The sequence below is a fragment of the Dermacentor andersoni genome, chromosome 7 (genome assembly GCF_023375885.2).
Source record: "Dermacentor andersoni chromosome 7, qqDerAnde1_hic_scaffold, whole genome shotgun sequence".
Lineage (NCBI taxonomy): Eukaryota > Metazoa > Arthropoda > Arachnida > Ixodida > Ixodidae > Dermacentor > Dermacentor andersoni.
In genome coordinates, this window is record NC_092820.1 from 52,167,518 (window position 1) to 52,311,696 (window position 144,179).

General features: G+C 45.2%; 1 protein-coding gene across 1 annotated transcript; it reads left to right on the plus strand.

The window, feature by feature from the left end:
- The first annotated feature begins 14,497 nt into the window (after window positions 1-14,497).
- On the plus strand, window positions 14,498-115,113 carry LOC126534443 (cytochrome P450 2C23-like). The gene is made up of 8 exons (XM_050181719.3): window positions 14,498-14,846; window positions 25,142-25,266; window positions 35,523-35,629; window positions 38,236-38,540; window positions 78,877-78,992; window positions 94,387-94,642; window positions 96,003-96,193; window positions 114,495-115,113. Exons 1-8 carry the CDS (start codon window positions 14,632-14,634, stop codon window positions 114,683-114,685), a joined length of 1,506 nt encoding a protein of 501 aa, XP_050037676.2. The 5' UTR covers window positions 14,498-14,631; the 3' UTR covers window positions 114,686-115,113.
- The last annotated feature ends 29,066 nt before the right edge of the window (window positions 115,114-144,179 follow it).

Here is a 144,179-nt window from a genome sequence, read left to right on the forward strand (position 1 = left end):
GGTGTCTCTTTATTATTCAGATAAAATATGTAGGTTTTTCTTAGAAACAACGGCAAGCTTATGTGTACACAGCCCTGTGTAAGCTACACGCAGCACCGATATGCGATTTCTGCCAAGTTTTCGCACAGATTACAATCTAAAAATGCTACAACACAATCTTCCTTTACTTCTGAAGAAATACAAAGAAACGCAAGACATGTCGAAATCTCAGTAGCGAGCATTTTTTGCACATCATCATCAAAATCAGCCTGGTTAAGCCCACTGCAGGGCAAAGGCCTCTCCCGTACTTCTCCAAAAACCCCGGTCATGTACTAATTGTGGCCATGTTGTCCCTGCAAACTGCTTAATCTCATCCGCCCACCTAACTTTCTACCGCTCCCTGCTACGCTTCCCTTCAATTGGAATCCAGTCCGTAACCCTTAATGACCATCGGTTATCTTCCCTACTCATTACATGTCCTGCCCACGCCCATTTATTTTTCTCGATTTCAACTAAGATATCATTAACTCACATTTGTTCCCTCACCCAATCTGTTCTTTTCTCATCTTTTAACGTTACACCTATCATTCTTCTTTCCATAGCTCGTTGCGTCGTCCTGAATTTAAGTAGAATCCTTTTCGTAAGCGTCCAGGTTTCTGCCCCGTACGTGAGTACTGGTAAGACACCGCTGTTATATATATTTCTCTTGCTGTTCATGATCTGAGAATGCCTGCCAAACGCACCCCAGCCCATTCTTATTCTTCTGATTATTTCAGTCTCATGATCTGGATCCGCCGTCACTTCCTGCCCTACGTAGATGTATTCCCTTACCCCTTCCAATGCCTCGCTACCTATCGTAAACTGCTGTTCTCTTCCGAGACTGCTAAACATTACTTTAGTTTTCTGCAGATTAATTTTTAGACCCACCCTTCGGCTTTGCCTCCCCAGGTCAGTGGGCATGCATTGCAATTGGTCTCCCGAGTTACTAAGCAAGGCAATATCATCAGCGAATCGCAAGTTACTAATGTACTCACCATTAATTTTTATCCCTAATTCTTCCCACTCCAGGTTTCTGAATACCTCCTGTAAACACGCTGTGAATAGCATTGGAGAGATGGTATCTCGCTGCCTGCCGCCTTTCTGTACTGGGATATTGTTCCTCTCTTTATGGAGGACTACAGTGGGTGTGGACCCGCTATAGTCATCTTTCAGTATATTTAGATACGGCTCGTCTACACCCTGATTCCGCAATGCATCCATGACTGCTGAGGTTTCGACTGAATCAAACGCTTTCTCGTAATCAACGAAAGCTGTATATAAGTGTTGATTATCTTCCGCACATTTCTCTATCACCTGATTGATATTCTGAATATGCTCTATTGTTGAGAAGCCTTTACGGAATCCTGCCTGGTCCTTTGGTTGACGCAAGTCTAAGATGTTCCTGATTCTATTTGCAATTACCTTAGTAAATACTTTGTAGGCAACGGACAGTAAGCTGATCGGTCTATAATTTTCCAAGTCTTTAGCGTCCCCTTTCTTATGGATTAGGATCATGTTAGCGTTTTTCCAAGATTCCGTGCGCTCGAAGTCATGAGGCATTGCGTATACAGGGTGGACAGTTTTTCAAGAACAATCTGCCCACCGTCCTTCAACAAATCTGCGGTTACCTGATCCTCCCCAGTTGCCTTCCACCTTAGCATAGCTCCCAATGCTTTGTTTACTTCTTCCGGTGTTACTTGTGGGATTTCAAATTCCTCTGGACTATTCTCTCTTACATTATCGTCGGGGTTGCCACTGGTACTGCATAAATCTCTATAGAACTACTCAGCCACTTGAACGATCTCATCCATATTAGTAATGATATTGCTGGCTTTGTCTCTTAACGCATACATCAGATCCTTGCCTATTCCTAGTTTCTTCTTCACTGCTTTTAGGCTTCCTCCGTTCCTATACATTATACTTCCTTATGTCAACTGTCTTACGCTTGTTGATTACCTTGGAATGTTCTGCCAGTTCTATTCTAGCCGGAGGGTTAGAGGCTTTCATACATTGGCGTTTCTTGATCATATCTTTCGTCTCCTGCGATAGCTTACTGGTATCCTGTCTAACGGAGTTGCCACCGACTTCTATTGCAGACTCCTTAATGATGCCCATAAGATTGTCCTTCATTGCTTCAATACTAAGCTCCTCTTCCTGTGTTAAAGCCGAATACCTGTTCTGTAGCATGATCCGGAATTCCTCTATTTTTCCTCTTACCGCTAACTCATTGATCGGCTTCTTATGTACCAGTTTCTTCCGCTGCTTCCTCAAGTCTAGGCTAATTCAAGTTCTTACCATCCTATGGTCACTGCAGCGCACCTTGCCGAGCACGTCCACATCTTGTATGGTGCCAGGGTTACCGCAGAGTATAAAGTCCATTTCATTTCTAGTCTCGTCATTCGGGCTCCTCCACGTCCACTTTGGGCTATCCCGCTTGCGGAAGAAGGTATTCATTATCCGCATCTCATTCTGTTCTGCAAAGTCTACTAATAAGTCTCCCCTGCTATTCCTAGTGCCTATGCCATATTCCCCCACTCCCTTGTCTCAAGCCTGCTTCTTCCCTACCTTGGCATTGAAGTCGCCCATCAGTACAGTGTATTTTTTTTACCTTACCCATCGCCGATTCCAGGTCTTCATAGAAACTTTCGACTTCCTCATCATCAAGACTGGATGTAGGGGCGTACAGCTGTGCGACCTTCAATTTGTACCTCTTATTAAGGTTCACAACAAGACCGGCCACCCTTTCGTTTATGCTATAGAATTCCTGTACGTTACCAGCTATACTCTTATTAATCAAGAATCCGACTCCTAGTTCTCGCCTTTATTCTAAGCCCCGGTAGCACAGGACGTGCTCGCTTTTTAGCATTGTATATTCTTCATTTGTCCTCCTAACTTCACTGAGCCCTATTATATCCCATTTACTGCCCTTTAATTCCTCCAGTAGCACAGCTAGACTCGCCTCACTAGATAACGTTCGAGCGTTAAACGTTGCCAGGTTCTGATTCCAGTGGCGGCCTGTCGTTATCCACGGATTCTTAGCACCCTCTGCTGCGTTGCAGGTCTGACCACCGCCGTGGTCAGTTGCTTCGCAGCTGGTGGGGACTGAAGGCTGGGGTTTGATTGTTGTGTTCACACGGGAGACTGGCCAAGTACTGCACCAGGGTGGCCAATCCTGCTCTGGTGAGGGAGTGCGTTAACGGTTTTGGTCACCGGGATCAGGCCGCACTCCAGGCGTGCTTGTGCAATTTTTTCAACACGCCGATTTTTTTTAATCCGGTGAAACATTGCGTGGAACAGGGATTCCAACCACGGTCTTCTTGCACGCGAGGCGGATGCTCTACCTCTACGCCACCGCTGCAGATATTTATATATATATGTGTGTGTGTGTGTGTGTATAAATTATTTGATACAAGAAACATTCATTAGCACACTTGTGCAAAAAATGCTCGCAACAAGCTAGGAATGCCGAATCTGGTGTGCCAACCTGTTTTGGAAGGTCGATGGCAATGTATCAGTACTACTGGCATTGCCTATCGAGGACGTCATATCGTCGGACGGTCGTGAACAACATCCACATATTCCGAAAATCAGCGGCGGCGTTAAAGTACAATGTTCCGTTTATTGAACCACCTCTAACAATATTGGGAAATGACAGTCTTCAGAGCTCTCCCTGTCGATCTTCTTTCTTTTTTTCCATGAAGTTGGTGTGCCTTTTCTTCTGGCCGTTACGACTAAATTTCCCACCATTTCACTAATATAGCGACACACAAGCACGGTTTCGAGTGCAGGAGCAACATAGACGGTCGGCGCAATGCGTATACCCTATGAAGCGACCGCACATATGTTAGTTGTCCATATTCTCTGGGTATATTTCATCCAGAAATGCCGGGCAGTAATAGATTGCAGCTTTTCTCAAGCTACTGGATGAGTTCACAAAATCAAGCCGCCGTGCGCGGGCAGGCCTATGCCTAAGCGTCGAGCTATTTCCTGTGTTGCTGACTATTTCGACGAGTGAATCACTACATTTACCGGATGTTTTTCATTGATATAAAAGAAATAAATCTTGGAGCCAAGCGTTTCCGGCCGATGTGACCGAGCGCAGCTTTCGCGACTAGTGGAAGGTTGTCGACTATAACCCAGAAAAGAAAATTCAAACCAAATGCACAGAATGCTGTTGCTATTATCCTCCACGTGCCGCCTGCGTTGCTTCCGTTACTTTTGTATAATGTATATACAAAGATTACCCTCCACCAGTTCGTACAGTCTACGCTGCCGCGACCACAACTCGCAGCTTCTGTAAGTAGACGAAATTTTGTCGCGGTTCCCAAACGCTTTATGTTTTTTTAGCCAATCGAGCGAGTCAAGATTCTTACTAATCAAAGCTGCATCATATTATCTCGCATTTAGTAAGGCAGCCAAAAATTATTGTCTTTAAAGGACCCGGTCGCACCATTAAACTCCTACTATTTAGCCTATGCAAATATGTAGTGTATTTAGGGGGAAGGGAGAAGCCGGAACAGTAAAGAAGCACTTTCACTCATCCCCATCCGAGAATACGTACCAAATCATAAGAATATAGTTGAAACATTTTTAAACGTAAGCAACAACGAGGGCACCAAGCAGCTAAACTAGGAGGATATGCTACAATGTCTAATATTGCTTGTTCTCGATGGCATAGCCTTGGCAGCTATTTATTTGAAAATTTGCTGAAGGCCTAAACGATAAAATTGACATCCAATACACACGCTGCGACATCTCATGCAGGCAGTTCTTTCATCTTCAAGGAGTCTATCTGAATCTGTCGCAATGGATTTGTAAACAAATTATCGAGGGTTCTAAGAAAGGAAAGCATACCGTTATCAACAAAAATCTAAATCTGAAAAGAACAAACCTGTTATTTAATTGCCATTGCTTCATGTAACTCTGGTGTGGATAAAAAATCACCCGTTTATTACACTTCCGTTGCCTGGCCAATATTTTTTTTTAAACTGGTTTGCCTTCTTGGGAGATAATTGTTCCATATTTATGTACTGAAAGCTGTGTTCAGCGCGTCATACACCAGTTTTCGTCATATAATTAGAGATAAAACGGACATGGATCAAAGATGGTGGAGTGTCAATCTTATCGCTACTAAGTCCTTAAAATTAAGAAACAGAAATTCACTATGCCTGAGCCTATAAAGTTGAAATGCAATTGTTCATGAAGTTTGTACGCGATATATTTGATGACATTATTGCTATACAGTACATTGCTGCACTAAATCAACATTTAGTACGACAACAGCGAAGCCCTGGAAAGCGGGTATTTGTTGATGTGTAGGCAAGCGTTTATTACTATGTTCACGTTTAAAAAGCGAAGCATTGAATTACCAGACAGCATGAACATCTTTACGTAGGCTTAAGCTAATTTCTGTGCCCTGAAGGCATAAATTTCTATACGCCTGTTTCGCATGTAGGGGAACCTGTATTCATCATGTACTCGACATTTATGTATTGCACTACTATTAAACAGTTTAGGAATGTTTCGTAAATACTACAAACCTCACGCGGCGCTGAGCAAACACCAGTAAACGGGACCTTCCATGCCATCTTTATGAATGTCACGTAGTACAGAAACCAGGTTCTGCGTCGCAGATGAATGCGTGCAGCTGCGTTCTCTCTCTTTCGTTTTGCGGTGAAATGTTCGTAGTCGCTTATGCATATAAAGACTGGCTTATGAAGGGCGAGTACGGAAGAATTATAATGCTATGGCAGGTGCACACCGAGCAAGAGATGCCGTTCGCACAGATTCAAAGCGCTGACTCTGTCGAGAGCTTCGGAGGTTGGATGACGTCATAATGCAATGAAGTGTACTGATGCGTATTCCTTTGCATTTAAATCTGAAAATTAGTCCTTCAACGGCGACGTTTTGAAGTGGTCTGGCTAATAAAAAGGCTTAAATCGACACTTTTATAGCAACCTAAATGCCGCCTTCATCGACGCGTGTATGAGGTCATGTCAGACGGCCACGCCTTTAGACATGGCATACGTCTCGACGCAGCCGGTATTTAAGTGGTCGGCCTTACACTCGATTCACGTGATCCGATGGCAAGTACAGAATTCCCAATGATGACCATCCAGAAATGGAACAATTGATTCTTCGCATGGCGTGTGTGCTTTCAATAAAATGACTTCGCAGGCTGAGAAGGTGTGAACGCAAATGTTCGTTCGGTTCGCCATACACTTGCTCACATAAAGGCAAGAAATTTCTGCAGTAAATAAAGATTTACGGCGACAACCGTGGAGCCGTAGACGCCGGGTATAGAACTATGCTTACGTTGCCCTTTTCGTTACGCGATCGTCGCCACCGTGGCCATCTGAATCATGTTTGCATGTTGGGTAGCCTTTATAGTGTCGTTGCTGTAGCCTAAAAACATGGCTTTACACTGTCGTCGCAAGTTCACTTCAACATTGATTTTTTGCCTTTACCATTTTAACATTCGATTATCTTCGGACACGGAGAGCTGGTGCTTTAAGATTATCGGCTTTGTTATATTTCTTTTGTCACAAGGGGGTAGGCCATACGTTAAGGCCAGAATACATGGAGCGAACTTTCACGACGAAGTTCGGGCGGCAGAAAATCTGCCGTGGCGCGACGCCGCCTGTTCGTCGGGCTGCGCTACATGGAGCGAAGACACGGCGGCCGCCGCCGGCGAGTCGCTGCGTTGTTATCAGCGTGGCTAGACGAGGCAAATGCGCTGTCGTGAAACACATGACAAAAAAAAAAAAAAAAAAAAAAAACTTCACCGACAATTATTATCGCTTTTGAATTACGGAACACTCCAAAAACGCGTAAAATTTTGTTTAGAAATGATTTCTAGTCTTTTTTATGTGTTTGAGACATTCATGTGCCGATGTAGTTAAAAGAAAGCGGCGATGCTATGCGTTGTGCCAACACTGGGCAGGTAAACAACTTTCGGCTCCTCCAACTCTGCGGCTCTGTTCTGTGGCTCAACGCGCGCGCGGCCGAAGCAAGCAGACCCGAAAGTAGCGCACGTGGGCTTGTCTAACCATGGCTGTTATTAACTTGGTAAATTCCAGCCGCGCCGCTTTGGATGCCATGAATACGAAAAGCGGGAGACCGGCGTGAACGATAGAGCGGGATCGGGATACACGGACAAGCGGGGAAGCCTAGCCGGAAGTCGGGGCGGATAGTGAGACCTGATTGGCTCGCTTTGGGGCACCACTCGTTTGCCGCTTCCGGTATCGTCGCCGCCCGACGAACTTTTCTGCGCCAGCTGGATCGGCGGCGAACGACGTTTTCTCCGCCGCCGCGCGTCGCGCGTACGCCGCCGGGCGCCGAACGCCGACTATTCGTCGCATATTCGCTCCATGTATTCTGGCCTTTAAGCAATCAAAGCGGTTCTCGTGGTATAGACCGCGGCCCTAATATGATTTTGTTACACCGCGGCTGAGCGTCTTAGGGTGGACGATTTCGATGAGAGTTCCGTCCACACATACGACAACTTCGAGAATCTTGCCGCAGTCAAGGAAGCGTTCTTGGCTGCTCCTTCCTCCTGCACCGTGAAAGCTCACCCCCTTTTTCTTTTCCATGAAATGTAATGGCCCTAGCGGTGCCGATAATGACGCGATTGGGTGGACTAGGATACGCGTCAAAAGGAGACTGGCCCCCCCAGCCAATCAGCAATCAAGCAGCAGACGGAATGAACCAGTCCTCTAACTGGACACTTACACAATGCACCCCCGCCCCTCCCCCCCCCCCCCACACTTTTTAATTGACAATTGAAAAGACAACTTTTTAATTGGGTACCAATTAAAGAGTTGTCTTTGTTACGATGTTTCCATCCCATGAGTTTGAGGGAAAGATGTATAATAGAACTTATTGGAATTATGCTTCTTCTTAAAGCCATTATCACATTCTCAATGGCACAGTTTAACTTGCACTGTGCAAGGACTACTGCTCACATTAGCGTAATTATTTTAATAGTGCTAACGTATCTCTTAAGCCCAGTAGTAATTGTACTTAGGAGAAGATTTTGAAATATGTGTACTCTAAATAAAGACTCCCTGCTCAAAACAATTGCTAGCAGCCATGACAATTTAACAAAATCTTTTTGAGCTGTCCTCGCCCGAGTTTATTATTCATCGTAGTAAGAACATGCTAGTAGCTACAACTGTATCAGAAAGAGAGAGAGAGACGCTCATTGTTCAGAACAGTGTTCCAAGAGAGGCCCAGTATCACCCTGAGGCAGGAAAGTTCCTTAGTCCAGGAACCCTCTCGCTTCGACTGCTCTCATGACCCTGACGACAAGTTGTCTTTGGTCTTCCAGGTACCCGAGAGCAAGCTTGACCTCTGATGTTTGATTACCTGGTCTTTGTTTGATTCGGACATTTTATTTTTCAACTGTACAAAAAATAATAATATTTTTCAGTAAAACTTATTGAAGTGTACTAAGTAGCGAGGAAACTTTTTTTCCGAAAATGGGATTTGCTTTTAGTTGCCGCATCGTAAGAATTATAATCAGCATGTTCTAGTATTTCACTCGTACTACTACAGGCTCTCTTATGGGTCTAAGTAACCAGTGCTTGCGACAACCGTCGCCATCAAATACTGCAACTTTCATGATTTCAACACAGCAACTTCATTTCCCTTCCCTTGGTAAATATGATGATACAGAAAGACATCGCCGTGTTTTCGTAATCTATGAGCGATTTCTTTAGTTTCCATAGCTTCCATAATCGGCAGATGTTACCAATTGTAATTGGGATGTGAGGTAGACACATTTGCTGTCTAGCCCATACAACCCTCTTCCATGGGTCAATGTCTCACAACTTTATATTCATAAGATTCTTGCGACATCTGAGTCTTTGGCACTCAGCCTTGCAGAAGCTCATTGAGCTGATTGCACACATTTCGTTTTAAATGTATATTTAAGTTTCTATTTGTAACTGAAATATGGATACTATATTCGCCATGGAGAATATTTCGTCCTCTTGTGATTTCCTTAACATCATCATGGTACTCATTAAACACTTGGCCTTCCTAGACGACCTCCGGGACTGCTTCAAGAGGCTCGAACGAAAACTAAAATTTATGACAAGAAAAGTCAGAATAATTCTAGCAGTGATATTCTGGCATAACAATTCTGAAATCCGCTAGAAGAAAAGTCATTGTTGCAGAATGCAATATGTCCCATCGTTCAAGGCGTTCAAACTTACAATGTTTATTTTTTAGGAATTCAAACTTCTACAAGGACCTCGAAGATATTCATGCGTGTAGTTGTTTATCGGGTGACCACGTTTCACCGCTTAACAAATATCGCACAGCGCAGGACGCGCCTGCATGCATCGGAAGTTTCTCGAAAGAAATTGATGGTTCTATCCACCATCTGTTGTCACCGAACCTTGTGTAATCTGATGTCATCGCGCAATGCGGATGGTGCAGAACTTCCTGGAAGACGCGCAGGCACAAGCGACCACTCTGGAACCTTCGATGACTGATGTATAAAAGCCAACGCTCTTGGCCCGCAGATTAGATTTTCGACAATCGCCGACTGTGTTCGCCGCCATCGTTGTGCTTTCTATGTAGTCTGTGCTTGTGGGCACAGGTTCGCTCAATCAAAGGTAGTTTCTTCTTTCACAGTGTTGCTACTGTGTTGTTTACCGTCACTACCACGTGACATAGTGGACGAGCTTTGCGTTTATGTACCGGACGCCCCCATAAAGCCGTTACCCAAGCCCGAACGCGGAAGACAACACCAACGTTGGCAAGAGCCAGCGAGGTAGCCGCAGGCTGCAAGGACTGCCCCCGGAGCACGGAATATTGCCTGAGGCGACTAGAAAGAATGGCGCCAAGTAAACCCCAATGGCAGCCGCAGCGTCCCCAATCGTACTGTAGCAGCCCAGGCTGCCTCCGATGTGCCGCGGTTCAACATTCCAGGACCCGGAAAGCTGGCTTGCGACGTATGAGAGGGTCGCTACATAGCTAAAACGACCACGACAAACTGCGACATGTAATTTTAGCATTGGAAGATGCCGCCAGAACGTGGCTCAAGAACCGAGGAGTCACCTTAACGACGTGGGACCTGTTCACAAGCGGCTTCCTGCAGACATTTACAAGCGTCGTACGCCGAGAACGAGCCCAAGCTCTAGTAGAAACCCGAGTGCAGCTGCCGAATAAGACCATCGCGATCTTCACTGGGAAGATGAGCCGTCTATTTCGCTACGCCAACCCGCAAATGTATGAGGAGAAGAAAGTCCGCCTACTCATGCGTGGTGTGAAGGGGGAACTTTTCGCTGGAATTATACGAAGCCCGCAGAACACCATCGACGCGTTTCTTCGCGAGGCCACCAGCATCGAGAAGACACTACAAATGCGCAACCGGCAATTCTACCGCCGCGCGAACTCTACAAACTACGCCGCGGTTCAATCACTGGCGACCGATGATCTGGCCGAGGCTATCAGAGCTGTCGTACGGGAAGAGCTCCAGAAGTTGTAGCCAAGGTCGCAGCCTCAAGTGGCCTCAATCGCCGAAATTGTAAAAGAATAGGTTCAGCGATCGCTTCGAGTTCCTGAGGTGAAACCACAATCACCGCATCCCCAGCAGGGAGCGATGACATACGCCTCCATCGCTCGCCGTCAAGGTCCCCCTCTGCGAACGCGCCAGGGCCCTTGAACGCCGCAATTACGTCGTCTACCGCCGCCGCTGCCAGCGCACCCACCCGTCTCCTAGCGCGGTTCGACGAGGAAGACGGAAGTTTGGCGATTCCCCGAACACCGCCCGCTGTAGCTTTCCGGCGTCTTCGAGGATTCGACAAACACAAGTCGCAAAGCATTGCATAATCCCCCTAGAGCGCTCTCGACCACTCTGCCAAAACCCTTATCGAGTTTCGACGCGAGGACGTGAAGATATTAAACAACTAGTTGACGAAATGCTGCACGACGACATCATCCAGCCGTCGAAAAGCCCGTGGGCACGTACTGTAGTCTTGGTGAAGAAACAGGACGGAACCCGGCGTTTCTGCGCCGATTATCATTGTCTGAACAAGATCATGTAGAAGGACCTATACCCCCTCCCACGGATAGACGACCCATTGAAGCGGCTCTGCAACGCTTAATACTTCTCGTCGATGGACCTCAAGTCTGGCTACTGGCAAATGGAAGTCGGTGAGAGAGATCGCGAAAAGACCGCGTTCATCACGCCAGACTACCTCAGTGAGTCAAGGTTACGCCATTTGGACAGTGCTTGGTGCCTGGAACGTCTCAGCGTGTGATGGACACGGTGTTAGCAAGATTGAAGTAGCAGACCTGTCTTGTTTACATGGATGACGTCGTCATCTTCGCCGTGAATTTCGACGATCACCTAGGAGGCTTGCGACAGTACTAGAGGCCATCAAGTCATCAGGGCGCACCCTGAAGCCGGAAGAGTGCCGCTTCGCTTATGATGAGCTTCTGTTTCTAGGCCACGTCATCAGCAAATCAGGAGTCCGCATAGACCCGCAGAAGACAGCTACCATTGCAAAGTTCCCGCAGCCCATAGACAAGAAGGCAGTGCGTCGATTCCTTGGCATGTGTGCCTACTATAGACGCTTTGTTTAGGACTTTTCACGCATCGCTGAGCCACTGCCACATCTAACTAGATGCGATGTCGAGTTCAAGTGATAAATGCTGCAGCCCGATGCACTTCAAGCACTCAAGCGACGCATGCAGTCGCCTCCAGTACTTGCGCACTTCGACGAAGGGCTGTCTGAACAGACCAATCAAACTCTCTCCACATTCATAGGAGGCTACTTTTGTTTGCTTGAAAAACGAATAACATTGCCTACACTGAGCGGCTTGTCTTATCTAATTGACTCCAAAGAGGTGAGGAGCACGCTCAAGTGGAGAAGGATTCCATGGGGCCGAGCCACTGCAGTGAATATTGATAACCGGATGAACAGGGTGGGGCCGGCGCCTGCGATTGGTCCGCTTTCCCTTACTTAGCTTGCGCTGGGTGGTCGAAAATTGCGGTGGCATGCTATAGAAGCTTAAGAATGACGCTGAAACGGATTCTCAGTAAAGAAGAGTTGGCAGACCGAGGTCGTAAACGTGCCGAAAGTGTTCAAAATCGTTACACGGCCACGCAAAAGGTTTCATTATACGCAAATAAACCCATGCTCGCCGGCAGGTGCGAGTAGCCAGTGCCTGAGCCATCGGCGGCAGCCATCTTTTATTCCGGTCGGAACGGGGCAGCTTGCGGCTATTCCGAAGAAAATTCAGTTTTGTTCGGCATATTAATGCATCTTTAACGCGTACACGTCACTTTGACGCGGTGAGTTTTTGCGGTCTTGTGACGTAGCGTTACAGACAGGTGAAGTGGGTGCTGCCCGAAAATATTGCACAAATATCCAAGGGATAATGGCGAAAAAGCGTCGAATCAGAAATAACCAGTTTTCTTTTGTTCGGTTAAATCATGCATAATTCTTACTTACTTACTTACTTACTTATTAATTATTCTTACTTATTAATTGCTTACTCTCCACGAAAGGTTGTGGGTTCAAGTGCCTCAGTTGATGCTAACTTACTTAGCTGTGCCTTAAACAACATCGCCATAATCAACACCGTTTGTCTTGTGTAGGACTCCCACCAGAGGTTGAGGGTGCGACTCCAACCAAAGCTCATGAGTTAGAGTGCCTAAGTAACCATATATTAATTAATAATGTCTTAATTAGCCTTAAATCCTTACGTCGGGTGTTCGAGTTGCCCATAAGCTGAAGGGTGCGACTCCCACCTGATGCTGTGAGCTCGAGTGTCAGAATTAGCGATATCTTCATTAATTTCCATTTTTTTGGCATCATGAGTGGCATGGGAGCAAGCTGTCGAAGGAGACGGCGACGAGCGCGAGAGCAGTGGTGCGATAGCGAGGGCCGCTATGGGAACGCAGGCATGATGTGCGGCCTTGCAGCAAGCTGTGGAAAGATACGACGACAAACGCCAGAGCAGTGGCACGACCGCGAGAGCCGCTACCGGAACGCTAGCATGATGAGCGGCCTTGGAGGCAGCTTTGGAAGAAGACGACGACGAACGCGAGAGCAGTGGCACAATTGTCAGAGCCGCTATGGGAAAGCTGGCATGATGAGTGACCTGGAGCAAGCTTTGGAAGGAGACGACAACGAACCCGACAGAAGTGGCACGATCGCGAGGGCCGCTATTGGAACGCCGGCATGATGAGCGGCCTTGGAGCTAGCTGTGGAAGGAGACGACGATGAATGCGAGAGCAGTGGCCCGATAACGAGGGCTCTAATGGGAACGCTGGCAAGGTGGGCGGCGCGGAGCCAGCTGGGGAAGATGACAAACGCAGGAGCAGTGGCACGATCGCGAAGGGCACTATGTGCACGCTGGTGTGGTGAGCGCTCTCGGAAATGGCTGTGGAAGAAGACGACAAACGCGCGAGTAGTGCCACCTACGCATGTCGGCGCTAGGCAAGCTCGCATTACTTGCTGTACCGCACGCCGCGTTTCTAGACTACCAAGGGTGTATGAATCTTGGACTTTTGCCTTAACTTCTATATAACGAATTGCATGTTAACTGCTTTATTACACGTGTTTGCAATTTTGTGCCTTAAGCCGTGGACGCCAAAAAGTGCTTCGACTCTGAATACGTCGTTATATAACCTAGGGAATCTGTTTAAGGACATTACGTCATTAGGCACTGTTCCAGAAGCCTGAGTATTTTCGCACTTTAATCAGATAAATAAGATTTTCGATTCACTTCGCAAGTATTTGTCTGGGTAAAGTTAATTTCACAACAATTTGCATTCATTTGCTTGAGTTAGCGATAACGCACACAAGAAAATAATGCACTGATTTACGCACAAATTAAGCATTTCCCTGTGAGCAATGGGGAAGACTGAAAAGCATAGAGACGACAGGTTTCTTTTTCTAAACGTACGCAGTATGCCTGTTTAAGATTGTGCTGGTTGAGTAGTATATTGAATAATTTCGGAGAAATTCACTTGTTTATAAAAAAAAAAACCAAGTGTTCGCACCTTGTCATAAGGAGAGACGCCGCACAACTCATTTCCCGTGAGCTGCCTTGTTCTGCGACCATTGAGGACAAAGTGGATTGATCTTTGTTTTTGAGGATACAACTGTTTGGCAATGCATATTGCGGAGAAAATGGGGAAAGTGGCTGCAGCCTTGTGAATAAAATCGGACAATATGCGGTGGTTACCCTGTCTGAAGAAGCGTCTGATTTCATTAGCTCCACCTTGTAAACACACTAGAAGTGCTCCTAGCATCCAGTACAAAATCAGCCATATTTAAGGTTTCTGTAGCAGCAGGGCCGTTTTCTTAGTTCATTATGGCTGTTTCTAGTTGATGGCTTTACACGCGTTCATTATTTTGAGCTATTTCGGGAAAACACTGAATTGTAAATCAGGAAATGATCTGTAAAGCTGTATAACCACATAAGTACGAGCCGCAATCTGCTCATTCCTTAATTACTTATTGCGGTGGTTTAGCTAAAATTCGCTTATCATTATGCATTAATGCAGTATGTGCAATTAATTTTTACTTTCATTTGTTCTGTCTTCAAGATACGAGTCAGGAGCAAAGGAAGAGCGCCATCTACGCCATGTGCCTAGTTGTGCTTGTGTTGACATTCGCCATATGCATCCTGTTGAAGGTAGTATTACAACGCTGGCGCAAAGAGCGAAACATGCTTGTCGGAATAGTGCGTCCGCCCATGCCTCCTGCGAGCTCCATTCTTGGACACGAAGAACTCAACTGGCCTGGTTTCCACTGCACGAAAGCACTCGAATGGGCCAAGGAGTACGGGCCCGTGTATAGGTAAGAAACGCTGCCCGAAGAGATCAATACGCGACCCACAAAAAAAAAATATATGCGTATCATGGTGCCCCTTTAAACACAACTCCCATTGTTTGAGACGTTTACGTTCTAGTTGCGCTGGTACAATCTACGACAACTAGATATTGCGCATGAGAGCTGGCCCTTGCAAGGCTCACGGCTACCAAGACCGCTGTTTCGAATGCTGGCTTTTCCGCTTTCGCTTCGTTAATAAAAACATCCCCGTGGCGTCAGCTTACTTTCCGTTCATTTATCTTGGATAGCTTTAATAGTGAAATTCCACTGGTACACTTTAGTAAAGAAAAGCAGAGAGAAAGCTTTACCCGAGAGCGCGTTATGGGCAACCATCGCTGAAACTTCGGCTGAAAATAGCAACGCCATAAGCACAAAATAAAAAAAAGACAGAAGCACCGAGTGCCCTGTTTTTCATTGCATTTGGCATGGTCCCTAACCTCCCAGCGACGAAAGTTGGCCTTCACTGCGCGCTTCTCTCTGACTCCGTCCACCGCCGGCCTTCCTCGTGGCTTTGCAAGGGGCTCTTCACCATTTCTTTCTTCCCTAGTTGTTGGTGATATGTGCGCATCACATGTCGGTCAGATGGAGAAATGAACGCGTCGCGAACCCTATAGACATATACGTGACCTCATTGCACACTTTTACTGTTGTAGAAGTTTGAAACGATATCAGCGCGTTTTTAAAATTATTTTTATTGCACGTGGTGAACATACGATCACCCTTTTTCTAAGCACAAATAGATCGTGCGTAACAAAAGTCACTCATCAGAGTTCTGCTTGTGGTGACAAAGGCGATAACACGCTGCCGTTTCAGCAGAGCAGGAGCGCCATATTGGCTTTTGTTGCTGCTAGCGGAGATATAGCTGTTCCTTGGTTAATGTAGGTAGGAAACAATATGAACTGGTTTGTGCTCGTAGATACCACACTGGTATTAGATTCACGACCATCACTTGAATAAAACTGCAGTTTTTGTAAGCGGAGTTCCAGCATAGCGCGAAGAAGCGCATAAGTTCCTGAGGGCCTGCAGTGAGCGTCTCACATCTTCAAGGCACTGCTTCCACCAGTCGCCCAGGAAATCGGCGAATGTATTGCGTGGTAAAGGCACGTAGCTGCAAATGTTAGCCTGATTGAATGAGCCTCATAATGTATAGCATGCTGGCTCAATCATCGAGCGACAGAGCACGAAGCATGCCGCTAGTCGCAGTTTATGAAAGAATACAAGAAAACGAAAGCAATCAAGAATGAGCAAGGCTATGCATCATATTTTCTCTATAATTAAAACACTGAGTGCCAAAAATTGCGAGACAATTGTTTAAAGACAGTTGGTACAGCTTCATTTGGGTTTGTTATTTACAAATTTGGAGTTCAGTAAAAAAAATACCGACATGAAAAGTAGGATTGTTTAGCCGTCGTTGCCAAGTCACTGGTACTTACTGTAGTAAATGTTCATCCATTCAAAAGCAACGAAATGACTCCAGTACTTTGGTAGGTGACACGCGTACACAGCACGCACGCAGGCGCAGCGCCACACTGTTAAGTAATTTACACCTCTAAAAGTCAAAACGGGTGTAAGTCTCTCTATAACTCACACCCTCAAGGCGTGATAACTGGCACCCTAATGGCACCTTAAGTTGTAGACACATTTACATGCTTTTTTTCATTTTTAAGGGTGCAAATTATTTTTACAGTGCACGCAGGCAACAGCGGAAACGTCTGCATGGTACTACAACAAGAACTTAGTCAAGAAACAAAACGCGTTTTGGTTCGGTTCACGCCTCTTCCCGGGTGGGCTGCTGCAGGCGACGCAGCTATGTGCTACTAGGCAGTTTCCGGGCTATAAACGTCGTTCAAGTTTGCGCCGCCATATGGCGTAGGCATTGGTGCCAACTATGGACAGTCTTGCTCGATGGGCTTCGAGTTGCATGTCAAATATACGCTTGGCATAAACGCTGTTTCGGGTATTTATTTTTGGCCTGGCACAGAGTATTTAGTATTACGTGGCGTCTTGTAAGTTTGAAACTGTTCTGTAAGGCGTACTGAAGGGACTAGCCAACGTCGTTGCCAACGGAGCACCTAGGGCGATGTGTGGGCGAGTCTTTGAGCTCACAATACGTATCGGAGATCAAATGAGTATTTCTGATAATTTGGTTCACTAATCTGAGCTTACTAGAACATTCTCACTATAGTTATAAGCTGCGGTTTAGAAGCAGTCAGAAGTTTAAAAACAGGACGATTTGTAACAGCGTGGGCACCGTTATTGTACGGAATAAGGCGTGACGTTTACTTTTACAATCGTCGAAATTATCTGCGCGACACTTTAGTTCGCTGGACGAGGTTCTCTCCCTTGAATAAAATAGTTTTTGTTAGTAATAATCCCATACCGTCCAGTGGTATCCACGTTTGTAGAGTGTTCGAGTGACCTGTTGAAGAATGCGCGAGCGCCCCAACCTTTCGCAGATGCTGAGGTATAGGTCTGTTTGTTGAATGTAGCGCATGGTCGGAGTGTGCGCGATAACCAGGTGAAGTTTCATTGGCGGGTGAGCCGGAATTTATTTGCCCGGTAGAAAAGGATGAAAATCTATATATTTTTTGTTCCGTTTTGTTCAACCCGTCCCCTACGACACACTCCTCCGTATTACGGAAATTGTTTCTTCGCCAATAGACATCAGCTTCTTTTTATGCGGCGTAATGCGTAATGACGTAAATGCTTTATAAAGATTGGCCCTTAGATGTAGCGAGGTTACATAGAGTTGGCCACACCGAGCTCTTTTATGTATCGATTTATTTTACGAGCGTGCTGGCTTAACAAAACTACTTGAAGAAACAAGACGCAAACTGATGTTTGGTTTATCTGTTCCAGTTCCTTCGTGAAGTGCTTCTATGTTAACGCGTTCCTAAAAGAAATCAAGAGAACCAACTAACCTCGTTCATTGTTCTGCTTTAGTTAACGTTACCACGCCAAGGAATCGAATAGTGACAACATCTTCCAATACACGCTGGAAATTCATAGACGCAGGTTCACTTTGTCGAGTGAAAACCACTACAGCAAATGGTTCACGACGCATTCACACAACGCTGCTGTTGATGGACTATGAAAAACATAGTCTTCAAACAGAGTGCCGATGAGTACGCGCAGGCCCTAAAAGACGCCAAAGATAACTTCCTAAGCAGCACATTACCTTGTATGCTTAAAACTAACCCTAAACAATTTTGGCGCATGGTTAATTTTAAAGACAATATTACAATAGCGCTCAGTGACTAATGCTGACGCTATACCGGCCAACCAGTGTCCCGGAGTACTAAATGAAGTTTTCGCAAAACATTTCTCGTTACCTAGCAATTCCACTCCGCCACACCTACGACCATATGACCATGATGTAATGTTCCTTCTCATTATCAGCTGTGATGGTGTGGCGAGCATCATTAGGTCACTAAAACCAGCCTCTGCGCCGGGTAGTGATCACATTAAGGTGAAATTCCTTCAAAGCACAGTTTGTTACACATCAATCATCTTAACTAAAATTTTCCAGCAATCATTGCACGATGGTTTTCTTCCATCCGAGTGGAAAGTCGGTAAGGTAATTCCAATTCATAAATCAGGCAATAAGCATTCTCCTCTAAACTACAGACCGATTTCGCTCATAAGTATACTTTGTAAGATACTAGAGCATATCTTGGCTTCTAATCTTGCTACTTTTTTGGAGTCGAATTCATTTTTCGCACCATCACAGCATGGATTTCACAAATCATACTCATGTAAAACCCAACTAACACTTTGTACACAAAATAAACACCATTCTTGACAATAGGTCCTTGGCTGACTGCATTTTGCTTGACTTTGCTAAAGCCTTTGACAAAGTGTGTCACAAACTGCTCATCTACAAATTACGACTACTTAAGCTCGATCTCTGTATATTTATCTGGATTGAAAGTTCTTGTTGCTAACCGTTCTCAGTTTGTTTCAACTAACGGCGCAGATTCTGAAGAATGCACAGTCCATTCTGGTGTACCGCAGGACCCAGTCCTCGGTCCTCTTTTCCTCATCTATATTAACGATTTACCATCCTGCGTTTCCTCATCCGTTCATTTGTTTGCCGATGATTGCGTAATTTTCCGAGAAATAACAAGCTCAAATGACGCCGCTCTTCTTCAAGCTGACATTAACGCACTCTTTGAGTGGTGTAATACGTGGCTTATGGAACTAAACATTAAAAAATGCAAATTCATGCGAGTGTCTAGAAATATTACTAGTTTACCCACTCATCACTTAAATAATTCACTGCTCGACAGCGTATCTTCATATAAGTACCTCGGAGTTCACATCAGTAGCAATCTAACGTGGGATACTCACCTCTCGCATGTTGTCTGCAACGCTAATCGCATGCTCAGATACCTTGGTCGTAACTTTCCAAGATCACCTTCATCTCTCAAACTAATGCTATCTAAAACACTCATTCGCCCTAAGTTAGAATATGCCGCTTCGGTTTGGGATCCGCATTATAATACTTTGGTACATACGCTTGAAATGGCGCAAAATAATTCGGTCCGTTTTATACTCTCTAATTACAGTCGAATCGCGAGCATCACGGTAATGAAAGCTAACCTTAATCTACCCTACGTTTGCTTCTCGACGTGCGATGCTTCGCTTAAGCCTTTTTCACAAATTGTATCATCATCCCTACCTGCGTGATTTACTAATACTTCCTCCCCATTATGTTTCGCACCGTTTGGATCATGCTCATAAAGTTGGCATTCCGTTGTGTAAAACAGAATCACTCCTACATACCGCGCACATCAAATGATTGGAATTGCCTTCCCAAATTGGTAGTAACAATTTCAGAGCATGAAAAATGTGTGATTTCATTAACCAATGCTCTGTAACATATTGTTCTTGTCTGCCTCTTTATAGCTATTATTGTATAATTAGAAAAACTGGACTGCTTTGTATATATATCTATATATATATATATATATAGTATTTTTCGTAACATGTATTTTGCCTCTTCATAACTACTATCGCATAATTAGCAACATTGTGCTGCTTCTTGTAGTTAAAATATTGTTGTTTTTCTGTGTTTTCTACCACTCCCCTCTGTAATGTCTGTTGACCCTGAGGGTATCAGAAATAAATAAATAAATAAATAAATAAAATAAAACTTTTTCTTCAGCGAAGTTGTAGGCCTAACGGCACACCAGCGTTATGTGTGTTATATAATTTACGAAAGAGTTTCCATGTTTCCTCACACTTTTGCTGTGATAGCAATTATATGCAAACTGTTATACCCCTGTCAAGCGGGCAAGTTAAGTGCACTTACGTTGAGTGCACTTCGGGACCTTGAGTCACACTTTAGGCAACGCGCTTCTTAACGGGAAAACAGAGTGCACTCGCAGTAAAAAAAATGGCGACAAACTAAGAGCGCGTTCTTAAAGATGTAAATTAACAAGAGAAAGCTGCTAAAAAGCGATTGTTTTAAGTAGAATTATATATAAAAACAAACTTCATCTATTTGTCTCAACAAAAAATGAAGATGTTTTTATTATAAGTGTGTTGCAAGTCAATGCTGGCCAAGACTAATGCCTAGCCAATCCAAAACAACACGGCGGTGTGCGGCAGTTGATCCTGCTCATGATCCTGCTAGAACAGAATATGAGCGAGTATGAGCGAGCTACACTGCAAAATGCCACGCACACGGCTCAAAGCACGACTAACGTGGTCAGCACGCTTTCACACCAAAATAAACACGAACTGAATGAACATGGCGGCGCCGCAGTGCAGCATCATTCTGGCGTCGTTAGTTGCGTACATGATAAATTCGTTTCTTTATTGTGCTGTTTCGCTTCTCGCTAAACACAAATTATATTGTTAAAAGCTGTCCAATAACTGAAATGAACTTTTGTGTCCTTTTTCTATGCATTACATTTTGCGTCGTTGAAAGCGTTGGTGGCGAGGCTAGGCACTCCTTCAAACCGTTGGCGGCGAGGCTACGCACTCGGCCAGCAAAGTGCGTTCCGTGAACGTACTACGACTTGAGTGCACTCATCTGAGAGTACACTCCGCTGCGACGTTAAGATTTGGGAAAGTGCACTTAAAAACCGAGTACACTCGCCGTAAGTGCACTTAACTTGCCCGCTTGACAGGGGTATTATGTACTGGGAATTACTTTATTCCGCACGTAGTACACATATTGAAGGTAGCCTTGTCGGAGAGATGGCGACCACACTACATCACTTGGTGCGAACACACTGTCCACGTGACTGTCCCATACCAGGGCTTGCCAGGGATGTGGCGCCACCCATCGACACAGTAGGGAACGTTCACATGTAGTTCCGGACACTCCCACTACGCGGCTGCGCCCGTCCGCATCCGAAGACCGAAACCCTAACTTAAGCACGGACGCAACACTTTTCCCCCCTTAGAAGGATGACTTATACCAAGTAGTTTGCCGTCTGATCCGTGCTGGTCGTTTCGTTGTGCTCGATTCGGATTCGAGTGGACGTGAAGAAGGCATAGCTGGTGTGCTTCCCGCTGGATGACTGTCCATGCCCCACGTGAGCGTTGCTGAGGCTTGTCTGTCCAGCTTAACTTCGCCGGTGCGCTTCCTGAGCTGGTTTAGATGGCTCACAATTCTTCCTGCGCCTTTCAGAAGCCAAGATCAGTGGCCCATCCTCTTAACCAGCGTTCCTTCTGTCCAGCCTGGCCCCTTGCTGAATTGTTTTACCCATACGGCTTCTCCTCGCATGAGTTGACGACTCTTGGGTAGGACAGGTTGTGCAGCCTCCTGTCCTTCCGATGCAATGATGAGGTCCAACTGGTTTGGCAGCTCCCGCCCAAACATGGCTTTAGCCGGTGTTGTTAACCCGGTTGACTGATGTACAGTGGTATGCTGCCGAAACAGAAAACGTGACAAGCGAACACTGCACGAGCCGGACGGTTCTCTGGGCAGTGCCCTCTTCAGTTCTCCAACATAACGTTCTGCTTGCCCATTTGTAGCAGGGTGGTAAGCGGCTGACGTTACGCTTCGAATGCCGTTTCTCTGGTAGAAGTCTTGTATCTCGAAAGACACAAATACAACCCCATTGTCCGACACAACCTTGCGTGGTATGCCAAATGTGGCAAACAAAGAGTGCAGAACACTAATGACTGCTGTTGACATCGGGCTGTTCATTGGTCGCACCTCTACCCACTCGGTGAAAGCGTCGACAACAACCAAAAAGGTATGTCCTTCTACCGGACCTGCGAAGTCCACTTGCAATGTGTGCCATGGTGTCGTCGGCTGCGTCCAATTTGGAACTGGAGCCTTTTTTGGGTCGCTCTGCGTGCGCTGGCAGTGGTCGCATGACTTGACAGTTGTTTCAATCTCGGCGTCCAAGCCAGGCCACCAAAGATAACTGCGCGCGCGAGCTTTCATGGCTACAATTCCACGGTGGCCCGCGTGAACCAATGAAATGGCCTGTCCTCGTGTTCCTGCTGGTATGACAATTCTTGAGCCCCAGCTGATGCATCCTCGATGGATAGCAAGTTCGGTGGCTCTTCTGCGGTATGGGCTGAAACTGTCTCCCTGCAGATGCTGTACGGTGCCATTCTGTACTGCTGAAAAGACATCTGCTAGAATTGGATCCTCTTGCGTTAGTGTGGCCACAACCTCAGCTGTCAACGGCGGTAGCGCCTCGAGCATGAGAACGTTTCCAGGTAGGTTAGGCTCTTCAATGCGGTCTGGCAGAGGCAGTCTACTCAGCGCATCTGCATTCTGATGACGACCACCGGCACGATACTGGAGGTCGTAGTTGTATGCTGACAGTTTAAGGCACCACCTTTTCATTTGGGGCGAAAGCATTTCCGGTACCGGCTTCTGTGGTCCGAGAATCCCCAGTAACGGCTCGTGGTCAGTCACGAACGTGACTTCTCGACTCACAATGTACTTGTGGAAGTGGGTGGCTGCAAAAACTACAGCAAGTCCTTCACGGTCATGTTGTGCATAGTTACGTTCCGCAGCACCCAATGTCCGGGATGCAAACGCAATCGGTGCCTCTCTGCTTTGGCTGTCCAGCTGAGCAAGCACGGCACCTACACCATAAGGTGAAGCATCACATGAAATCAAGAGGGGCTTGTTTTCGTCATATGGTGACAGCCCTCGAAAACAAGCACTGTTTGAGCTCATCAAACGCCTTTTGATGCCGTTGTTCCCACTTCCAAGTCTTGTCCTTTGCCAGAAGTTCATACAGGATTGCTGCCACTGTAGCACGGCGCTCCAAAAAGCGATCATGAAAGGCCAACATGCCTAAAAATGACCTCAGTGTCTGCTTACTTGTGGGCGCTGGTGCCTTCACGATAGCTTCCACTTTTTCCTAAGATGTGTGAATCGCTTCTGCATCAATCTTTTGACCCAGGAATTTAACCTCCGCCACACCAAACTGACACTTGGATTTGCACAATCGTAGGTTTGCCTGAGCCAGCCGCTGGAGAACTGACGCTAGGCGGTCCTTGTGCTCTTTTTCTGTTGCTCCACTCACGATGATATCGTTCAGGTAAACACAAACTTCTGGCAAGCCGCTCAAGGTGGTCTCCATAAACCGATGGAAAATTGCTGGGGCGGCTGAAACACCAAATGGAAGCCTGTTTACCTTGTACAGCCCTTTTGTAGTGTTTACTGTGAGAATCTGGGCTGTCGCTGGAGTCACATGAAGTTGAGTGTAAGCTTGAGCCAAGTCGAATGTGCTGAAAACCCGGCCACCTTGCAAAGTGCTAAACACTTTGTTGTGGGCAGGGGGCATGAAGCCTTTTTCGCTGCCTCATTCACTGTACAACGGTAGTCACCGCAGGCGCGCAAGCTTTCGTCCTTCTTTCGCACCCATACTAGCTGTGTAGCCCAGTCTGAGTGTTGGATCGGCTCCCAAATACCGTCTTCTACGTACTTGTCAATCTGCGCCTCTGGTGATGCGCGCATGGCAAAGGATACAGGCCATGCCTTCAAAAACTTGGGGCTTGTCACCTCCTTCAGTTCCAGATTTACTGGCGCACCCGCATGTCCTGTGGTATGTTCACGAAAAATGTCTTCATACTTCTGTAGCAACTCGGTCAAACTACCTTCCTCCGTCATCTGGTGAATGCCGTGAAGCTGGATGCCCAGCCTGTCAAACAAATTGTACCCCGGTGCCGATATCGGTGCCGAAATCTGAAATTGATGTCATTTTATTAGCACATCTCTTTTTGGGCAGTGGTACAGGAACATCTACGATGTCATTACATGCCCTACACGGCAGGGTGAAAATTTTGAAGGTGCCATAAATTTTCCCGTACCCGCGTATTTCGCATGCGTCTTCGTCAAAGCCACGTGTAGTTACAACACCGCCTGAGAAGTTCTTGCACAATGCTAAAGCATGCTATCGCAGTCATTGCGGCGCCCTCCAGATGAAACTCATCACCTCAGTCACCACTCCCCCTAATTTATCAAGCCCTTTTACTTACGGTCAAAAATGCAACCTTTGCTTTTTGTAGGGCAGTATATACCTGATTTGTAAATTATTTTTCGTAATCGCATGATTTCTGTGTCGCGTGTCTTTAAAACTGATCGAGAGAGAGCCTTTCTTTCCCTTTGATGCGGTTAAAGGCGTATTTAGTTATCGAGGCTTTCCTCGCATTTCTTGCTTTGTTAGTTTCGTTAAGGCAAAGGTAGTGTAATAACAACATTCTGGTGCCAAAAAAAAAATTGTTTTTGATATTGACGCCACAGTCACCTACGTGACAATATATATCCTGCACCTACTAAAAATAATCAACTCTTTTGTCTCATTTCAGACACCAAACCTTTATTCACTATTCACAGCGGCTACTCTCTCATTTATTTATAGGCTCATAAATTCTCGTGCAACTAGGCATGCGTATACGGTAATATGTTCTTAAATGAGTACTTTGACTGCAGGGTAACGTGAAGAAATATTGAACTCAACGTACCATGTCTCACGAACTTGAGACACATACTTTGTCTTCGGCCACTAAAAGAAATGTAGCAAGCAATGCGGAGTCAGTTTTATCAATGCCGCTCGGCTACATGTGAGATTTGCTTGAACGCTCTACGTCTAGAAAATCAAGAAAGGAGCATTTGTCCCCTCGCTTGGGCACTCATACTTGGACACATTTGCTTGAACCCAAAGAATATTACACACCTTACATTTTCGTGCACTTTGAAGTTTAGCAAACTTGCGCATGCATCAAACTGGCGCCATATTGACATGCATGGTTCGTATCATTTTCTTCTCCGGCAGATTGAACCTGAACTTTACGGATGTGGTTGTACTGAGTGATGTAAACAGTATCAAGAAATTCTGCAAAAATAGCGATGGACTATACCGTTCTGGTTGTTTTATCGTCGGTCGCGACTACAACAAAGGTAAGACGAAGCATGAATTCTAATGCGACAATTTCTTTTTTTTTATCGCTTTAGTGCTCTTAGGGACACAATACGCTCTAAGCTTTTGTCGCCTCTTCGAGTAGTATTCGTAGAGCTAATTCAGCGGTAACTTAGCGGCACATGACACAGAAATCTGTTAGCATTACGTCGCACCTCTTTGAGGTCACGGATACATTATTTAAACCGCCTTCACCCCATTGCACAGTGTTGTTCAGGAGCTCACTCGAGACACGTTCTTCCTCTCCGAGGAGCTAATTGCAACTCTTGGTGGTCCTGAGAACCGACTGCGAGTTGCATTAAGTATGTATCGTATATGGTTATTTCTACCAGTTAATCAGCTTTCCGCACTTCCCACGGACACCTGTTTTCCCTTTTCGACACACCTAATGCTAACGCAACAATAAAGATGCTCATCGATTACAAGATTACACAAGAGAACGTATTCACACCCATAATATGGGTTTTCCACGGCGTCAATCTTGCGAACTGCAACTCCGACGGCACCACGAAAACGAGTTTGAGACTGATTTCGATTGTCAATTTATGACGAAAAGTCTGATAACAGTGATTCTTTAGGCAACGAAGGATCTGCTACAAATTAAGAGGGTGGTTGAAAGTGCACCCCGTTCTGTACAACCCAGAAATAGACAGCGGGTGTCGAGAGCACTTTGTTGGAAGATTAGCAACTCACGAAAGAGTTTCTTGAAAGTTACTCGGAAAATACCTTTGAAAATCCTAGGGAATTATGTCCTGCGTTGTTACTAAAGGAATGAAACTTAGAAAGTGAAATATTTATGAATATATTATGATTCCAGAACTGTATCGCGAATAACGTTGTGCTAGACATGACATTTGTCATTACCATTTCATGTCAAACTTTGTCAGAAACTGGACACTGAATTGGTTATATAGATGCTAACTTAACTTTACAGCTATCGTAGGATAGATAGGCCTAAAAATGGTTGCTGATTTTATCGCCATGAATTGCAGGCCGGAGTACTATAACAAGCGTCGTTTTATTATTTCTGAAGTTATTGAAAGATGAATGAGTCAATTTACTAAAAAATAACTTGTGATGAGCATGGAAAATATACAGATCTATTAACATTGTTCACTTGTTGGCTGTTGTTTACCTCGGTAAAAACTTGTGGAGAACCCGTCTCACAATAAATGTCGACATTAACGCAATTAGCAATGAAGCAGTGGAGCGGTGCACCGTACTGCAACCACAGAAACGCGTCATGCAGGAGGCGTGTGTGCAGCCACGCTATTCTTTTGCGCTTCCTTCTGGACACGCTGTGCCATCTAGGGGCGCCGCCACGAAGTCCACACGTGGTGCATTTGTGTTTATGTGATTGGACAAAGTTGGCTTAATTCATATGACAGGGTGTTTAGTCCGCCCAGCAACTGAGAAGTTATTTCTTTTTTGGTCTTCGAAAATGGCGCATAACTTGCGACCCATGTTGGTGTCAGGGAGGCCCATTGAAGAGAAGTATTGATCTAACTTGGTGTCGAGATGCTAAGTGAAATGCAGTACATACTCCATGGCACATACCCAGTTACCCTTTTGTTCACTGTAGAGTGGCACATACTTAGTGTGTCAGACAGTGACACAGTTTAGCATGAAAAGGGGGCACACACCTGGTGGTACATACTTACTCATACTGTTCATTTGGAACACCGTTCCATCATCACGGTAGCCCCGTGTTCTACACATTAGACCATGATCACGCCTCAAGCCTGGCAAATATCCAATGGAACTGACAACTTACCATCCAATAGCACTGGTCAGCTGTTTCTGCAACGTAATGGAGATAATGATCATTACACGATTTGAATGGTACTTGGAATTTTACAACGTCTCTCCAGAGGTAATGGCTGACTTTTGAAGGGCACGCTCGTCAATAGTTAGCGTTATTGACCTTGTAAGGTATGCACGGTAACAGAAACGTCTGAGAAAATCAATCAAAGGTGCCTACGACAGATTAGATTATTATGCGATTCTGGAATTCTTAAAAGTTGCAGGGATTGGTGGAGGCACCTTTCGCTGGACACGCAGCTATCTGAAATGTATGTCTGTTAAATTTGATTGAAGATGGACCAAGGCCGTGTAACTATACCGGTAGCTGGGTACCGCAAGGCGGAGTACTCAGCCCTACCCTGTTCAACATTGTGCAAGTTTGTCTCCCCGATTCGTTACCGCAAACCGTGCAGCTTTCCGTATATGCAGTCGAGATTTGCATATGGCTTCAGTAGTGACACATGTACAATCCACGCATGGCTTTGAGGGCTTCAACAGCCGTGTAACCATACCTAACCAGTCAAGGCCTGAAGCTTTCACCTGAGAAGTGTGCACTAGTTGCTTTTACTCGGAAAGCGATGGCCCCATATGCTTTGCGGATTAATGATCAAACTGCACCATACAGACGAATGCGCCGATTTACTGCCGTCACCATTGATAGAGACATGTCATGGAGCCCTCACGTCTCGTACATGCCAATGCGTTTGGCCGCCATTGTGGACTTTCTCGTGGTTCTCGGCGGGAAGTCCTGGGGTGTCACAGTACCATCAATGTCGCAACTATATAAAAGCCAATTTTTTGGCTCCCTGCGGTACAGCTTACCTGTATTAGGAAATACTTGCACTACGAATATCCGCAGACTCCACTGTGCGCAAGCCCTAGCACCCGGAACTTGCCTTGGTGTCCCAAAAACTACGTCATCGATTGCGACAGTGTCCATTGCCAGAGGCGCTCCTTTGACAGTCTACATTGCTACAGATGCCCTGAGAGCACACATGCAACCTGTGATTCGGATTCCCTTGTACCATTTTGCTGAGTTGCCGGCTAAGAGGCCAAAACAGACATTTGCCAAAAGAATTGTAAGACATCAGTCCTTCACAATTCACGCCTACTACACGATTATCAGACTCTATGTGGTGTCTGCATAGGCCGCAAGTGCATTGACAATTCCGGGAATAAAAAAAAAGCTAGAACGCCATTGCAAGCTATGAAGCAATCAACTTCGGAACACATTCACAACATCCACAGATTCTGTCAACATGTCTACACAGATGGTTGGATAAAACTCAACAGCTCTGCTGCTGCAATCATCATCCCGCCACGCTATGAAAAAATCAAACTTCAAGTGTGACCACGTCGACGGGTACACACTTGCGGCACACCATGCTGCACCTGGTTTCATTAATCAGGAACCACCGCAACAATGGACAGTCTTTAATGACACTAAGCCGGCCCTTCAGTACATACAAAGCCCAATGCTGCACAGACCCAATGAACAACGGGTCTCAGAAATTCGGCAGATATATCATCCAAGCCATGACAAAGAGCACATGAAAGTGGTCAACGTGTCTTGATTCCGCTTTCGCGAACAGACACTGCGACTGGTCTGCAATTAATGTCCCGTGAATATACTTTGCCCCTGTGGGACTCGAACGTATTAACTACGTGTCATTTGCATTCGTTGTGTCCCAATATGCGTATGCATCTACCGGCTGGGTTGCCCCCACGTGAACATACGACGCTGTACCGTCTGTGGCTAGGCGTCGCAGTTACGAACGCATATGCCTTCCTTATTGGTATGAACGACAGCGCCACGACCGACACGTGTAGCAGCGAAGAGACGCTCGCACTCATTATCTGTATCTGCCCACGATGTACTGCCCAGAGACAAGTGCTGTTCAGAGTGCTGGAAAAGATAGTCAATCGCCCACTGTCAGAACTAAATGCTTTAGGTCAGTTCTTCCAAAGAACATCCGTGCTCAAGGCCCCACTTGCGTTAGTAAGGTTCCTGTGGTCTACGGGCCTTCACGATTGACTTTAAGAAAGCCGTCCCCTACCTCTGTATTCTGTACGCGGTTTGTTTGTGCTCCTCTCTTTCTTTCTCTTTATGTCCCCCTTCCACCCCTCTTGCTCCTTTTATCACCCTACTCCTTCCCCCGGCGCAGGGTAGCCGACCGTAACTACCTCTGGTTAACCTGCCTGCCTTTCTATACATCATTTTCTCTAGACCATGACAGTGTAACTCAAGTTGTCGGTAAGGCGTTTTCAGGAAGTCGTGCGCTGAAAAAATGAAAAGCAGTCTTAGTACAAACTGAGTCACGTTCTCAAGGAAGTCCGATCGCATTAAAGAGTATTTTGATTTACCACATGGAGTCGAGTGCACTGATGACAAATTTTATTTTCGTGGTACATTTCGTTTCGCTCAGGGTCAATTCTTTTGCAGAGATACTTAAATCTCGCCAATGTCAACTTCGCACCTCTTATCGAGCTGCGGCGTTTCTTCTTGGCGGCACGTACGTCGAGGCTGCACGTAAGTGAACATAGCCTACGTGAATACAGGCTACGTGAAGAGCACAAGAGGAGAAAAAATGGCACGTGATCCGCCATTGTCGTGCCATCGTCGCCACGATGTCGTCGCTCTATTGCAGTCGCTCTATTGTAGTATTGCACAAATTTTGTTCGGGGTCCCTTCTGGTCCGAATGGTATGGTATGGTAAAACTTTATTGAAGTCCTGCAGATCAGGAGTCTAACGAAACGGGCTGCTTCCACGTAGGAGCCGGAAGGCCGAGCCCATGCCCATGGGAATAGGAAGGCCGCATCACGCGCCTGCTGGACAGCCCAGAGTTGGTCAGGCAGAAGAACCCTGCGAAGAACCGCTTCGCATCTGTCCAAACTGTCACTGATGATAGAGCCTGACCGGGCACACCGCCACAGCATGTGTTCTCATAAACGAAATTCAATGATGGTTCACGAATCGGTCCGCCATCCAATCAAATTTATTCTGTCCTACGGGGAAATGTTGTAGAGTGCTATGGACACGTCCACATAGTGCGTGCGCACGCTTTTCAGCAGGTGGAAGAAATTAGCTTTCTGACATATGCGAGAAAACAAGCTATTGTTTGTTACGTATATATCAGTTAAGATTAATGTTGTTCTACTACAGCAGTCATGCGCACAAAGACTGTCATCTTAGGCAGCATTGTATCAGGAGAGTGCGATACCCGCTGTCGTGCCTCGACGTGCATCACCCTTTCTCGCATTTACCTTCATTTTGATGCATATAAACAAAATTTGTTAGATATTTTCGGACACAATAATTTTGTACATGAATCACGAGTACGACTGCTTCAGAAAAACAACAGTCCGATATCGAATACAATATCGTGTATCTCTAATTTCTACAAAAAACCGAAATGACAAACTGCATGGAGGCTGCTGGAAAAATAAGTACTCTTTACTTTAGTTCATACATGTACACTGTGTTACAGTACATGACAACTATTGTACGATGACACGGAAAAAAAACGCACTTGTCAAATGTATGTAGCAGAGCGTAAAGTGCGCATTGGAAAAAGAATAGGTGATACCACAGTGCACAGTGCACCGTCCTTTTGATAGAATATCACCATGCTGAGGTTTCTCAAATATTAAACTCATTTGTTTTATTTGAAACATCAATTTTATCGGCTGTCTCAGACTGCACATGTTTGCTAAAGGGCTGTTAACTTTTGTACAAAGTGACTTCCTTGGTGTATTTGTTTAGGAACTCGATTATCTGCACAAATCAATAATCGCTAACTTTAAGGAGTGAATTTTCGAATCGAGAATATCGATCTCTTTTAGAAATGATAAATATTCTCACACAACTAGTAAAACATGGCAGTCTTCCCATACTTGTATAAGCACACGGATTTGAAAACGCAACATATCACGTCCATGAGCACAATATCATGAAGGTTATTGTACGTAAATGAGCTTGCTAAGTAAGCGATTAATATTACAGAGACGAAAAAAAATTTCCTTGAATACACATAAGATTAGGGACAATATTAGGTCCCATATACTAATGTAGCACGTCCCCGAGAAAAAGAAGCGATAATATTGAAGTAAAAGGATGTAACTTCGTCGCAAACTTACAAAAAAAGCAAATTATGTGGTCTACGCTACGGCGTCAACATTTCAACTATATAGATAAGCGGATATTTGGTATGCGGTGTGTATTTGGTATTTGGTGCGGTAAGCGGTATTCGCCTTAAAAGGCTGGATCCCGATATGCAATTTCCTGTTCGATGCGGAATTCCACACCCTCGTACATGCCTGATACACAGACTGCTATTACGCATACATGCACATCGTATTGGACGAACAGATTCCCCGGACTGTTCAGTGTGTGGCGTTGTACAGACTATAGACCCTGTGCTCGTGGTGTACCCTGAGTATGCGCGCGAAAGACTGACAATGGCAGCTGCCTTGAGACATTTACACAATGGACCACTGACGGAGCACCTCTTGTTGGGCGCATGGCCACAGAGTTGGCAGACGATAGAGACAGTGCGGGTTCTTTGACGTTTCTTAGGCGACACGGGCCTGGATTCACACTTGTGCTAACAGTCATGCAATGTGTCTTTTACCTCGTTCCTCTCATTATCATCCCCCATTGCGACCCTTTTTCTTCCCTTCTTCCCCTTCTCTTACGGAGAGTAGCAGGCCAGATGCTCCATTTCCTGTCCGAGCTCTCTACATTTTTCCAATCCTTAACTACTTCTCTCTGGTATGTGGTAATCTTGTCTGAACTGATAAAAGCAAAAAAAAAAAATTACCAGGTTATTGGTTGCTGTCATTCGATTTTAAAAATATCTTGCTAAAGCTGTGCCGCACGGTCGCGAAGTTGGTACCGTTATGTTGAATAGTATGCGGCAGAATTCCTCACAGAAAAGCCTAAGGTCACATGATGCCCAATGTAAGTTCGATACAAGAAAGCACTAGAGAATGGTTGGCTCGACTTGCCGTTCTCAAGGTGACGCTGGGCACTGGTCATTTTGATGGACAGGATACTTGGCAGAGGCAAAGGGTACCAATCATGATACAAATTGCGGCAGTTGTTGATAGGCAGCACAGCTAGTGCGAGGACGTGACATCGAGGTGAAAGCAAGGGCCCCAAAGCACTGACATTTAGTCCAGACAAGAGAAGTAAAGCAGCGCCTAAAAGAGCGCTGAACAGAAGCGATAACTGAACCAACCAAACTGAGCGCTTGATTTGGCGCCAGTCTTTAGGGTGGCCTTGGAGATGCAACCTAGATCCCGGCGTTGAGACGGCGACGACGTGAACCGCTGCGGCGTGGTTTCGTGCTGCGACATACATAAAGATGAATTTTTTTGTAATACAATCGTTCGAATCACAATGCACGTTGTTTACATAGCTCAGAAAAAACATTTTTCACTGCCGGCATCAACCGGATTATAGTGATAGCAGTATTGAAAACGTGCTATTGCAAACGAGTAGAGGCAGTGCACCTTGATAAGGATAAGTAACGACGTTTTTTTTTTCAACAACGTGCAGCTATCAACTGAATTCTGTAGATACGCGGAAAATATTTCTGTACGTATGAAAGATGAGTTATTTGTCAGAATGGCAGTGCCTACAATTAGTGGGACGTAACTTTAGCGTGCTGACAACATAGTCATTAAATTTTTGTTCCACTTCAAGTTATTACCACTAAAGTGGTGATCATCAAGCTATGTCATTTGATACAATACAAAACTAAACTGTTTTACGAGATTTACAACTCCAAACACTCAGTCTGCAGCAAAGGAAGACGTCGGCAAGTGACATTTTGCTATATTTTCTGCACAGTTCTCAAAAAAAGGCAGGTAAGGACATTGATATTTCGAACCATGAACAAGGACAGTTAGTGCTAAACACCGCGGTAATATTTCAGACTTAAGTGCATCTGGCGCCGAATCTACGACTGACTAAGTGTTCACAATAATGTCCAAATTATGCATAGTGTGCCCGAGAAATGATTTCCAAAAATTGAAGAGCGTTGTACTCTACGTGGAGGCTCAAATCGTGCATTCATTAAAACTAAAATTAAATTATGGGGTTTCACATGCCAAAACGCGATCTGATTATGACGCACGCCGTACTGGAGGTATCCGGAAACTTGGACGACATGGGGTTCTCCCACGTGCAGCTAAATATAGGTACACGGGTGTTTTCGCACTGCACCTCCATCGAAATGCGGCTGCCGTGGAAACGCGCATTGAACGATGATACTCCGCAAAAGCAGTGCTGTTCACAGCCGTTGTTACCGCGCACTACATATGATGGTGAAGGCGTTCATTAGTGCCTGTGCGTCATTCTGTGTTATTCTTAGAAGAAGCTGTGCTGATAAACTAGTTGGTTTCTACATTTCTTATTCTTCAGGACACCGTCTTCTTTGTGTTCCACCCACCGCTGTGCCTTAGCGGCTATGGTGTTGCGCTGCTAAGCACTAAGTCACAGGATAAAATCCCACCCACGGTGGTGGCATCTCGATGGGGGCGCAATCCAAAAACACCCGTATCCCGTGCATTGGGACCACGTGAAAGATTCCCCGGTGGTCAAAATTATTTCGGAGTCAAGATCCATAAAAACAGTAGACTATGTAATGCCTTGCAGGGAAGACATAGAAGCAGAACTGTTGGGAGCAAATGTGATCACGCGACTGGCGATGCCAACTCGGTTTCCAACAAATTCTACTGGATGAAGAGACGTCGCGAATAAGGACACTTTCTGCATCCATTGGCCGCTAGCGCTTCTTACGTGTCGAAATATCATATGCATCTGAAAAAAAATTGAATAAAATTTTTGAAGCTCTACTCGGACTAAGGGTATACGTTGACGACGCACATGTATGGAGGTCGTGCCGAGAAGAGCACAACAGGTGACTAAGTTCAGCTGTGTAAGCAGCAGAACGTGCCGGTTGAAACTTCGGACCACATATATGTGTTATCGGTGTCGAGCAAATCGAGCTTCTGGGTGATGTAAAGGACAAGGACGGCATCAGACCTAGTGCATCCTACAAATAACGTCTCCCGCGGACAAGCTAGCGGTTCAATGAATGCTGGATGCAGTGAATTATTTTAACAAATTCTTACCCTCTTTGTCTGAGAAAACAACGCTCCTAAGAGGCATGATCAAACAGGATAACTTTTTTCAGTGGTCGCCTAATCACGCCGAGCAATGGAAACAGCTTTTCGGCAGTTTAGGCGGACAACCTCTGTTAGTTATATTGGACTCCGAAAAACCAATAAACATGGCTATGACGCGGCCTGCAACGAAATCGGAGCAGCATTGATGCAATTACACAGCGACGCGTTGAGACCGGTTGCGTACGTGTCGCGAGCATTCTCTGAATCTGAACAGCGGTGCTTGCATATCAAGAAAGAGACGATGGGCGTAGTGTATGGTTGTGAAAGGTTCCGTCACTTTGTGTACGGGCGCAAAGTCATTGTGGATACGGATCATCGTCCTTTGATAGACATCTCAGCGAAGACTATTGGTGAAATGTCTCCAAGGCAACAGCGATTCTTGCTGCAGTTGCTGCGCTGTGGCATAGAAATGCAATTAGGCTCGCACCTTGCTCATCACTCGTGCAATTAATCCATGGCCCCCAGTATCAAGCGTTTGCGGTGTGCCTGACAATGGCGGCGGTCAGAGCTGCGACGCGGCAGATGTTCCACACTGCACCACCAATGAACTGCGCATGTTGCGCTTTGAATGAACGTGTTTTTATTTGTGGGCAGTCACAATCGGCGGCGCGTTGAGCATCACCGCAACTGGAGCGGCATGGTAAAGACTCAACGTTGTGTTTTACGAAGGGACTTGCCCACGCACGGTGAGCTTGTGGACAAGTGCCGTGGTGCGCAACCAGCGTTGCTGCTTTTTTTTTTGGCCGTGGAGCGCGACATTCCGCCGCTGCCAAAGCCAAAGTTTATTTAACTACAGTACATAAGTAGACAGGAGTACATAGAAAAAAAGCACAAGAATGGCTTGACGGGGTTTTTACCCCCTACACAAAAAGAATTCAGTACATGTCGAAGGCCACATGCTTAACCTAGTCTTTCCTCGGGTGGTTTGCGCCGCCCAGATTTATAGAGCTGGGCTTAAGGCTATTGCGAGCACCACACGCCATGGCCGCGGATTTCTCCGTGGACGGCATAAGTTAGCCTTACTGGATGCATTCCTCTTCGAAGTGTGCTCCACTTTCCTTATCTTGCTAGGCGATTTTGCATTGCCGGTACTATAAAGTTTTGCGTACACCATTTCCTGAGTGCACGACCTTTTCCTCATTTATTTCCACTACACTCTCGCGCACCGGCGTGCTGCTGTGCTGTTCAAACGTTTTATGTTTGTTTGGGCTGTAAGCATCTTGTTCTAATTGTTTGCAGGGCTGGCAACGCAAAACGGGGAATGCTGGATAGCAAACAAGCGGTATTGCATGAGCGTGCTACGCGACCTTGGTTTTGCAAAAACCTCGATGGAGGAACGCATGATGGTGAGAACAAATTACCTCGATGTATAAAAAGGGATATTGTTCTGTCGGGTACGTAAATATAGCAAAACAACCGTATACTACAAATAAATGACTCAAAAGGCTGCCATCTCTGGTTTTACGTTGTTTTGAAGCAGCCTGGCTTGGTCAAACTTTGCATAGGATAGAGAGCACAATGTTGCAATGACCGTGCGAGGCAACACTGAAAAAAAAAAACGTAAGAATAGATACAGCCATCAAATCACATATGACTCTAAAGATTGCCCTTGCATACGACTCTTAGACAGGACAAACTTCCATAAAAAGGCGCGATGAATAGGAAACCTGAAACCGCAAATGCACTTTGCCTGAGTAAATCTGGTATAAATGTGTCTGCGCACCATGAATTGCCCTTCTCAAATAAATAGTACTGTTCCTAAGTAATTAAAATGGCTCTCTTTCAATGTAGGCATGCCCGCTGTCTTAAATCTTTTTGTGAAGGTCTCGTACGCTCCATATTTCTGCTACATGGGTTTCGTATGCTGCATGATGCATATTATGCTGCATATCTATTAACATATTTTGTTACTCAGTGTTATGTCTGTCATGTGTTTTTCATACTATCTTTCGCACTTATTCATGCATACAAATCAATGCATCAACTTTTCATTACAAATATTTGTAGCATTGGCTACCAAATTCAATTTTCTCATCTCACAGTATTCTGCATAAAAACCCCGATCTCTGGTAAACTTCTTTTCAAGAATAATATCGTCTTCTAACCGGAATGGTGGATATGTAAAGACCATGGTGGTTACCTTCAGTCGTACGCATGCAGAAAAGCCTCACATATGCCGGTGTTTTCTACTTCAATCCCCCAAAACAAAAAAAAATTGCCAACATTCACTCGTATAATGTGAAAATACGTTCAGGAGCTTTTCGCGAATTCTCTATAAACGCGATGCATTTCTTTACCTAGTCGGAGCCAAGCCACGGCCATCGTCACACCACCGTAGTCATTGCATGGTCATCATGCAGTAGTCTTTGCAACGACGTCCTCATACCGTGGTCATTACGCCGCCATCGTCACACTATTATGATGCCATTATTGCCATATGGTCGTCATCATCACACGGTCGCAGCTCTCTACCCACATTTGTGTCATCTGTACCTTTCAGGAATGCTTCGCATGGATAAGATAATCATGACAGATGGTTCCTTCTCTAATTTTTAAATGCCTATTACATACTTTTTTCAAAAAGCATTTTTTAAGCACGAACAACGATAATAAGGCACCGCGGTGGCTTAGAGTCTATAGCGTAGCGCTGCGAAGCGCGAGGTTAGGGGCGGAAATGCCAACGATGGAGTCGGATTTTAATGGGGGTTAAACGTTAAAACGTGGCTGCACAATGCATTGGGCGCACGGTAAAAACTTGAGGTGTTCTTATTTAACCCGGAGTAGCCCACTACGCAGTATCCCATGCTGAGATCGGACTTTGTGCAGCTAAAGCTCTAAAACGTCTTAAACAAGAAAAATATTCGTTCAAGCCACCGAGCAGAATTAAAAACCAAATGGCGGCATAACGTGTTTCTTCTAAATGGGTTCATGTTGCCGTATACACGCACAAATATTCTGAAGCTCATTATTGAGTGATAAACGCGGCAAAAAAATAACTGCACTGAGCAGTGTCTTATTACTTACAAATCAACAAAGAACCGGCACGTGTACAGCTAAAATTATTATTTTACTCGGGCTTCGCTTCTATGAAGGTGCTAAAGGCTGGCACAGTCCTAGTCCTGGAGTTTCATGCCCGTTCCTGCCCACCAATGCAGTGCATCATTGTGTTCGCGAAATTCTGTTCGCGTCCTTAGGATGCGAATATATGCAGGCTTTCATCACTACGCATCCTAAATGAGTAGTGACGTCATATTTGCGACTTATCTTGTTTTGCATAAAATGAAGGTCCTATACTTAGATGCCTTAGAAAAGATATGGCCAAGTCGTATTGCTGCATAAAAATTTACCAGCATAGCCTTTCTACGAATTCTTTTGATCTCATTTTCAAGCAGCCGTATGTTTCCTGACGTCACGATAGTGGAAGTCGTCACATTTGAGCAAGACATCGCGACGTCTTGGCTTTCTTCCGGGGTTGCTCATTGCTCTGTCAGCTTACTACATCGGGCCGAGGAATTATTAGCGGGAGAACGCACCACTGATTCAGCCGGAGTTTAGGCCGAATCGTCGCAATGTCGTGCTCTACAGTGACCAACTCCCATCTCATGAAATTAGTACGGATACAGTTTCAATCGCACAGTTTTCGTTTTGTTGCCTAGAAATAAAGCAGTGAAACATTTGTGACACTCCGAGGCTACTAAACTCTTCTGATGGCAGGCAGATTGAAAGGTCCTGAACCTTCACTTAGCGCAAATAGTGGAAGTCGGAAACGCCATATCAGTACTCGTTGAAAGTAATGCCACTAACACAAGCCCTTCACTATGAAATGCCGTTTCATGTCATGGAGAAACAGGAGAAAAACTACTTTTGTCGCTTTCTGGGCTCGAGGTATCTTACAGCGCATAAAAGACGGGAGAAATAGTACAATGTGATATCATCTCTTTCTAAATTACAGGATGACTTCCGTCAACTTGATGCCAGGATAAACGACATAAAGGGCCAGGCTGTGCACATTCGCCCGCTCATCCTATCCTGCGTCGCCAGCAACATCATGTCCTTCTTCTGCCCTAACGGACTTCCCGGTGGGGACGAGGCTTTACGTAAGGCGACCAGTATTCTAGAAAGGATGAGAACCATAATGCTGGGAGGTGCAGTCATTCAGTTCTCACCGAGCCTGATCCGAAACCTGTTCTACCATATTCCTTTCTCAAGGAATGGAAAAGTGGATGGGATAATGGATGAGATGGATAACTTTATTCGGTAAGTGAAATGCGTATTTTTTAATTTTTATTACTTTGAAACCACTTCAGAATAATTGTCTTGCCTCCTAATTTATTGGGATGAATTGAATTAACCTCGCGAGGAGGACATCTGTTGTTAGGAATGCTTCTGGATTACGACTATCATTGTGACTACAGGCACGGAATTCCCAATGTGGTGACTGACATACGAAAGGTAATTCAGTTAAGCATTCATATTTTCTCAGCTCTGACATAGCACATCATAATTTGTGCAAGTAGAAGGCCGCGGAGTGGTGAGGTTTTGTTTAAAAAATCTAGCAGATTCAATGAGTTGGATTCTATGTACAAAGAAGCTTTGTGTGAGTTCATAAAGAGTCTAAACAGCACTCGCACGCACGCACGCGAACAAGCGTCTGCGCATACAAATTATACCGAACCTTGTGTAAGGCGGAGTCACTGACTACTAGCAAGTACGATGGGCGCCTTGAATACATCACGGTTTCAGAGACAGCACACACGTATGTAGACCAATTTCAATTCTTTCTAACCGCAAGAAGCATTTATTTCCTCAATACCATGCAGTCGGGGAAACGCGAAGGCGAGATTTCTGGCCATTTTATTGCGATAGACATTATATGGACACTCCAAGCGTATTTCTGCCGTCAGCGTCGTCGTCACCGTAAGGTTCCGTATAAAGTGCAAGAGCGATAACACCGTTTCCAGGCGGCCTACGCTGTTTGTGCGAGTAAAGGCGTGCTAGGGGAGCTGACGTTCGCGGCTTAATCTCGCCCGCAGGAAGCGCGTCGTCTCCTGTCGTGCGCGAGATACCGAACATTGCGAGGAACCGGGGGGAGGGGAGAGAGCGCGGGGGGGGGGGGGGGGTGTTCTGCTCGTGCTGCATCTGCGCAGGTGGCGGCTGTGCGCGGTCACCCAGCCGTAGCTTGAAAGCGATCTTCGTTGGTGGCAGAGTCAAGGTGCGTCGGCGGCTCGTGGCTTCGTGCGTGGTGTGTTTTCTCGGCGCTCACTTTTTGTTGAAGCAATATGCCGCACGAATGTGACGTCGCTCGCTGCTGCTGCAGCGTTTACTGACGCAGGCTTTTCGACAGCGAGATTCCGCAATCGTCGAGACCGATGTGTTAATGCTTGTTGGTGCGCACGGGACACCATGCTTGTTTATTTATTGAGTACTACGGACTCATGGTCCAAGCAGGGTAGTTAAATCTGTTAAATATAAACATTACAGCTTTTTTCTTAATACGGTCAATAGTATCAATGTTACCTTTAGTGTGAGGATCCCATATAATACACGCATATTCTAGCTTTGATAGAACAAGAGCAGTGTAGAAGAGGCGTTAGCATAAATAAGAGCAGATTAAAGTTTATGTTTCCGGACACGTAGCTTGCGGAAGGCAGATGAGCAAACATTATCAATATGAAGATTCCAAGGCAGCTTAGAAGTCAGTGTCACACCAATATATTTATAGCAACTTACTTTTTGTAATGGTAAAGACGCTAATAAGTATATGCAAGTGGATGTTTTTCACGATTTACTGGAAGCCAGACACATTTGCTCGTATTTAGTGGTATTCCCCGTTGTTTAGACCATTCATGTATATTACCTAGACTAGTTTTCAGGTGGTTGTAGTTCTTCGGGAAAATAATTTCTTTAAACAAAACACAATCATCCGCAAACAATAAAATTTCTACAGCAGGTTTAGCAACGTCAACAATACCAATAATAACAATAACAATTATAATACAACTCAGACGTCCACTTTTCGCCTGGCTCTCTGGTACTCCTGTGGTCCCCGAGTCGTCACGTTGGCCTGTGAGAAAAACTCCCGTCTCGGTACACAGGCCCATATCGAGTGCTGCGTGCCGTGACTCCCGTTACGTACGAAATCGCCCCAGTCAGTAGCAGTGCCTCATCGGTCCCGAGTTCCACTGACGTTCTGCTGTACGGCTCAAGCCTTATTACTCTTCTAGTTCACCGATACTTAGACGCCCTGGGACAGTGCTTCTGCCGCCGGGGGTAATGGTACATGCATATTGCGTGTTTTATGTGCGCGATGCACGCGGGCGCCCCTAAGAAGACGACGAGTCCTCTCTGGGTCTCGAGCTGTCGGCTGAACTGGCCAGCGCTGCAGTTATCTTTTGTAAATATACCTTGCAAATAATCTCCGGTTCTTAATCCTTTGTTAGGGTAACAATAAACGATATAAAGAGCAAATCGCCTAGCACAGTGTCCTTTGCTACATCAGATGCGACAAGAAGGCAATCCGAGAGTTGACGCCCTACATCTATGTTTTGTTACGGTTAGTTAAGTAGGCTAATTAGTTCATTTATTTAGTGATTCTATAATAAGTTTTATACGGCCGACAAAAATACTATGGTTGCTTTATATAGCTGTCCACGAATTTCCTATTGCAATCGATGCAGGGTCTTTCAGGCCCAACTGCGACTTTCTTTCCCTGCATGGCCCGCTACGCCTCTGCTGCTTATGCGTGTAGACGAGCGCAAGGAAGGGGGTGGCGCAAGGAAACCAGCACTGCGCATGCGTAGTCCGCTCTGATTAGTTGGTGTATACACATTGAGAACCTGAGAACCATTGAGAACCACCTGATAGTAGGTATCACGAAATGTAGCTGTGGATGATATTATCTGCCTTGACAAGGGGAAAATTCACATTCGCAATTCACATTCACAGCTTCTGCGTTACACAAGCACAAGTACAGTACATTGTCACAAGAGTTCAGTATATGGTTAAATTGGCCCAGAGATGTCAAAGATATGAAATCAAGTAACTAGTGGCACTTGGCAGACAAGGGAAAAGAATTTATTGAAATTTCACCAGTTTTGCACAAAATACCAGGTGTGTTGAAATCACCAATTATAAGTATTTTAGAGTTAACCTGACCCGATATAAAATTTTTTATAGTTGCTAGAATAGTCGTGTACATATCGATGTTCATATCAGGTGTAACATGGCACTTCCCTACTAACACCCTATTACTAAGAGCGCCGAAAATCTCTTCCCAGACACATTCCGTTGCACATTTCAAAAGGGCTCCGAACGGATCTGAATGATTCACTTATGACAATCAGGACCTCACCACCCTTTGATTTCGGTGAAAAAGGATCGCCTCTCGTAGGAAAACTTGATAATCGGGCTGTAAGTATGAGCTAGATGGTACTGCAGGGCACAGCGAAGTCTTTATTAAGGCAATGATGGCGAAAGGAGATGAAATGACTTTGCAGAAAAATCGATCACCTTTTTGCGTAATCTGCACACTTTCTGATAGAAAACTCTCACATCACTGATGCATGTTTTCCTCTCGCTGAACATTTTTTCAGTATCATTGTACCGTAAAGTTCTGCACTGAAGGGCTTGTAGGAGCAACAGCGCAGCCACAGTGACAGATTGTGAGATGGCTTAGACGCTGAGAGCAACCCTCATTAACAGAAACATGAAATGATGCGTAGCACTCGTACATCGTTTTTATTCTTGTGCAGGACAGGGGCCTTGAATAAGCTTTGTGCAAGTTTTGTCATAATGATAGCCCGAGTACGCACAGAGCGAAAAACAGGAACATTCCTAGGGGCGTCAGAGCAACCAGCATTGATTGTTCACTGTCGCTTTACTCTTGGCTGACTGGCAAATGACAGGCCTATTGAAGTTGGTAGGCACTGTGACTAGTCAGCACTGGGATCCCTCGACCAAGCAGGCCAATCCAGTGCAGGCCGTAACTGCGGCAGATGGTCAGTGGTCTTCGGCGAGGCCGTCAGCACAGCACACGTTGTTGCCTTGGAAGGGTGTTCCGGCAGCGCAGTAGCTGAAGTGGGCGATGACGGCTTGGCGCTCTTAGGCAAGCTTGTCTCGTAGAACGCGCAGCTCGTTTCGAAACGCGCCCATAGCTGTGGATGTCTGTGCCTGCGCTCTTTCCCTGCGCATCCGTGCGTTATCGTTCCGCAGCGGTGCTACTGCATCGCTAAGGTAGCATATTCCCTCAAGAGCCTGAAAGAGGAGGCCACGAAGGGCGGTCAGGTCAACGACCGTATCGGAGCCGCGGTGGGCCGTCAGGTCAGCAGCCGCGTTGGGATCTGTAACGACAGCAGACACGGCCACCCATGTGGAAGTTATAGTCGGAAACAACTCAAGTCTGCAACGAGGTCCCACCCCGTCCTCATGACCCCCATCCACTGTTTCTACGCGAGGCTGCGAATAAACTTCGAACTTTCCCTTTTACCCAAATACGGCGGTAACCACAAAAATATGCTTATAAGCGTGTAATTTTATACGTTTTCAATCGGCTGCTATAGCGCAACGGTAAAAGCGCAATTATTTGTTGAACTGTTGAAGTTGGTAATCCATTACTTAAATGGTATTGCGCGACAAACAACGACACGAACGTGAGAGAAGACGACACACCAAGCGCATACTTTCAGCTAAGTTTATTGTGCCACTGCGTCGATTTTATACACGGGAGGCAGTGTAGACCACGCATGCGCTTACAAGAAAATGAAGTGCGAATTCATGTAACATAGTTAGGAGTCATGCTAGTTAGGAGTCATAAACTTAGTTGAAAGTTTGCGCTTGGTGTGTCGTCTTCTCTCACGTCCGTGACGTTTTTTGTCGCGCAATATCATTTAAAGAAAAGGCTTGCCTCACCCCAACTATTTATTGCCAAGATACAACTCAGTTGGCCGTAAAGATGCATGAGAAAAACATTCTCAGCAGTAAAATTAACGGTCCCGCGCACTTTTGAAAAGTGAAATGCTCAGACTCCACATACTTTCTCCAAGTCTCTTGCACACCTCGTCGCTTCCGCCAATGAAAAGACCTTCAACAACAGCAGACACTCCGGACATGTCAAGTACGGAGCCATTTTGAAAAGGTCGCATGACGATGATGCTGTTTCCTTTTGTGATTGGCAGGCCGAGTAACAGAACCCCGCGCGGTCCGTTTGCCTTGGTCGCCAACTGCTGTGTTTTTTTTTTAAAGTTGTATTCTAGTACAGCGTTTGACGCACCGAAGGCTAACCGCAGAAATATCGGCTTTGTGGGACAAGTTACAGGTGTATGCCTGCTCACCCGACTTCAGCAGCTCGAAGTTGTCCGGCCACGCAGTAGACTTCGTGTGGGCACGTACTCCGCAGAACATACAGAGCGATGAATTGCTGTTGGCTGAAAAAAAAAGGCTGAGAGCGCAAAACACAGGTGTCCTTACTCGGTGCCATCTTGGTAATAATAATAATAATAATAATAATGGTAGGCGCGCCTAATCTCTTACTTACGTGTTTCTTAGGGGCACTCGCACATCGGCGTTGGCGTTCTTTAGCTTAAGCGGGCGAACGTCTTTCCCCTGGCAGGATATAAGGGAGGGCGAAAAGGAAGCACCGGGCGCGCCACCTGGTGTCGGGTAGTCACCTAGCGAGCAGCGCGGGAAGAGCACCTTACGCACCCTCTCCGGTGCTGACGTCACAGTAAGTAACGAGCGCGCGCTCGCACCTGTTGCGAGCAAGTGAGCGAGCGACCAAGCAAGTGAGTGCCGGGAGAATGTGAGAGCGGAAAGGGTGAGGTCACATCCGCTCTGCTAGGCAGATGTTCAGTCTATGCCAGGCAACGCACTTGAAAAACACAACAGGAAATTTCAATCTGTCGTATTTGGACGCTGTTTCAGTCGTTATGCTGTCTGTCGTTCTGTTGTCTGTCGTTCTGTCGTCTGACGTTCTGTTGTCCGACGTTCTGTTGTCTGACGTCCTGTAGTCAAACGTTCTGCGTTCTGTAGTTCTTGATCAATATTTAATTAAAAATTGACATAGAACTCTTAAGGCTATGAGAATTTGTTAGTACAAAAAAGAAAAAAAATCCCCACCGGCAATTCGAACTTCGGGCCTGAGGAACCCGAGCCCAGCATCTTACCACTGAACAACGCCGAACAGGTCCCTTGGCGTACATTTTGACTATGTCAACAATAATTTCTGTCTGCGTTGATGTTTATATGTGTATTTTAAGAGCCAAGATGCGCTTTCACTCCACCGCGTCAACTGCCGCATCTCCAAAGAGCAAAAGAGTTGTTACCGTCGACAGGTACATCGTGGAGTGCTAGAACATCGATTCTGCTGTACGATATCCATATTAACTAAGAAATTATGAAATAGGCAACGGTGACCGGACAGACTGTTAGGGTTGTTACGGCAAATTACGACAGTTGTCTCTCGTTCTTTACACTTTTGAGCGCGGATATATCTCGTGTGTTCAACGCAAAATAGCTACATAAACACTCGTGGATGAGTGTTCATTCTGACAGCATACTGGCTTCTCACGGCAGCGCTGTACCAGAATAATGAGACCCGAGCGAGACAGCTTTTCACGCAACTTTGCGGAACAGCCCAAAACTTCTTTTTCGCTTCAGAAAAGATTATGCAATGTTTCTGTGGAATCAACTAATGTGTCAGTGTAACGGCACATGTAAGTCAACAGGCCTGCGGGCCACATCTTACTAAATAAAACAAAACGGATACACAGCCATTCCCGCAGATGTTATGATTTTGATCAGCGGCCGATTTTGAGGAAGCCGGTAGTGCGTTGCTGGTGCCTCGTCGTCATGGCACAATTACAAAATTGGCCACATCAACTTTAATACCGGTGTCGGTGCTATCAGCGTTGTCGCCTTTAGAGAAACGCGATCGAATGCCGCGCAAGAGGAAAGTACAGTGTACACCGTCGATGCGAAGCTTACATACAATTTTAAAGCGTCGCAACGGAATGCGCTTCTGTCGTGGGGTCAGAACTTATGTTGCTGCCACAGAAAGTCGCACATTTTCAACGCCGCTAGAGAGAATGTGTAGTCCGGACAGAGAGTTCCTTTTGCGGCTTCAGAACTCTTGGCCGTGGCGACCGAATGTTTCTGTTGCGACGTCAGAATTGCTGTCGAAACGTCAGAGTCGTTGTCACGGTAAAAAGTCGTTGTTGCGACTTCAGAACTCTTGTTGTCGTGACAGAACGTTTGTGTTGTGACTTCAGAACTCTTTGTCGTCGCGACAGAATCTTTCTGTTGCGATGTCCGAATTCCTGTCGTAACGGCAGAACCGCTGTCACGATAGAAAGCTGTTGTCACGACTTCAGAAATATTGTTGTCACGAAAGAACATTTCTGTTGTGACTTCAGAACTCTTGGTCTTCGCAACAGGATTTTTGTGTTGCGACATCAGAATTTCAGTCGTAACGTCACAAATGTATGTCGCAACTAAGAAAACGTCAGGAACTTCTGTCGTACAACGGAAATTTCTGTAGTTGCGACAGGAATTCGTGTTGTCTTTTTGAAATGGTAACTAACTGTTCTCCATTTCATCATCAGCATCATAATCATAATCATCATCATCATCATCATCATCAACCTGGTTGCACCCACTGCAGGGCAAAAGCCTCTCCCATACTTCTCCAACTACCCCGGTCGCGTACTAAATGTGGCTTTGTTGTCCCCTCAAACTTCTTGATCTCATTCGCCCACTTAACTTTCTGCCACGCCCTGCTACGCTTCCCTTCCCTTGGAATCGAGTCAGACACCCTTAATCACCATCGGATATCTTCAATCCTCATTACGTGTCCTGCCCATGCCAATTTCTTTTTGTTGATTTCAACTAAGATGTAATTAACTCGAGTTTGTTCCCTTACCCAATCTGCTGTTTTCTTATCCCTTAACGCTACACCAATCATTCTTCTTTCAATAGCTCGTTGCGTCATCCTCAATTTGAGTAGAACCTTTTTCGTAAACCTCCAGGTTTCTGCCCCGTAAGGGAGCGCTGCTAAGACACAGCTATTATACACTTTTTTTTTTGAGGGATAATGTCAACCTGCTGTTCACGATCGGAGAACGCCTGCCAAAGGCACCCCAGCCCATTCTTATTCTTCTGGTTATTTTAGTCTCATGATCCGTATCCGCGGTCACTACCTGTCCTAAGTAGATGTATTCCCTTACCACTTCCAGTGCCTCGGTACCTATCGTAAATTGCTGTTCTCTTCTGAGACTGTTAAACATTACTTTAGTTTTCTGCAGATTAATTTTAGACCCACCCTTCTGCTTTGCCTCTCCAGGTCAGTGAGCATGTATTGCAATTGGTCCCCTGAGTTACTTAGCAAGGCAATATCATCAGCGAATCGCAAGTTAATAAGGTGTTCTCCATTAACTCTTATCCCCAGTTATTCCCACTCCAGGTCTCTGAATACCCCCTGTAAACACGCTGTGAATAGCATTGGAGAGATCGTATCTCCCTGCCTGACGCCTTTATTTATTGGGATTTTGTTGCTTTATTTATGGAGGACGATGATGGCTGTGGAGCCGCTACAGATATATTTTTGTGTTTTTACATACGGCTCGTCTACACCCTGATTCCGTAATGTCTCCATGACTGCTGAGGTTTCGACTGAATCAAACGCTTTCTCGTAATGAATGAAAGCTATATATATATGGGTTATTTATTTATTTATTTATTTATTTTCAATACCCTAAAGGCCCCGAGAGACATTACATAGGGGGGGATACAATTCACACATGATATTGTAATAAAAATGACTGAGGGCAACAATCAAGCACAGATTTCGGTAGAAGAAACCCTCTGTAAAAAAAAAAAGATGAAAAGTAATTGGGGTGGGAGTACATGGTACAATTCATATTTGCTGTACATGGCACTTTTCAACAAGGCACAAGTGGCAGGTGGGTGCGGGTAAATGGACATTTAGAAATTATACATATATATAACACAGGCCAGTCAAGAACAATTCCGTATGAGTCAACTGGCTTTACCTACTAAATGTTTATTGAGCATGCACACCATTTTCTGATCGCTTTATTCATTTTTCGTTTCGTGTTTATTGTACATAATTCATCACTCAATTGATTAAATACTGAAAGGACATAGTAGTTCGGGCTTCTTTTTCCATAGTGAGTGTAGACACGTGGTTTCACGTACCTCTCAGTTTGTCGCAATGTCACGTTCTTTTTTGCGGCAACCCTGAATCCTTTGCTGAAGTAGTGATTTTTCAAAACTACATAACTAAATAGTTCTTTCACTGGTAGTATACCCATGGCTTGGTATTTTTCCCTTGTACCTGCGCTATCTAACGCTGTACCGTAGGTTATGCTCTTGAATATTTTACGAATTACGCGATTAATTTCTTGTTTTTTTGTTTTCAGAGCAAGTGCCATATAATGTAATGCCATACATATATAAAGACTCAGCTAGCGCCTTAAATACAGTAAGCTTTACTTTAAATGGAGCTCTGCCTGAAAGGTGATACATCATGGCAGCAATTGATCTTAGAGAGAGAGCAAATGATAAAGGAAAGGTAGGGAGGTTAATCTTAGCTTTTTACATATGTGTTTAACGTGACTATTCCAATTAAGACATTGATTGAAATGCACACCTAAATACTTTACAGTTGATTCGAGTGGCAAAGGTAGGCAACGGCATGAATTACAGTCTGATGTATGCAAAAAAACCTTCTATTAATTGTGATAGCTTTGTGGGGATTCTTAAAACAAATTAGCTTTGTTTTTCCTTTATTTATGTAAATATAATTTTCCTGAAACAATCACATAATTTAACAATATCACTTTGTAGTTGTTGGAACCCTGTATCAATGTTGGCAACATCTATAGTAATCGCAGTGTCGTCCGCATACTGGAAAATTTTAGAATGTAATGGTAGAAGGCTGAGGTCTGTAACATAAATGGTAAAAAGCAGGGGTCCTAACGTACTACCCTGAGGTACTCCATAGTTTAGTGACTCCAAACTGCTATATGTTTCTCCTAACCTAACACAATGAAATCTGTCAGCAAAATAACTTGAAAAAAACTTAATGAAGTGTCCCCGAAGACCCAGATATTGCAACTTTTTTATCATAATGTTATGGTCTATGGTATCGAAAGCTTTTGTTAGATCTAACATTAAAGCCAGGACTACTCGGTTATTTTCTATGGAACTGTTGATGTAATTGGATAACTCATCTAGCAAGGAAGTTGTATTTTTATTCTGTGTGAAGCCAAAGTGCGCATTATTGTTCAGTGAAAATCGATCACAGAACGACCGCAGCACGGATGCTACATGCTTTTCCATTATGTGGGCAAGCGCTGAAAGGATAGAAATTGGTCTGTAATTTCCGCAGTCATTATTTTTTCCGTTTCTGTATATTGGCCTAACAACAGAGATTTTCATTCCTTTCGGTATATCTCCAGTTTGAAATATTCCGTTTAGTATTTTTAATAATACGTCTTTTAGTTCCTTAAAATTACTATGGAGGTCTCGATTACGAATCTTATCAAAACCCGGTGGCTTCCATTCCTTCAAACCCTTGATGATATTCCATAATTCGACTTCAGATATTTCTGGCAGAAAAGCTGTTTTCAAGGGGAGTATGGTAGCGCGATTCAAAGACGGGACAAGAGAAGACACAAAGGGACACACACAGCGCTAACTTCCAACACTGTTTATTGTCGAAAACCAGGTCGTACTTATACACTCAGACCACATGAGTCACAGGCACGTGAACAGATTAACAATCAGAGCGATACATTTTGTGATATGCTAAGCCATGCGCAAAAATGTCAGTTCTTTTTCAGAGAGAGCCAATGATGGTTTGCTGATACATGAATCCCCTAGGGCATCAATCTGCTCGGCTTCTATTATAAGTCTAGTGAGTTCGCACTTGTTTCTACCGGTAATGATTGTTGATTCGAAGAGAGGGGAGCACTTATGTTGCTTACAATGAAGGGAGAGAAACCCATCTGATACAAGTTTGTCAACTTTATTTTTGTGTTCGGAGAAAGGCACATGGCAGAAATCTATTGCAGTCTATTTATTAGACAAGCCTAACCTACTCGAAATTAAAGATCCGTTCATGACGAAAAATTCCGAGGAAGTGTTAGCCTTTGTAGAGGCCAACTGTAACGCGGGACTAAAGGCCTTCTCAGCAGATGTTAAGGACCTGTATTATTCTTTGCCACAGAATGAATTGTTAAGTTGTGTTCAATCATGTATAGATGAATTTGGGGCAGTAAGATTTAGTACGAAGGCGGGCACAACCGTTGAATATTTTTTAGAACTTTTAGACTTGTACATGAAGTCGACATTTGTGCAAAGAAATGACATTGCGTACCTTCAAAAACAAGGGGTCTGTATAGGATCCTGCTTAGCGCCTGTTTTAAGCAACCTGTACTTAGCCAAGCTAGACAGAGACCTGTGCTCACGCATCATTGATACAAAAGTTGTTAAAATATTTCGATTTGTTGATGATTTTTTGGTGTTTGTGAATGTTCAGCCAGACAACTTTGACACAGAGTGTTCAGCTATTAGTGACATTATACGCGAGTGCCTTTGTCCTCTAGAAGTTACGTTCGAAGTGCCTATAGAACAAAAGATCAAATTTCTGGATATTAAATTTACCTTCGGTGATGAACTAACTTGCTGGTGTTACAGTCCCCGGACAAATAAACCGTTGTTGTCATATCATTCAGCCCATTCTAAACTGGTAAAAAGAGGAATTGCGAAAATGTGTTTCACTAACGCACTAACTAAATCATGCCATCATTGCACTGACGAAGCCTTCACACAACAAGCCATGCGGCTACATGAAGCAGGCTATCCCAATCATGTACTGACATCAGTTGCAGAGGGAATACTTCGGCAAGTGCAGCAATCAGGGACTGCTGAACGAGCGGAAAGAGATAGTACCCGAGAAAAAAAGACCAACAGTGATACCTTATATCCACCGGTTGTCGCACAACCTAAAGAAAATTGCCCACCGAGGTAACACTGATGTGGTTTTTTCAGCACCCAACAAACTAATCAGCCTGTGCAGGAAAACAAGACCAGAAAAGAAAGAAAGTGCCTCTAGCTGCCAAGTTAAACACAGGAAGAAGTTCAGAGAATGTAAGACTTCAATTGTTTATCGTATACCCTTATCGTGTGGGAAGTATTACGTCGGACAGTCGGGCAGATGCATTAATGATAGACTGCGCGAACACAAAAATAAAGTTGACAAACTTGTATCAGATGGGTTTCTCTCCCTTCATTGTAAGCAACATAAGTGCTCCCCTCTCTTCGAATCAACAATCATTACCGGTAGAAACAAGTGCGAACTCACTAGACTTATAATAGAAGCCGAGCAGATTGATGCCCTAGGGGATTCATGTATCAGCAAACCATCATTGGCTCTCTCTGAAAAAGAACTGACATTTTTGCGCATGGCTTAGCATATCACAAAATGTATCGCTCTGATTGTTAATCTGTTCACGTGCCTGTGACTCATGTGGTCTGAGTGTATAAGTACGACCTGGTTTTCGACAATAAACAGTGTTGGAAGTTAGCGCTGTGTGTGTCCCTTTGTGTCTTCTCTTGTCCCGTCTTTGAATCGCGCTACCATACTCCCCTTGAAGATGCATTACCAACAAGCCCACATTGCAACCCTCGAGAAAAGCTGTGTTCGCGCATGTGCGTTTAGGTTTGTATTCGGTGTGCCCATCGCGACTTGTTGCTCTTAGTTTTTCCACCGCATGCAAGAACGTGTCATTGAACTTATCACACATTACTTTCGTGTCTACTGTGGGGAAGTTCGTTTTTATCACGTCTTCAACGCATGCGTGTTTCGATCGGCCCATCAGGCCGTTTACCAATGCCCATGTTTTCTTTACATCGTTTTTATTTAACGAGAATTCTCGTGACAGGTATCTTCGTTTCGCAAGTCGCAATTTCGCTGTCACCAGATTTCTTAGTGAACAGTATTCTGCTCTTTTCGTAACATCGTGCGGTTCTTTCTTGCCTTTATGCCAAGCTTTGCCCTTAAGGTAGCACAATTCTATGATATCTGGCGTGATCCATTTACTGTCAGGCTTTCTCTTCTTCACCTTTACTATTTTAGTGGAACCTTTGTGAATCCTATTGAATGTTTCAATAAGACTACTGTACATGGTTAAGTGATGAAGCGGTAAGAGTGCACTCCAGTTTGTATTTTTAATTTTTGTGTCAACTTGTGCGTTATCGATAATAGTTCTTGTAACCAAAGCCTTTCCTTTCGTTATTGGTTGTTCAGACATAATTGCTAATATGACAAAATAATGGTCAGGCAGTTTGTGCTTAACGACTCCGGATGTATGCCGCTGGTTGGTTAATCGAAGGATGATGTGGTCAATGCACGATTTAGAAATTTTCGAGCCCAAGTAGTCCTCTCTTGTGTACTCATTTATTGCGTTGTATAACCCATGTTCAGCTAGCAAATTAAGGTAATCAGTTACAGTTCTTTGAGACTCTTGGAAGATATCTATATTTATGTCGCCTACTAAAATCAGGTGTTTCTTGTTCATATACTTATTTAGTAAAGGCTGAAGTTCCTCGATATATTTGTGTGTATTCAAGTTTGGCGGCTGATAGATAATACACAGAGTGTACGTAGTGTCCACTTTACTAATCGACAAGTTGAGCAGCTCGGCATTATCAAAGTTTACCTCAATACTGTATGACAACTAGCTATCTTTCACAAACACCAAAACACCCCCACCTTTCCTATTTTCCCGACATACGGCATATTGCGAGTAGCCTCTGAGGCAGGCACGTACCCAGGATTTTTTTTCGGGGGGGGGGGGGGCACCACCTCCTTCATCATAATCATAATCATCATCATCATCATCATGATCATAATCATTCATCATCCTGTTTTATGCCCACTGCAGGACGACGGCCTCTCCCTGCGATCTGTAATTACCCCTGTCCTGCGCCGACCGATTCCAACTAGCGCCCGCGAATTTCCCAATTTCATCGCGCTACCTAGTGTTTTGTCGTCCTCGATTGCGTTTTACTTCTCTTGGTACCCATTCTGTAACCCTAATGGTCCAACGGTTATCTAACCGGCTCATTACATGACCGGCCCAGCTACATTTTTTCTTCTTGATGTCAATTAGAATATCATCTATACCTGTTCGCTCTCTGATCCAAACCGCTCTCTTTCTCTCTCTTAACGTTATGCCTAGCAATATTCGTTCGATCGCTCTTTGCGCGGTCCTTAACTTGCTCTCAAGTCTCTGCCCCATATGTCAGCACTGGCAAAATGCACTGATTGCACACCTTACTTTTCAATAATAATGGTTAGCTTCCAGTCAGGAGCTGGCAATGTCTGCCGTATGCGATCCAACCTATTTTTATTTTTCTGTGAATTTCCTTCTCATGATCAGGGATCCCTGTGATTAATTGACCTAGGTAAACGTACTCCTTCACAGTCTCTAGTGGCCGACTGGCAATCCTGATCTCTTGTTCCTTTGCCCGACTATTTGTCATTATCTTCATCTTCTGCATATTAATATTCAACACCAGTCTTACACTCTCTCTTTTAAGGTCTCCAATCATTTGTTGTAACTCGTCTGCATTGTTGTTGAATAGAACAATGTCATCGACAAACCGAAGGTTGCTGAGCTATTTGCCCTCGATCTTTACTCCTAAGCCTTCCCAGTTTAATAGCTTGAATTATTCTAAGCACTGAGTGAATAGCTTCGGAGAAATTGTGTCTCCCTGTCTGACCCCTTTCTCTGTAGGTATCTCCCTGCTTTTCTTGTGTAGAATTAAGGTAGCTGTAGAACCTCTGTAGATATTCTTACGCGAAGGACGAGTCAGTAAGAAGAGAAATTGTTTATAGATTATATTTACAACAACGGTTGCAGCGCTCACCGGTTAGATTCACAGCGCGAGCACAGTTTGTTCTTCCTCCTCTTTTCTGGAGTGATGGCGCCCACGCGCCTCCTTCAAACAAACAAATACCACACGCATGTAGCAATAGTTTCCAAGCTTTTTACGTAAGCGTTCTGTACTATTGGATTACGTAGTGCCTCTATGACTGCTGGTATCTATACTGAATCAAATGCCTTTTCGTAATCTATCTAAGCCACATAGAGAGGCTTATTGTACTCTGCGGATTTCGCGATAACCTGATTGATGACATGGATGTGATCCATTGTAAGGTTTCTCTTCCTGAAGCCAGCCTGTTCCCTTGATTGACAAAATCCAGTGTTGCCCTTATTCTATCGGAGATTATTTTGGTAAATATTTTATATAATACTGGGAGCAAGCTAATGGTCCTATAATTTTTCAATTCTTTAACGTCTCCTTTTTTGTGGATTAGTATAATGTCTGCATTCTTCCAGTTTTCTGGGACCCTTGCAGTCGATAGACACTTCGTATAAAGAGCCGCCAGTTTTCCAAGCATTATGTCTCCTCCATCTTTGATTAAATCGACTTTTATTCCACCTTCTCCTCCCGCTCTTCATCGTTTCATGTCTTGCAGGGCCCTTCTGACCTCATCGCTAGTTATAGGAGAGTTTCTGTATCCTGTTCATTACTGTTTCTAAGTGAGGTATCGTGACTCCTCCGGGTACTATATACAGGTCAGCTTAGAATTTTTCCGCTGCTTTTACTATATCTTCGAGATTATGATGATATTATCCTTCTTATCTTTTAGTGCATACATCATGGTTTGTCCTATGCCAGGTTTCGTTTTTACTGATTTCAGGCTGCGTTCATTTTTTACGGCTTCTTCAGTCTTTCTCATATTATAGCTTCGAATATCAGTTATTTTCGCCTTGTTGATCAGTTTTGACAGTTCCGCGAATTGCGTAACGCTGTGCGGCCGCCAGTCTCATACAACCGCGCAGAGCGCAGGACACTGCGATTCTAGACGTACTGCGCCCACCGCAAAAGGTTAGAAAAACACCCACATAAGCATAGCAGAGAAGTGGCTACGTGAGGTGGTTCGACCGATAACTGTAGAAGCGTCATTCAAAACAAGTAATTGTTCTCCACTTCCGGCGGCGTTTTCTCTACTTCCTTTTTAAATAAAAAGATGTTGATCCATAAATATTCTCATAAACAACGGTTAACATTTTTATTGTTCGCTTTTCCTTGCAATTTGGTTGTTGCCTTGGCTCTCTCCCTTAGTAGATCGGTTAATTTCTCAACTCCTTGCGATTTTTGTTTCCAGTTGCCAATTTTCTACGAAAAGTGCTATACAATTAGGGAAAAACAGACGAGGTAACGGGCGACAGTCATCTCGCTTATGGGTTTAAGGGTCATTGCAGGGCTTCATGATGGATTCTCTTTCGCATTATCTTATTTCCGACCTTATCTAACCCCTATCACGTGTATATGGTTCCGGGCATCTGCCAGCGTCGCGGCGAGCCGTAACTCAAGGAAATAATGAAGCAAAGAAACAAGTTAAACGCAAGTGGCGTTTTCTCTGGCCGCAACTCGTTCCATGAGAGTACAGACCAGCTGAGTAACAGCCGCATCCCTCTCCTGGTCCCAGGATCAGCCTAAACAAAGAAGGTTAAACTAACAAAAGCAACAGCTATGCGCGTCATGGTTGAATAGATGGTGGCAACTGAACGCATCTCGAGTTAATCGCGCGGGTGCGGAATCTATGAGAAAACTGTCCTTCACATTACAAGAGATGCCGATAACTACCGCCATCTAAAAGGGGTGAAAAAGGCAGCATAATGCTGACTGATGATTAGCTGCCAAATCTCAGCATTGATCTGGCGGCGCTTTAGGAATGTGTGAGGAGTGGTGGCGTGGGTGGGGAGGGGGGGGGGGGGGTATGCCACTGGATTTCGGGGGGGGGGGGGGCCGGGCCCCACCGGCCCCTCCCCCCTGGGTACGTGCCTGCTCTGAGGCAATACAAACTTAACCTTTTCGCTGTAATGTTGATTTCAGACAGCGCAATGACATCCACATCAGGCATTATTCGCCTGATGTGAATATCATTAGAGGCTTTCATACATTTGCGTTTCATGATCAGACCTTCCGTCTCCTGCGATAGCTTACTGGCATCCTGTCTAATGGAGTTAACGCCAACATTTATTGCAGGCTCCTTAATGATGCCCATTAGATTATCGTTCATGTCTTCAACCCTAAGGTTCTTTTCTGAGTTAAAGCCGAATACCTGTTCTGTAGCTTGATCCAGAATTCTTCTATTTTCCCTCTTACCGCTAACTCATTGATCGGCTTCTTATGTACCAGTTTCTTCCGTTCCCTCCTCAAGTCTAGGCGAATTCAAGTTCTTAGCAGCCTATGGTCACTGCAGCGCACCTTGCTGAGCAGGTCCACATCTTGTACGATGGCAGTTTTCCATTTATAGCTTCTTAAATACCATGCCCGCTTCTTTTGTGTGACGTAATTGGCGACGTCATTACTTCCGCTGTTCACTTCGGGTTTCCAGGAATTGCGCCAAGGTTGGGCTCACGTTGCGCCTCTCTAAAGTCTACAATTCTGTGCTTTATCATAGTTATCATTATAACCCTATTTTATGTCCACTGGAGGACGAAGGCCTCTCCCCGCGATCTCCAATTATACCTGTCCTGTTCCAGACACTTCCAGACTATTCCAGTTCTATGGCAGGTATTGCCAAACTTGCGGAGTGTTATGGGGCAAGGATACTGCCTTACACAAGGAACGTAGCAATCCCATATTGCAAAGTTAATGCAGAGATTTTCATCACGTCATTAAGGTCGTATTTGCGTCAATTTCTTTCGTCTACACTTGCAGTAATACGTTCTTGTGTATTTTCGTTTGTGTTCCCGGGAATTTTATTGCGAGCATGGCGCAGACAGGGTCGTCAAGTGCTTCCACGTGCGAAGTTTACAAAAACATGTCTGCCGAATCGCAGACGGCATTGCTGTTGGTTAAATGAGGCACAGCATTCTTGACGCCCTAGCCTATTGGTCTGAAGCGTTCCCGATAAGCTAAGGCACCCATTCCCCATTCATTGTCATTAGCTCTGGTATAAGCGTTGGACAAACCTGTAGAACGGTCTAAGACACCTTAGTTGTTTCAAGGTCGTCTGCTTATCGCGCAGCTGAGAACCATATTGTTATGGCAGCCCGTCTCGCCACTTTTGGTATTTTCGTGGGAGCGAAAGTTGTGGTATATATGCAAACGACGGCGAGAGGCAGGCAGAAACAAAAATAAGCAGACGGGGGCATCTCCGCCTATACGCAACTCGGGGCTTCTGGGTAAGTGCTGAAAACGTTTTCCTTTTTCTTCCTTGTTTTTACACACGTCTTTAGGGGTGGTTAAAATTCGCCGAAAATATCGCTTTCATAGCCACTTGAGTAAATGACATTCCGGAAGCACGATGTAAGGACCATTAAGAATTGACATTATATTGTGCAACCTACGGCAAAACCCGCCGATGGCGGATGAATCAAGGGATCTCTTAGGCATGTAAGGCCCTCTGGGTTGGACTCCACAATAAGGTAGCCTCGCCGCCTACGGTGTTATTTGACGGACCTGTGTCGGATGCTGGGTTGCCATAGCCAGAAGTTCGAATCCTCGAATGAAAAATGTTCCTTTTTGTAATATGACGATGGTTAGCTTGAATGCTTGGAGTGCCGCCTGACACCGGCATAAGATGCCGAGAGGGAGTGGGGTTATAGCAATCCAGGCACAACCAACTTAGGAAGGCCCACTAAGCTTCAACAAAGACACTCCCTCACCAGAACAGCAATTAGCCTCCCTAGTGCAGTATTTGGCCAACACATCCCGCATGATTCCTACAATTAACTCATGGCCCTCATTCCCCAGCCCCTGCGGAACACTTGACCAAGGTGGCGGTCAGACCTGTAACGCAAAAGACAGTGCTAAGAATCTCTCGGTCCGGACAGGCCGTCAATGGAAACTCACCCTAGCAACCTTTAACACCCGAACTCTGTCGAGTCAGGCCAGCTTAGCAGGACCCTTTGCGTGTGATATCAATGGCCTTAGTGAGATCAAAAGAACTAGCGTGGCTTATACAGTGCTGAATAACAGCCATGTCCTCTGCTATGGAGGTATCTCACGTAACAAGCAAAACGGATGAGGATTCCTCATCCATAAAGACATAGCGAGCAACATTGGCGAATTCTACAACATTTATGAGAGGGTGGCAGTAGTAGTAATCAAACTTAATAAAAGGTACTGATTAAAGGTAGTACAAGCCTACGCTGCAACATCTAGTCATGATGATGATGAAGTATGTCAGTTTTATGAAAATGTTGAATTAGCGATGAGAAAAATGCGAAATCAGTATACCGTAGTAATGGGTGAATTCGATGTAAAAGTAGGGGAAAAGGAGGCTGGTAAACAAGCAATTGGCAACTATGGTGTCGATTATAGGAAAACTAGAGGAAAGATGATGGTAGAACTAGCAGAAAGCAATAAGCTGCGAATAATGAACACCTTCTTTAGGAGGCGTAGCAACTGAAAGATGACCTGGAAACGCCCTGGTGGTGAAACAATAATTGAAATTTATTTCACACTTTCTGCTAGTCCCAGCACAGTGCAGGATGTAGAAGTGTTAGGTAGAGTAAAGTACAGTGATCATAGGTCAGTGAGGACTAGGATTCACCTCAATTTGAAGAGTGAAGGAGTAAAATTCGTCAAGAATAAACAGGCCAAACTAGGTGCAGTAAGGGCAAAAGTAAATTCAGGCTGGTACTTGCGAACAAATATGCAGCCGTTGAAAAGAGAGATGAAGATGACATAGAGGTAGTCAATGAAACCGTAACTAGGCTAGGGAGACTAGGCACCATGGCAACCAGTAGGTAACCTCTCCCATGTAATAAAGGACCTAATAAAGAAACGACAGAGGATGAAAATGTCCAACTCAAACGAGAAGCTGGAATTAAAAAAAACTGTCAAAAGTGACCAACAAGGCGAATATACGGGATACTCGAAATTATAACGTGAGAAGGTCTGAGGAAGCCGTAAAAATTAACACAGTCTGAAATCAGTGAGAAGGAAAATTCACATAGGACGACAAACCAAGATGAATGCACTGAAAGATAAGCAGGGTAATATAATTAGGAATCCCGAAGGTATACTAAAAGCAGTGGACAAATTTTGTACTGACATATACAGTACCCAGAGGAGCCACGATACCTGCCTTCTAAAAAATAATGAAGAGGGTGTAGAGATCCCTCCTATAACTAGCGATATAGTCAGAAGGGCCATGCCAGAGGTGAAACGGGAAAAAGCGGCATGAGAAGATGGAATAACAGTTGATTTAATCAAAGATAAAGAGGACATAATGCTTCAAAAACTGGCGGCTCTCTATATGAAGTGTCTATCGACTTGAAGGGTCCCAGGAAACTAGAAGAATGGAAACATACTAATACACAAAAAGGGAGACGTCAAATAATTGAAAAATAATAGGCCCATTATCTTGCTCTCAGTTTGATAAAACAATTCCCCAAGATAATTTGCAATAGAATAAGGACAACTGTGGACTTTATACAACCAAGAGAACAGGCTGGCTTCAGGAAGGGATACTCTACAATGTATCACATCCATGTCATTAGTCAGGCTAACGAAAAATCTGCAGGTTACATCAACCTCCCTAAATTGCTTTCATAGAATACGAAACGGCATTTTACTCAATCGAGACACCAGCAGTCATAGAGGCATAAAGTAAACAAGGTGTACAGACCGCTCACGTAAATATTTTGAAGAATATCTACGGAGATTCAGCAGCTACCTTAATTCTACACAAGCAGGAAAATACCTATAAAGAAATGGGTCAGAGAAGGAGACACAATCTCTCCAATGCTATTCACTGCGTGCTTGGAAGAAGTATTCAAGCTATTAACCTTGGAAGGCATAGGAGCAAGGATCGACCGCGAATATCTGAGCAACGTTTCGTTTGCACATGACATTGTTCTATTCAGCATCAGTGCAGAAGAGTTACAGCAAATGATTGTGTACCTTAGTAAAGAAAGTGTAAGGGTGGGGTTGAATATTATTATGCACAAGACAAAGATAATCATGAAGAGCTGGACAAGGGAAGAATTCAGGATGGGCAGTCAGCCTGTAAAGTCGGTAATGGAGTATGTTTACGAAGGTCAATTATTCACAAGCAAACGTGATCATGAGAAGGATATTCACAGAAGAATAAAACTGGGTTGGAGCGCATACGCCAGACATTATCAGCTCCCGTCTAGAAGCTAAGCATTATCATTGAAAAGTAAAGTGCGCAATCAGTGCATTTCACCAGTGCTGACATATGGGGCAGAAGCTTGGAGACTGACAAAGCACTTTGAGGACAAGTTGAGCACTACGCAAAGAGGGATGGAAGGAGGAATGCTAGGCATAACATTAAGAAGCAGAAAGGTAGAGGTTTGGATCAGAGATCAAACGGGTATAGCAGATATTGTAATTGACACTAGGATAAAAAAATGGAGCTGGGCAGGTCATGTAATGCGCACGTCAGATAACCGGAGGACCATTAGGGTTACAGAGCGGGTGCCAAGAGAAGGGAAGCGCAGTCGAGGACGGCAGAAAACTAGGTAGGGTGACAAAATGAGGAAAGTAGCGGGCGCTAGTTGGAATCGGTTGGCACAGGAAAGAATTGGAGATCGCAGGTAGAGGCCGTCGTCCTGCTGTGGACCTAAAATAGACTGACGATGATGATGATAATGATGATGATTGAAATAAGGAAGCAGCCCTGAACCTAATGAACACAAGGTACAGACAAAGTACCTTATCGTTGAAAGGAATTGATGATGAAATCTTCAATATATGTGTCTATTCTGTCCACTTTTCATGCAGATTATTCGCTGAGTTCGTATCTTAATCGTAACCTGCTTGACGCGACATTACGTCAACCTCAGTGGAGTTTCCTAGGCAGCTCTGCAATGCAGAAGACATTCATTATATTCGTCAGAAGTCTCGGCAGCCACGCGTCTTTGCTGGTTGACTGTTCCGATCCAAGGCCTCCAAAGGCTGCTTTACGCCCTACCGCCCCTGGCGTGTACGATTCGTATCACTTATTTGGACGAAACGATCCTCACGTGCTTCGGCCCTGTTCTAGGTGTGCTTGTTTCGTGCTTTGGCGAGACAAGATCCACGCTCGTGGGCACACTCAAGACACATCGAGCACGTGTCGCCTCTGCGTGCCTTCGGCTCCTCTCTTCTGCAGCGTCTGCGTCGTCAGCTTGTTTGTGACGCTGGGCTATATTGGCGTTACGAGCCCCTTACGCAAAGTTAACGTGCTACGCTTTGGCTGTGTCAAGGACTGCGCGCCGCATTTGCATCCGCGTGTGCTCGTGGACGATAGTCTGCATGCAGCTCTGACGCGTTTCTCAGGCGGAGCTTTGTTCGGTCCCGATGTCTAGGGTGCGTTGATGGGCGTGCGCCGCCGCGCATGGTGCAAGGAAGAAATCGCTGTTGAAAGAACCCATCGATTATGAAAATTATGATTTATTGGCAAGCTCTTTGAAACAGGTTGCGGAAAATAAGTCAAGTAGCCCGCTTGTGCTAACAAGGTATGCCATGCATTCTTGCCATTCTCTGCATCTTCATAATTTTTGGCATTTTCTAAATCTTCTTTATCTTCTTTTTACCACTATGCCTGTAACAGATCGGGTTCTATCAATCGATTTCAGGCTTTGTTTGCAACCAATACTATGTCTCTTGGTTATCTCGACAACAGGCCACTTAATGAATCCGTCCGCTTCCAATTTCAGCACTTCTACAAGGATTAGGCTACCTATGGGTATGGGTTGATGCATCTTGAGCCATGTCGTTGAATTAGAATGTGTTGAGTTGATTCCAGAGAATTTCTAGGGTAAGTTGGTGGTCCAAAACAAGAAAGATATATCCGGATGTTTGATGCAGGAGACACTTCCCTCATGTTCTTGCGAATATTTCCTCCGGTATGTTTTTGTTCATTGGCAGCCATATGGAGCATCATATAGCAAGGCACTTACCTCTATGTTACGGTACAAATTTTCTCTTCTGATTTTTTTATCGCCAGTCTTCTTTTTTTCCGTATTCTTTTTGTTTTCATCGCTTGTATACAACTTACTGTCTCTGTTTATTTTGGTTTATTTTAATGCCTGTGCGATTTCTATTTACATTTCGAACTACCTTACAGCTCTTTGCCAGATTTCCTAACCACTTCATCCAATCTGTGTCCGCGCGTTGCAAGTAGAGATAATTATGTATTTTAGATGCACAATTATTTCTATTCATCTTCCCGAGTCTTGAACTTGAAAACTGATTTTGCTCAGGTAGGTGGCTGGATTCTAAGCGCGTCCTCTTTGAAACGGGGGGTGGCTAGCGTCACCAAGATATTGTCCTTATTTTGCCTAAAGGCCTACTATATTTCTACGAAAAGCGCACACAGACAAAGTATTCACAGCATTAAACTTTTTGAACCATTATAGCGAAATATGTTTCTGTAGTCTCCGTTATTTGTGACCTCCCTACGTTTCTGCTACCAAACCTCCAATCGACTAATACTAATGTCCCTATTGCGGACATATTTACTTTCCCCCTGCTATCGGTGAAATCAAGGACTTCAAGGACGCCAAAGGAGCATAAACTACCAGCTGCATGGATATCTTCCCATTTTAATAAAACATGTAGGAGGAAGAAGAAGTGCCTCGGAAGAAGAACGCCTATAGCTGTAGTCTCTTCATTTTCCTGTGTCTCGGATGTTTTTCAACATCAGAGGCTGTGGAAAGGGCACAACGTCATCCTCCAGGATGGGGGATAGGAATCCCAACCAAGCATTTGACCCTGGTCGTCCACCACTGGCTGCATCGAAGGCAAGGGAGCGCACTGGCCCTTCCACTGTCGCCCTTGAATCTTCCGACAGCTGAACAGTTGAAGAAATGGAATCGGACAACGATTTCACACTTGCCATGGGTCGCCGTTTGAAGAGAAAACTCAGGAGGACATCAACAGACAGTGAATCGTTGCACAGGCAGGACAGTGGTAAGCAATCATTCACTGTTGCTTACGTCCCTACCACAGCTACGGACGATCTGAATACCTTGAACAGGCAGAGCTTAACGGAGTACTTTGAGCGAATTGCGCCAGGCCAAGTCAGCGAGATCCGAATTAACGCACGGAGGAACATCCTTTCGGTGGACGTGAACAACGAGTAAATTCTGGATACGCTAAAGGCTGCCACACTACTAGGAAACATCCCAGTGCGCTCCTTCTTTGCGTATGGAAAAGAAACCTCGACTGGCGTTATCTCTGACGTGGACAAAGAAATCGCTGACACTGACCTCAAGAGGCTTTTGAATTCCACCGCACCAATAGTGCAGATTCACCGCTTCGGTCAATCCCGGTGTATTAAAATACTCTTTGACTCTGAAACATTACCTGACTACGTAAAAGTAGGATACGTAAGACACCGTGTGCGCCCTTACGTGCCAAAACTGGTGCAGTGTCGGAAGTGTTTCAAAATAGGACACGTAAGCGCCGCTTGCAAGGGCGGCGCAACATGCCAACGGTGTGGAGGGGCCCATCAAAATGATAGCTGCGATGCTACTGCCCTAAAATGTCCTAAATGCGCCGGTCCACATGAAGCGACATCAAAAGACTGCCAGAAAATCAAGGACGAAATGTCAGTGCTTCGAAAGATGGTGCGGGACAACTCCACTCACAGACAGGCTGCTACATCGATACGCCGCCGCAGACGTCGATCGCGACACAGACGACAGCAAGACAAGAGTACTTTCCGTACAGATGGACCATCGGCCGCATGGCAAACTCCTCGCTTGCCAAGTTTGCTTCTGAGATCAAGATGCGGGCCCGACGTACCTTCTTCGGCAGCAGCACGTGCAACGCATGCGATGCATAAAACGACGCTTCCGCCGACCGACTCTGACATTGAATGGCCGTCGCTCCCACCCAAACAAACAGGCTTAAATGCGTCGGGTGATGTGTCTGCAAAGGTGCTTGAGAATGATAGGACAGAAAATGAAAATGTACGAAGTATGCTGAAACACCTGATAACTACGATGCGTTCACTTCTCTGCGGACTACAGACGCCGGTTGCTAAGACCGCGCTACATGTTCTAGATGCTTTGGAACCGCTCCTCGTGGCTCTACAATAAGGCATCGTGGCGCTCTCTTTTGAAAACCAGTTACGAAGATCTGCAATAATGCAATGGAATGCCAGAGGCCTACGAGGCCGCCTCGCAGACTTTCGGCAATGGATGTTCAAATACCAGTTTCCCGTGGCTGTAATATGTGAACCAAACATGACGTCTTTACTACGCGTATCTGGATATGTGCCACTGTGGTCAAGGAATGACCACAATTTAAGCAAAGTGCTCACTTTTGTTCGTCGGAATTTAACGTGCCTTCGTAAAGACATTCCTGCACACGCTTCCAACGAGTACGTTTGCATAACGATGAAGTACAAGCGGCGCACATTCTCAGTAATTGGCGGGTATACACCCCCAACCTCGAGCATAGGCTGTTCATATTTGCTGTGCATACTGAAAGCTTGTCTCGGGTCCCCACATAGTCATCGGTGACTTTAATGTCCACCATCCCATGTGGGGCTCTGCTTCGACGAACGCCCGCGGTAGAGACTTGGCTGACTTCATGCTTAGTCAAGGCTTGATGGTGATCAATGATGGCTCGCCAACATACCTTCGAGGCTCTTACTACAGCAGTTGTCTTGACATTGCGTTTGTTTCAAAAAGCCTGCTGTCTGCTACACGACGGTGTACTGATCTCGACACCCATGGAAGTGACCGTCTGCCAACATATGTTCAGTTGAAATGGTTACATCCCCCAGCTCCGCACACTGTGCGTTCTATCGATTGGCCAACATTTCGAGAATCTGTGACCACCACATGTCAAGCCATCCAACATCATCAAATATTGAAGATGTCATCGCGGCCACTTTACGTGACACAACAAAACACCTCAGCGCACCTTCACCTAGATCATCTATTGATGACCAGTACGAGCGACTTCGCGCGATACGGCGTCGAGCAGAACGGAAATACAGAAGGACCAAATCACCATTAGACGTCACTGCATCACGCCGGGCTCAGCGTCATGTCTTGCGCCACCTTGACAAGCTTGACAAACGACGCTAGAGATCATTATGTGGCTCTCTGGATCCGAGAAAACCTCTCTCTAGAATTTGGAACATTGTACGAAGCCTTCGCTCGCCTCCACAACAGCTTCACCCGTTCAGCGCTGTGGCCATACGGCAAGGCCGGCGTGAAGTTGAGGTCGCCGATGACTTCTGCAAATTACTCGTGAGCTCCTCGAACGATATACCAACCCATTCACGACTGGCTTTCTCGTCCTCTAGTGATCACCGTCTGGACCCGCCTTTTACTATGCACGAGCTCGAAGCTGCGATATCTTCTTCCCGCCGGTCAACTTGTCCAGGACCAGACGGAATTACATACTCCGCGATTTGTCATCTTGGAGTAGAAGCTCGAGAAATTCTCCTGGCGCTCAACAACTCTACGTGGGACACAGCAACTGTGCCTAATAACTAGAAGTGCAGTCGTCTTGTGGCTTTGCTAAAACCTGGGAAATGCCCACATGATCTCTCACATTATCGGCCAATAGCCTTGGCAAGCTGTATCGGTAAAGTGATGGAGCGGATGGTACTGAGCAGACTGGAATGGCTACTCGAGAAAAGTGGTGGACTTCCTGATTTCATCGATGGATTCAGAAGAGGCCGATCATCCATTGACGGAGTGATCGACCTAGTATCTTCTGTTCAACAGGAAAAGAGACGCCGTCGTCTGGTATGCGCAATATTTCTGGATATAAAAAGTGCCTACGACAACGTCTTCCACCATTCGATTCTTCAGGCGCTTGAGGATATTGGTGTTGGTGGCCGGATGCATGCATGGCTGCAGAGTTACCTCAGTGGCCGCACCATTTTCATGTACACTTCGGATGGCGAGACTGATAGACATGACGTTCGCAGGGGTGTTCCGCAGGGTGGCGTCCTTAGCCCAATATTGTTCAGTATCATACTGGTGGGCCTTGCAGACGAGCTACCTGAAACAGCGCGTATCAGTACGTACGCGGATGATATCTGTATTTGGTCATCTGGGGTCACACGTCCACAAGTGCGTGCAAGGCTCCAACGTGCGGCTACCATAACGGCGAAGTACTTGCGCCGTAGAGGCCTGCAACTCTCAGCAACTAAGTGTGCAGTCATGGCATTCACGCGCAAATCAATGTCACATTATCCAATCGTTGTCGACGGAACGGCGCTCCCTTTAGTCACCCACCAGAGATATCTTGGCGCGATAATAGACCGCAGTCTTTCTTGGACCAAACATGTTACTGCGCTTAGGGCTAAACTGACCAACTTCATACACGTTCTTCGTGTAATATCAGGACTGAGATGGGGCCCCTCTGAGCGAAGTTTGCTCCAAGTTTACCAGGCACTTTTTGTGGGCTACATATGCTACAGCATGCCTGTGTTATCTAACATGGGGTCATCTTGTATACGCACGCTGGAGAGCCTTCAGGCACAAGGACTACGGATATGTCTTGGCTTGCCACGCTGCACGTCAACTAAGGGCAAATAGCGGAAGCACGGGCTTGTCCTATCGACATATACAGGTCTTGTGAACCTGTGCGAACCTATCTTCGCCTGCTAACCAGACACTCACACCATCCACTGTCAACACTTTCAAGCACCAACCTTGACTGTGCTTTTTCTAAAGCTATTGCATGTCACGCAAGCATTGTACCTGCAAGATTCCAGGCCACCGACATCCCCGCGACACCTCCATGGACATTGCCAAGACCACTAGTGAGGCTTCAGATACCTGGAATTAGGAAGAAATCTCATGTTTGCTCCATTGGCTTGAAGCAGCTCACCCTGTCCCATATATTTACATTATATAGTGGGACTGTACAAGTATATACCGATGGTTCGGTCACGCCATCCGCCACAACGGCCGCATTTGTCATCCCACAACTTGGAATTACTTAACGATTTCGATTAGACCATAAATCGACATCTACGGCTGCAGAACTTGCGGGAATACGGGAAGCTGTCCGTTTTATGAGAACGCAGACACCCCATAAATGGACGATATTGTGCGATGCCAAATCAGCGCTACAGGCGCTAAAATACTTTTTAAAGAAAGGACCATACTATCTGCTCGTGCTGGAAATCGTCGAACTTTATCACAGTGCCGAGTTAAGTGGCCACGTGATCACCTTTCAATGGGTACCTAGCCATTGTGGTGTTTTTGGTAATGAAATCGCTGACAGTGAGGAAGATCGGCCTCCTCTTCCTCTGATGAAATACGGATTGCCTACTCGCGACCTGACACTAACTCCATGATCAAGGCACTCATGCAGGACCTTACAAAGGCTTACAGAGCCCACTCTGATAACATTCACAGACGTCTACATACGATTGACCCCGACGGTAAATTCCGTTTGCCCCCGAATCTTACACGGAGCAAAACATCATTGCTACACAGGATTCGGCTCGGCGTTGCTTTCACCCGTCGCTACGCACACCTCATCGGCCAATCGAACAGCCCTGATTGTGTACACTGCCAGATGCCCGAAACACTGCAACACGTATTTTGCGACTGCCCAGCATATATGCTGGAGCGAAGGACGTTAGACAGTTTCCTAGCCAGCGTTGATAGACAACTACTGTCGGAGGAAGCTATCCTCGGCCCATGGCCTGACACTGCAATTTCAATGCGTGCAACAAAAGTATTGTGGAAGTTCCTGTAGGACACCAAGCTCGACGAGCGGCTCTAGCGAGGCAACTGTCTCATGTACATAAGCACTAACCACTTCTCTTATCATCATCATCCATCCCAATACTTTCACTCCCCTTCCCTCTTCCCCAGTGCAGAGTAGCAGACTAGAGCGCACTAGCTCAGGTCGACCTCTCTGTCTTTCCTATCAATAAATTCTATTCATCTTCTTCCTAATAAAACATGTAAAATAGTTTACCTAAGTTTCCCGCACCAAGCACATGCTTCTTCGCCCTTTGTGCAACTCGCTTCATAACTACGACTTCTAAGGCATCATGATATCGCCTCCGAAAGTAAGAAACTTCCCTTTCAGGTATTATAAATTGTTTTTCTCGTCATTTGGTTTTTCCTTCTTAAGTAATTACTCATAGCTGTATTTTTTTTTCATTACTGGCTCCCATGACTTTATGTCAGCCTCTCTCACTTTGCGTTTGGCGTCCTTAGTTGTCACATTGCTCACTATTATCGGCCGCACATTTGCTGGCAAGCTTCCTTGTTATTATCCTTCACTGTGAGTCGATGTTTTTTTCTGTAGAAGTATCTGAACACTGTCGCAACCCATATACTTTCTTCCATATTCCTCTGTCGTTCAACGAAATCAATTTTACTGTGAGCTTCCCTCACTTCAAAAGTTGGAAAGCTCATACCACTCTGCGCAGCTTCATTTATAGCCTTCCCGTGAAAGCCCAATGCGAGGCGTCCAACTGACCATTGGTTGCCATCGATTGCTCAATGTACCCTTCATTTCAAGCAAACAACCGCAGTTCCAAGTTTATGTCCCGAAACCATTACACCTTTCAACATACCCCGGAGCTCCTCGTACCTATTGTATTCCCATAGTATTCTGCGTTTCATTGTGGCCACATTTCTTGTCCCTCTTGCGAATAGCTTTTTTTCTGTGTCTCCACATATCAATCGTCTTCGTTTATCCATACACCGCGGTATTTGCATTATTTCACCCGTGGTATTTCCTCGCGCTGTTTAACAGTGTATGTTCACTTTTTTCATTCAATGCCATAAAACCTCATTTGAACGCTAAATGTGAATCCTAAATTTTCGCCTTCTTGTCCACACATATCAGGCAGACATTGCATGTCACTTTCTTTGTTAGCAAGCAACACAATATCGTCTGCATAAAACAAGCCTGGTATCTGCTGGTGTATAATGCTGCCCGCCTGTTTGCATGAGAGATAAAAGCCGATAGTGCTTCCCTCTCGCGCCTTGTCCATTCTTATCAACCACATTGTCAACAGCAGCAGCAATAGACGGCACCCCAGTCTCATTCCCTTGCTGATATCAACTTTTTCCTCGCTCCTAACCTCTTCCCTTTCAACGCAAACGCTGTGTTCTCGGTAAATGTATCTCAAAAGCTGTATAGTCGTTTCCTATACCTTGACATTCCATAATATCTCACAATATTGTTACGGAAGCAACCGATTATGAGAGAGACATTCTGCTTGGAGCAGATGACGAAGAAGACGGGTCAGTCTGGTGTGCGGGCTGTCCACCATCTTGGTTGCTGCTGTGTATCTCGTTCTAAATACGCTGTAAATAGTCACGCCTCGTGTAGTTTCACGTAACAATATGTAACGGTCTACATTGTGATACGCTCCGGTAATGTCTAAATGTAACACATGTAATGGCCTCGTTTATTCTCTGGATATGTAAGGCCAGAACAAATAGGGTATTATCCATAAGCCTACCGATTTTCCAATTATTCTGAAGTTCTCCCAATATGCCGTTTTGTTCAGCCTATACTTGCAGTTTTGCAATTTGGGTGGTCGTGCAGTGTGACGGAAGGCGTGGCACCTAGGTTCGAGGGCACTTGGCTGTGGCACCAGAGATAGAGATAATGAAGAGAGACCTATATTTCTGTACGTTTATAGTTGTGTACAGTGGTTTTTAATTGCAGTCTAATCTTGAGTGAGAGCCTCACCCGCGTATAGGCCACACCTTATACTTGGAAGCAGAAAATATGACCAAAAATGAAGCCACGCGCACGCATCAGTGACTGTTTGCGTGCAGCACGCTTTCTTGAGTTCTTCGCGTACGTCCTCGAGTAATTGAAGCACACTTGCAACATGTATTAAATGGCGACAGGAGCGCTTTTACCTCTGGTATCCAGGGCATGGCCACGACCCGGCTCTTCCTTGTTCCACAAGGCAAGGCACAAGTCAGCGGCGCCATCTTTCATTTGTCCGCTTAGTTTTCGTAGTCAGCTGCTTCGGCCGATCTGTCAGCTGCCTGGAGTGCGCAGCTCAGACGAAGAGTTCGGTGGCGTATAACGTTGCTTTTAATTTAAGCTCGACGAAATTTGCGCACGCCGAGGAGCATGGCAAACAAGGAGCTAGCCACAACTTCGGCGTTGTCGGCAAAAGCGTACGACAATGGCTGGAGCCGAATATGCATCTCTTCGCCACGAACAAAGCGAGGAAGGCGTTCCCCGGGAAGGCGTTCGAGTTCCGAAAACTAATGGTCGAAAAAATGTGAACAAATCTGCCGCGCTTGTGTAAGGGAAGCACCTCATCAAAACTGCGAAACAAAGTACGGCTATTACACGAGTCTGTATGGCACATCCTTACTTGTAGACTACTACGTCTTCTGGAGATGACGATGTGTGATTTAATACTATTGCCATTTTCATATAATGTGTATAATTAAACCATTAAACAACTCTGCTCTACATTTCCTAGAATAGGCTACAAGATACTACCAGAATCCCCAAAACAAATTCGCCTGAAGTCAGCTCTGAAGACCTTGTCTTCAAAATTTACATACAAGTTTTCTACTGCACCATATGCACTGAATTTTTACCACATTGGTATGAAACACGTATTTATTAACATGCAATGCATAATTCAAGCTCCCAAATTGGGTGGAATGACGGCTTTTAAATGTAGCAGAGTGGCGTATTGACCTAGTTGGTGCTCCATAATGTCGCAAGTGTTTATATCGCGAAACAGAAAGAGGACATCACACAGAGAATAAGCGAAATATAGTGTGCGTATTTGTGCACGATAAGGCATTTACATCTATTGTTACTCCTTGAAATGAAATTGTTCGACTGTAATTTGCACTGGCTTCAATAATTTACAGTGTAACTAGGATTGGAAAATAGAGTTATAAAGATCGGTGTCCAATATATTGCAGCAGTGTGAATGAGGCAAGAATGGTCAAGTTTAGCATAATCATGCTCATTTTACAAAGAATAGAAAAGACAGCACGAGATCAGTAATAATCAAGTAAAAAACTCTATCCAAAGTATCTATTAGTGTAACAAATGTACAATACTCCTCAGTATCAGAAAATCGATGAATAGTTTTAAAGGGCTTGTATTGTTCTAGAATTAACCATTGAAATAGAGAGTGTAGGCACCCTCTGATCACTGTGAATAAACTTCTCTTTCATATGCATTGGTATCAGCTGGCTTATACAATTTTGGCAGTGCTGAACAAAACATATCCGAAGTTGCTCAGATGGCCATGTTGAATCATTTCTTAGAGCGCAGCTTTTTAGGCACCCGTTTCTGAGTTGAGCGTCGGCGTCAGCGCAACCGAACGAATGAGCACAGCGAAGGATGAAAGAGCGAACGCAGAGCGTAGCAGGGGATGAAAGACGGCGACAGAGACGAGAATGCACTAAGGAAAGCGAAAGAGGAGCAAAACCGGGAGAAGAAAAGCGCAGTGCCGCCCAAGACGGGCTGTAAGGTGATGACCGCTACGAGATGGCGCCAGAGTGGCGCGCCATCGTCTGTTCAACAATGGCATGCGGCAAGCGCGTCCACGAACACCATATATGGAAACAAAGCGCTGCATGCACGGAGGTCAGTCTGCGGCGGCTGCTGTGAATCACGCCCACGCGTCACCCAAGCGCTGCCTGTCACAATCTCCCGATCAACGAGACAAGTTGTCCATGCCTTCCAGTACATCGGAGAAAAAGAAGACGTATAGAGCAGTGTTCAAATTTCGCATTAAGGAGTGTCGTGTCCGCTTCACCTGCCGTCACACCTGCTTCAATAGTGCTCCAGCTGTTGCGGAGAGCCGCCAGGGGGCCAGGGAGTGCGGACGTGGTTCAAGTCGGCTCCGTGGAAAGTTGCTTTGTCTGGTGGAAACAGTGCCGATTTATAGAAATAAGTGATGTGATCGCCTATCGGAAGACCCAAGGATCACCTGGATTACAATTTTATGACTGTAAGTGGACTTTTGGATGTTTTACGGCCACTTTTATGTCGACCGCGTCTCCCACCTAGCTAAGGGTAAAGCTAGCGTTGAACAAACGCGGCGGCTCGGCGGCAGCCGAAGCCCCCGGCACCCGCTTCGGAACCCCGCTGTGGAGGCACGAGGACCATGGAGGTCACCGTAGAGGGTACAGAAATTACCCCCGTAGAACTGAGAACAGCGGATTGGATCACGAAAGTGGGAAAACATGTCAAGGAGCTGCAGGACCTTGCGAGAGGCGAACGGCGAGAAAGCCAAAACAACGGCGAGCGGACGGAACGCGGAACCGCGTTCGGGGAAGGCAAGAAGGCGGCAGCGGCGAACGCCGCGTATAAGCAGCTGGGACAGAAGATCGCGGAGCGTTCAATTGCGTCGCACCTTCCGCGATTACCGCCGAACGACTACAAGATCATCCTTCGGCCGCAGAACGGGCTGGCGCTCGCAAAAGTTCCGACTACCAGGCTGAGTGCGGCGGTGCGCATGGCAGCGCAAATCCCCTGGGTTAAGGGACAAGAAAAGGACGTGCTTATTGTTAACGACAAGCAAGGCACCCTGATTTTCAGCACCCCAGACATGGACACTGTGTGGAAGGTGACCAAGGTTAAGTCTATCAAGATAGAAAACAAGGACTACGAAGTCACGGCGTACCTTGCTCCGCACGAAGACAACGGGCGGGGTGTGGTGCACGGCATCGACCCGAGATTGACAATAGAGGAACTGACTGAGGCCTTCGGTAACCCGAGGAACCCGCCGATACTTGGAGTCAGGAAGATGGGCAACTCCAGCTCGGCAATCGTCACCTTCAAAAACGAGACAGTGCCGAGGTGGATGTACTGTTATGGCGTACCTCTGAAGTGTGTGCTCTACAAGAAACGCTACGAGGTGTGCTACCAGTGTGGTGAGCTAGGACACAGATCGGACGTGTGTGTCAGCGAACAAGTTCAATGTCGGGGATGCGGAATGACGTCTCCACCTGAGGATCACGCATGTAAGCCCAAGTGTAAGTTGTGCGGCAAAGGTCATTTAACGGCAGACCGGAAATGCAAGGAAGCTTTCAGGACCCCTTATACGATAAAGAAGAGGCAATGGCAGGCCAAGCTGCGCTTGGAGGAGGAAGAGCGGAAGGCGAAAGAGGCTGAAGTAGGAAGGAGCAGATGGGAAAAGAATCAAGGCAGATCCAGGAGTCCGTCAAGACAGCGGAGCATGTCGAGAGGGAGGTCGGATTCCTTTCCGCGACTGCCGCAACGGCAGGAAGGGGAGACGCAACAGAAGGCCGGGCGCGGGAATACGGGGACCTCCGGCAGCGCTGACGTCAACAATCCAGCGAGATGCACGTCTCCGAACAGAAAGGTGGGTTGGGCAGGCAGGGCCTCCCAGGATAAACGCGATGAGGAAATGTTTCAGATTAAGGAAGAGAATCGCATGCTTAAAGAACAGCTAGCCGCGATTAATAGGCAAATGGAGGAGCTTAAGAAAGCGCTTAAGCCTAATTCAGCACATGTTAGACAACTGCAAGTGTCGCAAAAGCCAAATACAGAAGGATCAGAGGAGCAGGTAGCGTCTCCGCCTCCTGCTAAAAAGAGGGCGAAGGAAATGGAGAAGCACGTGATAGATAAGGACATAGAGGCAGTGATAGACATTAAGATAGCGAAACTGGAGGAAAAATTTGAGACCAAGTCTGGTCAGGATGATGAATGGCGCAAGGCCTTCGAGGAACGCATGTTGGGGATGTTCCAAAATCTGACACAGCAGTTGCATCAGCGAGATAACAATCTCACAGAGCGACTGCATCAGATGGATAATAAACTCACTGAAGAACTTAAGGCAGAATTTGCGAAGAGAGACCGGGCATATGAGCAGCTCACCCAGCAAGTATTAGGAACTCAGCTAGTTGGCAGTCATGGCTCACAGATCCAGTAAAAACACCGTTTGGCAATGGAACTGTAGAGGCTTCACGCGCAAGCGTGCGGTCCTACAGGAATTCCTGAGGAACGGGGATTGACCGGAGCTAATAGCACTACAGGAATGCGGCAGAAAGGCAAAATTGTCGGGGTACAAATCTTATCTAGGCGAAGGCGAAAGCACGCAGGTGGCCGCCCTAATCAGGCGCAACGTCACAGCGGTGCAGCATGACACTGGTAATGCACAAATCGACCACGTCCTCGTAGAACTGATACCGCGAAGAAAGAAAGACTGTAGCTTGTTTGTATTAAATGTGTACAGCTCTCCCAGACAAAGAAAATGCGACTTCGGGGATCTCTTCGCGACGACGCTACGTAAAATTAAGAACAACCCGCTGTTGATCGTGGGGGACTTTAACGCTCAACACACGGCATGGGGATATAAGCAGACTTCGATCAAAGGTAGGAAATTGTGGGACGACATACAAACTCATAATCTGGATTTAATAACCGACCCGATGCAGCCTACGAGGAAGGGAAATAGTGTCGCGTGTGATACGACACCCGATCTCACCTTGACGGGGAACGGCACTAAAGCCACGTGGTGCAATACAAACGAAGACTTAGGCAGCGATCACAAAATCATAGAAGTGGTGGTAGAAGGAGGCCCGACGACCTCCCGGAAAAGGAGGGTGGAGGCTGTAAATTGGGACTCTTTCAGGGCACTCAGGGGAGACCCGGCTCCCATCTCTAATATTGCAGAGTGGAGCGATGGCGTAGTGCGCACTGTTAAAGAGGCCACCGAAGTGGTGGAAACTGAGGGGGACAACGAAGCGGTAGACAGGAGATTAGTTAATCTCTGGAGGAAAAAGAAAAGGCTGGAGGACCGACTTCGACAGAAGAGATGGGATCGAAATATCAGGAAACAGATAGCGGCTTTAAACAAGGAAATTGAAGAGCACGCAATCACGCTCACGGAGCAAAATTGGGGGAACGTCTGCGATCAGATGGAGAGGAATATGAGTACCGCGGGGACGTGGCGTCTTCTTCGCCACCTCTTAGATCCGGATAGCACAAAGTCAGCGTCCAAACAACAGCTGGAAAGAATGGCACATCAGTTTGATGGCACTAAGAAGGAACTCTTAGAAGTAGTTAGGAATAGGTACATCAATCCCGCCGGACCTGAACCCCTCCCGGACTACGGAGGGGGAGAGAATTCGGAATTAGACGCCCCCATCACCCTGGCTGAGGTCAGAGCGGAGATTAATCGGCTACGGACTAAGTCAGCGGCAGGGCCGGACAGAGTGAGCAACAAAATGCTCCGTAATTTAGACGACAGCTCAATCGCCAACCTCGCAACGTACATGCAGGAGTGCTGGGAGAAGGGGACGATACCGCGGGAGTGGAAACTCGCCAACCTCATTTTCATTCCCAAGCCGGGTAAAAGACTAGGCTTCGAGAACCTCAGGCCTATATCGCTCACCTCCAGCGTGGGTAAGCTTATGGAGCACGTTGTTCTGACGCGGCTCAATAGGTACATGGACACCATGATCGGTTTTCGACCAAAGCTGTCGGCATGCGACGTGATGCTGCAGCTCAAAGACCAAATTATAGATAAGCAAACGCGAGACACGAAAGTGATTGTGGGGTTAGATGTGGCAAAGGCATTCGACAACGTGAGGCACGTGTCCATCTTGGAGAATTTGAACTCACTCAATGTCGGGAAGAGAGTGTACGATTACATCAAGGACTTTCTCACCAACAGGAAAGCCACTCTCAAGATAGGGGAAGAATCTATAAAGAGCATTGACCTGGGTAACGTGGGCACGCCGCAGGGCTCGGTTTTATCACCTACCCTCTTCAACATTGCTATGTTGAAACTCCCTGAACGGTTGGGGGAAATTGAGAATCTAAACCATACCATATACGCGGATGACTTAACACTATGGATAAACAAGGGCAGTGATGGGCAAATTGAAAGCTCCCTGCAAAATGCAATTGACATTATCGAGGAGTACCTGAAACCCAAAGGACTTAAATGTTCGGCCGAAAAGTCGGAAGTGCTGTTCCTGATGCCCCCCGGAAAACGGCGGCTTCACCAAAAGCGTGAGGCGGGCATCCACCTGTACGTCAACGGCGCCGAGATCCCTGCGGTCGACAGTATCCGCGTCCTCGGGCTGAGGATTCAGGCCAACCGGAAAAATTATGAAACGCTTGCTAGGTTAGAAGCCAGTTCAAATCAAACGTGTCGTCTTATCAGACGAATAGCGAACAGGCACGCTGGGATGAAGGAGGCGAATCTCCTGAGGCTAGCACAAGCCTTCGTAATCAGTAGGATAGTGTACGTGGCACCCTACCTCAAGCTCAGTTCTGTAGAACGGAACAAGCTCGAAATCATTATTAGGAAAAGTGTCAAGGTCGCGCTCGGACTCCCCCCGAACACGCCCACCGGCAAACTTATGAAGCTGGGTGTGTCGAACACTCTCGAGGAATTGATTGAGGCTGCCGTTACCGCGCAGCACCAAAGGCTACTTGGATCTAAAACAGGCAGGAAAATTTTAGAGAAATTAGGCTACGAGCCCAAACATGAGCAAGTGCGCTCAGGAGACATACCCAGACATATCAGGGACAAGATAAAAATACCTCCGCTACCCAGAAACATGAACCCTGCCTTTCACGACGGCAGGCGTAAAGACAGGGCAGAGGCATTACAAGCTAGATACACTTGTCGACAGGACGTCCTATATACGGACGCTGCGGAATATGAAAGCAAAGCGGCACACGCGGCCGTGGCGGTTAGAGAAGACGGAACACCGGTGGCGTGCTGCACAGTCAGTGGCGTCGAGACGGTTGAAGCTGAGGAAGTAGTCATAGCCTTGGCCCTCAGCCAAAGGGGGGTAAATGTGGTCATCAGCGACTCCAAAAACGCTGTGAGAAATTACGAATCGGGGAGGGTGACGGAAACTGCCATCCGTATATTAAACAGGGAAGGACGACCCAGGCAGCTTGTTCTGCTCGTTTGGGAACCAGCTCACCAGGGACTTAGAGGGAACGAGGAGGCTCATTCGGTCGCCCGAGGTCTCACTTACCGGTAGACCCCCGGAAGCTCCCAAACCACCGAAATTATAAACAGAAGAGAGGATATGCGCGCATACCAGGAAATCATAGCATACTACAGACTAAATCGCCAAATTTACCCGGGAGCGGACAGAACGCTCAGCAAGAAAGATGAGGTTATGTGGAGGAAATTACAGATGGGGGTTTTTCCAAACCCCGTACTCTACAGCAAGTGGCATCCAGGAGTATTCAGGTCAAAGTGCAAATTCTGTGATGAGGCAGCAAATCTGGTTCACATGGTGTGGACATGTCCGGCTAAGAATGATAGCTCGCGCACTCTAGAATCCTGGGAGGCTTTGCTCCGCAGCCCAGACCCCAACGTCCAGCGGGACCTCATCGGTCAAGCCCTTGCTGCTGCTGTGTCTCAAGGTATTCCTGCCGACGGCTAGGGGCGAAGGGGGAGAAGCATTTCTCTCCGGACGTTCATTGACTGGTGTTTTAATAAAGTTCTTCCTCCTCCTCCAGCTGTTGCTTAAGGGGAGTGGGCATCGCCGCGACGCCACGAGCGCGCCTTGACGGAGCAAATAGAGACGCGACTCCGCGGGGCGAAGCTGGTTGTTGTCGGTGAGGCCCTCGCGCGAAATCTGACTGCGGGCCCTGCCAGCGCACGTTCGGTATCTCTCTCTCTCTCTTTCTCAACCTTCCCCTCAATGGGCTTAGCTATTACGCACGCCTGTCGGCTTTAGTGGCCGCTCCTACTTCCTCCGTCTCTCGTCAAGAAGAAGGTCCGGGGCGAGCGGCTTCGTTGGTTCCTCAGCAATATCGTCCGAATGATTCCGGTCTAAAGTCAGCGTGCTAACGTAAAAACTGTAAAGAAAAACAAAAGAACCCACACCAATTTTTTCGCTACACTCGATAACATACGCGGAAAGAAATCTCGAAAATATTCGCAGCGCAAAATTCGAAGAACCATTCAGCAGCGTTCACTTGGACATTAGTACTATCGCACTCACAACTCCTCAGAAGTGCTTAGACGTCCTCGAATTTTATATTCATCTGTTGCTAACTAATGATTTGAATATCCTGCGACATAAATAAACATGAGCAAGGAATACATTTATTGTGAAATTTATGTTGTAGGGACTTATACCGATACGGGAAATCACCATCATTTCCCTGTGAACTTCTTCCTTGAGGCTACGTACATTTTCGTTAAACTTTTCGGAATAGCTGCTTCGCATACAAGCGGAAAGCCGAACATTTTCCCTTACTCAAAACAAGAGAACCTACTTCGATTTACTAAGAATATTCCGAACAACCACCTGTGCCATACATGCTAAAAGATAAACAAATTTTCAATGAATCCAAGTATGAATGTATGCGACTTCTTGGAAAGTGTTGAAAGCATTTATTTGGGTGCAAAATGAAGGTGTCGTCAGGCGTCAAGTAAAATATATAAAAATATATCGAAACAATTACTCACATAGGCATGTGAAAAAATGTTGCGTGCGGAAGAAAATCGCGTACAAGCGATGCAGTAATGAGGTAAGCACTCGTTCAAATGCCCTATACACGTATTGAAAAAAAAAATTACCTCCACAATGAATACTCGTAAATCTTTGCATGACAAATTAAACTGGATTTTCTTAATGAGTGAACGTTAGCATGCCACTTGAAACAAAAGGAGAAATAGGTGCAATAACCTCGACTTTCAGAAGTCTTGCAACCCTCGATATACTATCAATTGTTTAGCAGAGTTTTCTTCCGTTCTGCTGAAAAGTGTTATTTCGGATTATCATGACGTGATTAAACACACACTAGGCTAAAACCTTTTGTGTGCCTTCTTGTGTTGAAGCAGTTTTCATAAAATGGTCTTGATTCTTCATGAATATTCTTTTAATATGCTACATTTGTACGGCAGCGACTCGCACTTATTACCCTCCTGGTGTAACGAGCGCACATGAGTGGGAAACGGCCAACCACTTTATATTTTTTTCACCGTAATTCACTGTACCTCTCTGAAGAACTAGAGCGATAAATAAACAATAACAGATAGGAGCACCGCACTTCGAGAGCTCAACCGGCCCATATAGGTCCCAAAACAAATAACCTGGATTGTAGGTATCGTGACCGTGTTTGGAAAACTTTAGTTCTGGTAAATAACGAATCGCACGCGTTGAAGTGCCAATATCAGGTGAAAACAGGCAAATACGTAGCATGTCTCCAAAGACAAGTGGACAATGCGTTTACCAATAAAATGTGAGAAGGCTCACGCTGTTATTAAAGCTTGTACTTTTAGACATTTAAGAAAGGCGCTGCTGCTCTCACGCAGAAAGACTATCAGAAATGTTCTATTTGGCCTGAGGGATCAATTACCTTTACCAAATTTGGCCTCAGGCACCTTTACCGAATAGCAGTGATTGTTTTTAGGAACATTGTGGTAAACTGGTGCATTTCTAAAGGAATGTATTTATCTTGAGACACGCCTGTTTTATAATTAGGGCGTTGCATTACTTCAGGATGCTTTTTTTCTTGTGTGTTACTGAAATTATGTACACTAACCAACCGAAATGAATCAACTCTTTTACAGAGACCTGATTCGGAATTACAAGCCAAGTACGTGTGAAAACGATAGACGAGGATTCATCGAGGGATATATGAAGAAGATAGAAGAAGTGAGAGAGGAGACATTGCCTAAATTTCAAGGTGAATTTGTGCTGCTGCTCTCTGAAAAAAAAAACGGTACATACAGTAAAGGAGCCATACGAGGCTTTATATCACCTTTATTGAGGCATCAAACTTGTTTTAGTTATTGCGTATGGCGCCGGTAAAAAAATGTTGCTTTCAAATTTTTTGTTGAGCCCATCGTGTAAACCGTTTTGGCGATTACTTAGAGGAATGGAGAGAGGTAATTTAGCATAATGGGGAGAATTTCGAGTAAACTGAAAACGAATTTGGTCGTAGTGATCTTCGAATGCCACGACAAGATACAACATTTTCGTTCGCAATTATTATGAATGGTTTAGGCATCATCGTTGCTCGCGCACTTTACCCAATAGGAGATATTAACCTTTTGATGCATGAGGAAACGTTAGACAAGCAAATTGTGGTTACTTTTACTTTTCTCTCATTGTGCGTACGGAAAAATTGAGAAAATTTGTTTTCTGGGTTCTTAAATGTTTCACAAGACGCAGAAATTCCACTGCAGTGGACAACATGTAGCGCACAAGCTCCAGTGAGTGTGTGCCGAACGTTCTCTTTTGGCATAACAGACAACGTTTTTGCCGCCACTATAACAAACACATTGCAACACAAGCGTCCAGATGTCACGCACGTTACTCTACGTTATAGAATACGAGAAACCAGCCACTTTTGCCGGTAATACCAAGTATACATTGCAGTGGCGTCGCAAGCAATTTATTTTGGGAGGAGGGGATGACTGCACAAGCGATTGTTGTAGCACTTTATACCAGATATCTTGGTTCAATGAAATTTGGAAATGAAGAGAAAATGAGTACACGTGCGCAGTGTGCTCCCCTTGCCCCCTGGCTACACCTGGGATACTTTGCATTTTGCGTAATTATATGGCGCTTCGCAATTAGCGACGGATGCTTTGTATATTTGTGCTGTGTGTTATTTTTGTCATTAAAATTAATTGAAGTACCCATGACTATCGCCCCTGCAAAGAAACTTGCGTAGGCAGGGGGCCCTCACACTGCTGCGGTAGGAGCGGCGGGGCCCTCAATCAATTGCTTCTCCCTAATAGCTTGCTGAGACGTATAATGCACAGAGTGTTACTACCTGAAAATATACCAAGACCTAGTTCCTTGAAAGTGATAGGAGCCAGGACTGTATTACGCAGAAAATACTTCCATGCACGTTTTGTAGTTCCTGCCATGCGTGGCGTCCACGACAGTCGACGTTGAAGGCGAAATCCTTGAATGGCTCATATCCCCGCTGGCGTGGAAAACGCGGCGTCCGGTACAGAAAGTCAAGTGAGCTCGCCTCGTGCAGGCACGCGCTCACGACACTGCTCTCGCGTTCGTCGTCTTCTTCTACAGCTGGCTCCGAAGCCACTCATCGTGCGAAAACAAGGCAAACTTAATTAAGATCCAGGTAATTCAGGCACCTATGGATGTCCGCTTTGGGTGAAACCTCTACAGTCCACCGCTCTACCAACTGAGCTATCGACGGAACAGCCCTTAAACTGGCTCTCTTAACTACTACACGCAGAGACAAACCAACAGCGCGCGCATTAGATCCTATAGATGAAATGAATGTTTACAATTATTATTAGGGTTATAATTATATTTGAGTGCTGATTGCCGTGTTATAGTTTGTTAACGAAGCTTCCCCTCAAGTCTAAATATGTTAAGGCGGTTTTCGTAGTCTCTAAAGCCGCTCGAGTTCGCTCTTCTCCTCGGGCGGCCATCTTTTTTCAAGAAATTATGCCTTCCAACGACTCAAAAATCGACTGTCGCGGACAACATCAGTCCCTTTCCACTAAGTATGAGGCTCGGAGCAGGAGCTATGGCGCTTGAAAGTAACCGGTGGCTTGACGAACCAACCAACTGAGCTACCTTTCCGGGCAACATTGAAGGGTCACGAGTTCAAATCACATGTTATGTTCCTTTTTTTCCCCCTTTTTTTCTTTCTTTTTAATGTCTTTTCCTTCATTTTGTCACTGTACGGAACCCTCCTAAAAAAAATTATATATCCTCAATTATGTGTGGCCACACATGCGCAGGTCATAAATACCAGGTTCTCTAGCCGAGTGCCATCCATGCGGTATAACCGAGCTCAGATTGGTCCACCTTGATTGATCAAATAGGGCACCACTGTAGGTTAAATGAGGCGTACAACTCCTGCGGGACCCGCCGTGGTTGCTCAGTGGTTATGGTGTTAGACTGCTGAGCACGAGGTCGCGGGATCGGACCCCGACCACGGCGGCCGCATTTCGATGGGGGCGAAATGCGAAAACACCCGTGTACTTAGAATTAAGTGCACGTTAAAGAACCCCAGGTGGTCGAAATTTTCGGAGTCCTCCACTACGGCGTGCATAATCAGAAAGTGGTTTTGTCACGTAAAACCCCATAAATTAATTTTTAATTTAACTCCTGCGGGGACGGTAGAGTATCCGTCTCCAGTGCAAGAGGACCGTGATTCAAATCCCGGTGCCGCGCAATTATCCACCGGAAAATACAATAAAAAACCGTGTGTTGAGAAAATTGCACAAACAGGCCTGGAATGCGGCCTGACCCCGGTGACCAGAACCGGTAACGCACTCTCTCACCAGAGCAGGATTGGCCACCCTGGTGCAGTACTTGGCCACAACCTCCTATATGAATACAACACTCAAACCCCGGCCCTCAGTCCCCAGCAGCCGCGAAGCAACTGACCACGGCGGCGGTCAGATCTGTGACGCTGCAGAGGGTGCTAAGAATACCTGGCTCCGGACAGGCCGCCATTGGAATCTGAACCTGGCAACGTTTAACGTTAGAACGCTATCTAGTGAGGCGAGTCTAGCAGTGTTATTGGAGGAATTAGAGGGTAGTAAATGGGATATAATAGGGCTCAGTGAGGTTAGGAGGACAAAAGAAGCATATGCAGTGCCAAAAAGCGGGCATGTACTGTGTTACCGGGGCTTAGCGGAGAGACGAGAACTAGGAGTCGGATTCCTGATTAATAAGGAAATAGCTGGTAACATACAGGAATTCTATAGCATTAACGAGAGGGTGGCAGGTCTTGTTGTGAAACTTAATAAGAGGTACAAATTGAATGTGGTACAAGTCTATGCCCCTACATGCAGTCATGATGACCAGGAAGTCGAAAGCTTTTATGAAGATGTAGAATCGGCGATGGGTAAAGTCAAAACAAAATACACTATACTGATGGGCGACTTCAATGCCAGGGTAGGCAAGAAGCAGGCTGGAGATAAGTCAGTGGGGGAATATGGCATAGGCTCTAGGAATAGCAGAGGAGCATTATTAGTAGAGTTTGCAGAACAGAATAATATGCGGATAATGAATACCTTTTTCCGCAAGCGGGTTAGTCGAAAGTGGACGTGGAGGAGCCCTAATGGTGAGACTAGAAATGAAATCGACTTCATACTCTGCGCGAACCCTGGCATCATTCAAGATGTAGACGTGCTCGGCAAGGTACGCTGCAGTGACCACAGGATGGTAAGAACACGAATTAGCCTAGACTTGAGGAGGGAACGAAAGAAACTGGTACACAAGAAGCCAATCAATGAGTTAGCGGTAAGAGGGAAACAAGAGGAATTCCGGATCAAGCTACAGAACAGGTATTCGGCTTTAACTCAGGAAGAGGCCCTTAGTGTTGAAGCAATGAACGACAATCTCATGGGCATCATTAAGGAGTGCGCAATAGAAGTCGGTGGTAACGCCGTTAGACAGGAAGCCAGTAAGCTATCGCAGGAGACGAAAGATCTGATCAAGAAACGCCAATATATGAAAGCCTCTAATCCTACAGCTAGAATAGAACTGGCAGAACTTTCTAAGTTAATCAACAAGCGTAAGACAGCGGACATCAGGAACTATAATATGGATAGAATTGAACAGGCTCTCAGGAACGGAGGAAGCCTAAAAACAGTGAAGAAGAAACTAGGAATAGGCAAGAATCAAATGTGTGCGTTAAGAGACAAAGCCGGCAATATCGTTACTAATATGGATGAGATAGTTCAAGTGGCTGAGGAGTTCTATAGAGATTTATACAGTACCAGTGGCACCCACGACGATAGTGGAAGAGAGAATAGCCTAGAGGAATTCGAAATCCCACAGGTAACGCCAGAAGAAGTAAAGAAAGCCTTAGGAGCTATGCAAAGGGGGAAGGCAGCTGGGGAGGATCAGGTAACAGCAGATTTGTTGAAGGATGGTGCTCAGATTGTTCTAGAGAAACTGGCCACCCTGTATACGCAATGCCTCATAACCTCGAGCGTACCGGAATCTTGGAAGAACGCTAACATAATCCTAATCCATAAGAAGGGGGACGCCAAAGACTTGAAAAATTATAGACCGATCAGCTTACTGTCCGTTGCCTACAAAGTATTTACTAAGGTAATCGCAAATAGAATCAGGAACACCTTAGACTTCTGTCAACCAAAGGACCAGGCAGGATTCCGTAAAGGCTACTCAACAATAGACCATATTCACACTATCAATCAAGTGATAGAGAAATGTGCAGGATATAACCAACCCTTATATATAGCTTTCATTGATTACGAGAAAGCGTTTGATTCAGTCGAAACCTCAGCAGTCATGGTGGCATTACGGAATCAGGGTGTAGATGAGCCATATGTAAAAATACTGGAAGATATCTATAGCGGCTCCACAGCCACCGTAGTCCTCCACAAAGAAAGCAACAAAATCCCTATAAAGAAAGGCGTCAGACAGGGAGATACGATATCTCCAATGCTATTCACAGCATGTTTACAGGAGGTATTCAGAGGCCTGGAGTGGGAAGAATTGGGGATAAAAGTTGATGGAGAATACCTTAGCATCTTGCGATTCGCTGATGATATTGCCTTGCTTAGTAACTCAGGAGACCAATTGCAATGCATGCTCACTGACCTGGAGAGGCAAAGCAGAAGGGTGGGTCTAAAAATTAATCTGCAGAAAACTAAAGTATTGTTTAACAGTCTCGGAAGAGGACAGCAGTTTACGATAGGTAGCGAAGCACTGGAAGTGGTAAGGGAATACATCTACTTAGGGTAGGTAGTGACCACGGATCCGGATCATGAGACTGAAATAACCAGAAGAATAAGAATGGGTTGGGGTGCGCTTGGCAGGCATTCTCAAATCATGAACAGCAGGTTTCCACTATCCCTCAAAAGGAAAGTGTACAACAGCTGTGTGTTACCAGTACTCACATATGGGGCAGAAACCTGGAGGCTTACGAAAAGGGTTCTGCTGAAATTGAGGACGACGCAACAAGCTATGGAAAGAAGAATGATGGGTGTAACGTTAAGGGATAAGAAAAGAGCAGATTGGGTGAGGCAACAAACGCGGGTAAACGACATCTTAGTTGAAATCAAGAAAAAGAAATGGGCATAGGCCGGACATGTAATGAGGAGGGAAGATAACCGATGGTCACTAAGAGTTACGGACTGGATTCCAAGGGAAGGGAAGCGTAGCAGGGGGCGGCAGAAAGTTAGGTGGGCGGATGACATTAAGACGTTTGCAGGGACAACATGGCCACAATTAGTACATGACCGGGGTAGTTGGAGAAGTATGGGAGAGGCCTTTGCCCTGCAGTGGGCGTAACTAGGCTGATGATGATGATGATGAAGTCAGGCACTCGAACGCACGATTTCGAGCCGAATCATCCAGCTCATCCTGAAGTCGAACCCACTACATGTCGTGTTAAGGTGAAGGTATTTATGGCGCAGTTAATTAATATAGAGGTAAATAAGGCAATAGAACCCACGACCTCTAGCCGACTCATCCAGCTCATTCGGAAGTCGAGCCCACAACCTTTGATGTTAATGCGAAGATGGTTAAGTCACGGTTAATTAATATAGAGTGAAATAGGCACTTGAACCCAGAACATCTCGTGGCCGAAAACAAGCATCAACTAGGAACAACGCATTCCAATGAGAATGTCAAGTAATTTAATGAATGACTCTTGAGCGCGCATGCTTTCGCCTTCACCCTATTAGGCATATGCTACAGAACTTCGCATCACCCTGCCACTATCTTTACACACCTTGCCTCTGAAGGCTTCTTATATCGCAGGTAGGCCATTATATGCACATAAAGGCAGTGTCACGACAGTGTTAGGCGAAAGCTTGGGTACGTAGCAGGACGCTATCTTTGAAGCAAAGTTTGGTAAAAATGGTGGTCGGTGGCACCTTCTAGGGCAGCCATAGAAAACATTTGTTGCCTACTGAACTTGACGTTGTGCACAAGAGCATCTCCGAAGCACTCAGCTTGGTCCAAAAATATCAAAATTTATTCACTGCAGTGGACAATATGCAACAAAAGGTTAAAAGCCATGTCGCATGATCATGTGGGAAGTACTTCAGCATTGTGCAATAGTTCAGCCAACTCTTGAGAAACAAAAAAAAAAACATACGTCACGCAAATTGACAAATTGAGCACCACGGTGTATTAAGAAGACTGTGGTTGTGAAAGCGTTCATTCCTCTTCTTGCATTCATGCAGGTCAAAAATGTTTCCCACCATTGAAGCATGAAACACAAAGGCATCTTTCTTGTGAAGCAGCGCTTCTGCGCACTAACCAATGCTGTTTTATTGTGATAACCATTATACGCACAGCGCTAGTGTCATCTTCCGGATTAAAAGCAACGGTTAGTTCGCACCTTCCGATAAAATTGCCGGGTCCTTGAACTTTGAAGCCTGGGCAACGAGGGCGAAACAAAACAAAAAGGCCAACACCACGCAGTTCGCTAGCTGCAAGTGGACGCAGGGAGCCGGAACCTGGCAGTTGATGGACGGAATGGAAAAGATTGAGAGCGCATCAAGAAAACAAGCTCCCATACTTCTTGTAAAAATTCTAATATCTGTATCTCAAGGCGAGCGCTTAGCCGTTTGTGTGAAATTATTTTTTTACGCGGCCTGTACGCATCGAACGCTCGAGGTGTCCATGGGGATACAGCAGCGCCAGAACACATTTTCTTGCGCGAGCAAGAATCACATGTTGCAGGAAACGTCGCTCGTTTAAGATGCCCTCTAAGAAGCACTCGTCTCAAGGGAAGCGTTTTCTTCTTCATACGCGTAGTACAACTGTGCATGTCGTTTGCGCTTGGAGTGCTGCCATGGATCAGAGAGTATTTCATTTGTCAGTTTGAGTTAAGTTATAAAATGGACCCATCTATTTAATGTGGCTCAGCATTTTGGGGAAGTAGCCGTGATTTGCCGGTCAGTGTCTAATTGTTTTGAAGCGCTGATGTAAAAGTACAATCCAACACCGCCCTAAAGAAGTGGACGGTGGCAGTGGTGTGATCGTGCGATGCCGGACGTTAACATTGCAGTAAAGGGAGCGTGCTAGCTTTCGTACCTCCTAATAGCTAGCGTTTAGAGATGCGTCATTGAAACGTTGCACTTCTTGTGGAAGGCGCAGACGCTGTCGCTTGAGACGCTGCGCCTCCGGATCGCAGCGTTTCTAGCCAGAAAAGGCATGATGCTACGAACTGTTCCTTGAGGAAACCGCGCTCACAGTACCGGTTGGCTCCCACGTACGGGTATGACACGGCAGTAAAGGGAGCGTCACTGATAACATATAGAGTGCCGAAGTGCCACAAATTAGGCGCCTCACTAAGCGCTGCTTAACGCATTCTTCGGTTGCAACCGGGATTGGCTCTTAACTTTTAGAGCGCAGTTCTTACGCGCCCGTTCCTGCGGCAAGCGTCGGCGTCGTGCCTCGTAACCAAACGAACGAGCCCAGAGAAGGCTGAGAGGGAATTTAAAGCGCAGTGGGAGATTAGAGATGGTGATAGTGAAGAGAGAACGAGGAGGAAAGAGGAGGAGATGGGCGCAGCGGAACCATGAGGCTGAAAGCGGAGGAGGAAGCTATGGCGAAAGCGTGAGAAGAAAAGCGTAGCGCCGCGCAAGACAGACAGATTCTGTGGCCACAATGGCTACGAGATGGAGCCTGAGTACCGCATGGCGTCTGTTCACCAAAGCGCTGCATTAGCGAATGTTTGCCTCTGATGGCGGCTATGAATTCTGCCCACACGTCAACCACGGCATGCCTCTTGCGATCTTCCGATTAGCGAGCCAGTTTCGCCCCACTTCGCTCCGCTTGGAACGTGCTTCACGAGACACATTGTCTGCACCACCCAATATACGCGAAGGGAAAGCACGTGTAGAGCTGCGTTCAAATTTCGCATTAGGGAGTATCGGAACCGTCGGTCAATTTTTTTGCATGTCGAAAGTTAGTGTCATTTCTTCCATAGCCAAGAGATGGCATAGGCTGAAGCTCAGTAGGGAGCCGACATGCAAATGCTGAGGCAGCTGCAGCGAAATCTGCGTAGCGCCCGCTGCAAGCTCACCACGAATATGGAGAAGCTAGCTGTTGCTCCTTACTGGGTGCTTGTTTATTTATTTACGGAGGAAGCAGGCATTGTTCTCCGCGAATAATGTAATCTTGTATACAGTAAAATATAATCAAAATGGATAATCAACGATGGAGACGTCCGCCGTCTTCGTTACGGCTCAGTTGCTAGGCTGTTGTGAGGCTAGTTTATCGTAGTCATGGATTCTATAATATAACAAGTTTATCGCAGCTAAGAATTCTATAATATAACAATCCCCTTCATTGTCAATAATTCATGAACACGGAACTACAGACTCACGGATATCCATCCACACGAAATTTATAAATGAAGAGCACTGCTGTGGAAACAAAGCCTATGCTGACCCTAGTAATAGCCATATTATCTTATTCGTCGACGTGCGCTTCCAGCGTCAGCAAACTGCTCTAAAACATTGCTCGATAACTCTCAAATTCCTGCGCCAAGCCTCGATCGGAACCTTATGGCAATGACCCAGGTTCGTTACACTCACGAGAACGTCTTGTCTGTTAGCATTGAAGCTCCGGTACTGGTGCTGTTCATTAAAGCTCGTGATAAAGCTCCATGCACGAAACTACTCGAAGCTGTGGTTTCCTTGCGTGCGTTTAATTATATCTTTGAGTGTGTCAAGATAAATTGTGGTAGTCAGGGCTGATATGCATATTCCGTAAAATAGAGAGCGTGATTGGCAAGTCGCGTGTGAGGACTTGGTTCCATGCGCTGCTTTCTTTCGTTAGCTCGAGCACGTATCATTTTTCACACATTATAGTGCTGCGCGTGTTTTTCCTCGCATGTGCTCGGCGCACTCCCTAGTTGTTGCACTGGTTTTGTGTATGTAAGTTCTGGACTTTAGTATTCACATTGCTTCAAGGAAAACGCCTAACAGAAGCTACCCTGTACGCACGCCAATACGCTCTATAAATCGCAGTGTCCAATAGCAGAGTCACAAAAGATACATACTGGTTCTTCCGTAATCGAGAGTAAATGCATGAAACGGCCACCGGTAAAGGAGATCGGTTCGAGATGATGCTATCCACAATCTTAAAATGGATATAGTGCATGTTCGCAATGGGATAGCCTAACACACAACACCCTACCACACCATATTTTGCACTGCTCTATATGGACGGAATTGTCTCCGGTCACAGACAGAGAAGGGAGACACTTGCGTCCATAAAGCGTGTTTTGCTGCCTATGGTGCCGGCTCTTTTAACCGCCTATCTTCTTCCACCAGTGCGGCGCCCTCAGCGTCTGTCGCTACTTTTTCTTCTTGTCACGTCGAAGTGTTTGGCTTCAAATGCGCGGCCTTAGGCAGGTGGCCGCGGTCTTTGGTACTGTTGTCACCTTCGTGAACGTCCACATAATCCTGGCGTTGTCAGTACAGTTGAACAGTTTTCTGCTCTGGCGTATAACTCGCTTAGCGATCGTTTTCCAGAGAACGCTTCCTAACTCTCCTTTCATTGGGCTGCATTGCTCGACTTAGGCGTTTGTGATGTCGACCTCACTGAAATGAGGAACTACGCAAAAGTGTGTGCGGCCACTACGTGACGCAGGCCTGAAAGCCTACTGAGCCGAAATGAACTTGTTTTGAGCTGAACCTCGTTGCAACTCTCGTATCGCCCAAGCAGCCATCCACGCCCCACCGGACACGGCCTGCTTGGTCACGCAGCGTTGTACCATCTCCCGACGTGGCCAAAACCCGCGCCGCGGAACTCATGGACTGCTTGCGTGGAAAAGAGCACAGTCAACCCTGTGTCAGCGCAAGAAGATGACGACTGGGTGTAGGGTGCCCGGTATCTTCCTTCTGAACCTCACTATTAGAAACGTCAAATGGAACTTTAATGTACTAAAATTTACAGCTTCAGTGATATTATAAGCAAACAATAGTAAGAAATCGGAAGCAATATTTTTGTAAATCCATTAGACAGCAACTAGCGCATTAATGGTTTCCTGTACAAAGTGTGGCGAGTCAGATACCACATTTCCTTAAGTTTTGACTGGTGGCCCGGATGATTTTATTTCATCCTCGCAACAATGCCCGGATGTTCTCGTTTCATTCTAGCTACGTTCTCTTCTTGAGTGCATGGACAATGACATTAAATTTTGGCTTGAGGTCTCTTGAACGTCACCGACAACGGGGGCTAAAACCATTGCACGCTTAAAACATGGAATGCTATAAATGCACAGAAAGTGGTCAAAGGAACAACCGCCTGATTCAACAGCACTATGCGCGATGAAGCATTGACCAAGGATAGAGCGCGAGGGCATTCCATATTAACACGTGGACTTCTTTATCTTTTTTGGGTTAGCGCTTTCCACCGTCTAACAAATGTTATCGCGCAGCGCGGGATGCGCCTGCATGTATCGGAAGTTCCTGGAATGTTATGGATGGTTCTATCCGCTGTCTGTTGTCACCGAACCTTGTGTAATCTGATTGCATGTAGGCGCGACGCGAATGATGTAGAACCACAGGGGGGAATCTCCGCATGGCTGCCATTGGCTGTTATTGAGCAGACGCTCATTCGAGGCTAGCGCCAAGGTCCCCTTCATCTATGGCCCTACCATGAGGGTGATACTTTGGCAAAATGGCGGCGCACACGATTGTTTACGTTGTCATTTCAACAGAAACAGCAGGCGCGCGGCACCTCCTCATCCTAGCACTCTTTGTTTTTCTTTGTTTTTATGCCCCGCGCGCCTTTACTTTTGCTTTCTCGTTGCCTGTCTGCGGCGCGTTTCTTTTCTATCGCGCGCGTGCGCACCTCAGGCATTGTTTGTGAACTGGCGCGTGGTGCACCATGGGTTCTTTATGCGTGAGCACGCACGCACGCAGTCTTGTCCATACTTTTATTATGCCAGCATATGCCAGAGCATATATAAATTGCACTTCCAACGCAGCAGTTCTTTGGCGGTATTTTTATTGACTTCCGTTCCCCAAAACAAATATTTTCGCACAACTTCGTATGATACACGCTCAGAAAATAAACAAAGGTGAAAAATACATGACATGTACAGCCGTGCACAAATGACACACGAACAGTGGAGCGCGTGGCCGATAGTACAATGAGCACAGCCTGCTGGCCACGCGCAATTCAGGCGGTGAGTGCGAGAGTACGTGTCTCACTACGATATGTTCAACCGCAGTTTCCTGTGTGGTAGTTTTATCATACCGCCGCAATGGCGCGCCGCTGATGCGGCACGCCGCTGAGGCTTCACCTGCGTATGGGGCTTCCAAACTGGCGCTTCAGCTGCGCATGCCACGATTTGAAAATCCTGGTCCTCGGTCATAGCTCGACGTCCGTGACAATGAGGTAGATTTACAAGATGTCCCTCGTCACGCTACGCTCGGAGAATCTGATCAACAGCCGACAACGCGGGTGGCCTGTAATACGGCAATATCACGTTGCCGCAAATTGTACCGGTAAACAGCAATCATCTGATGTCAATCTTCTCTCGGCACACCAGGCATGACTGAGTTCTTATGGCCTTAGGAACACCAGGTCCAGCAGTTATATACAAGAGCGCCGTCACGGCAACACCACCGCGTTAAGGTGTGGCTCTTCTGCAAGCGGCATTTTTAACTGCGCAATTTAGTGGCACGAGTGGTGCTGCCTTCCAGCAGTTAAAGCGCCGGTGGTAGCAAGGAGACGATGGTGGCAAGAAAAAATGCACAATTAAAAAGCAACGCTTGACAGTGAGCAAAGCAAACGCTCGTCTCGCACATGCAGGCTGCCTTTAGGCAACACCGCGTGGCACGAACAGCTGCTTTGACGGCAATGTCAGCGGCGCGCTGGTATGACAAAACTAGCGCACAGGAAACTGCGGTCGAACATATCACAATGGGAGACGTACTCTCGCACTTACCACATGAATTGAGAATCACTAGCAGGTTGCGCTGATTGTACTATCGGCCACGCGCTCCACTGCTCGCGTTTTATTTGACCACGATAGTACATGATTACTAAACAACGCATGTTCACAGACAGTGAAATAACAAAAAAATATAATACTCAGGAAAACTCGAAGGCCGTTTCATGTACGCACATATGAAAGTTTTCTATATAATGCCCTAGGCCACATGAATTGAGAATGACTAGCAGGTTGCGCTGATTGTACTATCGGCCACGCGCTCCGCTGTTCGCGTTTTATTTGACCACGATAGTACATGATTACTAAACCACGCATGTTCACAGGCAGTGAAATAACAAAAAAATATGAAACTCAGGAAAACGCGAAGGCCGTTTCATGTACACACATATGAAAGTTTTTTATATAATGCCCTAAAAACCAAAGTGTAGAAGAGCTTCTGATATACTCACTGAGATATTGCACATAACTGGACGACGTGTATGACTAAGTCTTGACAACTAAAGAAAGAGAAAATTCACTAGTAATGCAAAAACACTGACACGCAACATAGCTAAAAATTGAATAAAATGCTAAGATTGTTTGATTTACAGCCATACAAAAAAACAAAAGATTACTGATAAACCAGCACAAAAGTATATGAAATGCGCGATATGTTCATTTCTACTAAACAAAATGAAAAAGACATGGCAGAACAAAAATAACGTTGTACTCAAAACTGAAATACACATTATCACATTATTTTGCACTTGGCGACAACATGAGTAACGGTGGCAAGGGGGAACAGAAGGTAGTCAGCTATTGCAGCAGCACATAGAAAACATTCGCAGAAAGGCCTATTCCTCAATCAAAGATCAGGTAAAATAAGCCAACAACACAACTTTTCTTTCATCCCGAATGCAATGCTCAGCAGTAAAAGTACGTCATTTAAGGCACTAAGTCGTATCTACTGGGCACACTTTCGTGTAATAAACACGAACTGTTGTTCGCGCCGTTTCCCCATCGGCGATTACTGAGATAATACACAAACGCTAACAGTAATTTTTCAGCTGTTGGCACGTTTGTAGAACGTTACACACACAAAAATCACTGAGGGTGGAATGGAAAGCAGGGCAGGATACTCAAGTTGCAGAAGGAGACTTTGCACAGAAAAACACAATTACACAATTCATAGACCAGGTGACATGAGGAGGTGCATCTATTTGTCAGCATTTTCTACCGGCAGGAGGGAAGTGTAGCACAATCAAGGCGCAACGACATCTGAAGACTCATGCGCCTTCTGATGTCCTTGTGTCTGCGCGCTCACCTGTTGTCTTTAGGCACTCGGAACAACCTTCCAGGGCTCGTTTTTTATATGTTAGTGCACTGCTGCAGGATGCACGAGCAGGGCGAGTCGTGAAACAGCTGAAACATCGCGGAGCACACGCACACACCTACCGAGGACCACGAAACTGACCAAACTGCCCACGCCGGTCAACGCACAGCTGCGCACGCTTCCCGATAACAGCAGATAACGCAACATGAAACGTCATGCAGCGGGCTAAGCTTGCGCAGGGCCGCCGAGCGTGCGCGCTTACAGTCGAAGGTGAGGGCGTTGCGAGAGAGCGCAAAGGGAGAGGAGTTCGGATGAGGGGCGCAAGGGCACGGCTTCCTGGATTGGCGAGCGCAGGGGCGTGCCGATCTAGGAGGTCGTACAAGGGAAGCGGATTTGTTTTCCCGCCCTCCCGATGAATGGCGCCAGTTACCTCTGCCACGGGGGCGGCCGAGTTTCCTAGGCCGGTTAGAAGTTCCTGGAAGACACGCGGCCACCAGCGATTACTCGGGACGTTCGACGGCTTGTGTATAAAAGCCGACGCACTGGACCGGCACATCCAATTTTCGATGATCTCCGGCTGTGTTCCCCGGTGTCGAGGTTCTTTAAGTGTAGCCTGCTTTTTAGGGCAAAAGTTCGCCCAATAAAACGCTACTTTCGTCATTCTCAGTTTTGCTGCTTTCTTCCCTGTCAGTACTACGCGACAATATCTGTGCAATGCACTGCTATGCTTACATGTAAGTGCGACGCGTAATAACTTCCACACCGGCCTTCTGTTTTTGCTTGTTTCGCAAAACCTGATTCGACAATCCTCCTTAAGTTGTCTTCATTTTCTATGAATAAATCTATAAAAAATGCTCCTTCGGCACACCTAATTAAACATTTTCTATTACAAATTACAATGTATTTTTTGTAATTTTCCCGCTGTCTTCACGGAAGTTCTTTAAATGTCGACTGCAGCAACCCGCATGGCGTCTGCTATTTGATTCATAATGCAGTTTAACCGGTACATGCCCTAAGGGCCTGAATATTTTAAATTAGGTTGTAGCAAACAGGACTGTCATAAAATAAAGAAACAGCCAAAATTTTTTTACATATTGTCAGTGCACTCTCGTAGGCTATGCAGATATCTTTCAAATAGTTTTTACACAAAAGTTAGCTTTGCCCTTCAGTGAAAATATAAAAGAAGCTAGCGGGGTAAAAATACTACCGAATTTAATTTTTTTTTAAAATTTTTCCTGGGCTGAAAGCTTTGGAATCAGTAGTCGCAAAAACGCGAAGGAGAGATGTGTTTTAAGTGCAATTTTTACTCAGTAATAGAGGCACCCAGTTAGCAACATTGTCTACGGGGGGCAGCTATTTTGCGTGGGAATTTGATTTTATTCCCTCAGTATGTTGCTGCCACTGATGTAAAAAATAAAAGGTCTAGATTGTGTCCGTTGTTGCAACGGATTCCTTCCTTTGCTTATAGCCCCGAACGGCTGTGGAACGATGATACAAAACAATGATGGAAGCAGTACGTGTGCTTGTAGCTATGCTATGGAGCGAAAAGTCGTTTTACTGTACCATAACTAAGGTGGCACATACCGCTAAGCTGCAATTCGATAAGTGGGCGGTTTACATTTAGAATATCTTGGAGTGTGAATTGGAAATTGAACCGCGATTAACAGAGTCCGTTTTTTGTGTAAGGCTATAAAAGAAGGTGTTGGATAGAACAAATGCTTAAAGTCAGGCACACTGGTTATAAGATTACCGGTCTAAACATGTAGTTACTTTAGAAGTGGCGCTCAGGACAGCTGCGCAGTTTATATATTTGTACAGCAGCCTTGACTGTTCAATGACTATTTTGTCTGCCATTTATTTTTCCAACAGAGCGGTTTCTCGTAGGTAACGTGAAAACATTCCTAATTGCTGGCACGTTCAGCACGACAAACACGATGCATTGGCACCTGCTCAACTTTGCCGCAAAGCAAGATATACAAAGTAAAGTGCACCGAGAAATTGATGAAGTCGTGGGTACCGAGAGGTTACCCACATGGGAAGATCGCAGGCGTATGCCTTATACCCTGGCTTGCTGCTGGGAAATACACCGATGGAAGCCAGCACCGCCGCTTGGAATGCCAAGAGAGTAAGTCGGACCTAATTTTCCGGGTGATTGCGTGCCGTCACGTGCTGAGTGGTAGTTTATACTATGGTAACATTATAAATAATTGCAGAATGAATTCCAGACGCTGTTCAATACACTGCGTTGCGCGTGAACGATTTGACAATATTTTTACCCATAAACTCCACACAAACTGTTTGGTGAAGGTTCTTTTATTTTATTCCTAGGCTTTTTATGAATGGAGGGGGGGGGGGTTACTGCATGACTGCTTTTTCTCTGTAGAGTAATATTGCTCATAGCACAAAGGAAGCATTAGGTGTCGCACAATAATACGTTGAGATACTAAAGGTTGTTCAGCCGATGGACGTTCAGTACAGAGGAGGAGGTAATGTGAAGTAAACATCTAGTGATGAACCATCAACAGTTCGCATACCACACAGAAAAGACCTTGATGAGCAGATATAGTAAATAAATCGTATCACAATCTCTTACTGCATTTTTTAGATGCATTAAGTGTGAAACGGGTCAAAATGAATTTGAAAACTGATTGGTACTACCTATTACTCACTCCATAATCTAGTACTAAAATTTATTCCAGAAGAATGCACACTGTCCGTGAAAGCTAAATGTTTATGTTTCGCATGCATTCCACTAAAATGATCACACTCGTCGTATTTATCTTCACTGTGCACTGAATCTCTCAAAGACGCCAGAAGTTGCTCAGTCTTCTATTCCAGCCAATGGTTCATTAGTTGTGTCTTCCGGATATAGCTCCCGTAGATGGTGAAGAGGTACGGGCCATAGTGGTTGCAATCAACAATCAAATCTCTGCGATGCCACTTCGGGACCACCTAAAACCACTTCATCTATATATCTATATATCTATCTATACTTCATACATACTTTTGAAGTACAGATATTGGACAGTCGAGTTTAGATCTTCTTCGGCGGTGTGTTGGAACTAGGTACGCGGTGGCCAGGTGCATTCAACTTGCCTGCATACTCTGAGTTACTTGTGTCCCAGAACGCAGACTCGAGCTCGTCATGCTATCCACGCGTCCATTTATCAGCTGCATAGCGCGTATGAAATTTTGGCATGACAACATTCTTAAAGAATTTACAAAATAAGTCATGTCCATCATATCTGTATAAACGTTCTCATACGTCTAATGAACCAATGAACGGAAGAAGAGATCTAGACACTTTTGGCATCCTTTTTTTATCTTCTTTTGTTTTCTTATATTTTATACCCTTACCCCATCCCCGCGTGCCTCTTTCTTCCTTCCTTGACATAGGCCCTTTGTTTTCTTTTGTTTCTTCAGCAAATTTAGAGGAATCGCTTTAGCGCTTACTATGTACTTCTTAATTGTGCGTTTTCATGTAGGGCTGAAGAGGACATCTTAGTCGATGGCTTCGTCATACCGAAAGGTACGGTGGTCCTGTTTAATCTGTGGGCAGCCCACTATGACGCTGACCTTTGGCCCGAACCACAACGTTTTGACCCAAGCCGATTTCTCGACAAGGATGGATTCTTCGCACCTGAGAAGCTCGATAATGTGATTGCATTTTCCGTGGGTGAGTTGTTTGTTTTAAGTCGTTTCAATATTAATGCAGCCAAACTTGAGACTTCCTAATTTTCATTGCATAAATATGTTGCAGTCTGTGCGGCTAATAATTCGCAGAAATGTTTAATGCATGCCATATTTTTTATGAAGTACGTCCGACCTAAGGGGGTTCTCATTAAGGGATACCATCTGGTTTGCTACGCCCATTTCTAATAAGTGCAGGAGAAATAAAGACATTGTCAATGGAAGCGAATTTAGGGCCCATGTCCAGGTTTGAGTGGGGCTGGCGGCCCTACGAAATGGGGTTTAGATGCTGTGATTTCCGCTTTAGAACACATATGACTATCGAATAAAAAGAATAACCCTTCAAAGTGCACTAAGCACTTCCCATGATTTGAAAATAATCACGGGTTTGAAGCTCAGGGTGACAATCCTTCCTCTGTAAATTTGGGAGTGAGCCAAGCTAAAGAGATAATCGCAGCCGACACGCGTGATTCTGTTTGTAGAACGTGTTCCTAAATGTTAGGGCGTGCCCACAGAATAAAATTTCTAGCACTCTTAAACATTGCCATTAAGAGTGGAACGCAATGGCATTCAAATATCCATGGCTGCTTCTGAGGCTTCCAGACAACTGCAGTGTACGTAATTATAATATTTAACGATAAACGCCGGCGCCGAACGTTATGCACCAAGGACAGCTTTCTGGGAGCTGCGCGGCCTCTTGCGTGGGCCGCGGATGCGCGGAGACCAGCGCCATCGAGATGGTGTTGCAAAGAACCGGGCTTGACGCTCCGTGAATGATAGAAGCGCCGGAAAAGAGGGGCTTGTGTTTGATTTTCCGCGAAACACAATTGTGTTCCTCATATATTAAAATTGCAATACAACGCTATCATGTCTGCAGGTTGAGTGTAATCGTACTTCACGATTTTTCGGACGCATTCTACTTTGAGAAATTCAATTGCTTCAGTACCGTATTTGCGCTAAACTGGGGGACTGCGCAGTAGGGTATGCGTGGTTCAGAATAGCTTTTCGCCCACAAAATGGTCGACGCTGGACGCGGGACGCTGACGCCGGACTTTCGGCGACGCGGGGTCCTCGACGCGATTACGTTGAAAATGCAGGGTGCGCGCACCTATAACCTCAACATAACTCCTTCGTGGCGTCGAAAATGTTCTTGATACGTTTAACCCTTTAAGTGGCAAGATTAGAAAGGCTTGGCCTATAATATTTTTTGTGCTTTATTTCCTAATTTTGTTGCCCATATAAACACGAGATGAAATATTGAAGTAGTTCAGAATATGCAGTAGTTCAAAAATATTCCTCACCAGCTGATTGAAGGTAAATGTACGGTCAAAAACTAATGTTTGATACTTGCTTTGGTAAGGTTAATGCGTGTTCTTGAGATGCACCTCTATGGCGATAAAAAGTAACACCTTTCTTAAACAAAAGAATAAAAATCGCGTTGGTGCGAATACAACCCTGTGCGCTAAGAAAATAACGACGAAGTCCTCTAGCTTTGTCACCAAAACATCTGGTGCTGCTCACGACTGACATTTTTATTATGTTCAGCAGCAATTCAGCAGCAACTGAAACAGATACAAACTGAGAGGGACAGACTAATATTTAGTTTTGGCTCGTTTTTGCAGATGTGTTTGTTAGGTGAACGATATTGTTGAGCTGCCAGGTAAAGGGTTAATGAGATTTTTCGTTTAATTTTGATTGTGCTATTGATACGAAACAAAACGTTTTATAGTAACAGCACGAAACTCTTAATTCTCTGGTCTATATTTATCATCATCATCATCATCATCAGCAGCAGCAGCAGCAGCAGCAGCAGCAGCAGCAGCAGCAGCAGCAGCCCGGTTACGTCCACTGCAGAGCAAAGGCCTCTCCCATACTTCTCCAACTACCCTGGTCACGTACTAATTGTGGCCATGTGGTCCCTGCAAACGTCTTAATGTCATACGCCCACCTAACTTTCTGCCGCCGCCTGCTACGCTTCCCTTTCCTTGGAATCCAGTCCGTAACCTTTAATGACGATCGGTTATGTTCCCTCCTCATTACATGTCCGCCCATGCCCCATTTCTTTTTCTTGATTTCAACTAAGATGTCATTTACCCGCGTTTGTTCCCTCACCCAATCTGCTCTTTCCTTATCCCTTAACGTTACACCCATCATTCTTCTTTCCATAGCTCTTTGCGTCGTCCTCAATTTCAGCCGAACCCTTTTCGTAAGCCTCCATGTTTCTGCCCCATATGTGAGTACTGGTAAGACACAGCTGTTATACACTTTTCTCTTCAGGGATAGTGGCAACCTGCTGTTCATGATTTGAGAATGCCTGCCAAACGCACCCCACCCCATTCTTGTTCTTCTGATTATTTCAGTCTCATGATCCGGATCCGTGGTCACTACCTGGCCTAAGTAGATGTATTGCCGTACCACTTCCAGTGCCTCGCTACCTATCGTAAATTGCTGTTCTCTTCCGAGAATGTTAAACATTACTTTAGTTTTCTGCAAAGTAATTTTCAGACCCACCCATCTGCTTTGCCTCTCCAGGTCAGTGAGCATGCATTGCAATTGGTCTCCTGAGTTACTAAGAAAGGCAATAGCATCAGCGAACTGCAAGTTGCTAAGGTATTCTCCATCAACTTTTATCCCCAATTCTTCCCATTCCAGGTCTCTGAACACCTCCTGTACACGTGCTGTGAATAGCATTGGAGAGATCGTATCTCCCTGTCTTTATTGCGATTTTGTTTCTTTCTTTATGGAGGACTACGGTGCTGTGGAGCCGCTATAGATACCTTCCAGTATTTTTACATATGGCTCATATACACCCGGATTCCGTAATGCCTCCATGACTGCTGAGGTTTCGACTGAATCAAACGCTTTTTCATAATCAAAGAAAGCTACATATAAGGGTTGGTTATATTCCGGACATCTATCTATCACCTGATGGATAGTGTGAATGTGGTCTGTTGTTGAGTAGCCTTTACGGAATCCTGCCTGGTCCTTTGGCTGACAGAAGACTAAGGTGTTCCTGATTGTATTTGCGATTACCTTAGTAAATACTTTGGAGGCAACAGACAGTAAGCTGATCGGTCAATAATTTTTCAAGCTTTTGGCGTCCCCTTTCTTATGGATTAGGATTATGTTAGCACTCTTCCAAGATGCCGGTACGGTCGCGGTCACGAGGTATTGTGTATATAGGGTGGCTAGTCTTTCTTGGACAATATTCCCACCATCCTTCAACAAATCTGCTGTTACCTGATCCTCCCCAGCTGCCTTCCCCCTTGCCATAGCTCCCAAGGCGTTCTTTACTTCTTCCGGCGTTACTTGTCGGATTTCAAGTTCCCCTAGACTATTCTCTCTCACATTATCGTCGTGGGTGCTACTGGTACTGTATAAATCTGTATAGAACTCCTCAGCCACTTGAACTATCTCATCCATATTAGTAACGATATTGCCGGCTTTGTCTCTTAGCGCATAAATCTGATTCTTGCCTATTTTTAGTTTCTTCTTCACTGTTTTTTGGCTTCCTCCGTTCCTGAGAGCATGTTAAATTTTATCCATATTATAGTTCCTTATGTCAGCTGTCTTACGCTTGTTCATTAACTTAGGAAGTTCTGCCAGTTCTATTGTAGCTGTAGGGCTAGAGGCTTTCATACATTGGCGTTTCTTGATCAGATCTTTCGTCTCCTGCGATAGCTTACTGGTCTCCTGTCTAACGGAGTTACCACCGACTTCTATTGCGCACTCCTTAATGATGCCCATAAGATTGTCGTTCATTGCTTCAACGCTAAGGTCATCTCCCTGAGTTAAAGCGGAATACCTCTTCTGTAGCTTGATCCGGAATTCCTCTAGTTTCCCTCTTACCGCTAACTCATTGATTGGCTTCTTGTGTACCAGTTTCTTCCGTTCCCTCCTCAGGTCTAGGCTAATTCGAGTTCTTACTATCCGATGGTCCCTGCAGGTCACCTTGCTGAGCACGTCCACGTCTTGTATGATGCCAGGGTTAGCGCAGAGTATGAAGTCTATTTCATTTCTAGTCTCGCCATTCGGGCTTCTCCACGTCCACTTTCGGCTATCCCGCTTGCGGAAGAAGGTATTCATTATGCGCACATTATTCTGTTCTGCAAACTCTACTAATAACTATCCCCTGCTCTTCCTAGAGCCCATGCCATATTCCCCCACTGACTTGTCTCCAGCCTGCTTCTTGCCTACCCTGGCATTGAAGTGGCCCATCAGTATAGTGTATTTTGTTTTGACTTTACCCATCTCTGATACCAAGTATTCATAAAAGCTTTCGACTTCCTGGTCATCATGACTGGATGTAGGGGCGTAAACCTCGTTAATGCTATAGAATTCCTGTATGTTACCAGCTATATCCTTATTAATCAGGAATCCGACTCCTAGTTCTCATCTCTTCGCTAAGCCCCGGTAGCACAGTACGTGCCCCTTTTAGCACTGTATATGCTTCCTTTGTCCTCGTAACCTCACTGAGCCCTGTTATATCCCATTTACTGCCCTCTAATTCCTCCAATAACACTGCTAGGCTCGCCTCACTAGATAACGTTCTAACGTTAAACGTTGCCATGTTCAGATTCCAATGGCGGCCTGTCCGGAGCCAGGGATTTTTAGCACCCTCAGCTGCGTCACAGATCTGACCGCCGCTGTGGTCAGTTGCTTCGCGGCTGCTGGGGACTCAGGGCCGGGGTTTGATTGTTGTATTCCTATAGGAGGTTGTGGCCAAGTACTGCACCAGGGCGGCCAATCCTGCTCTGGGGAGAGAGTGCGTTACCGGTTCCGGTCACCGGGATCAGGCCGCACTCCCGGTCGGTTTGTGCAATTTTCTCAACACACGGTTTTTTTTTCGGTGGAGATTTGCATGGCACCGGGATACGAACCACGGTCCTCTTGCACGCGAGGCGGATACTCTACCGCCCTCGCAGGAGTTGTACGCCTCATTTAACCTACAGTAGTGCCTTATTTGATCAGTCGAGCTGGACCAATCTGAGCTCGGTTATACCGCACAGATGGCACTCAACTAGAGAACCTGGCATTTATGACCTGCACATGTGTGGCCTTACATAATAGAGGAGATTTTTTTAGGGGGGTCCCCGTTCAGTGATAAACTAAAAGAAAAGACATAATAAAAAGGGGGGAAGAAAAAAGAAAAAGGAAAGGAAAACAAAGAAAAGGAAGAGAACAGGTGATTTGAACTCGTGACCCTTTGATGTTGCCCGGAGAGATAGCTCAGACGGTTGGTCCGTCAGGCCCCAGGTTACTTTGAAGCGCCATAGCCACTGTCCAGAGCCTCGTACTTACATGGAAAGGGACTGACGTCTTACGTGGAGGGACTGACGGCTTTAGAGACTAGGAAAAGCTTGATCAGGTGCTCGGCGAGCGCGGCACGTTTAGCGTGGGAAACTAGCCCGAGTAACTACCTCAAGGACTACTGCTCACGAGGGCGAAATACCTTGGTGTAATTATAATAACCCTAATAAGACTATTTTCAAAAAGAGAACGGCCCAGGGGACTGTACTACGAGTACTATGACTGATAATTTCTCTCTCTCTCTCTCTCTCTCTCTATACATATATATATATATATACATATATATATATATGTATATATATATTTATATACATATTTTTCATCTCATCTATGGGATCGAATGCGAGCGCTGTTCCTTTGTCTCTGCGTGTAGTAGTTAAGAGCAAGAGTTTAATGGAGGAGAAGAAAGGAACGGAAAGTTTCTGAAACATAATTGCAGCGCCGTGGTTTTAAAGCGCACCCGCGGCAGAGAAACGGAAGGAGATATAAACGTGCGTGGCCATGACACGCACACGACAAACTGCCTTAATAAATTCAGAGACTTTAGAGAAAGTGTCGTTAACAACCGACAACACGGCAATCAGCAACCGAATACGACAAGAGAAATTATTGAGACACGGAAAATTCCCTTGAACTAAGTATGGTTTGCAAGACAAATGCTTGTAAGTATTGAACTTTTTAAAAGATGAGGGGAATATGCGCTCACCGAGAGGAGGGCGTCCACATGAGACCACACCATGCACCTTACTGAGACATGGAGCGCTTTGTGGCCGGAAGAAAGCCCCCCTTCTCTGACGGCCAAGCGCAGATAACGTGCGTTCCGATCTCTCAAGGCTGCGCGGACCTAGTTTAGTTTGAATCGAGCGAACTCGAGCGGCTCTAGAGTCTAGGAAAAGCTTAAACAGGTGCGAGCACCGCACGCTTAGCGTGGGAAGCTAGCCCGAGTAACTATCTCAAGGACTGCTGCTCACGAGGGCGAAATACCTTCGTGTAATTATCTTAACCCTAATAAGACTACTTTCGAAAAGAGAACGGCCCAGAGGGCTGTACTACGAGTGCTATGACTGATAATTTAGGGTTAATAAGGAGGGATTTAGGGTTGAAGTTGTTAGTGGGAACCGGCATTCAACCACTGCACTTGAAAAACTCCAATGGCGGTTTCATGAATTGACATGCAAATGCATTGCTGAGAGTTATTAGGATTTTCTTAAGGCGAAAAAAAAGGGAACACCATTGCACATTTTTATTGCCTTAGGAAAAGTGGCCATTCAATAACTAAATATGTATCTAGGGGGATACTTGTTGCTCTGGTCCATTTCAAAGTGTACTAAATAAAAATATAAATTAATTTTCTTGTGAATACGTTTGTTGACAAAATATTATATTGATATGGAATGTACATGAAATATGGTACCTAATGTTAAACAACCATTGGAAATTTTGGACATGATAGACCCTATAACGTAAAACTATTCCAATATGCTGTTACTCCAATCTCCTGACATCAAATTTGCGTAGCCGCTGATGCAAGCATCGGGTGGTGACCCGTAGCGTTGCCTGAACAACCCAATTAAACGCCCTTCTAGTTTATGGGAGGTGACCTTTATTTGTTGCAACAATTAATAGTATTGCCTGCATTAAGCGGTTTATCGTTTGTCATTGGCTGCCAGAAGGCGAGGAACACGCTCAAGTGCAGGTGAATTTGATGAAGCGGAGCCGGCGCATTAAAAATTGATAACCGGATGAAGAAGGCAGTGTGGGCGTCTGCGACCGGTCCGCTTTCCCTTACTTGGCTTGCGATGGCTCGCTCAAAATTACGGCGGCGTGCAACGGAAATTTAAAAACACCCTTAAAACGAATCCTAAGTTGATCGAGAGAGGTCGTAAACGTGTCGAAACGGTTCAAAAACTTTACACGGCCATGCAAAACGTGTTATTATACGTAAATACACCCAAGTTCTCCGACAGGTGCGAGTAGCCAGTGCCTGAGCGATGGGCGGCAGCCATTTTTATTCCTTTCAGAACTGGGAAGCCTGAGGCCATTCTAAAAAAATTGCCGTTTTGTTTGCCATATTATTGCATCTTTAACGCGTACACATGACTTTGACGGATTGAGTTTTCGCGGTTTTGCGACAGCGCGTTACAGGCAGACGATGTGGGTGCAGCGCGAAAAGTTTTCACCAATAAGCAGAGGGCTAATTGCAAAAAAGCATCGAATGAGAAATAGCTATTTTTCTTTGTTCAGTCCAATGATGCATCATCAGTGTGCACGTCACATCAGATGAGGCGCTATCGCAGTTTTCGGGACGTCGCGTGACAGGCGAAGTCGGGGTGACTCAAAAAAGTTTTTGACCGATCGCGGAAGGCTTATTGCGGAATTGGAATAGAAAACTGGAATAGCGTTATGTTATGGCGCCCATATCTCAGTTTATTCTTCGCCCGGAACCTCAAAAACCTGCGTAAAATACGCAAACTTGAGTGTTGGAGACAACAATAAATGTTTTTTTCTGTCGGGCCAATTTAATGCTAACTTGGATTACATTCTGTAGAGAAAACATCGGAAGGCACCACTTTCTGTATGTTAAAGTTTTCTTCTTCTGCTGCATCTCTTCACCAACCAGATACGTTGGCTTAGAGTGCATACTTACTAATCAGCGCGAAAACAACGGAAGACACAAAGTATGAAGAACACAGGGCGAACGCTCAGAGGGCACGGCATTCTGCGTCTCAGGATGAGGCCGTGGGTTTCATGCGACCCGCAGCTACCGCATTCCAAATGAAGTTCCTTCAATAATACTTAGGTGGTGATGTTTTGATGCACGCAAAAGACAAAAACATGGCCAATGTATACGCGAATCCAGCACAATGGCATATCTCCCAGCCCCTGGCTGCTTTCGTGCTTTAGACAACAATAAACTATTCACACAGCCTTTGAACAAATACTGATTAATATCAAAACTGCTGTTCTCGTATATTTATATAAGTGCAATTTATTCCTTAAAGACATGGGACGAGAATCCTACGACGAAAGCTCACTGTGTAATGTCCAACAGAAATGTAGCTGAAATAAGAGTAATGTAGACAATATGTACCTTCAGTTTAATTGGCACAAAGGCCACTAGGAAGTCTGAATTAGAGAAGTAGTTAGAGAAATTCGGACTGTATTCGAAATCGTGTTTCAACCTTGCCATAGCGATGCAATCACGCAGCGTAGGATACATATACTTGAATCAATCGGAAGAATTCACAAGATTCGTTTGCTGCCTGCTCTTTTTTTGAGTTACAGAATATTCTAGGCCCTGGTGCCACTGTTACCTGTTTACTTGTAAATAAACGAGGCACGTGTAGACCACAGATTGCACTTTTTCAGTTGATAACAACGACTTCTTGTCCTCAGTATTTGTCCGAAGATAACTTTAGTTATCTTGAAATAGCAGATGAAAATATGAGCATACATATTATATAAAAAAAACAGGGCTTACGCCTGCGTATCTGATAAATTTACTTGAATTATAAGTACGCTACAATCATTTTGGCAACAGCATGTGTATGAGTGCCTAGTCGTTATCAAATTGTCATTGCTACATGCAAGGAAAATTACCTATCAATAACGCCAAACCCTCAATAAACATACAGATGCAAATGATGCACAGAGAGACCCATTCGCAAACAGCTTTGCCTTGAATGAAAGAGCGATGCGTTGGAAACATATAGCAACAGTATTGAATTGTGTGAAGCTGCTGGTATATAAAAAACTCAGAGCAACTACAACCTAATGTGGTACATGCCTAACTATCTTCAGTAGCCTTCGTGACAAGTTCTTAAAATAGAGTTCCATAAGGATGTTGAACAATCAAATAAAAATGGAATAACTAAGAATAAAACATTCATGAAAAATTTATTTATACAGAAAAAAATAACAGTAAAACTCATCTCATGATGAGTGTCCATGCTAAGAGAGAGTCATGAATGGCATGTCGATACTAATGCAGCCAAGTGCCACATTTATGAAGTATAGTTTATTTGATAGCTGTAGTTCCATTCAGAGACTGCCGTTGCTTCGGCTACCCTGATTACGAAATGTGCGGCCTTTGGGGCGTATCTTGTCTTATAACCATCATCGTCACCTGTGTTCCCCGCGTTTCCTTTTCTTGCTGCTGCCAGCCTGGTAGTTCCATATCAAGCACAATTTGCGCGTTATCAGCGCGACAGAGCATTCCCGAGGAGGAGAAGGAGGAGGAGGAGGAGTAGGAGGAGGAAAGAACGTTATCCTGGTCGATTACAAGGTGTTGCCCTTTGCCTGGCTAGTTCCATGTTGGGACCGGGACGTCAAGCCTCCTTGCCCTACCACGGGCGTACTGGACAGCCAGGACTTGAGGGATATTCCCTGGGAATTTTATTTATTTATTTCATAATACGCCTAAAAGCCCCCGAAGGGATATTACATAGGGGGAACTGATACATGAAAAAATGTGACCTTTGCGCGTTACGTAAAAAACAACTAAAGTACACAAAAGCTGTACAAAGTATTTATTAAAAATAGAAAAATACACAAAACTTATACAAAGGTATGATGTCTAGCAAAATACACAAGTAAAACAATATACAAATTACATTAGGCAAGTGAGACTTAGATAAAAAATGCAAAACTGTCTGAGAGAACAAATTAAGGGAATTAAAAAAGGCACAACGTAAATGAAGTAAAATGAGGTGCTGCTCGAAACTGCGTCAGTTGTCATCTTAACAAATTGATGAGACCTGAATGCACTTGTACAATGTGCACGCAGAACAGTAAGACATGATCAAAACAATATATATAGTGAAGAACGTATGAAGAAGCAGTACATGATGAATATTTACACGTCACTATTGCGTAAATGTTCCTAAATGGTTGCGAAATCGGTGTCAGTAGCAATGTGGGATGGTAGGCTATTCCATGCAACAATTGTTCGAGGAACGAAGGAGTTAGCATAGTTAGCTGAGCGACAACTAATGCGTTTCATCTTGAAGATATGGTCTGTGCGTGAAAAGAAGGCTGTCGCTGGTTCGAAGATACGGTGAAGATGCGGATGATGATAAGGGCTCACTGACACCGGCGACTGACAGTGCTCGCGCGACCAAGTTGGTGGCAAAGCGACCAGTCGAAAATGGTTGCCTTTCTTGAAAAGTGACCATTTTGGGCCAGTCGCTCTCTGCGCAATTTTTCAGTCGCGCGACCGTGGTCGCAAAACTGATAAACCAATCAGCGGCGCACCGGAAGTGATCTTTCGTGTGTCTACATCCGGCCTCCTCCGGCGTCGCGTTCAAATTCCGCGTAGATTCCGAGAGTTCTCGCTGAGAACGATAATCTCCGGGATTGCGACTTGCGGGTCGCGCTCAGCCGGGCTTGCCGGTGTGAACATCAGTCGCCTTCGGTCGCTTTTTCATTGCGAGTCGCAAATGGTCGCGCGACCTCCTCAAGTCGCCGGTGTGAATGAGCCCTAAAACTTGTGCAGCAGCGAGAAGCGGGCAATCCTGCGGCGATGAGATAGGTCGTCAGACTTAGCCCGAGCTTTGAGTGCTGAAATGCTAGTATAGGGTGAATATTCAGAAAAAAGAAAACGGGCCGCGCGGTTTTGCAGTAATTCGATTTCTTGGGTAATATATGTTTGACAAGGATCCCAGACAGCTGATGCATACTGGATTTTGGGGCGTATTAATGTGATGTATGCTAGTATGCGTACTTTAGCTGGAGCATGCTTAAGTTTGCGTTTGAGGAGGCCTAAGGAGCGGTTAGCTGGTGCCAACGTCAGGTGGGTGTGATGATGCCAGGTTAGATCAGACTGTAAGTGAACGCCCAGGTAATTATATGAAGTTGTAAGTTCAATTATGTTGTTATATATTACATACCATGTTGGAATACGGTGGTTCCGCCTAGTAAGTGATAAAACCTTCGTTTTAGTTGTATTAAGAGGCATCAACCATATTGAACACCATGTGTCAATAGCGTTAAGATCGGTTTGAAGAATATCTTTGTCACTGTCGCACGAAATTAATCGATATATTTCGCAGTCATCGGCAAAAAGTCTGATGTGCGAAGACACAGTTAGGCAGGTCATTAACATAGATTAACAAAATTAAAGGGCCAAGAACGCTGCCCTGTGGAACACCGTAGGCTACTTTTGTAGAAGAATTACTGTTGTTAACAGCCGTATATTGTAGTCTGGATGAGAGGAAATCCTTAATCCAGCCCACAATGGTTGGGTGTATGTTAAGGTTCATTAGCTTCAGTACTAGTCTATGGTGAGCAGCGCGATCGGAAACTTTAGAGAAATCCAGCAACATATCATCCACTTGAAACCCTAGGTCTAGGTATGAATGTAAGTCATGTAAAAAGCCGGCGAAGTGTGTTTCTCATCAATAAGCACGACGAAAGCCATGTTGGTAATCAACAATAATATGTGGTCTTCTAAGTAGTTAATTATTTCCGTATACAAGATGTGTTCAAGTAATTTACAAATAGTACTAGTTAACGAGATAGGATCGTAATTTAATGGGTAAGTTTGGTCTCCGGACGTAAAAATGGGTATGACTTTTGTCACCTTCCAGTCGGGCGGAATAGTGTTAGTTGATAAAGACTGCGAGAAGAGTCCACACAGTATAGGTTACAAACTGGGTGACAAATGTTTTAACACTTTATTATTAATGCCAGTGTGATCAGATGCGTAAGAAACTTTAAGTTTATTTGGTAAAGAAGAAATATCTGCTTCGCTAATAATTATTTCTGGCATTGACATGTTAATGAGATTCTCAAAGATTGGTGATGATTTGGTGTTTTCCTGTGTAAATAGAGATGAAAATGCGCTATTCAATAAATCGGCACATTCCGAGAGGTGAACCATATTACCATGCTCATCAACTTGTGTTAAATCGGCACAGCTCTTTTGGTTCAACGCGCCAAAAACGTTGAGGATAGTTAGTGAGCATAGAATATAGGTCATGGGCAAAGGAATGTCGTTTAGATAATTTTAGCACTGACTGATATCGCTTATCTCAGGTCTTATAACGATGCCAGAAATCTTAGTCGCGGGCTTTATCGGTTTTACTATACAAACGCTTTTTCTTATTATTAATGCGCCGAAGCTTTACGGTAAACCACAGGGCTGTCGGGGCGCAGGCTATTTTTGTTAGAGGGACGAATCGATTAATGAGTTCATTAAGACTAGTTTTAAGTTAAGCCCAGTTATGTTCGATTGTTTGAAATTGGCATCTATTGAGGAAATGTAAATAGAAGTGAGATAGCGCGGAGCTTATGCGGTCAAAATCAGCTCTATTGTAACATCGGATTGTAACAACGTCTTGGAAAGGGAACTGCAAGACTACCTGTTATGATATCATGATCAGATAGCCCATCTTGATGAGTTAAGTCGAAGCACACGTCAGGATCACTGGTTAATACTAGATCTAAAATGCTAGCGGATGTAGTCGAAGATCGCGTAGGAGGGGTGATAAGCCGTGTTAAAGAATAGTCGAGACATGACTGCAGGAAACGGTGGGCCTCAGATAGGTAGGTTGCTTTTGAATGGTTAGCCCAATCAACTTCGGGGAAAGCAAAATCACCGAAAATTAGTACTAGAGATTTAGGAAAACGAACAGTAATGATTTCAAGGAGCCGTTGGAATTCACGAGAAAACGTATTGCCCATGTCAGGAGCTCGATAAAAAGCAACGCTTACAAGGCCTGCTTTATGTTTTATTGAAACCTACACACACTCAAAGAAAGTGTCAAGGTACGGCGAAAAGATTTTTTTTTTGCCCTGGCACCAAAAGGTCGCCACCTATTCGATTTTTCCTGTCACATCGAAAGTAGTTATATGAAGTCCAGCTTTCCAGAATGCAGGTATCGGGGACAGTATCGGTAAGCCATGTTTCAGTTAGTATCACTATCGATGCTCAACATGAGTCAATGATGGATGATAGCTGTACTGTTTTAGAAATGACACTTCTTATGTTCGTGTAAAGAAAAGGAATGTGGTCTTGGACGTCATTCTTTCTCGATATCGGTCCAGTGAGTTGATGGTTAGTGTGATCACATGGCTAGTCATCTGATCTGATCTGATCATTCCTAAAAACCGATTCAGGGAAATGCCAGGTCAAGCGATGCACACTCCCAAAGCAGATGTCCAAGCGTGCATATCTCATTGTTGCATGCTTTGCATATAATATTCATGTCTGCAATGTCATACCATTCCTTTATTTCTGCAGGTGACTAATAATACTGTGTTTGTAATTGCGACCGGAAGGTAGCGAGCACTGATGTTTAATGCAAGGGAATGCAAGCAAGGCAGATGACAATAATTTTTGTGGGACAAGATAATTCCGAAAGGGCGCAAACTTTTCTCAAAGACTGAATGCGACATAATTCGGAGCCACATACACTCAATTTCCAAGGGCGCCCAATAGCATGGAGGCATGTTGGCGATTGTGTAACGACATCGCATTAAAGAAGATGGAATGACGAAGAATGATGTCGACGGAACGGCACAGGCGGCACGACCGCAACGAGAAGTTGACAACAAGAGGACCATTCTGAATGATGACGATGGTAAAGCAATGAACGCGTGATGGTGACGACTCGGCAATTATCGAATGACGATGAGCGCATGACAGAGGTGCTGAGACGACGAAGGTGTGACGACATCCGGGTGAGGAAGCTGGAATTTCGACGATGGCGTGTAATCAACGGCATGACGATGGGGGTATCACAGTGAATGGATGATAGGCAATGGCGACGATGACACAACAACGGTGGCACTATTACGAATAAATGACACCATAACTATGGCAGAATCCTGAAGGACTGAGGAGGACATATTTTTGCAAGGAGTATAACAATGATTGATTGACGACGATGGGGGGATGTTGGTGTCGTGTTGACAATGGTAAAAGGTCAGTGTGACCACGACAAAATGACAATAGCATGGCGACGCCATGAGGGCAATGGCATGCTGACGACCGCATTACGAAGCCTGTTTGAGAAGGATGGCTTGAAGACAATGACATGATGAAGGATGGCTGACGAAACTTGCGTGACAGCAATTGCATGATTACGACGGCGTGACAGTGTTATAACAACGGATGAGTGATAGCAGCTGCTTGCCGAGGATGATTTAACCACGGCAGCATATTCATGTAAGAATCATGCCAGCACAATTAGGAGGGAATGTCACAAAAAAGATAGACGCGGGCAGAGCGATGAAGATGGCATGATTACGACGGTATCGCAACGTTCGGTTGACGCTACTGAAGTGATGACGATGACAAAACAGCGCGATGACCACGACATGCCAAAAATGCTGTAACGGTGACTGTGCGACAATAATTCCATGACGATGTCCGTATGATGATACTCACATGGAAGAGTTAGAATGACGATGAAATACCTGCGACGGCATTCCGACAATGGTGCAACGCGAAATGCATAATGACTACTGCAGGTTGACAACACAATGATGACAATCGCTTGACAACCATATTAGGAGAATCGGATGATGACGAGTGTATTATGACAGTGATGTAACGGCGACAACATAGGAATCCTTTATGACGACATTTGCATGCCGATGATGGTATGAAGAGGACGGCTTGACGAGAGCGATTGAAAAGCTGGTGTGAAAATAATGAAATCACCATGACAGCATTATATCTACAAGGACGTAACAGTGGCCCAAGCTACTAAACGCTTGGGCCCACGATGTAGGCTTAGAAGGCGTGACGATGACGACATGATCAGTGTCAAATGTCAAAGCGGGAAGAACGACAATACGACGATTATTACGACATGACGACCGCGATCACACACCTGGTATACCACCTGGTTGTCGGGAGCTCGATTTAGCGGAGGCAAGTAATACGCGTTTTGACAGGTTGAGGAGAAAGCGTAGACTGGCTTTATTTCACCGTGAAACAGGTTTGCCGAGTGGCAGTGCTGGCGCCCCTCTCGGGCAGCGACCACACGTCCAAAGAGACAGCAGCGGGCAATGACCCACACGTGGAGGCCAGGCGAGGATGATGGGTGTTTGAGTGTAAATGACGCAACGCATGAAGCATTACTGGTCAACATAGGCTGGTTACGCGTGGTCGCACGACATTGTCTGTTCTTGGCCGCGTACGCCAATAGTGAAGGTCTTCTCTGAACACGAAACCACACGAAAGGGGCCTTCATAGGACGGAGTCTGCGATGGCTTGATAGAGTCGCGCCGCAGGAAGACTTGCGTGGTTGTTTCCATTGTTGGAAAACAAAACCCAGGCTACCATTGGGGGATACGTGGGGGTGTAGGCCGAAGCTGGTCGAGCCAGGACCGTAGCCTCTTTAAGTACACCGCCACCACTGGCGGAGTGCCTTGCTGGGTGCCGAAAAACTGGCCTGGAGCGCGGATTGCTGATCCATAGAGCATCTCGGCAGCGCTGATTCCAAGGTCATCCTTGATTGTTTTTCGCAGCCCCAGTAGTACTAGGGGTAGCCTTTCCAACAAGTGCTGTCTCTCGAGGGTGGCAGTCAACGACGCCTTCAGTTCCGGTGAAGACGCTCTGCTATGCCGTTGCTATGTGGGCGGTAAGTCGTTGTGTTATGCAGGCGCATGCCGAGCAGTCTCACCAAGGCAGAAAAAAGCGAGCTTTGGGATTGTCGGCCTCGGTCTGCAGCAGCGTCCTCCATGTGAGTGTTCGAAAAAAACATAAATGACCTGGGTCACCGCTTGTTGGAAGCTCGGTTTAGCAGGAGCAAGCAATACAAGTTTTGACAGCTTGATAACAACGGGCGCACTGGCTTTATTCCACAGTAAAACTTGCTTGCCGAGTGGTAATGGAGGCGCCCCTGTCGGGCAGCCACCTCCTGTCCCAAGAAAGAGCAGTGGGCAATGACCCCGGCTTGGAGGCCGGTGAAGCTAATTCAGTTTCACAGAAGCGAGGGACGAATCACAGTGACAGACGGTCGCTACAAGGTGAAGTAGCGTTCATCGCATTAAGTATCATGTACGTAGGCGTACGCTACAGAAGCTGTGACGGCACATCTTCAAGTGACAAAATAGGCAAGGGTTAACCAACATAAGCCGAAGGGTAAATAATAAAAACTCGATTAACAGAGGAAATAGATTTTGCAGACGAGAGGAGCTTATTGACGAATTGTCCCTTGCATGTTATATAGTGAGGATAGGGGTTGAAACTGAACTGGAAACATTGCATTAGATTTTATTTTTTATATAAAAAGATATAATATATCTTTGAAAATATAAAGTGATAACAAAGAGGTGACATTTTTAAAACCTTCAGAATAAGCGTCAATGGAACAAAGTTGAGGTGTGCTGCTTTTTTACCGCTATGCAAAGAAGATGACAGGGCTTTTCGTCTGTAATTATCCTGTGCGTGAAGGTTCATCAGAATTTGCAAAACTTTTGAATTTAGGAAACATACTCGCAGTGGCCCCAAAACACTTAATAGGACACAGATCTGGAAGTTTAGCCATCAAATGTATTATTGTATTGGCGAGTTCCAGAGTAAATGCATCAAGGTACAGGAATAATTCTACGGCTGAAAATGATACAACGTGTAAAATATTGAAGGTCAACATTGCGATCGTAAATGTAAATGATACAGCTAACGGGATTAAAATGTAAATCACGCGTGAGTGGTAACAAAGCAGTGATCGATGGATAGATGTTAGACACAGAGTTCACTTTACACAAAAAACGAGGAAACACTTTGCGAGATATATAGGACCTTAGGATTTGTTCCCACATATCCGGAATTCAAGTTTCTGCACATAGAGACACGATATCCCACGTACAGTTTAATTTTACAAGGCTCGACAGTGTCACTGCATTAAAATTACCATGACAGTAGCGGAACACCGGAGTGCAGCATGAAATGTTGGATTTAATTAGTTAAAGGAGGTCATGTGATGAACAAGATTATGTGTTAGGTAATATGAATACTAATATTAGGCACAATATAAAATATAACTAGGCAACTTTCTAGCATGCTTCGCTGAAATCGAGAGGTTACCGCGCATAAGATTAGCCTGTTTTCTCTACCAATAGGCGCTAAAAAATTAGACTCACATTTACAAGGTTGCCATCCATGACCTAGTAGATTTCAGCGCTTCGCTGCCTAGACATTTAATGTACTCTCTGTCCTAACGGCCGAGCTTCACCCATTCCCTCCTGGCCGAAGGGCAACCGACGTATGCTTCGAGCTTCAAAGTATAGCTTAATTAGTTTACAGCAGTAATTTCAACCTTCCCGCTGAAATCAGGTGCTTCTGCGCAAGCTTGTCATTGGCTATGAACTGTTAACTGTTTAAAATTTACCGAGGGACAGCATTCTTTACTGCAGAAAATATCTATTAACACACGTCTGCTGAAAACGAGACGCTGGGCTCAGTCGTTTCAGACGAGGGAATGAAACACGCATTCATTTTTGCACATCCATATTATAGTTTCAAAAACCGTACAAAAATAATCTTCACTATACACTGTCTTCCTTCTCAACACAGCCTATCGATTCCAAAGAGAGCAAACAGTACAATTATTTGAGCTTCCTAACCAATCACAGCTGCTTTTGCGCACATGTTTGCCTTTCTCACTAGTTGGCAATCTGTATTTTAAGATTTTTAATAGCAAACAATAGTATTAGAATTTATCATATCTGAAGGGTGTTTGTGTCTGCTAACGTAATGAAAAAAAAACACGTAGTGCCGTTTTGATAATCGCAATGTAGAGGAGTGACAAACTAAAGCAAGACCTAATGATTATGAAACACCATTTGATGTGAAGATGTTTTTCTCATGCGTCATGTTGAAGCCCTCTATAAACTCCACTTTATTCTTTGCCATAGAGTCAATGGGAATATTTTCTATTGTCTTCTGTTCACAGTCAAGGATATATTCATTTATTTTCTTGGACTGAAATTCTCCTATTCTTGGTTTCTTCTCGGCAATGCAGGAAAGCGGTCATGCCCAGGAGAAGTATTTGCCTCAATGGAGATATTCCTCCTAGTGACATTCCTTCTACAAAAGTACCGTGTCGTCCTGGAGGAGCCACTACAGTACGACCTCGACGACGCTAGCACGAGTCTTGACAGATTGGATCATGTTAAAGTGCGATTTGTGCCACGTCATTCAGCTGAAGCCTGATGTTCTCAAAAAATAGTGTATTCATGATTCCAAGTGCACGATTCAAGACTTCAAAACAGCAGCCTAAAAAGTTCTGTAGGTCATTCATTAAATAAATAAAGGGTTCTGCTCTTCAGAATGGTCTGTAAAAGCTAGCATAATAACGTTGACTATGTTTGTTTAATATCCTCTAAAATTTCTACAATACCTGTACCATGAGCGGATGGTCACTTCAGGCACAAGGGAGAAACATTCTAGCTTAGCTGATGCTTCTTGCATCACCCATTTTTTAGACTTGCTATTTGTATACATATTTAACGAGTGATGTGAAATCGCAGCCTATAGCAAAAGCACTTTGCGAGAGGCTTTTTTTTAAGTTCGCTGTATAATTACGCTCAGGTCATAGCATTAATTCCATGCGGTGAATAAAAAGGCAAGTGACACAACAAGGATGTCTTGTCACTTTTTTAGTAACAGATTGAGTATGGAAAATTGACATAGTAAATATATAGGCCAACGTACGGAGAACAGTGCCAAACTAAAATACCTAATGATTTTCTCTTTTGTCGTCAGTTACGCCAGGAGTATTTGAAGCAACACCATGCACTTTGTTGTGCTTGTGTAAAATATTTTTCGCCATCTTAGAAGTACTGCGGCAACTGACATTTGTGGCCACGCAAAAATGCCCTGGTTTCTCGTCACACCTTTAGTGTTTGGATATTTTAACCGGTGTAGTTTTTAAATTGATATTTATAGAGAGGGTTAGCGGTGACTCAGGCGAGCGATCGCCGAGATATATAATATCCAAATACCGTGACTGTGGTCAGGTGAATCATAAGTAACGCACTTACTGTGTCACCGCGAATCAACGTTATCACGGTAATAACTACTTGATCCGTTAATATCACTCCGGACAGCAGTGTCAGTTGACGTTCTGCTTTGTAGATATTGAAGACAGAGACTTATGTCCGTCGAATGCGATTTAATAATCGAACTGCTGAGATGACGCTGGCATGAGCCCTCGCTTCATGCGTTCTGAACCTCTCTTAATCTTCTTCAGTGCGGCCGTGTTGCAGCGCCTCCAGGAAGTAGAGCCACCGTATAGGTCATCCGACTTACTGGCCGTTCGACAGTAACATCAGGAAGGACTGCACAATGCCGTCGCTTCCTGGAAACGCCTTAACAATGCGGCCTATTTCCCGCGTCAGAGCCATCGCGTTTATGTGCTAGATGACGACAGCACCCTCAGCCTTTAAGTTCAATTGCGGCATTGCCTTGCTGCGATGGGCATCCAGCAGTAACAGAAGGTATTTCGTAATCCCATCCGCCACTTCTTCCAAAGACCCCGAAGGAGTTCTTCCGGATGCCTAGATCGTCGTCGAAGGTCAGAGGCAGATATACTAAGATCAAGTTTCTGCGTTCATTTGGCAAAGTGAGCAGACGCTTGATCAGTAAGCAGTGTTAAGGGAACGGGGGTTTAGTAAATCTTTGGATGTGACGTGCGCTTCAACAGCTGTTACGGCGGGAACATTTAGAAATGTCAGAAATCAACAGAGAGAAACTTCTTAAAACGGACGTTTGGGCGAGTTGGTAAGCCATACTGAAGTGCCAGAAAGAAAACGCGCTTAAAAAATTATGCATGCACTCCATGCAAGATAGCTTAAATCCTCAAACAGATCGTCTGGTAAAGGCTGGTTATCCCAAGCAGCTGCTAGTGTCAGAGTCAGAAACTATCCTCAGTAGTTTGAGCAAAAACAGAAAGGAACAACGGGTAGATTCGATGACAGGAAAGGAAAAAATACAAACTACTGTAGTGCCTTAGATTCATCATGTCTCCCATAGAATAAAAAAAATAGCTGAGAGAGCATGTGTCAAAGTAGTTTTCTCGGCGCCAGATAAGCTTGGGAAGATGTGCAAAATAGTTAATACTGATGTCGTTCCAAGAGAGTGCAACATCAAACATGAAAATCAATTCGTCTCTTGCAAAGAGGAAGTTGTCTACGCCATTCCATTGTCATGTCGGTCAAACGGGGAGATGCCTTAATGAACGCCTGAAGGAGCACAACAACAATGTGCATAATACTGTAAAAGGGCATCTTGGCATCCACTGTAGAGACTCCGACAGCAGGGTTTGCCACCCAGATTTCGCTCGAACACAAGTTTTAAGTAAACATATTAACGAATTAACGCGTGAAATCATCGAAGCAGCGCACATCGCCTGGTCAAAAGACACATGTGCCAGTAGCCCCTTCTTATCGATTACGTCCAAAGAGATGGCATTTTTAGCGGGGGATATGATGATTACAGTTTTCTCCCTTTTTCAGTGCGGCATGTATGATTGACTGTCAATATATGTATGTTATTTTTTGGTTTCTACTGTTCGTTGGAGTTTAGATATATTGTTCGTTCCAAGCAATAAACTTCAGTTGCGAGTCAGCGCTCGTCCGTGTAGTTTCTCCCTGCTTGTCCCCGTCAAAACGGCGCTGTTCTGTTTCAAACAACAGAGAGAGTTCTTCTAAAGTAATGTTTAACAGTCTCGGAAGAGAGCATCAGTTTACGATAGGTAGCGAGGCACTAGAATTTGTAAGGGAATACGTCTGCTTAGGACAGGTAGTGACCGCAGATCCGGATCATGAGACTGAAATAATCAGAAGAATAAGAATGAGCTGGGACGCGTTTGGCAGGCATTCTCAGATCATGAACAGCAGGGTGCCATTTTCCCTCGAGAGGAAAGTGTATAACAGCTGTGTTTTACCAGTACTTACGTACGGGGCAGAAACCTGGAGGCTTACGAAAAGGGTTCTACTTAAATTGAGGACGAAGCAACGGGCTATAGAAAGAAGAATGATAGGTGTAAGGTTAAGGGATAAGAAAAGAGCAGATTGGGTGAGGGAACAAACGCGAGGTAATGACATCTTAGCTGAAATCAAGGAAAAGAAATGGGCATGGGCAGGACATGCAATGAGGAGGGAAGGTAACCGATGGTCATCATTAAGGGTTACGAACTGGATTCCAAGGGAAGGGAAGCGTAGTAGGGGACGGCAGAAAGTTAGGTGGGCGTATGACATTCAGAAGTTTGCAGGGACAAGATTGCCACAATTAGTACATGACCGGGGTATTTCGAGAAGTATGGGAGAGGCCTTTGCCCTGCAGTGGGCGTAAACAGGCTAATGATGATGATGATGAGTTCACGTTTAAGCCAGAGGCAGCACGAATGACTATTCGCTCGCTTCTGCTGCCGCTCGGGGTGCGCCAATATTTGAAATTTCGAATACACATCGAATATTTTCTTTATTCGAAGAGTATTCGATTCCAGAAGTGCATATTCTGAAATTTCCGAATATTCGAGGAGGGTCGAATAACGGTATAAACGGCGAATATTCTGACAGGCGGAATAATTGAGCAAGTAACGAATTATATGCTTGCTCTGAATTTTCTTAAGAACATGGTTTTTCACTGAAAACTTCGCATGACCGGCTCATTATTTGTATGTTCTGCTTCAGTTCGTCTGCATCACGCCTGTGAGGCACGATGAGTTTCAGTTTCTTTTTACCAAGCTTTATTCTATGGCTCTTTCATAACAATTTATGATGTACTTTAGGGCTCTGTAACTATAGGCGATAACATATGTGTCCCAAAAATGTTACCTGGACAATTTTTAGATGTTTGGAAAGTCAAAAAAAAAAAATATATATATCCGTGGAGAACGTTCCATCGCCATTCACAAGTCCCGCCTTGTGTTCCCGCTTTTCTAGTGTATTCGCCGGTTCTCTGCTACCTTCTACGCTGCTGCTCCGTGAGACAAACTCAAACCGCGCTAATTTCGCCACTGCGCTATTTGCAACTATCTCTGTGCTGATATAGCCCGCGATCAAGCGTGTTCTCTAAGAGTGGCATTAACTGCAGATGACGAGCCACCGAGCAAGCAAGCAAAGAAAGCCGGACGAAGACCCCTTTGGCAGTGCTGCGCAAAACTGTTGCCTGTGAACAAGCACTCTCGCTTTTACGAGCGATATCTGGACGTCGCGTGCCAACGAGAGTTTTTTAAGCCTCACGCGTCATTTTCTTACAGTGAAGTTCGACATGAAAAACTTCACTTTGAACACGTGGCATATGCCTGAGAGTCACGCGGCTCTGAACATAGCTGCCCCATTGGAGCAGCTATGCACCGAGTGGGAGATACCAATCGACTGCGTGAAGTACATCGTGATGGACAGCGGCCGCAACATCCGAGCGGCTGCCAGGAGACTGCCTTCACTCCAGCGGGCCTGCTTTGCGTACACTCTGCCCCTGGTGATCAGCAATGATATGTCGTGTACTCCGACAATCAACAGGCTCTGAAAAAAGGCGAAAATAATTGTACGACACTACAAACATAGCCCTAGGGCGCAGAAAAGACTGAACGATATGGAGACGTAGCTGAACGAAAACGTTATCCATGTTGTGCAGGATGTTGACACAAGGTGGAACACCTCATGCCCTGAAGCCTCCTTAAACTCTACGAGTCCATCAGGTTTGAACTCACTACTCCGGACACGAGCGTAGATACCGTTACCTTTGCAGAATGGAGAGATGCAGTCGAGTTTTTCGAGGCATTAAAGCCGTTATTTGACGCAACTGTAACCTAAAGTGCGGAAAGTACCCCTCATTGTCATGTCAAATTTCAATTATTTTTATAATTCTGCATTGCCTCGAAGGTTGAAAAGGCAACTCAGCGTTTGATAACAATCTCACCAATTGTACCAAGACTCGTTTTGCTGAGTACGAATGTGACGAAGTGGCCAACCCGAACATGTTCCTTGATCCGCGCTTTAAAGACACAGTTCTTCAGTCGTTTGGTCAAATGATTTGGCTGACAGACATTCTAACAAGGGAGCTCCACGCAGCTGGCGTAGAACCCAGTGAGGACACCGCTGTGCCAGCGTCGAGTTCGTATCCACTCGTGGTATCTACTGTAAGGAAAGCTTTTGACGATCTTCTGGTGAAGAAGGAGAACACACATTTGGCATCTGCGTCTGAGAGGGAAGTTACAGACAATACGGAAAAGCCTCTTCTCGAAAGGGGCAAGGATCCTTCTGAGTGGTGGCAGTCCATTGGCACCTTCAAGTACCCGCTTTTAAGTACATTGGCCCAGAAGTACTTGGCATTCCCTGCCACCTCAATTCCAAGCGAAAGTCTTTGCTACAGTTGGAAATGTCACAGTGAATGCAGAGCGTTTACTTTCTGAACATGTTGAGCAGTTAATTTTCCTTCATGATAATCCTGAACAATTCCATTACCTGTCATTACCTCGGCGCATCATTTGTAATGAATGTCTTTTTAACCTGCAGCATCCTTGTGAAATGCAACGTTATTTTTAAAAAGGGTAATTAAGCTATTCTTACTACGTTTTGCAACCTCTTATTACTACACACATATTCGATATTCAATTCGATATTCCAAGACACCTTTTTGCCTTATTCGTATTCGATTCGTATTCGAAAATTTCAATATTCGCACATCTCTAGCTGCCCCGCATCCTCACTCTAGCGTTGTAACAGCGAGTTTTTTCAGATATCGAATTTTATTTGTTCATATTTCCTTGTGCGCGTGTGACATCATGCATGCTAATTTAGCAAGTAAGGGAATGTCTGCAAGTTTATACGGTCGAGAAACTACTATCCTTATTTCCTATAGCTGTCTGCTAATGTTCTATCGGAAGCAATGCTTCGCGTTTCGGGTGGAACTACGATTTTCTAGTGGTCACGAAGGGTTCGGATTAGCGATAGCATGTGACACCTGCGACACAAAGATGAAGGCCAAAACGATGTCGCACATGACTGCACGCTCCGAAAGTCCGCTCTTTTTTTTTTAATTGGACACTGTCGAGTATCAAGAGGCGCGATAGTAGGGTAGTTCGGAGAAGTGTACAGGAAAAATGGCTCTCGGTAATACTGCTGTAAATTTAAAACAAAGATAATCGTCCTACTAAGCATATTACTGAATTTTGCTCTGGTTATAGCCGTCAGGATGAAAAATAAATTTTATGAATAAATTACTATGACCAGCTGTGGCGTGATATAAACAATGGTGCATGAATATTTTTTAACATAGTGAAGATTTCTCGGCAGGACTATTCTTGGCCAACGTTGAGGCATCACCCATTACGCTCGTAACACCATATTTTATCATGAGTGGCCTTTTTGTGAGCTATACGAAAAATGGCATGCTCCAACTGTTACTAGGAATTCAGACACACGTAGTACATTGCGTCCGATAGTCAGGCCAGGGTTCAGCACCCTAGAGCCAAAGAACAAAAAAAATTAGGCCATTCCCCTGGGGACAGCTGTTCCACAGCTGGCTCAGGTACACCTGTGTGAACCATTTTTCCCAGGTTCCCTCATTACAAACAAAAGTAAATTCACATGCTAGTACTGGCAAAGCATTACGTTTCCAGAAAGAGAGGACTGTTTGAATTCGTCAGTCAAGCAGCACGTTTAGTTCCACATCTGTTCAGGTGCTTCGACCACTGGTAAGTTATCGTATATAGGGGTATTTTGTAGAACATAAGAATGTTAACTTTGTCCTGACTGCTTCGATTTTTAGGATGCCATTTTCTTACGACAAGACAAATGTGAAATTCGGGGGGCTAAGACGGGTTTCTTTAAATAAAAGATCTTGTTTATACCTCCCTACTACGCCACCCGAGAAGTAAACACGCACAAAACCGCACTCAATGCATAGCAGCCGCGAATTAACTCTATGGACTGCTGCTGGTGATGCCAAATGGTGAGTACGGAAAACAGACGGAAGGTGGGAGATCGAACTTCAATATTATGAGCGAAACGAGAGCAAGGTAAGATGGAGAGCCAACGTTTCAACAAGCTGAAAAAGACAAGTGCACATGTCGATCCGTTGGCTCCTCCTTTAACTTTGTACTCGTTTTACTCATGAAACTGCGAGCAGACATATTCCATTGTGGAAAGGCCAAATCGAAATCTAAGCTCAATCTCCCACATAAGCAGAGGTCTTACCGATTCATCTATGGTTTGTATTTTCTTGGCGTGCAAAGCGCAGGAAGCCGGTTCGAAGAACGTACCAACTGCGAAGGCTCGTTTTGGGTCAACTAATTAGTTTTGGTGATGCACAGAACGGCAATGGATAATAACTGTTGCATGTAAGAAGCCCGGTGCACTGAGACTTGTACCTTATTACAGTAAATAGTTTAGCCAATGCCGTTATGGGTGCATCCTTTAGTATTTCTTTCTGCGTATCCTGCGGACCGTACTTACACAGCAATACGAGTATTATGAAGTCACTGTCACGTTTCCGTTAAAGTGGTCTCATCATAATCTTTTGTAGAGCACACTAACCCCAATAGGCAAGAGTCAGCCTTGCACTGCAGGGTGAAGCGCTTTGTGGGTCCACCTTATCGGATCCTTGCTTTCTGTGTTCACGGTTGCATTGTGGAATATGCAATTCTATAGGTCATTTCATTACACCGGCATTCCGTCACAGGGTACACATCTTATTTTAAAAGTTTAGCTTGTACTTTACTCGAAAGTTCCGAATTTATCAGAGATGTCACAAGTAGATCTAATCATCATCATCATGATCAGCCTATTTTATGTCCACTGCAGAGCGAAGGCCTCTCCCGCCGATCTCCAGTTAACCCTGTCCTGCGCCAGCTGATTCCAAATACCACCCGCAAATTTCCCACTTTCGTCGCACCACCTAGTCTTCTGTCGTCCTCCACTGCACTACCCTTCTTTTGGTACCCATTCTGTCACCCTAATGGTGCAACGGGTATGAACTCTACGCATTACATGACCTGCCCAGCGCCATTCTTTTCATGTACTTTAGATTGTCGTCTATACATGTTTCCTCTCTGATCCAAACCGCACTCTTTCGGTGTATTAAAGTTATGCTTAGCATTTTCGTTCCATTGCTCTTTGCGCAGTCCTTAACTTTTTGTGAAGCTTATGTGCAAGTCTGCAAGTCTCTGCGCCACATGTCATCACCGGTAAAAAGCACTGATTGTATACCTTTCTTTTCAATAATAACGGTAAATTTCCAGTCGGGAGCTCACGATGTTTGCCGTATGCGATCCAACCCATTTTCATTCAGGGAATTTCCTTCACAGATCCTAGAGGCGGACTGGCGATCCTGAATTCTTGTTCCCTTGCCCGGTTAGTCAGCAGTATATTTGTCTTCATCATATGAATCTTGAGCCGTACTCTTACACTCTCTCTGTTAAGGTCTGCAATAATTTGTTATAACTCGTCTGCAGTGTTACTGATTACTGACTAGAACAATGTCATCGGCAAATCGAAAGTTGCTGAGGTATGGGCCGTCCACCTTTACTCCCAAACCATCCCAGTTTAATTGCTTGAATATTTCTTCCAAGCAGGCAGTGAATAGGATTGGACAGATTGTGTCTCCTTGGCTCACTCCTTTCTTTGTAACTGTCTTCCTACTTTTCTTGTGTAGAATTAAGGTGGCTGTGGAATCTCTGTAGATATTTTCCAAGGTATTTACGTAAGCGGTCTGTACTCCTTGATTACGCAATGCCTCTATGACGGGTGGTATCCCTAATGAATCAAATGCTTTTTCGTAATCTATGAAAGCCAAATGAAGAGGCTTATCGTACTCTGCGGATTTCTCGATAACCTGTTTAATGACATGGGTGTGATTCATTGTAGAGAATCCTTTCCTGAAGCAAACCTGTTGACATGGTTGACTAAAGTCCAGCATTGCCCTTATCCTATTGGAGATTATTTTGGTAAATATTTTATATAATACTAAGAGTAAGCTAATAGGCCTATGATTTTTCAGTTCTATAAAGTCTCGCTCTTTAGGATTAGTATAAAGTTTGCTTTCTTTCAGTTCTCTGGGACCCTTGCAGTTGATAGACATTTCGTATAGAGAGCCGCCAGTTATTGATGCATTATGTCTCCTCCACCTTTGAATAAATCGACTGTTATTCTATCTTCTCCTGCCGCTTTTCCCCGTTCCATGACTTGCAAGGCTCTTCTGACCTCATGTCTAGTTATATGAAAAGTTTTTGTATCCTGTTCATTATCGTTCTCAATGGAGTTCTCCTGAGTCGTCTGGGTACTGTACGGATTTGTATAGAATCGTCCAGCTGTGTATAATATACCTTCAATATTGCTGATGATATTACCCTGCTTATCTTTCAGTGTATACAGCTTGGTTTGTCCTATATCGAGTTTCCTTCTCACTTTTTTCAGGCGGCGATCATTTTTGACGGCTTCCTCATTCTTTCTCACGTTATAATTTCGAATATCAATTAATTTCGCTTTGTTGATCAGTTTCGATAGTTCCGTGAATTATACCTTATCTCTTGAGTTGGGCACTTTCATTCTTTGACGTTTCTTTATTATATCCCTTGATGTTTGGGAAAGCTTTCCTGGTGGTCGCCTTGGTGTCTTGCCTACCACTCGAGTAGCTGTCTGTGAAGCCAGCCTCACTACGGTTTAATTCAATAGATCTGTCATCATCATCTCTCTATTCTGAGGCGGCAAATTTATTTGCAAGGAGCAGCCTAAATTTGTCTGCTTTTATCTTTACTGCCTCTAAGTTGACCTGTTCTTTCTTGACCAATCTTACTCTTTCTCTCTTCAAATTGAGGTAAATCCTAGCCCTCACTAACATATGATCACTGTACTTTACCCTACCTATCACTTCTACATCATGCGCTATGCACGGATCGGCACAAAGTATGATATCAATTTCATTCCTTGTTTCACCAATAGGGCTTTTTCCTGGTCCACTTTCTCTTGCTAGGCTTCCTGAGAAAGTTCATTATTCTCAGCTTATTCCTTTCTGCAAATTCTACCAGCACCTTTCCCCCAGCGTTTCTAGAATCGACGCTGTAGTGGCCAATTGCGTGTTCACCCGCCTGCTTCTTGCACACTTTTGCATTGAAGTCACTCATACCTACTGTATACCAAGTTTGCACTTTTCTCATCGCTAATTCAACATCTTCATGAAACTGATCTACTTCCTCATTATCGTGGCTGGTTGTTGGAGCGTAGGCTTGTACCACCTTTAATCTATACTTCTTATTAAGTTTGATTACGACTACGGCTACCGACTCATTGATGCTGTAGAATTGGTCAATGTTGCGCGCTATGTCCTTATGAATTAAGACTGCTACTCCGTATTGCTTCTTATCAGGGACGCCTCTGTAGCAGAGGACATGACTATCATTCAGCAACGTATAGGACTCATCAGTTCTTCTAATCTCACTAAGGCCGATGATATCCCAAATAATGTCTGATAGTTCCTCGAACAGTACTCCTAAGCTAGTCTCACTTGAGAAATTTCGGCAAATAAAGTTTGACAGGGTCAGTTTCGATTGGCGGCATGTCAGTACCCAGAGATTCTTAGCACCCTCTGCTGCGATGCAGGTCTGACCGCCGCCTTGGACAGGTGTTCCGCAGCAGCTGAGGACTGAGGGCGTGAGTTATTTGTAGATATCATTGGGAAGGTTGCGGCAAAACACTGCACCAGGGAGGCCAATTCCCGTTCTGGTGAGGGAGTGTCTTTGTTCAAGCTCCGTGGGCCTTCCTAATTTAGTTGTATCTTGTTTAGTATAGCCCACTCGCTCTCGGCATCTTTCGCCGGTGTCAGGTGCCACTCCAAGCATGCAGATGTAGTGCACTGGAGGATCTCATACGCAGATAAAGCAGGTAGAGCTAAACAGAAGATTATTTTCCGGCCTTTAAAATAATAAACCGTGACCGCCTGTGCTAAGCATTCGTAGCATCTGGTACGATTGATTATTAAACAATTAGCAGTAAGCTGTTCATAAATATGAAGGGGGAGGGGCAGTGAAGAAGAATGTTTTATGGGATGAACCCAAGGGGCCTCTTTTAGCACGAAGTTTTAGAAGGACGACTGCCTCTCGCGGCGATCTCCAATTAACCATGTTCTCTACCAAATGATTCGAACTAGCACCAGCGAATCTTCTAATTTTGTCACCCACCTGGCCTTCTGCCGTCCGCGACTGCGCTTCCCTACTCTTGCCATCCATTCGGTAACTCTACTTGTTCGCCAGTTATCTAACCTAAGCATTACGTAGCCTGCCAAGTTCTAATTTTTCTGTCAAGGTCAATGAGAATAACGGCTATCCCTGTTTGCTCTCCGATCCACACCGCTCTTTTCCTCTCCCTTTACATCACGCCTAACCTAATTCGTTTCATCGCTGTTTGCGCAATCCTTAACTTGATGTTCAGTTTCTTTGTCACGCTCTAAGTTTCGCCCCTAAATGTTACCACGGGTAGAATGCATTGATTATATACCTTTCTTTTGTATTATAGTGGTAAGCTTGCAGTGAGGGTCTCACAATGTCTGTCCCATGCAGTCCAAGCCATTTTTATTCTTCTGTAAACTTCATTTTCATTATCAGGGTCCACTGTAATTGACCTAGGTAAACTTATTCATTACAAACTCTGGAGGCTGGAAGTCTCCAGAGTTTGTAACGGAAGTCTTGCTCTCTGCCAGGCTCTCTGAAAGTCTTGCTCTCTCGCCAGGCTATTGATCGTTATCTTTCTCTTCTGCATAATATTATCCAGCGCCACTGCAACACTCTCTCTGTTACGGTCCTCAATTATTTGTTGTAACTCGTCCCGTATATTGCTGATTTCGACAATGTCATCTGCAAACCGAAGATTGCTGAGATATTCACCGTTGATCCTCACTCATAAGCCTTCTCAGTTTAATGGCTTGAATACTTCTTCCAAGCATGCAGTGAATCGCATTGGAGAGATTGTCTCTCTTTGTATGACCCCTTTCTTTTTAGGTATCTTTCTACTTTTCTTGTGGAGAAATGATGTAACTGTGGAATATCTGTAGATATTTTCGAGTATATTTACGTAATCCTCCTTTACTCCTTGATCACGTACTGCCACTATGACTGCTGGGATCTGCACTGAATCAAATGCCTTTTCGCAATTTATGAAAACCATATAGGGAGGCTGATTGTACTATACACATTTTTCGATTACTTGACTGATGACGTGGATGTAATCCTATGTAGAGCATTCCTTCCTGAAGCGAGCCTGTTCTCTTGATTGACTGAAGTGTAGTATTTCCCTTATTCGATTGGAAATTGTCTCGGTGATATTTTTTGCAATACTAGAAGTAAGCTAATGGGCCTATAATTTTACAGCTAGCATCTCCCTCGTTGTCGATGAGTACAATGTTGGCATTCTTCCAGTCCTCTGGGACCCTTGATGTCGTGAGACATTTTGTATAAGAGGCCGCAAGTTTTTCAAGCAAGATGTCTCCTCCATCTTCGAATAAATCTACTGCTATTGCACCTTATACTGGAGCTTTTCCGCGTTTGATGTCTTGCAATGCCTTTATAATTTTATTGCTAGTTATTGAAGGGGCCTGCGTCACCTGTTCATTACTACTTCGATTGAGATATCATGGCTGCTTTGGGTACTGTACGAGCCAGTAGAGAATTCTTCAGCTCCTTTCACTATATCTTCAAATTTGCTGATGATAGTACCCTGCTTATCTTTCAGTGGATACATCTTGGCTTGTCCTGTAGCAACTTTTTTACTCTGTGATTTATTACTGAGCCCATTTTTTGCGGTGTTCTCAGTCCTTCTCGCGTTATAATATCGATTATCCCTTACTTTCTCCTTATTAATCAGTTTTGACAGTTTGTCGAATACTATCTGATCTTTTGGCCATTTTCATTCTTTGCCGTTCCTTAATTAGGTCCTTCGTTGCTTGGGAGAGCTTATCTAGTGGTTGCCTTGGTGCCTTACCTCCCACTTTAATTGCTGCTTCTAAAACCATCCTAGTTATGGTTTCATTTCTTACGTTTATGTCCCCTTCAGCTTTCTGTTCTAACCCTGCATATTTATTTGCATGTACCGGCCTGAATTAGCCTGCTTTTGTCCCTACTGCGTCTAGGTGGCCTTTTCTTCTTGACCAACTTTACTCTTTCCCTCTATATATAGACGTAGATCTCACTAACCTTTGATCACAGCACTTTACCCTATATACCACTTCTATATCCAGCACTATGCTGTGATCGACAGAAATTATGAAATTTATTTCATTTCTTGTTTCACCACTAGGGCTTTTCCTGGCACTCGACGTAGCGTCTTCGGAGGTTGTAGTGTCGGCGGTCGGTACCCTGCTGTTTCTTGATCCGTAGGCGGGCAGGCTGTCGGGCTTCTTCGGCGCGCTGGAGATAGATGGCGACGTCAAGATTCTCTTCGTTGGTGGCGTACGGCAGCATGGCCTCAAAATTCGTCGTCGGCTTCCATCCGTAAACTACCTTGAAGGTCGTGATCTGTGTTGTTTCTTGCACCGTGGTATTCTCAGTGAAGGCTACGTACAGCAGGGCCGCATCCAAGTTGTTGTGATCGACGTCGACGTAGATTGCCAGCGTGTCGGCGAGTGTTTTATTGACACGCTCGGTAAGACCATTCATCTGTGAGTGGTAGGCAGTTGCCCTCGAGTGACTTGTCGGACTATACTGCAGAATGCAATGTGTGAGCGCCGCTGCAAAGGCCGCTCCTCTGTCGGTGATGAGGACTTCTGGGGAGCCATGTCGCAGCAGGATGTTCTAGACGAAGAATTTCGCCACTTTGGCTGCGCTTCTTTTCGGCCGAGGTTTCGTTTCAGCGAAGCGGGGGAAGTAGTGTGTCGCCACGACGATCCACATATTTCCGGTTGTTGAAGCTGGAAAGTGTGGTTTGCACGCAATCAAGTGCGTCAAGAAAAGGGCCTTTATTGATCGAAACACACTCTTATATATTGTCACGTGGTAGTGACGGTGAAGAAGGCAGCAAAACTGTGAATAACGAAACTAGCGTTTGAGTGGGCGAGCTTGTCCCTAAAAAACAGGCTACACTCAAAGAACGGCGACAGCGGCGATCGTCGAAAATCTGATCAGCGGGTCAAGTGCGTCGGCTTTTATACATCAGTCGTCGAATGCTCCAGAGTAATCGCAGGGACCCGCGCTCCCTCCCCAAAGTTCTACATTATTCGCGTCGCGCACACATGCGATCATTTTACACAAGGTTCAATCACACACAGCGTATGGTGGCTTCGAAAACATCCCAGAAACTTCCGATTCATGCAGGCGCGCCCTGCGCGGTGCGATAACATTTATTAATGTGGTGAAACCTGTCGCCCTATAAAGACAAACAGGTAGACGTTTAATTACTTTTACTTCCCTCTTAAAAAGCATCGACACGATGCTGCAAACGAAAGTAATAGAGAAAAACATCCCGTAGCAAAGAGAACAACAAATTAAGGAAGTTCGTCTGCGTCCGTAATATAGTTTAAGACGCACCACGTGGACAACATCAGATCGTGCGCGGCGCCGCTGTGAATGCGAAATGCCATATGGCATGACCCCATATTCTAGTGCGCTAATAGGTCTAATGACCTTCTAGGGTCCGAAATAGCGTCGCAATACTTTCTCACTCAGTCCTCGTCGACGTATCGAGGTCCAAACCCAAACGCGGTCGCCGGGATGGTACTCGACGAAGCGTCATCGGAGGTTTTAGTGTAGGCTATCGGTACGGTGCTGATTTTTCATCCGTAGGCGGGCGAGCTGTCGGGCTTCTTCGGCGGGCGGGAGATGGGTAGCGACGTCAAGATTCCTTTCGTCAGTGACGTGCGGCAGCATGGCGTGGAGGGATCTGTGTTGTTTCTTGCACCGCCGCGTTATAAGCGAATGTTACGTATGGCAGGACGGCATTCCAGCTCTTGTGTTGGACGTCGACGTACATTGCTAGCATGTCGGCGACGGTCTTATTGAGGTGCTCCGTAAGACCATTCGTCTGTGGGTGGTAGGCACTTGTCCTCCTGTGCCTTGTCTGACAGTATTGCAGAATGGCTTGGGTGAGCTCCGCTGTAAAGGCCGTTCCTCTGTCGGTGATGAGGACTTCTCGGGCCGCATGTCGCAGCAGGATGTTCTCGACAAAGAATTTCGCCCCTTCGGCTGCGCTACCTTTCGGCAGTGCTTTCGTTTCAGCAAAGCGGGTGAGCTAGTCCGTCGCCACGACGGTCCACTTATTTCCGGCTGTTGACGTCGGAAAGGGTCCCAAGAAGTCCATCCCGATCTGCTGAAGCGGCCGGCAAGGAGGCTCGATTGGCTGTAGTAATCCCGCTGGTCTTGTCGGTGGTGTCTTGCGTCCCTGACAGTCTCGGCATGTTTTTACATAACGGCCGACGTCGGCGGTCAGGCGCGCCCAATAATACCTTTCCTGTATCCTCGATAATGTCCAGGAGAATCCGACGTGTCCTGCGGTCGGATCGTCATGTAGGACGTGCAATACTTCTGGACGCAGCCCCGAGGGAACAACAAGGAGGTAGTTGGCGCGGACTGGTGAGCTCTTTTTACGAGTAGGTTGTTTTGAAGCAACAACGAAGACAATCCTCGCCTAAATGCCCCTGGGGACAACATCGGTGTGCCCTTCCAAATACTCGACAAGGTTTTTCAGCTCGAGGTCTGCTCGCTGCTGTTCAGCGAAGTCTTTCGCGCTTAATATGCCAAGAAAAGCGTCGTTATCCTCATCATCTTGCGGTGGCCAGTCAATGGGGGCGCGTGATAGGCAATCGGCATCAAAGTTTTTCGTCCGGCCTTGTAGGTTACAGTGATATCATATTCTTGCAGTCTTAAACTCCACCGTGCCAGCCGTCCAGAAGGGTCCTTTGAGAGTTCGGTGGCAGTGCACACGGAACACGGACTTAACATTATCCTGTTACAGTCCCTCTCACAGATCAACTGCTGTCAAGGGCTGATTCGTCCAGTAAAGACGGCTGCTATCTCATCATCCTCGGTCGGCGTTCGGGTGGCTATCTGGCGCATGCGTGCTCCATAGAGATGTTGGCTACGACGGCGGCGCCACACCAGCGTACTTAAGGAGGACGACAGACAGCTGCGACTACAATTCGGCGACAGTGCACAGGGAAGACGGACAAAATCGTTTCCTGTTACACTGAAGGTGAGGTTACTTGCTATGCTAAAAAAAATCCTTACTATCCTTGCACTATTGCCGAGCACAACGTGTGCCACGAGTGTCGTATTGTTTCGCTTTGAACGAGAGCCTACTATTCGCTGTCCTTGTATCGTTACCCTAATTGTCTTAGCTGCCCGCTTTCGACCTAGTGATGACTAAGGACGCCAAATATTTTTTAAGGCCCTTGATGACTTGAAGCGCGAACTTCGGGCTGACATAAGAGCTTTGAAAGAAAGTGAGAAATTCTGCAGTGACACATGTGACGGTGTAAATGATATTAAGCAAGAGTTGAAGGAATTGCGAAAAGAATTTCAAGGGTTAGCGAAAAGAAATGAACAACTTGCAGCCGAGAACCGCGAATCGAGCAACAGAGTCGAAGAGGTGGAACAGCATCAGAGATCTAACAACCTGGAAATCAAGGGTGTACCAACAGAAGGAGATATTACAGAGGTCGTTACGAAAATTGGCGTCTTCTTGGGTGAACCAGCCGTTGACACAGATATTTACGTTTGTCATCGCGCCCCTGTACACAACTCGGATGAGAAAAACATAGTGGTTCGTTTTGTCGAGCGTACCAAGCGCAATGCAATCCTGGAAAAAAGCAAAAAACAAAGGATAACTAGGAAAGACATTGACTACGGAGGAGAAGCTTCTGCGGTATATGTGAATAAACATTTTACCGTTTTAAACAAAAGGCTCCTGGGGTCTGCGATCGCCGAGAAAAAGTATGCAGGATGGAAGTTCGTGTGGTGCCGTGAAGGGAAAATTCTTGCTTGAAAAGACCAGGGCTCGGTTGCTATCAGAACTGCTAAACAGTCTGACCTGGAGAACGTAAACTAAGGATAATGGTACACCCACCTGTTCGACACACTTCAGAAAAATATATGTCAGGACAAAATGTTCGCCAGTACTATGATTGCCAAACTTTTAATCAAAAGCACAGGAGAAACAAAAGGCGATTTTCACTTATACATATAAACATGCGAAGCCTAAAAAACAAGGTGGATAGTCTTGAAATACTTCAGTCCCTAAACATTAGGTTTTCTTCAATAGTATTAACAGAAACTTGGCTAATACACACATACACCGTTTCCACACCTTCCTGGTTACAAGTGCGTAAGCCTCAGTAGGGATATAAAAAGGGGTGGTGGCATAGCAATTTTTATAGAGAGTGTACAGTAAGAAATGCTGAGCGACCTGACTAGATGTGATCAAGTTACTGAAAGCCTGTTGGTCAAATTGTCGAACGTCACTGCTGGCCCGATCTACAGACCGCCCGCAGGCAAATCTATGGAATTTATCGACTTCATCGACAATGCTCTTCCCGCTTTACAGACTGTAACAAAAACATTTATGCTTCTTGGTGACGTCAATATAGACACCATATCAGATAGTCCATGCGCAAGAGACTTTCATGACATACTAAATTTCTATGCCTGTTCTAATCTAATATCACTGCCAACCGGGGTTACAGTAGATACTGCCACGTATCTTGATGTTTGTGTCACCAACATAGATGATGGAAATGTTACGGCTGGTGTTCTCAGATATGCCATCAGCGATCATTTGCCAGTGTTCTGCTTGGGTTTTCTTTCGAGAAAAATTATGTTTTTCCTCAAGAAAAAAATTTGTACCGAGCAATGAGTGAAGAAACCTTGATGACGTTTCATAAGTATATAGCAGAAGAGAGCTGGGTTGATGTGTTCAAGCAACGCAACGGCACACTGGCTTACCAGGTCTTTTTGATGAAATTTTAGCATTGCTACGATTTGGCCTTTCCACACCGAGAAAGTGCCCAGAAAAGTAAACGGATCTGAAAACCATAGCTTACTAGTGAGCTGTACAGAAGAATAAAAGAAAAAAAAAAAATCAACAGTTTCTTAAAACCCCAGACCCTTGCGTACTGAATGAATTCAAAAGACTGACAAACATATTGAACTCGGATCTAAAATACGCAAAGTCCAGGTATTTACAATCTAAATAACAGGATGTTCAAAATGACAGCAAAAAGACATGGGAGCTACTAAACAACATATTAGCAAGAAATCAAGCTGACTGTGGTGGGAAGGAAATCTGCATTGACAATGTGCTTCTAACTTGGAACAATTTAGCAGAAGCAATGAATCGGCATTTCGTCAAAGTAGGTGTTTATTCAGGACGGCACGGCACTTCCAGTGACTGCGCACATATAAATAGCTTGATGGAGTCAATCATGCTTGCCCCTACAACGTCTTGCGAAATTGAAACATTAATAGGAGGTCTAAAAAAAACTAAGTCGCTTTTGGTGACGACGGGATAAACGTTTTGCCTATTAAGCATGTGGTATGCTTGATAAGCCCCTACTTCACCTCCCAGAGGTGAAGTAGGTGTGGGTCGACTTCGGGATTGTACGCAGTGAGTTAGATGGTCTTTGTGTACTTGGTAACCAAGTTTGTCACGTTCTTGGTCCACTCCTCGATGTCCTCTAGCCTTCTGGGGTGTTTATCTTTCCGAAAAGCAGGATAGTCCGTAATTTTGGCCTGACATAATCTCAGGGGGGTTTTGTGGTGCATGATTTCGTTCTGGATGATATGATGGTCGCTGCCCAGAGTCTCGTCCAGTCTCGAACACTCGACTTGCTTTAAGCCAGTGGAGAAGATCAGGTCTGGGCTGGTGTCTCTGGAGACACTGTTGCCGATTCTAGGTGGTATTAGAGGATCGGTCCACAACGTCAGCTGGTGGTGTTGTGCCGCGTTGTGCACGTCCATACCCTTCTTGTTGGTTGATCGGTAGCCCCAAGCCACGTGTGGAGCGTTAAAGTCACCCACCACGAGAAGTTTTTGACCGTTGGCGACTTTCTTCACATCTCTCAGGAACTTGTCCAAGTCCTTTAGTGTGTCGCGCGGAGGACTGTATACATTTAGGATGTAGAGGCTCTGCAGGGTTTTCTTGCGAGGAACCAGCTCAATCAGAGTGTGTTCGATTCTGTGGTTGATTTGGTGCTGCTGCGTCGTGTAATGCTTCTTGATGAGGATGGCGGTCCGGGTCCTTCCTTGGCAATGTGCGTTTTGTAGCCGCGCATCGTAATATTATTTATGTTTCCTGTAATGCGATGACGTCATGTTGGTGTAGGGTGCATAGGTGAAGTAAATTTTGCCGTTTCCAATTTATTGCTCTGCAATTCCACTGCCAACTTTTGAGGGTTTCGGTCGCTTCTTTCTTCTTTGCTATCTTATTCGCCATCTTGGCTTCCGAGAGTCTCGTTCATCTGGGCTTGTCTGATGGGGTTATTGGCTTTTTCCTTGCCTGCTCTTTGTCCTTTTCTAGGATGGAGATGCGTTGGCTGAGCTCGTTGCCCATCTGGCTCATCTCCTGGCGGAGCATTTGTACGGCTACTTGGATGGCGGCTGCCACAGATTTGCTTATGGTGTCGACGGCCTGAGCCAGTTCGGCTCGGTACTCATTTCTCAGTTCGGCCTTGTTTTCGGTTCGGGCCTTGTTCATCTTGTACTCTATTTCTGATTCTAGGTCCTCTATCGGGGGAGTATGTTCCCTCGCCGGCGTTGGTGTTGTGGTCGGTTTCTGCTGTTTTTGCAATTGGAAAGTAAGATGTTGGAGCTTCCTCTCCAGGGCTTGTTCCCTGGCCTGAGCTCTTCTGTCCCGTTCCTCCTGACGTCCGTCTTGCTCTTCTAGACGCTTCATGAGCACTTCATTCCGCTTCATCAGGTCGGCGTTTTGCTTTCTGAGCGAGCAGATGGTTTTCTTGTATCTCGAATTTCGCTCTTGTGTCGGCAGTGAGGGAAATGGGCCGGTTGTCGACATGGAACTGGCTATCACTTCCGTCCAGCTGATCTTCCGCTGTTCTTCCTGTGGCTAACTTGTTCCATATTCCGAGGAGCTTGAACTTGTCTCCCTTGTTATAGATGGTTGTCGGCCTCTTCAATTACTTCTCTTCCTCACGTACAGAGGTGAGGGTCTTGGCTTGAGCCTTTTCTCGCACTCCTTGCTTGCCGTCTCGTGAGGTAGTCCGCATAGTTTGCACTGCAACTGGCAATCGTGGTCTGCTTGTGGGTTCTGTACCCCGCACCGCTTGCAGATATGTTTGTCTGGGTTGCGGCATAGGTCCTACCGGTGGCCGATTTCTCCGCAAGCCTTGCAATACTGTAGCGATCTGCGGTATGGGCGGCAACGTGTGTACAAGTTCTTTCAATAAATTTTACCATACTAGATATAACAGAAATAGGTGTAATATTGTAAAGATTGTAGCAAGGGCATTGTTTGTTTAGTAGCGGACATATTTTGCCTGTCCTCCATTCTGGAGGAATCCAAGCATTCTATGGAAAATAATTCATCGTGTTCAACTGGCCTTGAGGAGGTAATGCAATCATTTTAGCATGGCGTTTGAAATGGCATCAGGACCTGGTGCTGAGGCAAGCAAAGATGAAATAACATTGGAATGTTCAGACACTGTGAATTGCACAATGTCATCCTCGCTGAGAGGCTTTAAGGACATAGTGATGTTTAGGGTGGTTCTAGACCATTTACGATTAACACAAAAAAGCATTTATCTTGCTTGGTGAAATAGTCATAGACGGTATGTTTGCTTGTGTCGGTATCAACTTTCTGTAACGAAGGGATGTGAACAAGGTTTTTGTTTCTAGGCTTAGGAAGTCATGGTTTTGATCATACTCATATTTGGCATTCGCTACTGCTGTCTTGAAGCTCCCAGCGGCGAAGTTAAAATCATTTCAGTTACAGGGACACTGAACGTAAGGCAGCTTTTTCCAAGCGGCTTTTCTCCGTCTATAATTTCGCGTGTACTCCGAATTTTCCAAGGACAAGGAGCACTTTTGAAGCGAAAGCTTTACTGGTCGCGAACTTGCGATTTCGAAGTGACCCTGCTCCGAGGAGGCACATGACGTCACACTGCGTTCCTCGTTGTTGTGTTTGCCTGCCCTCGCTCCGTCACCTGCGTCGCATGCCTGATAACATGTCGGAGGATTGAAAAGGAGAGTTCGCGTGCACCGCAAGCACACTTGAGGCGGCAGTATGGACGGCGACAATTCTGATAAGCAGGAGGAGGCCTGGAATCGACATTGGAACGAGCTGAAGAGGAAATGAATCTCCAAGGAAACAGATGAACAGTGCGCCGAACGACTGGCTAAACGCCGCAACATAGCTAGACAACCAGACTTACCTGGATTTGGAATCAAGATTAACCAAGGCTAACCATGCTATATCTTAGCTTTCGCTACGTATATCCTAGCACAGCCGACCTAAGTACACTGCTAATTTTCATTGGAACTTTTTAATACAGAAAGACGACTCATGGCTTTGATGTCATTCATCCGGAGCCCTTAACTCAGTGCTCAAGGCCGTTTTCCAGCCACTTTTAAATTTCTTATAATTGACAAAAGTGTGGGCCGGAGACTCTAAAGAAATAAGGGGGCATACAATGTCAAACCTAATAGGAAGATGGCCACTGCTTGAGGAAGAGTCGACAGTGGAACAGGTCGTGACGGAAATCCCCGAAATGAGAAATGGTATATTCGATGCTCACTCAGAAGGACCTTGAACAGATGTAACTGCATTGATGTTTAAACAAGAAATATTTTGCTTAATTCTGCAGTCCGATGATCGCTTTCGACTTGAGTATGTTTGGAACACCTAAGACATATGATGCGAATTAAAACCACTGGCTATCAGAAATTAATGAAAATGGGTAACAACCAGGCATAGTGGCATATTTTTAATGTTGTGAAGCAAGCACTTCCTCCGTCTCTCGATGGTCGGTCCAGCCGAAATAAACAATAAAATCCTTACGTGAAATATTTGTCCCTTGAGAATTAATTCACCTGCAAAAAAAGAATATGGGAAAAAATGTCAACAAAAACATATATAATACGTAGTTGCAAAAAAAATGGAAAGGCAGTTCCACTGTGATATCGTTAAAGAACTTACGATGAATTATTGCGCACTTTTGAAACCACCTGCTCTAAATGTTTAGAAAATGTCTTCGAAAGACTACTTGTTGCAACTGAAAGAACGTACTTGTTGGATTTGATTGATAGACATAGCTGGAAGCATGAGCATTAGCATCTGTCATTGGAAGAATACCTTTAACTAATTTTTTGGTTTTTGTGTCCGCCAGAGAGATTGAAGAATTATTATTAGGAGAGCTTGTATGTTTAAGCTTTGGAAGATCTGTTTCTGCATCCTGATTGTTTTCTGGTACTCATCCAGAAAGGCATGCATTATCGGTCTGCTGAGTTGAAGTTGATGGCCTCGTACTTTTATTGTTGTGTACAATACCCGACAAATTATCGGTCAGTTTCGAAGCGTTCTATGTAGGAGTGTGAGGACAAATCAGTGAGCTAGCATTAGAACTCGCTACAGAACTGAAAAGCTGAATCATTTGAGAGGTCATTACGTGAGCTAAAGTCCCCTACAAGTTTTATGCTACTCGTTTTATAGCCTTTCACAACACTTTTCTGATCGCTGTCGCGATTGCATCGCAAAGGGTTGAGTCGGCGACCGTTTGCTGACGGGCTGTCAATCCAGCATATTGCCCAGGTATTCCCTACACCTCAGCAGCAACATCTTTGGCAGCCGCGGTGGCCATGACGACATCTGTTTATTCTGTATACTGTGCTGTTGCGGAATTCTTAAAGATGAAAAGCACAGCGACGAGCTAAAGAAGAGCAAGTCCAGTGCAGGTGCTTTACGACGCCAGGATTTGCTCGTCATCCCAGCTTCGAATCAATGACGACTCAGTCGGGGCCACCGTCGACATACCAAGAATAAAAAGCGGCTGAGTGGCACCTCGGAAATCACTTTGGCAGCCGCGGTGGCCACGACGACATCGGTTTAATCTCTATCCTGTGCTGTTGGAGAATTCTGAAAGACGCAAACTACAACGACGAGCTGAAAAAGAAGAAAAGAGCAAGTCCAGTGCAAGTGCCCTTACGACGCCAGGATATACTCATCATCGCAGGTTCGAATCAATGACTAGTCGGCTGGCGCCACTGTCGACAGACGGAGCATAAAAAGCGGCCCTGTGGCACCTAAGACTGCACTGTTCTCTTCTTTTTCCAATTATTGCTTTCTGGTTATGGGGTACCACATCTTTTACCAATACCAACCGCTTGCATCTCCTTCAAAAGGAAACCATTCGAAACATTGTGAATGCTCCGCGACTAGAACACACTGAGCCGAACTTTAAGGCACTAGGTATGACCTCGATTCCCCCATTTGTTGGAGACATTACTTCACTCATGGTATAAGCCGTATAATAGAAAAATATCTCTTTTACGTTGCAGCTGCCCACATTAAAAGACGAAGAGCCTATGTACTCAACACAATCTAGCTTGATATGGCTTGTACATAAGACCCGTGCTAATTACTGTTGCCAAATGGGCTATACTCTCCCGCATTTATTAAACAGAGAATCTCAATCGATGCACGTATATGCTAAACAATACCAACTTTGTTATCCCCCTTTTTTCCCTCCTGAAAACGTTTTCACGCTGCTTCTTTGTATGTTCTTGTTTACCACCACTGCCAAGCCTCTGTAGAGTGCGTCGGCCTCGTGAAGCCTTCTCATTGGCTTTTTGCGAGCGTACCCAACATACGTATCATGTTTAATAAAGATGTATTGTATTTTGGGGAACGCGGAACGAACCGCCTGTTTGCCGAAGATTTGTCGTAGCTGCTGTTTGAAAGAGCCGAGCTCGTGAAATTAGCCTCATGGTTAAAAAACCAAGTCTTCGCTACTGCTGTGAGATAAAAGGTGACGTGACGTACCTTGGACGCATCGTCCCAACGGTTAGCCGAACTCACTCGGTCGTAGTCGTCCAGTAATCATCGACGTCTGCACCACTAGGACCAGCAAACAGATGGGGATCACGCTGGTGACGACTGACAATCCACTTCGGAGAGGCTGGGGTAGTCGATTCCAAGACGCTTGTTGTAGAGGTGCCTGTTGGCTCGTCCTGCGACATGCTGGTACACAACTGGCACAACCGGCGACCTGATCGAAGCTCCAGGAGGTTGAGCGGATATTCAGAGGGCGGAGGACCAAAAAGCATACTCCATCACTTGTGAGGCAGCAGTTATCACGACGTTATTACGCGTCGGAGATGCGGCGGAGCGACCACGGCCAAAGCACAGATAATACTCAAGACAAAGACCCACAAGCATTGATGAAAAACCCCATGTGAACCCCACGAGGTGATGACCATGTACAGATGGCAAAGAATAGCTTAATAAATGCCCACAATATTTTATTCCTAGAGGCGACATTGATTCCCGTTAAATGCGTGTTCATTTCTTTCTTCGTATTGCTATATTTTCAGCGGAAGTTGCTTTATTTGTGGGATATTTGACACAACAGAGGTTAAGTCGGTCAGTGCACCGTAGTAGCTGAAGGGTTTAATTTATGCTATTGCAATAGTATCCTCAGTATTTAGGAAACCTTTCTGAGCAAATGATAACCCACGAGCAGTACTTGCAATGAAACGTTTCTTTCGATTGTGTTATTTACGCTTCTGGCACTTGCGTTCCATGTTGCAAGGCAAACACGTAATCCTGGCGCTCAGGCGACGGTGCACTTAAAGTTTAGGCCCGAAACACTATCACTGGTTCTGTACCGCTACCGAATATTACCTATATGATATTCCAGCGTCCGTTTCCTTTCATTCATTCCCTTCGTTCTTTTATAGGTCTACTTATGGCTCTTTCGGCGAGCAGCATTTTCTGCCACTATATTTATTCTCTCTTTAAATAAGACGATAGTTGGCTGACCTCCAGGTGAGCACACATAGCCCCCCTTCCCGTCGTAAAGGCTGCTTAAACAAAAAGGAGAGCCTACGATGACACATTAACCGACCGCCGCATGGCGCAACCTCACATTCCTCCAGCGAGGTTCGATAGCGCATTATCTGCCTTTTCAATTTTACACTCTCACTAGTAACACACCCTTAGGAGTTACCTCGCCCACCAGTGTTACCCTATCGTTCCTTGCCAAGTACCGTACCTCTATATACTGTGCCCAGGAGAGCATATGTCGCCTTCAAAGAGAGGGTTACTTGTCGAAACACTGGCTCCTGCTCTCACCTTGTTCTCATGTTGCTCCTCGTCTTTTATGTAGCAAATATATATTCAGTGTATAGGTATCAGCCGTAAGCAATAATATCTAGAACGCGATGTGTCATCATCATCATCATCAGCCTGATTACGCCCACTGCAGGGCAAAGGCCTCTCCCATACTTCTCCAACTACCCCGGTCATGTACTAAGTGTGGCCATGTTGACCCTCCAAACTTCCTAATCTCATCTGCCCACCTAACTTTCTGTCGCCCCCTGCTACGCTTCCCTTCCCTCGGAATCCAGTCCGTAACCCTTAATGACCATCGGTTATCTTCCCTCCTCATTACATGTCCTGCCCATGCCCATTTCTTTTTCTTGATTTCAACTAAGATGTCATTAACGCGCGTTTGTTCCCTCACCCAATCTGCTCTTTTCTTATCCCTTAACGTTACACCTATCATTCTTCTTTCCATAGCTCGTTGCGTCGTCCTCAATTTAAGTAGAACCCTTTTCGTAAGCCTCCAGGTTTCTGCCCCGTACGTGAGTACTGGTAAGACACAGCTGTTATACACTTTTCTCTTGAGGGATAATGGCAACGTGCTGTTCATGATCTGCGAATGCCTGCCAAACGCACCCCAGCCCATTCTTATTCTTCTGATTATTTCACTCTCATGATCTGGATCAGCAGTCACTACCTCTCCTAAGTAGATGTATTCTCTTACCACTTCCAGTGCCTCGCTGCCTATCGTAAACTGCTGTTCCCTTCCGAGACTGTTAAACATTACTTTAGTTTTCTGCAGATTCATTTTTAGTCCCACCCTTCTGCTCTGCCTCTCCAAATCAGTGAGCATGCATTGCAGTTGGTCCCCTGAGTTACTAAGCAAGGCAATATCATCAGCGAAGCGCAAGTTACTAAGGTATTCTCCATTTACTCTTATGCCGAATTCTTCCCAATCCAGGTCTCTGAATACTTCCTGTAAACAGGCTGTGAATAGCATTGGAGAGATCGTATCTCCCTGCCTGACGCCTTTCTTTATTGGGATTTTGTTGCTTTCTTTATGGAGGAGTACAGTGGCTGTGGAGCCGCTATAGATATCTTTCAGTATTTTTACATACGGCTCGTCTACACCCTGATTCCGCAATGCCTCCATGACTGCTGAGGTTTCGACTGAATCAAACGCTTTCTCGTAATCAATGAAAGCTATATATAATGGTTGGTTATATTCCGCACATTTCTCTATCCCCTGATTGATAGTGTGAATATGATCTATTGTTGAGTAGCCTTTACGGAATCCTGCCTGGTCCTTTGGTCGACGGAAGTCTAAGGTGTTCCGGATTCTATTTGCAATTACCTTAGTAAATATTTTGTAGGCAACGGACAGTAAGCTGATCGGTCTATAATTTTTCAAGTCTTTCGCGTCGCCTTTCTTATGGATTAGGATTATGTTAGCGTTCTTCCAAGATTCCGGTACGCTCGAGGTCTTGAGGCATTGTGTATACAGGGTGGCCAGTTTTTCTAGAACAATCTGCCCACCATCCTTCAGCAAATCTGCTGTTACCTGATCCTCCCCAGCTGCCTTCCCCCTTTGCATAGCTTCCAAGGCTTTCTTTACTTCTTCCGGCGTTACTTCTGGGATATCGAATTCCTCTAGATTATTCCCTCTTCCATTATTATCGTGGGTGCCACTCGTACTGTATAAATCTCTATAGAACTCCTCAGCCACTTGAACTATCTCATCCATATTAGTAATGATATTGCCGGCTTTGTCTCTTAGCGCATACATCTGATTCTTGCCAATTCCTAGTTTCTTCTTCACTGCTTTTAGGCTTCCTCCGTTCCTGAGAGCTTGTTCAATTCTATCCATGTTATACTTCCTTATGTCAGCTGTCTTACGCTTGTTGATTAACTTCGAAAGTTCTGCCAGTTCTATTCTAGCTGTAGGGTTAGAGGCTTTCATACATTGGCGTTTCTCGATCAGATCTTTCGTCTCCTGCGATAGCTTACTGGTATCCTGTCTAACGGAGTTACCACTGATTTCTATTGCACACTCCTTAATGATGCCCACAAGATTGTCGTTCATTGCTTCAACACTAAGGTCCTCTTCGTGACTTAAAGCCGAAAACCTGTTCTGTAGCTTGATCTGGAATTCCTCTATTTTCCCTCTTAGCGCTAACTCATTGATCGGCTTCTTATGTACCAGTTTCCTCCGTTCCCTCCTCAGGTCTAGGCTAATTCGAGTTCTTACCATCCTGTGGTAACTGCAGCGCACCTTACCGAGCACGTCCACATCTTGTATGATGCCAGGGTTAGCGCAGAGTATGAAATGTATTTCATTTCTAGTCTCGCCGTTCGGGCTCCTCCATGTCCACTTTCGGTTATTCCGCTTGCGGAAGAAGGTATTCATTATCCTCATATTATTCTGTTCTGCAAGCTCTACTAATAACTCCCCCCTGCTATTCCTAGTGCCTATGCCATATTCCCCCACTGCCTTGTCTCCAGCATGCTTCTTGCCTACCTTGGCGTTGAAATCGCCCATCAGTATAGTGTATTTTGTTTTCACTGTGCTGAAAAAAGAGAAGAGCATTCCTGATTACATGTGCACAGCGAAAACGCTCTGCACATGTAATAAATGTAAATATATTCATGTAAAGTTAACCGCAGCTACATAAGCTTAGTAAATAGGTTGATTACCATTGTTCTTAGTTAGAAAGAGAGAGGAGATGAGTCCTTAATATAAATTGTATTTCTGGCTGTTTATTATGCGAGTCCTTGCAAAAGCTCAATATATATATATATATATATATATATATACATACACATCACTTTTTCACTGATGTGTATTCTTTTTTCAGACATAACATCTGCGGAAGACCGCTGGAAGACCGGACATAATGATAGTTGCCGTGATTTTGATATTCTGCGTCTCCTCGATGTCACTGTGGTTGATGGCGAAGAAGCGGACGCGAAGCTGCCGCCCTCCGCCCGGAACAAGACTGCCGCCCATGCCACCAGCACGGTCTATTCGAGGACACGTTGAGCTAACTAGCAACAATTTCTACTACACCACAGCAGTCGAATGGTCGAAAGCTTACGGCCCGGTTTTCAGGTAGGTAATAACGAGTGTGGACTGATTGGGCGGGGCTCTGCCGAAAACGAACCTTATAGAATGCTATACATTATTGTTGTGCTCAACGAGAACATGTCTGTTTGAACACATGTGCGGGTAACACGTGCATGAGGCGTTCTTGTAATGCATAATTTTTTTAATACTATTTTTTTTTCAAACGTTTTTTTCGTGCCACCATTCCCATCCCGTAGGACATATCAGCCAGCCAGAGAGTAAATCTGATTAGCCTCTCTGCAGTAGCGAGCATTGGAAGGATAAGCCAGTGAGCCCACTACAAAGCCTTCTAATACACTGCAGTAGACGCAAAGAAAGCTCCGAGTTAATAAAAAAACCACGATGAGTTCCCATAACTAAATTTCCTGGCTCCCTATTGTGAACTGTTTTTGTACGTCTATGTTTTTTGTTGCGTCCCTACTTTCCTTCCACCAATCTTCCATTTACCTCTTACAAGTCTGTATTGCGGATTTCCCATGCTCTCGATGAACCCAAGTACTTTAAGGAGGCCAGTGGTGCGTAAATTGACTGCTGGGCAGATATCTTCACATTTCTAATAAAACATGTTTCCATGTTTGCCATCGCTTTACCGCAGGAAACACAAGCTTCTTCTGGCTTCTTATATCTCGCCCTATAGGCGCGTGTTCTAAGGCATCCCGATCTCGCTTCGAAAAGTAATGAGCTTCCCTTTGAGTTATAATTTTTTTGTTTCCTGATTTCGCTTTCGGGTCTTAAGTAGTTACTCATGGCTGGTTTCTTTTCCATTGCCGCCACCCATGAGATTATTGAAGCCTCTCTGACTTACCACTTGACGTTCATTGTTGCGGAGTTGCTCACCCTACATGCCGCATACTTTCTGGTTAGGTTCCCAGTTGTTTTCCTCCAATGTGAACCAATGTTTTTCCTGTAGAAATACCTGAAAACTCTCCCAGCCCATTGCCTTTCTTCCACATTCCCCAGTCATTCTTCATGCTCAATATTACGGCGAACTTCATTCACTTCAAAACTTTTCCAGACCATATCACCATGCACAGCTTCATTTCTAGTCTTCCCGTGAGCACCCTGACCTTTGATTTGCATCGAGTCCTGATTGTACTCCTGATTTCAAGCACACAACCGCATTTCCAAAAGTAAGTCCTGGAACCATTACACCTTTCCACATTCCATAAAGCACCTCGTACCTACTATCCCCATAGCGCTATGTGCTTCATTAGGGCTGCATTTCTCTTTCCCTTTACGGTTATTCTTTTTTTCTGCGCTTCCATATATCTATTGCCTTCGTTTATCGAGGTACCAACATAGTTATATTATTTTACCTGAGGTATTT

Bases quoted from the DNA above. Each gene is read 5' to 3' on its own strand.
- LOC126534443 (XM_050181719.3), top strand. From the start codon at position 14,632: ATGTGCCTAGTTGTGCTTGTGTTGACATTCGCCATATGCATCCTGTTG. The intron at 35,630-38,235 runs GTGAGAACAAAT...TCTAAATTACAG, and splicing joins CGATGGAGGAACGCATGATG to GATGACTTCCGTCAACTTGA. The intron at 78,993-94,386 runs GTGAATTTGTGC...TTTTTCCAACAG, and splicing joins GACATTGCCTAAATTTCAAG to AGCGGTTTCTCGTAGGTAAC.